We start from the raw sequence: 144,179 nt of genomic DNA on the forward strand, positions 1-144,179 counted from the left end.
CCCACACCAGCCAGGTTCCAAGATATCAGTGTTGTCGAGCAGGCTGAACTCGAAGACCTGCTGACATTCGCAGCCCCCAATGAAAGAGAATTTTGTCGGGACCATGTGCACAAATCGGGGGAAGGCACAGGATTTTTCCTACTCGACACATTCAACAGTGACTCTTTGCTACTCTTCTGCGCGGTACATACACTATCATTCTTTGGCCTAGGACCAACAGCCCCTCCCTTGGAACTTTCATTATCAATCAATTGGCCGGTACTCCTGACTACATCATCATTAAATTCTGGTACTATACGAGCCCTGGTACGCCAATCAGGGACTTGCTGTCAATCGCAGTCCCCCAACCCTGATAGGGCATCAAATTTGTTGAAAAGCCTTCTATTCCCTAGGGCACAATGGTTCAACGCCTCACCCCTTGGAGAAATTCCCCTCTGTAAAAGCTGCGGAAATACATTGAAATAGGACAAGGGTAGTGGTTGGACCAAGGGCGATATGTAATTTGGGGGCCAATTACAGATGTGTTCAACAAACCTCCTGTCCCTAAAATGAATTATGATGCAGTCCCCCACCACAGACTTTGGCCTCCTACCCACCCAATTCACTCTCCTAGCAAATAGAATTTCAGCACATATGTGGGTCGGCAGTGGTCAGTTAGCGTTAAGCTAAAAGATACACTTGTTCTTGAGTTCCATATATGTCTCCCTTTTTCCCTGATCCAGGGGTGGAACCCCCACCAAGACCACCAGATAAGGGGCTGATTCAGGGGGGAGTTCTATATTTGGTAAGGTGGCTGCAGTATGAACAGGGGGTGATTTGGACAGTGTTTTGAGTTTTATTGCAGGTCTACTAACATCCGCTTGATGAAACCTGTTCCTCTGAACTGTTTTTTCAGCCCCTGTCAAGTTAGTGGATAAAGATGCGACACAAGGCACTGGAAGATCTTTCTGTGTGGTGCTATCACTACCTTTTGATGGAACAGAAGGATTAGAGTCAACAACACTTTGCCCTGTCGCATTGATCTGCATGCAATTTAGAGCACTACCCCGGTTTCCCGCCCGCGTCTGGACTGAGGCAAGTGAAAGTTCAAGGCACACAAGTCTATTTTCAATAGAGTCCAATCTATCGTATATTGGGTGACATAACTTCTTAAAGGTGCATTCCAGTATTTTCCAAAATGATGGCTCCAGATCAACCAATGCTTCACCCCCCACACATGCTATTTGATTTGCCCCTTCATTAACTGGTAGTGATTGTATAGAACCAGGGGAAGTCCTTGAGGTAGGATCCTCATTTGGCACATGCATTTTAGGTTTAAAGCATTTTATTGAGACATTTACAAAAATAGAAAACAGTTGCCGCAAGAAATCAGTGCCATGGCACAGGCATGTAGGAGCGCATCCAGCGCGCAAAGTTTCTTCAATCTAAATGCCCATCCGGGTTCGGCGCTTGATGCGTATGCTGCGACAATAACACAAAAATAAACAACCCCCCCCTCATAACTCCCCCTTCCACTCCCACCCCCTCGGACCCCTCCCTTCCCCTCCCTGTCCAGTGCTAAGTTCTCCCTCCCGCTTCACCCCTCCTATGCCGCCCTCCCGTCTCAGCCGGTTCCAATCTGGGACTCATTGATCAGCTGAATCTGCAGGTGATGTTAATCTTAACAATCGGAGGTATCGTGGACATGTGAGTTCTTTAAATTCCGTAACCAGTAGTGAGTGAAACGGCTGCCACAGGTCATTAAACTGCTCCACCTCTCCTGCCACCGTGAGCAACAACTTCTCCATGCCCAGAACATGCCATAATCTATGCAGCCAACCCGTGGTGGAGGGGAGTGTGGTGGTGCGCCAGTGTATGAGGATGTTTTGAACTGCTGAGCCCAGTGCTATTGCAATCTGCCTGCCCCTACGAGACTTTAGAGGGTACATCAGCCGGTTGGGCAAGCCCAACAGTACATACGTAGGGAAGCGTGGCAGTTCGATGTCGAAGTGTGTATCAATCTCGTCCAAGACTTCTTTCCAGTAGGGGCACAGCAGGGGGCAGTCCCACAGAACATGTGTAAGTGTGCCTATCTGTCCACAAGCCCGCCAGCATGTGTTCTCAATGTTATGATTAATTTCATGTAATCTTTCTGGTGTATAGTACCAGTAGGTGGATACTTTAGTAAACATTTCCGTAAGTCCCGTGTGGTATGCGGAATGTCGGGCTCGGTATGAAATATGGTCCCACTCTGTGTGACTCAATGTCCTCCCCAATTCCCATTCCCAACGTTCCCTGCCCGGATTATAAAGATTTAGGGAGGAGGCTGCAAAAAATTTAGAGGTCCGAAATTAGTTTCGTGTCTGAGGTGCACATCACCAGCAACTGCTCATAATGTAGGCGCCTCCTGTCTGCTGATTCACGCACCTGCGGCTGTAGCGCCCAGTGGCGCACTTGCATATACCCCATTATCTCCGTTTCGGGCAGTTGATAGTCTCGCCTGAAATCCTGAAACGGGATGACGCCATCTGGAGTATACATATGGAATAGCGTCCTGCATCCCGCAGTCCGCCAGTGCGTAAAGGCCCCCTGTTCCATCCTGGGATTAAAGTCCGGGTTCTCGACCAATGGCGTGAACGGCGAGGGGAATGTGGTGAGATCATGCACAACATTAGTGGCATCCCATACTTTTATCGGGACTCGCGTGATGAAAGAAGCGTACAGATTAGGGGGACGGTGAGCCCTACGCAGAAAGGGGACCTCCTGTAGAGGCCGGCCCGCCACCGCCTGGTCTTGGAAAAGACAGTGTTTATCTGATTCCCATCTGCTCCACTCCACAAAATATCGCAGTTGTGCTGCCTGGAAATACTTGCGTAAATCCGGTATACCTAGTCCCCCTGCTTCAGGGGCTAGCGTGGATAAGGCCCTCTTTAGCCTGGGTTTGCGGCCCTGCCCGATGAAACCAGCAAGGTCCGCTTGAGTCTGCTGGATCCACCCTTTCAGGGGTTGGAGTGACAGAGCCCGGAACAGGTACAGAACCTGTGGTAGGATTGTCATCTTAACCGCGGCTATCCTGCCTAGCCAAGATAGTGTGCCTCTGCTCCAACGCCTCAGTTCCTCCTTAATTTTCTTTCCCAGGGCAGCATAGTTGGCGGTCACCATAGTGGGCAAGGTGGGCGCCAATAAGATGCCCAGATAAGGCACCAGGTCCCGAGACCAGTGCATGGGGAAGAGGTTCTGTAGTTCAGTTCGTGTGGCAGCGGTCAACGACACATCTAGGGCCGCCGACTTCCCCATATTTATTTTGAATCCTGCGACAGTCGCAAAAGCCTCTAGCTCTGCAACACATGCTGGGAGTGCCCTCCCTGGATCTGCTAGTGTTAGTATTATGTCATCTGCGTAGAGGCTAATTGTGTGGGTATACCTCCCCATTGTATTCCCGTCGCATTAGGGTTTTGGCGTATCCTTTGGGCCAAGGGCTCCATATATAGTGCGAAGAGCAGCGGGGATAAAGGGCAACCCTGCCTGGTGCCTCTCTCTATCGCAAACCTCTGAGAGCTGTAGCCATTCACCCGTACCACCGCAAATTGAAACCTGTAGCAATTGAATACCAAGGTGCGGAATTTCTCCCCTATTCCCACCTTCGCCAGGACCCGCTCTAAATAAGGCCAATGTACCCGGTCGAACGCCTTCTCCGCGTCTACAGCCAACAGCATTCTCTCTCCGGGAAACCGGGAGGCCTTCTCCAGGATATGAACCACTTTCTTGGTATTGTCTACCGTCTGCCTCCCGGGGAGAAATCCTGCCTGGTCCGGGTCCACCAGTACCGGTAGATGAAGTGCCAGCCGAGCCGCCAGGATCACAGTGTACAGCTTGAGATCAATGTTCAAGAGAGAGATCGGTCTGTATGAGCTGCAGTGAGTCCGGTCCTTCCCTGGCTTGGGGATGACCGACACGGTTGCCTGGAGTAGATCCGGTGGGATAGTTCCAGGAGGGGAGAATGAATTAAAGAGGCGGGTGAGGATAGGCGGTTAAATCAAAAGGAGACTAGCTCATGTATTACGAAATTAACAAAAGTAAGGGACTCTGGTATGTTTCGTCAAGGGGTAGGAACACCTGGTAAGTGTGCTCATGAAGCCCTCACCCACCAACCTAGTTGGTGGCATGCTTCATCATCGGGCCCACCCAGTGACACCTAGCGTGTCCCGGGTGTGCTTCGACGCCTGATTACAGCGGAGCAGGTATGTCGCTGAATATGCAGTGAAGAGTGTTATGAAAGTGATTTTAAAACGGCTTGCCGGGGGTCCCAGTACCCGAGGGTAAATTAAACTTTAATACCTGGGCCACCGTCGGCGGTTAAAAATAAGGCTGTTGGATGTTAGAGGCGAGTTACGACCTCCTACATCCAGTGGTGGGTCAACATGTTTCAGCCAGTGCCTTATGAATATGCTGGCTTTCTTCAGGACCTATATTAAAAATGTGTATGTGATTAAACTAGTGGGTGTGTAATTCAGACTATGTGTATACACGCCCTAAAGTGTTTTTCTATGTGTGAGAGGGGGATTCCCTTCTCAAAACACGCTAGTTTTAGCAGTTTTTTGCTCCAAGGTTGAGACGTCGCGAGGGGTTGACCAGCTTTTCTGGGCAGAGCCTGCTCTGGACCTGTAGTGCCTCCTTCGCATAAAAGAAAGATGTATAACCATCTGGGCCCGGAGCCTTTCCATGTTTGAGTTTAGAGATGGCAACAATCAGCTCCTCAACCCGAATGTCCCTTTCTAGGTGCTCCGCTTGCTCCGGAGTGAGGGAGGGAAGGTCAACCGAGTCCAGATAATCGGCCTCCGCATGTGCCGATGGGGGTTCGCTGGCGTATAGCTCTGCGTAGTACTGATGGAAAACCTCCGCTATCTGGCCATCCTCCGTAGCTGTCTCTCCGTCGGAGACCGACAGCTCCTTCACTAAAAGCCGTTGATGCGCCACTCGGAGTTTGTTCGCCAGAAGCCGGCCGCACTTGTCTCCACCCGTGTAATACGCATGTTTCAAACATAATGCTGCATACTCCGCTCTATCCGTATCCAGGGCTGACAGGAGTTTCCTCGCTGCCTTGAGTTGCCTCCAGATTCTAGGGGCTCCCGTTCGCTGATGTACCTGTTCCAGCTCACGTACATTGTGCGTGAGTTCGTCTCGCTTATGTTGCCGCTCTCTGTTCTCCGCTGACGATATTGCTATAAATTCCCCCCGGAGCACCGCCTTCAATGCTGCCCACTGCGTCGCCAGGGAGGTGTCGGCATTATCATTGTGGGTCTGATAATCACGGACCGAGTCCATTATGTGCTTCACCGCTGTTTTTTTATGCAGAACAGTATCCCTGAGGCGCCAGACTCCACGCGAAGAGGATAGAGGCTGTAGGCGAAATGTGCCTGTGACAGGCGCATGGTCTGATAAGGAGAGAATCCCCATTTCAGAGGCTGTGGCTAGGTCACAGACTGGCCCTGTGACCAAGAGGTGGTCCAGTCTCGCATAGGTCTTATGTGCATGTGAGTAATAGGAGTAGTCCCTGTCGGTGGGATGGAGGCGGCGCCAGAGGTCGTGGAGATCCAATTCCTCCAATTGGGATCTGCCCACCTGTGAAATCTCCCCCGTCTGCGGGTGCCTCTGCGCTGATCTGTCTAATGACGAGTCGAACACCATATTCAGGTCTCCTCCTATGATAATGTGTCTATCTGAGGTGGTGGTAATATCCACTAAGGCCGAGTTGAGAAATCGCTCTTGATGCTCGTTGGGGCTATATATCGACCCAATGGTAAACACCAGACCTCCCGACTTAATTCTATATGCTAGGAGTCTCCCTTTTTGTTCTGCAAATTTATGTAAAACCTCCCCTTTAAATGTTCTGGACACTAGGACTGCAACCCCGGCTGTCTTGGTAGTGTTGGAGGAAAACAATTCTGTTGGGAATTTGTGAGATCGCATCCTATGGCAATCACAGGCTAGCAAGTGGGTCTCTTGCAAGAGACAGATATCTGCTTGTGTGTTTTCTAGCAAAGACAGAACCGCCCTCCTCTTGACTGGGATATTCAACCCCTTCACATTAAGGGTGATGACCTTAAGGGCTGCCATCGCCGTGGGTATAAATGTAGCGCAAGCACTGAATCATAGCCCAGGTGGGGCGGCTCTGAGGTATGTAGTGTGCAGGAGCTCTGTCAGGCCAGAGTAGATGCATCAGAAGCAGACAGTCCCCACCCCTCTCCCCCCAACCCCCCCTGAACTTCCCTTGAACTGCCCTTCCCTGTCCTCCCTCCCCCCCCACACTCCCCACAACAACCCCCTCTTGCAAACAACCAACCTCTTCCCACCCCCTCCCTTCCTTCCCTTCTGCACTCCCCTGGAACTCCAACAACTTTTAGTCCCAGTCATGTCCCAAGTGGACAAGTCTGTGGTGAATTACCTGAGTGGACGTCCGGCCACTTACTTCTCCCCACGGCCCCCCACCTCCCTGGACCCCAAACCTGCAATATCAGTAAGGCTGTGATGTTCTCCCCCGGAGTGTTTCTATGCCGTCATCGCGACATCACCATTGGAAGCCGTGTCTCTGGCCACTTCGGAAACGGCATTCGCCATGCTGGCTCTAATGGTGGGTGAGTCTGATCTCAGGGGGGTTGCAGGCGCTCGTCTTCTCGATACCCTCTGCCAACTGTCTCTAGGGCCGCGTCTCTGGTTTGGCGTAGCTGTTTCTTCCACCTCTGCGGTGATTCCCAGAACCTCGCATGTCTCCTGCAGTGATCGTAGTTGGTGCATCGTGCCATTCCACTTAAAATAAAAGGCGGAAGGGGTGTCCCCAGGCATAGGACGTTTCGTGCTCTCTCAAAAAATCAGTCGCTATCTTAAATGCTTTACGCTTCTGAAGGGTGATAACGGACAAGTCCTGATACAGAGCAACAGAATGACCGCGAAAGGTGAAGGATGGTTGCTTTCGTGCCTCAGCCAAAATGCGCTCTTTCAGCGGGAAGTCTGGTAGAAAGGCCAAAATGTCCGGTGGTGGCGCCGATGCACACCTCGGTGGTCCCACTCTGTGCCCCCTATCAATCCGGACGGGAAAGTCCGCTGGTTCGCCCAAGATCTCCCTGAACAGGTCTCGTAAGTAGCCGGCCACATCCGCGCCCTCTTCTGTAGATGGAATTCCCCGACCCGAATGGTATTTCGTCGAGACCTGTTTTCAAGGTCTTCGTTGTGTGTTTGGAGGTCCAGATGCTGGTCCTGCAGGCGCAACACCTCCTGTTGCAGCTGTACAATGTCCTCGTCAAGTCGGTGGTTTGTGCTCTCCACAGTGGCCACTCTCCCAGGCTGTCCACTTCTCTGCGCACCTCCTGTACCTCTCCCGCCACTTCCTGCTTCAGTGTTTGAAAATCGTCCCTGAGGGTGCTTTATAGGGATTCCAGGAAGGATCTAGTGACCGGTGGCTCCCCTCCGCATGTGTTCTACGATCCTCCGGCGGAGCTCGGTGGCAGTTGTCCCCTGTCTCCTCTTTGCTGGGTCCTGCTGAGCATTTCCGGGAGAGTGCGGTCCCCTTTTTTGTTACCCCTGTTGGCCGCCATCGTGGAATGGATGCAGGTCCCTCGTTCACCCCAGTCCGCTACTTCAGGCTCTCCAGACATCTTCCGGGATCTACTGGGAAATCCTCACCAGATATCAACGGTCTGCCGGGAGACTCGCCGCCAGCTTCCCCAGAGACTGAGGCCCCCTCCCTGGTGTCTGTGCAATGACGTAATTGCACCAAAACTGAAATGAGCCTTTAGGCTCATTTCAGTTTCACTTTCTATGTGATCAGGGGGCTATCTAGGCCCCAGTGAATCCCTGCTTGGGGATCGCCCCGGGAGGGTGATCCCAAGCAGGGATCCACCCACTAAACACCAGGGAGGGAGGAGCGGCCCCTTGGGCAAGTGCCTTTGCTCCACCCAGGGGGGGGGAACCCAGTAGACAACAGGGATTTTTTGAGGCAAATCTGAATTTGGGAGGGGGCTGCCCAAAATGGGCATGACCATGCCTCCACCCCTTCCCCTGCAAGAATTACAACCTTTCTATCCTCCCTTGGGGGACAGATGGGGCAGTAGGCTTCAAACTGCCCCCGGGGGGGCAAAAAGCCCACTAAACACCACTGATTTTTTTGTAGAAATTAAAAAAAATTACAACCTTTGGGGCAGATGGGGCATTAGCCCCCAATCTGCCGCCCGGGGGGCAAAAAGCCCAGTAGACACGTGGGTTTTTTGGGGCAAAATTTAATTAGGGTGGGGGCATTGCATGCCCCTTTTGGGCAGTCCTCACCATAATTGAAATTTGCCCCAAAAAATCCCTGGCGTCTAGTGGACTTTGTGCTCCCTCTGGGGGGAGATGGGGGCATTAGCCCCCAATCTGCCCCGCCGGGGGGCAAAAAGCCCACTAGACGCCAGGGATTTTTTGGGGGCAAATTTGAATTAGGGTGGGGCCTGCCCAAAACAGGCAAGACCATGCCCCGACCCCCTCCCCTGCAAGAATTACAGCCTTTCTATCCTCCCTTGGGGGGCAGATGGGGCAGTAGGCTTCAAACTGCCCCCGGGGGGGCAAAAAGCCCACTAAACACCAGGGATTTTTTTGTAGAAATTTTAATTAGGGTGAGGGCTTTGGCATGACCGTTTTGGACAGCCCCAACCCAAATTGAAATTTGCCCCAAAAATCCCTGGCATCTAGTAGGCTTTCTGTCCCCCCTGGGGGGCAGATGGATGGGGCATCAGTCCCCAATCTGCATTCCCGGGGGGGGGGCAAAATGCACACTAGTCACCAGGGATTTCTTTTTGGGCAAATTTGAATTAGGGTGGAAGCTGCCCAAACTGGGCATGTCCATGCCCCCACCCCCCCCGCAAAAATTACAGCCTTCCTGCCCACCCTGGGGGGTAGATAAGGCAGTATCCCCCAATTCTCCCCCGCAGGGGGGGGCAAAAAGCTCACTAGACACCAGGGATTTTTTTAGGCAAATTTTAATTAAGGTGGAGGCATTGGCATGCCCGTTTTGGGCAGCCCCCACCCTAATTAAAATTTACACCAAAAAAATCCCTGGCATCTAGTAGGCTTTTGGGGGAATTAGCCCCAATCTCCCCCCCCCGGGGGGGCAAAAAGCCCACTAGTCCCATGGGATTTTTTGGGAGAAATTTTAATTAAAGTGGGGGCTTTGGCATGCCCGTTTTGTGCAGCCCCAACCCAAATTAAGTTTGCCCCAAAAAATCCCTGGCGTCTAGCCGGCTTTCTGCCCCCCCGGGGTGCAGATGGGGTTATCAGCCCCCAATCTGCACCCCAGGGGGGAGGCAAAAAGCCCACTAGTCACCAGGGATTTTTTTTTTTTTAAATTTGAATTAGGGTGGGAGCTGCCCAAAACGGGCATGTCCATGCCCCCACCCCATCCCCCACAAAATTTACAGCCTTCCTGCCCTCCCTGGGTGGCAGATAAGGCATTAGCCCCCAATCTGCCCCAGGGGGCAAAAAGTCCACTAGACGCCAGGGATTTTTTGGGGCAAATTTTTATTAGGGTAGGGGCATTGGCTTGCTCGTTTTAGGCAGCCCCCACCCTAATAAAAATTTGCCCCCCAAAAATCCCTGGCATCTAGTAGGCTTTCGGGGGCATTAGCCCCAATCTGCATACTGGGGGGGGGGGGTCAAAAAGCCCTCTAGTTGCCAGGGATTATTTTTGGGAAAATTTCAATTAGGGTGGGGGTGGCCCAAAACAGGTATGCCCATGCCCCTACCCCCTCCCCAACAAAAATTACAGCCTTCCTGCCCCCCAGGGGGGCAGATGGGGCAGTAGCCCTCTATCTGCCTCCAGGGGGCAAAAAGCCCACTAGACGCCAGGGATTTTTTTGGGCAAATTTTAATTAGGATGGGGGCTGCCAAAATGAGCATGCCAGTGCCCCCTCCACCACCTGCACAAATTGCAGCCTTCCTGCCCCCGGGGGAAGATGAGGCAGTAGCCCCCGATCTGCCCCCACTGGGTGGCAAAAAGCCCACTAGACTCCAACGATTACGCTGGCTTTTTTTATGTGTGAAGGTGGGGGCTGCCCAGAGTGGGCATACCAATGCCCTCACCCCCCCAAAAAATAGCCACAGTGTTTCTGCCCCCCTTGGGGGCACATCAGGGCAACCCGCCGCAGAGTGGCAGAAAGCCGACTAGGCACGGATTTGTTTTTAGCAATATGCCTACCTGTGGATTTTGGGCCCTAGCTTAGCAGGCACATAAGGAAATCTAGCAAACCTGTACATTTTTGAAAACTAGACACCCAGGGGAATCAAGGATGGGGTGACTAAAGTGGCTCTCACCAGGTTCTGTTACCCAGAATCCCTTGCAAACCCAAATCTTGTCAAACAAAACACATTTTCCTCACATTTCTGTGGTGCAAAGTTCTGGAATCTGCGTGAATCAACAACATTCCACCTACTCTGCGTTTCCCAAGGTTTTCTGAGAAAAATGGTACCTACTTGTGTGGGTGGGTCAAGTACCCACCACAGGCAAGGGCCCAAAACCTAGTGAGGCAACATCAAAATTACCTACCACAAACGAACCTGGTTTTGTACGGGGGTCACCTGGGTTTTTGGCCCCGGGCTCGGCATCCACCTAGGTAAACCTACCAAACCCACACATTTCTGAAAACTAGACACCCAGGGGATTCTATGGAGGTACAGCTTGGATGGATCCCCTTTAGGTTTCTTGCCCAGAATCCCCTGCAAACCTGAAATTTAGCTGAAAGAATCAATTTTTCCACACATTTTTGTGTGGAAAAGTTGTGGCATCACTGGGCTGACACAAATGTCCTACCACCCAGCATTCCCCCAGGTCTCCCAATAAAAATTCTGCCTCACCCCTGTGAGAGGCAGAAGTACCCACAACAGGCAAGGGCCCAAAACATATTGAGGCAACATCAAAATTGCCTATCACAAAACGACCTGGTTTTGCAAAGGGGGGTTGCCTGGATTTCTAGCCCCATGCTCAGCGGCCAGCTAGGAAAACCTACCGAACCCACACATTTCTGAAAATTAGACACCCGGGGAATTCCAGGGATTATGGCTTGCATGGATCCCCCAACATTTTCTTACCAATAATCCCCTGCAAACCTCAAATTTAACTGAAAAAACATCACTTTATCCACACATGTTTTTATGGGAAAGTTGTGGCATCACCGGATGACACAAATTTCCTACCACCCAGTATTCCCCCAGGTCTCCCGATAAAAATGGTACCTCACTTGTGTGGGAGGCGCAAGTACTAACAACAGGCAAGGGCCCAAAACGTATTGAGGCGACATCAAAAATGGCTATCACAAAACGACCTGGTTTTGCAAGGGGCGGTCCCATTAATTTTTGGCCCAGGGCTCGACGGCCACCTAGGAAAACCTACCAATCATTCAATCAGTAAACTTGTGAAGCGCACTACTTACCCGTGAGGGTCTCAAGGCGCTGAGGGGAGGGGGGCTGCTACTGCTCGAAGAGCCAGGTCTTGAGGAGCCTTCTGAAGGTGAGCAGGTCTTGGGTCTGCCGCAGATGGGTGGGGAGGGTGTTCCAGGTCTTGGTGGCGAGGAATGAGAAGGCTCTGCCACCGGAGGTCGTTCGTTGGATGCGTGGGACGGCGGCAAGGGCGAGGCTGGTGGAACGGAGTTGGCGGGCGGGGTGTAGAAGTTGAGTCTGTTGTTCAGGTAGGCTGGTCCGGTGTTGTGGAGTGCCTTGTGTGCTTGGGTGAGGAGCTTGAAGGTGATCCTCTTGTTGAGGGTGAGCCAGTGCAGTCCTCTTAGATGGGAGGTGATGTGGCTGGGCCGCGGGATGTTGAGGATCAGGCGGGCGTAGGCGTTTTGGATGCTTTGCAGCCGTTGTATGTGTTTGGTCGGGATTCCTGCGTGGAGTGCGTTTCTATAGTCCAGTCTGCTGCTGACGAGGGCTTGGGTCACCGTTCTTTTTGTTTTTGTCGGGATCCACTTGTAGATCCTGCAAAGCATGCAGAGGGTGTTGTAGCAGGAGGAGGAGACGGCATTGACCTGCTTCGACATGGAGGGAGAGGAGTCGAGGATGCATCCTAGGTTGCGTGCGCGGTCTGTGGGTGTTGGTGCTGTTCTCAGTGTGGTCGGCCACCAGGGGTCATCCCAGGTGGAGGGGGTGTGGCCGAGGATGAGGACCTCCGTCTCGTCTGAGTTCAGTTTTAGGCGGCTGCTCCTCATCCACTCGGCGACGGTCTTCATTCCCTCGTGGAGGTTGGTTTTGGCGGGGTGCGGGTCCTTGGTGAGGGAGAGGATGAGTTGGGTGCCGTCTGCATAGGAGATGATGTTCAGGTCGTGCTGGCGGGCCATTTGTGCGAGGGGGGCCATGTAGACGTTGAACAGGGTCGGGCTGAGGGATGAACCCTGGGGAACGCCGCAGATGATGTCGATGGCTTTGGATCGGAAGGGTGGGAGGCGGACTCTCTGGGTTCTGCCGGAGACAAAGGACGTGGTCCATTCCAGGGCCTTCTCCTGGATTCTGGCTTCTTGGATGCGTGTCCTTAGTGTGCTGTGGCAGACTGGTCCAGGAGGATGAGGGCAGAAGTTTTGGCGTTGTCTAGTTGGTGCCTGATGTCGTCCATGGCAGCAATGAGGGCTGTCTTGGTGCTGTGGTTTCATCTGAATCCGGACTGGGATGGGTCTAGGATGTTGTTGTCCTCGAGGTAATGGGTCAGTTGTGTGTTGACGATCTTCTCAATCACCTTCGCTGGGAATGGGAGCAGGGAGATGGGTCGGAAGTTCTTGAGGTCCTTGGAGTCCGCCTTGGGCTTTTTTGAGGAGGGCGTTGATATCGGCGTGCTTCCAGCTTTCCGGGAATGTCGCTGTGTTGAAGGAGATGTTGATGACCTTCCGTAGTTGGGGGGCGATGGTAGCGTCTGCTTTGTTGAATATGCGGTGTGGGCGGGGGTCTGACGGTGATCCTGAGTGGATGGAGTTCATGACCTTGCGAGTCTCGTCGTCGTTGACGTGGGACCAGGAGATCAGCCGGTTGGTGCAGGTGGCGTTCGGGGTGGAGGGTGCTATAGTCGGGCGGTTGAGGTGTTGAAGGTGTTGTGGATGTCAGTGATCTTGCGATGGAAGAAGGTGGCCAGTGAGTCGCACAGATCTTGTGAGGGCGGGATGTCGTTGGTGTTGGAGCTGGGGTTGGAGAGTTCCTTCACTATGCTGAAAAGCTCTTTGCTGTTGTGTGCGTTGTGGGCTTTGAAGGAAGATCTCTTGGCTGTTCTGATGAGTTGATGATATCTGTGGGTTGCGTCCTTGTGGGCCGTGTGGCTGTCTGGTGTGCGGTTGTAGAACCATTTCTTCTCTAGTTTCTGGCATGTGCGTTTGGAGGTCTGGAGCTCTTCGGTGAACCAGGCGGCTTTCTTGCTGGAGTGGTTTTTTGAGAGATTCTTGAGTGGGGAGAGAGTGTTGGCGCAGTCGTCTATCCACTGTCTGCAGTTACGGGCGGCGGTGTCTGAGTCGGTGGGGTTGGTGGGCGGGTTCTGGGTGAGGGTGGAGGTCAGCTGATCCTCAGTGACTTTGCTCCAGCAGCGGCGGGGTAGCTGTTGGTTGCGGTGTTGCACGGTTGGTTTCTTGAAGGTGAAGTGAATGCAGTGGTAGTCGGTCCAGTGAAGTTCCGTGGTGTGGTTGAAGGTGATGTGGGTGCTTGTGGAGAAGACGGGGTCCAGCCTGTGGCCGGCGGCGTGGGTGGGTTCAGTGACGAGTTGTTGGAGGCCGAGGTCAGCGAGGTTGTCGATCAGGGTGGTGGAGCTGGCGTTGTTATTGTTCTCGAGGTGGAAATTCAGGTCCCCGAGGAGGATGTAGTCCGTAGAGGTGAGTGCATGGGTGCTGGCGAAGTCGGCGATGGAATCACTGAACAGAGCCCGTAGTCCAGGGGGTCTGTAGACGAGTGTTCCTCTGATGGTGGTGTTGGGGTCAGTGGGGATCCGGAAGTGTCGGTGTTCGGCAGTGTTGAAGGTGTCGTCGGCGTGGGTGTAGACCTGGATGATGGACTTGTGGATGATGGCTAGGCCTCCTCCACTTCCGTTGGTGCGGTCCCTGCGGTCAGGAAGGCAACGTCTGGGGTGGAGGTGTCGAGCAGGTCCCAGAGCTTGACAGCGTGTTTGCGTGAGGAGCAGGTGTTGAGGAGTAGGCAGCGGAGGTGGTTGGGACCGGTCCTTGGCGGTTTGGTAGTTCTGTCACAGTTGAAGTTGCAGGTGTGGCAGGAGAAGGGTCCGAGGGTGCGATTCAGGGTAGCCTGGAAGCAGCGGTAGTCTCGGCCGGTGTCAAGAGCGTGGAGGGGGGTGGCGTCATATAATAGTCTGGGGTTGTGGCGTGTGCAGGGACCAGGGGTTCTGGCGCTGGGTGCGGCCCAGGCGCGGACGGGTGCAGATGGGCTTGCCTCCGGTGCGCCAGCAGCACGGCCGCACAGCAGCTGGCATTTATGGCGATGCGGGAGGACGGAGCAGCTGGAGAGCGGGAGTGGGGCAGCGAGGGGCGTGAGCGGGAAACTGAAGGAAAGGGGGCGTGGCCGCAGGGGGGCAGCAGCAGATCAGAGACAGCAGGAAAAAATGGTGAGGAAACAATTTGATAAATAAAATGAATTTCGTTGAGCACCCAGCATCGCATTTTGCAATGAAATTCGTTTTATTTATTAAATTGTTTACTTTCCTCCAATTATCCATATTCCAGTGTTTAGTACTCACCACCCTGCCCCTCCACCCGCCCCGCCTTTCTGCCCCACAGAACTCCCTCCACAGGCCGCCGCTAAGTCAGTTCCTCTTTTATCTTTTTAAACAGATTTATTTTCACCAAGATAGCTTTTACTAAGTTCTAGAGCAACAGAACCATGTCTCATGGACCACATGTCTTATCTCTCGGATTAGTATATCTTTTGCTCGTAACACAATAGTTCTGGCTAACTGTCTTTCAAATGATTGCTGTCAATCTGCTTCTTTGGGCTGATTCTGTGAATCTTTCAATACGGCTTCCCTTTGCTTCCTTCATTTCCAGAGTCCTGGGAGAGGAGAAGTTTAATGTATTAATTAATATTGTTTCCATCTTCTTCCTCTGAATTATTTATGATTGAAATGTTATCTCCTTGTGAATGTTTCTGTGATCCTTAAACTTAGAATTTCGGCTTTCAAGAGCACCTCCTGCAATTTCAATTTGTTGTTTATCATTTAGGTAGAAGCTAGAGGAATCGAGTGTGTTTCCTTTAAATATTTCACTCTCTGTCTTTCCTCTTACATCAATGTCACATTTAAGGTCAGCGACAGTCTAGGTGAGACTCTTGCTGGGCTCTGCTATCTCCTGCAGCAAATCCTCTTTCTATTCCTTGTGCAATTCCTATAAGCAAAGTGAATATCATCCTTAGAGAGCTGGGTGTCTTTCTTTTCAGTTGTCATTGTGGGTTATGTCTTTCATGTTCAAAGTTTGCTTCCACATGTTGCTGCCCTGTCTCCACACACACAAACAAACACACACGCGCACACACACACACACACACACACACACACTAAGTCCATATATGCCTCTTGCCGCTCAGAGTCCATTTGTGACCCATTCAGTTTGAGAGATAATTCACTCTAACTGCTTTATATTTCCAGCATGTATGGATCAAGTTTGCTTTAACGGTTGCATATTTCAGGTTTCCTGACTTTTCTGTGAGATTCTTAGCTGAATGTCTTTAGTGTAAGTTATAGCCCCTTGTTTCCTCTATGTATTTAAGTGAAGTCATACCCCTACATCCGAACTGCAGTTGAATTGCCACTTCAGTCACCTTAGGTTTGTGTTTTGATTAGTGCTTCATATCTACCAGGCTTCAGATTAAAGAAAGATATTGACCAATTTGGCCATAAAGGCAGCCTGACAAAGGTAAGATCTCGATTTTCCCTGCCTCTCAGATTTGAATTTGCATTGTGACCAGCATCCAATACAATGCTACTGTCCTTAATCCTCCTCCCTGCCCATTATTGATAACTGTGTGTTCAAATCCAGTATGAGCCTTTGTTCCTCTGCATTCCTGAGGAACGCTTACGATTTTATAACCCTCGTGCCTAGAGTCTTAGCTCTCACTCCACACCTTCACCCTGGTTTCCTACTCCAAAACTCTTTATACCCTTAGGCCCATTCTTATTAAAGTTTTGTGTCACCCTTGTACCATGAAACTGACAAAAGGGTCAAGCAAAACCTTAATTAAATTTACTTTGTCACGCAATGCCACCTTGCGTGGCCCTGCATGGCTTGTTAAATCTTGAGTAACGCAATGCAGTGCAAATCGTTGCCTTGTGTTACCCTGTGGCAGGGAAAAATTCCATGGGTGAGGAGTGGGTTTTCTCATTCATCCACCAATGCATTCTGACACATTCCCAGATTTATCAACACTAGTAGACCTGTAAATACATCACAATTGTACGCCTCGCCACTAGAGGCGAAACAAGGAGAAATAATGTTATTTCTCCCTGTTTCCTTTTTATAAGTATGCTGCATTGTGCAGCATATGTAAAAAAGGGCGAAAATGCCTCTGAGGATTGTTTTTTTGCAGGAAGATGCCCCTTCTTGCGCAAAAACAATACTGTGTACTGCGCAGGCACCCTTGCACCATGGTGCAAGGCTGCCTGCATTGGCACTAGGCAGCAGTTTGTGCGCCAGTGCAGGCATAGAGCAAGAATGTGTCGTAAAATGTTAGCTTGGGTGCATTCCTGCCCCCTCTCTTTCAGAAAGCACATCGCAGGAAGGTAGCTTGCTGTGTTGCATGATTTTTTTTTAAATATGTCCTTGAGTCTGTAGCCAATTTAACGCTGCTAACCATGCAAGCCCTGATGTGTTTGTGAAGCATCCACTTCTTTTGATCTGCCTTAGTCCTCCTTGGCAGAGCCACAGAGAAATTGTCTACTTACACTGGTAAGCAGACAACTCTAGTGCCTTAGGGCTTGCATGATTTCCTTAACTGTAGCCTCATACCTTTGTCCACCATCTTGACTGGCCCGGGTAGGCCCAGGCAGCAGACGGTGTCACCACAGACACCGACAATGAGCCTAAACCTGCTGCAGAGACTACCGAAGGGCAGAATAAAGCCCCTGTTTCTACACAAGCTAGTGAAATATCTCCTCACTCATTACAGTCTTTAAAGTCCTTGTAGTCAGTCCAGAGCTTCATTGAGGACTGTCAGCATCTTGGCAGTTCATGTATGCCCTCCTAAGTGTATAAGTATATACTTTTAATAAGATAAAATGACTAAACAAGGACAATTAGAAGATACACATTAGACCAGGATAATCATTCAAATTCATGTTTTTTAACTTAAAATCAGACAAACACCAACAAATATGGCCTGAACATTTTGCCTCTAAAAGGTAAAACCTATATTTGTTATAGTTAATGTCATTTTTTATGTAATATTTATTAAGTACATTGAGTTTTCTCTGTAAGCCAACATCTGTGTAAACTATAATACCTACGTTGTCTACATTTAGTAGGATATGTTCTTGCTTTAGAGAAAATGAGTAGGACAAGATGAGTCTCATTGGTAAATTGTCCAAAAAACAGTCCAAACAAGACATAGCTCCACTTCAATACAGTGCCCACATATATTTTCTAAAATAATCAACCAGACAAATCTAATTTGACATGAACTCATTTATCAAAATGCAAAAGTTGCAAACCTGAGAATACCATCAGCTGGGTAATCCACTGCTTCAATTTCTGCCACAAAATTGCATGATCAAAATGGTGTTTGTACAAAAAAGTAGGTTTTTTTATTATGATTACAGAATATTTTTGACATCATGTTGTGATGGAAGAAATATTGTGGAAAATATCACAAGTAAGAAAATGTTAGATATGGTTTGTTAACTGTATGGTAATTAAAAAATATTGCTGCAGTAATATATTTTTTCAATATTTTTTTATGTTCTAAGTATCTTTTATATGGTTTTTTAATGTGTTTTGCTGTATTTTTATTATTTTGAAATTGAAAATACTGCACAGTGGGATATTGGGTTTATAAGGGAAATGGATGTGGAGATGTTTAAACATTTATTTATAAAATTGTAATATTTTGTTTCAAAGATGTGTTCTAAGTATCTTTTATATGGTTTTTTAATGTGTTTTGCTGTATTTTTATTATTTTGAAATTGAAAATACTGCACAGTGGGATGTTGGGTTTATAAGGGAAATGGATGTGGAGATGTTTAAATATTTATTTATAAAATTGTAATATTTTGTTTCAAAGATATGTTCTAAATGTAACAATATTAACTGTAAAATATTAAAATTTTGTGTAAATAGTTTTTTAAATATAATGTTTCTAGATAAATAATAATTGCGTTTTGAGGTTTATTTGAAAAATTATATTAAGAAATGATAACAGAACAAGGAGATACAAATAATTAAAAAAATAGGTGACTATTAATCATTCTCATATTTATAATTAAAATATATAAATTAAAAACTATGTTCATTTAAGACTTTATTTATGAGCATTATTATTAATATTTATAATATGTATGTTACTGACTATATAAAGCAATTTGTTCTGTCATCTTTCTAATTTTTCTTTTTACATTTTGTTTTAAAAATAAATGTGTACAAATTAATAAAACATTAGTTTACCGTTTACATATTCAAAACTGTTCATGCCATTTTTTGTTGTATATTTTTACATTACTTTGTATATTTTTTATATTACATATAATTCATTTTAATATATACAAATACAAAATATGTTTTATTTATTTTTAATTAGAAATTTCATTTTTGCATGCTTTTATTTTCATTTGAGGGAAAATTAATGCATTTATGTGGTTAGTGTGTATTACACAATAATGCAGGTTTGTTTTGTTTTTTGTTTTTCTTAATGTGTAGTTTTAAATGGCCAACATATAGTTTAAGTAGGTTTACATTGCACTTTGTAAATAAATATGAGTTCTCCTGTGCCTAACTCCTTCTGATAGATGGTTTAGTTTGGTGTGGGAAAATTAGTTATAACCCCTTCTAGGTCCAACACCTTCTCTAATTTGATTTAGATAGGGGTTGGAAAAGTAAATGTAACTTTCTCAGTGCCAAAGACCTTCTGTTAGATGTTAAGTTTGGAGTGGGATTACCAATTAATACTTCTTGTGTTGGGGCGGAACTTGGCCAAGCTGCAAAATGGCCGCTCCCTAAGAAAGCTCGGCTGGCTGAGTCAGTAATCCGACCTAAATCTGGCACATGTGAGTTTTATGACCTCCAAAGTGAGTCGATTTGTGGGCCAACTCAAAGAGGATGCAAGATCATAACCCACAGAGGCAGTGTAGCCAGCCTATGAACATGCTGATGCCACGGGCTTGATTGGTCAGGGAGCTACACTGAGGCAGTCACTATGAGTGGCCTCGGATGGAGGAGCCACTGTTCCAGAGGGCCCCTGGAGACTTGCTGACAACTGTGCTGGTGGGGAAAGGAGCAGTGTCCCCCTGGCTGGACCGATCACCGTAGATGTAGGAGAGCACTGTGTGGGCACCTTCCTCCCGGCTTTCTTGACTCAACTGCCATTTACATGGAGGGAAGCGGGTGGGGCCTACAGAATTTGGCCACCTCCCCCAGCCCAACAGGTGAGGAGACTGCTGCGTGGGATCAACAGGGCCGCTGAGACACTAGTATGATCCAGCCAGGCCGCCATCGAGTAGGGGTGGGCGGCCAGCTACGCTCCGTCTGCGGAGTGTGCGTAGTGCCGCCCACTCCGCATTTTGCGGAGCTGGCGGAGCCAGGCGGCACTACGCACGCTCCGCAGACGGAGCGTAGCTGGCCGCCACCCGCCTCCCTCCCGCCCTCCCTAAATACTTTAAAATAAAGGAACGCAATCATTTTAAAAGCACTTACCTTGCCGCCGCTGGCCGCCGCGTTCCCCGGGGCTCGTTATCTTCCGTCTTCCGTATTTTGCAGTAATGCGCATGCGCGGACGGCCGCGCATGCGCATTTTCACTAGAAAATGCGCATGCGCGGCCGCCCGCGCATGCGCATTACTGCAAAATACGGAAGACGGAAGATAACGAGCCCCGGGGAACGCGGCGGCCAGCGACGGCAAGGTAAGTGCTTTTAAAATTATCGCGTTCCTTTATTTTAAAGTATTTAGGGAGGGCGGGAGGGAGGCGGGTGGCGGGGCTGGCGGCCAGTGTTTTTGCGGAGTGGGGCTACGCGGAGTGCGGAGGTGGGTGTAGTTTCTCGCCCACTTCGCGTAGCTCCGCGAAGCCCCACTCCGCGAACTCCGCCCAGGGTTACCATCGAGTCTGGCGCCCGTGGCGCTGAGTGGGGCCCTTCCTCCTATTACTCGGCCTTCTCGACACCCATTAGAGATTCTCCGGCAGTCTGGCATTACGATCACTGGGTTGCGGTGGACAATTGGCACACTCCCTCCCTAAATTAAAATTGCATCAAAGGGATATAGGACTTAGGGACAGAGTATTGCTTCCTACCCAGACCCCCTCTGGTGTGCCCTCAGTGAATAGAGACATTAAAGGTGGTGAGACGTTCATCCTGTGGTAGCGATGTGAAGAGATTGGCGCTTCACTGAAGGAATTGTATGGTCTAGACACCTCTTCGCCACATGAACTCTCCCCACAAGTTTTGAGGTTTCTTGAGGATCACATTTGCAGGCTGGTGGTGACTGCCTCACTGCCCTGAATTAGACCCCAGTGTAGTGGAGTCAGCCACTTGTACAGACCATTTTGCAGGTCCTGTTGCCTGACCAGATACTGGAAATATTCACTATCACTAAATGTGCTCCATGCCTATTAATTATCATTATGGAAAACAACTGAGCCAAACAAATTAAGGGGCAGCTTGCGAGCAGGCGTAGCACTAGAAAGGGGGACTCAAGCTCTGGGGCATCCTCTAAGCACTCTGATGCAGCACCACAGCAGGATATTGGCATTAAATAAATTCTTGTTGAAATACAATCTAGCCTCTAAAACATAGACACCAAAGTGAACATGCTCAGAAGCCACCTAGACCAGGTTAAGCAGCGAGTGGACAAATATGATGACCGCCTGAATCAGCTGGAGCAATGTGTGTCAGATGCTGATGATTTGCATACTGAGGCAAGGGAGCAACTACTCAAAGTGAACAAAGTACTGGAGCAGATCAGGGCCAAAAATAAAGATCTTGAGGCACTCTTTCACTGTAATATTCTCAGTCCTGGAATACACCAACATTGCAAAAATTTAAGATTTATTTATTCATTTATAAAGTTTTATATAGCGCGGACATGACCCACAGAGGCATCAGAGCGCTTTAGAGTACATGATTATCACAAGTTATACATACAATCGGGACTCGCATATAATACAATACAGATGAGGTAGACATTGCTGTTTGATTAAAAGAAAAGGCAGAGCACGGACATGGCCCACGGGGATATCAGAGCGCTTTACAGTACAAGATTATCACAAGTTATACATACAATCGGGAATCGCATATAATACAATACAGATGAGGTAGACAGTGCTGTTTGATTAAAAGCAAAGGCAAGTAGGCTTCTAGGAGTTAAAGGTTTAAGATGACAATTTGTTCATGGGAAACATTTTCGCTTCCTTTTTGAAGGTGGTAAAAGAAGGGATTCTGCGTAAGTCTGGGGGAAGGTTTTTCCAAATCTTCGGTGCGATACCTGAGAAAGCTCTGCATCCAGTTCTCTTTCTGTGGAAGGATTGAGGTGTTAGTAGTAGTGCGCTTGCGCTTCGTAAATGTCTGCAACCTCCCGACCGTTCTAGCTTTTGTGCTAAATGGTGTTGCTATGTAAGGCTTTATGTGTCATGCAGGCGATCTTCAGTTGTATCCTCGACTCGTATGGTTGCCAGTTCAAAGCTTTAAGGGCCAGGGTGATGTGGTTATTTCTTTTTATTCCAGAGACCAGCCTGGCCGCAGCGTTATGTGATGCCCTGAGCGGTGCTAGTTTCTATTTAGGAAGACCGCAAAGTGTGGTGCTTCCGTAGTCCAGTCTTGGTAGTACTAGGATTTGGACCGCCATTTTTAGATCAGACTGTGGGAGGAAGGGTTTAAGTTTCCTTAAGATACTCAGCTGAAAGTTGGCTCCTTTGGTAGTATTGTAGATTTGTTCCTGCATATTTAAATGTTTGTCGATGGTGACTCCCAGGGATTTTGCGGACTCAATGATGTGGGGGGCGCAATCAAAGGCAGTAAGATGCTTCAGCCATAAGTCTATCTTGGGTGCATGATTGGGAGGGGAGATGAGGAGGAACTCAGTATTTTTGGTGTTAAGCATGAGGTGGTTGCCATTGAGCCAACTTTGGGTATTATGAAGAATGGCGTTGAGGGAGATGAAGTCATCCGGTGAGGAGATTTTCAAATAAAGTTGAGTGACGTCCGCGTATAGATGATATAAAATGTTTGCGAGACTAAGTACATTAGCAAGGGGTTCCATGAGTAGATTAAAGAGGATACGTGATAATACCGATCCCTGTGGGACTCCTAGTGTGACCATGGAAGGTTGAGAGAATGATTGCTTCAACTTGATTCTTTGGGTTCTGTTGCTTAGGAAGGAGGGAAACCATTGTAACACTGGACCGGTTAGTCCCATCCTTCGTTCCAGTAAAGACAGTAGATTAGCCTTGTCGAAGGCGGAGGATAGGTCAAGAAGTATCAATAGGCACGAATCATTGTGATCCAGCATTTTTAAGATGTCATCATTATGTGAGTGAGGGCAGATTCAGTACTGTGACCTTGACGGAAACCTGATTGGTGTTTTTCTAGGAGGTTGAAGTTCTCGATGTGATGGCATAGTTGAATTTGTACACATTTTTCCATTAACTTTGCCAGCGTGGGGATGCTGGATATAGGTCGATAGTTGTTGAGGTCTGTGGAGAGGGAGTCGGCTTTCTTTAGTATAGGTGTGACCTGCCCTATTTTCAGACAGTCTGGTATGGAACCTTGCCTGAGAGAGGCGTTGACAATTTTTGCCCATAGAGGTAGAATGGAGGACTTTATCATTTTGAATACAGATGGGGGTAGGGGATCGGAGAAATGATTGGCAGGGTTGATTGCTAGCAGGGTGCTATAGATTTCTTGTTCAGTGATGGGCGAGAAATAGTGCCAGTTGGCATTGTTCTTTGGCACTCCGGTCGGCAGGCAGAAAAGGTCCTTGATCTGTGAGTAGAGAATTTTTTCTTGGTAAGTAGATAGTTGGGGTTCTTTCTTGGATTGAATGTTGTTTTCAATGGTTCTAGTCTTTTCTAGGAAGAATTTGTCCAGCTCATCGCAGTTAGGGATAGCCGGGTTGCTGAGCTCCACTACGTTTGCAGAGTTGCACGATTGTTGTTTTACGATTTCGAACAGATTACGGGTGATATAGCCTATAGGCACAGGTATTAGAAAAAGGAGAAAAACCTTTTGGGGTATTATTGATACATCGTGGATACTATCCCCACAAGGGAATAAGTACATGACTTCACATATACATACACTATCTACTTACAGACATACATTAAAATATATTTTCATACATATTACACTTAAGACAAAATCAACAGTGGTCAAGAAAAAAATCATAGAAACTCACAGCACAGCATACCTGTGGCTATAGGCTATATCACCCGTAATTTATTAGTATCTAGCGTGATCATTAGATGACTGGCGTATAGAATTTGTTGAGTTAATTTGAAGCTACTTGGTACTGTCTCCAGGTTGCCCCCTTCTGACTGGTTGGATGCGATTGAATCTGTGATTCAATGGCAAGACTGTAGAAGGACTATCGTAATTTCCCAATCTAAAATGGCGGTCATGGAGATGTTTGCTTGCCCTTTGGGTGGGGATCTTCATCTCCTTGTTAAAATCGCTAACCGGTGAGTGTCGTGGTATATCCTTCGTTCCCCATAGTTATGGTAATCTATAACCCAGGGAGCAACTCATGAATACGCGATTGTATACAATAGAGACGGACATGGCAGTCCCTTCTCTATGTCGTGTTCATATGTCCAGCGTTTTCGAATGCCGGTTCACGCGTACACGAACGCATTTCCGGATATCCAGCTGATTGTGCAGCGGCTGCTGAACTAGGTAAGCCGTATGGGAGAGTGAATTTGGTGTAATAACGAATATCGAAGCCATATAGCTCCTAATGTCTGACTCTTATTATTTGTATTCACAGTGGCCTGATAATGACAGGACCATCGTTTCACAACAACTAAAATACCATCATTTGTGATGAGAGGAGCCCCGTTAACAATACCACTAGCGAAACAGGTAACGAAAATCACCAAAAACCTTTTATCTAACATTCTTGGAGGACCAAAAATTTGTTGATACATAAAATAATTTTAATTCTTTTAGGGATATTATTATCCATTATAGAGGAATGAGGACCTCCAGCAGACCAAATCCCATTGGCATCACCATGATGGAGTCAAGGTACTGCCGCTCTGGCGTTAAAATAAATAACCTGGAGCATATCTTTAGACCAGGGGCCCGATGTAGGTAAAACGATTTTACAGATTCTAAAATACTGAATCGTACCGATTCGGTATTTCAGAACCGGTAATTGGAATGTAGGATAAAAATCGGTAATTATTACCGATTCGGTAAAATTCGGTATCAGTGAATCGGTATTTACCGATTCGGTATGTACCGAATCGGTATTTACCGAATTGGCATACCCCATTCATTCCTACGCCCCTTTTTGGCCATTGGATTGAATGGGAAATACCGAATCTGTAAATACCGAATCAGTAAATACCGAATCGGGAAAAAAAAAAGTGAAACCAATGAAGGCAGCCAATCAGGTGCAAACACACTCCCCCTCCCTACCAGGAAGTGGTTATCCAGGCAGCTGCAACTAATTAGAAGGTTCTGGAGAGGCAGTCTGAGCTTAGCAGAGTCACAGAGCAGCAGGGAGAGCTCATTTCAACTTCACAAACAGAAAAATGGCAAGCAGCAGTGAAAGCCAGAAGTCTGACAGGAAGAGGAAAATCAAATTCAGCAGCATGGAGCTGCAGGCACTCGTGGAGGAGGTAGTGAGGGTGCGCCCCAAACTTTTTGGCAGGCAATCCCTCACTGTTGCCGAGTCTGCCAAAAGAAAAATCTGGCAGGCAATTGTTGAGAAAGTGAATGCTGTGGGAGTCACAACCAGGAACACTGAGGACCTTAATAAAAGATTCTATGACCTCAGGAGCCTCACCAAGAGGAAAATGGCTGAAATCCACAAGCAGGCAGGCCTAACCGGTTGAGGCAGGAACACAGCCCCCCCCTGACTGACCTGGAGGAGTTGGTGGCCTCAACCATGGAGGCAGACAGCGTCTGCGGACTGGGTGATGTGGACAGCTCAGCTAGAGCTGCAGCAAAAAAGAGGTGAGACGCATGCGCACCATGACACCCCCATACCAACCTGCTTCCCTTTACCCTTTGAGGACAAGCAAACCCCAGTCCAGTACTGCTAGCACTATACAGGAGTAATGCATTATGGGAAATGTAGTCAGCAAATGTAAGACCATGTGTAACAGCGCAGACATCAGCAAGTCAGTGAAATGAATGCAGATAAATGAAAGTGAAATGTGTAAATCATTTATTGTAGTGACCATGACACAGTAGCACTCAGTTAATATACGCTCATTTAGACCTAGGGGCTAAATCACGCAGTCGACCAACTGACACAGAAGGGACTGCACCAGAGAGGGAGGAGAGTGAGGAAGCAGGTTCAAGCCGAGTGGAAAAATCGCAGGACAAAGGAGACACAACTGGCATGTCCATGGAAGATGACACTGCACAGACCACAGAGTTGCTGCACTCCCCGCAGCTTTCCTAATCCCCTCAATTGCAATTTTCACCTGAAAATTCACCACCTCAGCTCCAGTCCACTCCTGTAACCCCACCAGCCAGGAGGCGTGTCATGGCCCCACTACCATCAATGGAGGCAGCAGAGGGTGAGGGGGAGGCTTAAAACACAGTGGATAAGAGTCCAGCAGCACTGCAGTCCACAAATGTGATGGGCCCTTCTCGCAGGAGACAACGCAGACACAGCAGTGCAGGTGGACGTGGTGAGGGCACTGTGTTCCGTGGGCTGGAGGGGAGCATGGTGCGCATTCAAAGGATGCAGGGCAAATCCATCCAAGCCTGCCAACGCCAAGTCAGAGACCTGAATGTGCACATAGGAGACATAGGGAAGGGCATGAGAGACATAGTGAAGGCGAATAAAGAAGTTGCCAAAACAAACAGCAGTGATGCAGCAGATGAGCCAATCAGTTACGCAGCTATGCACTAAACTTGACAGTGTGTCACACACATGGCGCAGGGATGCCCGTGCCCAGAATTCGGACATCAATCGCCTGGCCACTGCCACATCCCTGCTATGCAGGAGAGGCATAAATATGCAGGAGGCATTGACCCAAAATACAGCTGAGGTCACCAGGGGCATGGCCAGAATGACCAGTGCTCTAGAGGCAATGCTGATATCCCACACAGCACAGAATCCTGCCCTGGATGTGGCAGAGGGTGAAGACACAAGTAGCCGGAACAGCATAGCAAGCTCAAATATGGAGACACGGAGGAGTACCAGGCGCCAAGCTGAGGCTGCAGGGCACGCTGAACAAAGTGAACAACATCCAAGTGGCTCAGGGAGGTGCGTGCGCAAGTGGCATTACAGTTCATGGGTGAAGTAACCCGGGACATACAGTCCCCACGTGTATACATTTTTTTTGTTGCACGTGATAGAGCGCGCAGGTCACCCGAACAAACACAATGCACACTCGGGCCCATAAAAAATAATTTTCATATATATACATTTTAATCAGGTAACCTACACGCTGTTATCAGTAATTCAGTTTCCTCCTGTCTATTACCGTGTACCTGACTTACCAATCCTTGTAACAGGTACCTAAAATCACAGTGGATCAGGAGCTAGTTTAGGAGTAGGCAGACAACACCAAGATACCATGCAACATTTAAAATCACGGGTTGTAATTTATAATAACCACGGACGCAAGAAGTTTTCAAAAACTTTTATCTAATTCTCTTCTTCCCTTATTGCCATGAGCCACAAATTTACACAGATCAAACTGTCTATAACTTGGATTAAGAAAATGGTATGACTATAAATTAGAATAAGAAACATTTAGAAATCGAAAAATAAAGGGAAGGGAAAAAATAAGGAACACTCTAAATTTAGATCTGCAGACTTTCTCAACTTCACTAAAGGCGGATAGGAAAAGGGAACATACTAATCAAAGCAGACTTTTCGGTTATCACTAACGGTCTATAAGAAACAAAACTTTAATTTGATTTGTCCAGATGTTCTTATCCACTAAAGGAAGGGTAAGAATGGAACAAACTATATATGCATACGATTCTGAAGTCGAATAAGGGTAGGGAGAGAATGGAACATGCTAAATAGTTATATTTGCACGCAAAACCTTATTTATAGAAAACAGGGTAAAAGACGTAGGCAATTATGCTTTATTCAGGAAAAGGGAGAGAAGCTTAGATAGACGCCCACACTCACTTATATTTACCTAGGATAGATCGAAGACTAACCCTGGCCACGGGTCAGTTGGAAAAGGCGGGAAAGGACCCTCAAGGACTTCAGCTGCCAGTAGGCGAGCAGGTACAGCTCAAGGACAGTCAGGGCAGGATAACCCCAGGATTCAGGTCAAGACTGGGCTCACCAAAGGGTAAGACCAACACCTGCAGCTTCAGATGCAACGCCTGCGCTACCCCCTCTCTGCAAGGAATCTGCCAATATCCCCGATTGGGTTCTCGAATCTCCCAGCAAAGTGCTTTGCCAGCAATTAAGGTTTCTCAAACTCCGACTGAGTCTGTGGAAATTATGGACAGAGTGCTCCGCAGTTCTCTGTATCAATCACAAATAGAGTTTGTTGGGTCAGTGACAGGTCAGCTATTCGGACAAGTCGGACCAATTCTCTAGCTAAACCTAGGCTAGGTATACTGTTTTCGGGTCAGTGTACCAGCCACAAATGTTGCAAGTCAAAGGTTCCCTAAATTCTGATTGGGCAAAAGAGGCGGTTAGGTCATTGTACCTCCTAAAATTTAGATTTTCTCAGACTTAATATTCATTTTCGAACCCACCCCTTACATTCCAGTTCCCATGGCAAGAGAGTTTTTAGAAGACAATGGGGTACACAGCAGAACACTACAAATGTAACAATTCAGGTACAAGTCAGCTTCTTCTTGCTGGGGAACAGGTCGGTTCCCAGGAGCATCTTGGCTTCGGCTGCCAGCTGGCTGAGTTCCGCTGCTGCATGACTTTCTTTTCTCCCATCACGGGATTGGGACCTTATGAGCTTCAAATATGAAGTAGCAAGCGTCACTCAGGCCCGAAGAATACAGTACATGAAAAGTAAGCGAAAACAATTTAGAAACACAGGAAAAATTTAATACACTGTATACCATAAATGGCTATACTACACCCCTTACTTTATAATAACTATAGCATTAGGAGTTAGGCAGAACAGACAGTTTAGCAAAAGCGGCAATGCAAGCACGGAGCATGTGAGAAACAAAGCGGCCATTTTAGCAATACTGCGCATGAGCAACAAGTTCCCTCCAGAACTGCGAGTGCGTCACATCACATGGGTATGACCGACGCATGCGCAGACTAACTTCCCGCAAGCAGCGACCATTTTAAAGGCAAGTGTTATTACTGTTTAGTAAACACATAGGCAAGCTTCTCTGGGACATCCCCGTGTAGTGTAAATGTGCAATATTAGTAGGACAAACAAGTTGAATTAGTCTATTAATGTTATTAGAGGTTATTGATACAAGCAAGTCGCGTCACATGCGAATACTTGCTCCATCAATCCCCTCTTTGATGATATTTACTATCATCACTATAAATGGAACCAAATGCCAACTTGTCACATATTCCCAATTCAATCTCCTCAATCATTCGATTCATCTTTTCTTTCGTTTCTTTATTAGGGTGAGAATTTTTCATCCTTTTATAAATTTGATTATTCAATTCCTCCAGTTCCAATTCATCCACATTTCTCTTCACTCCTCTCTTATTCACAGTATACTTTTTCTAATGTTTGCGACATTTACAACAAATGAATATGATAAACACTACCATACTTATTCCCATTATTGGCAATAGTATTTTACTCAAAAGACTTTTCCCTAGGTTAGAAAACCAATGAGCTACAGAGGAGAGACCATCAGTTAGTCTCTTCCAGGCACTGTCAACCTCCAGTGGTTTGAGCTCTTTTTCCAAATTCGTAATGTTCCTCACATACCATTTGATTTCCACACTTTTGTCAGGAATGTAAATGCAACAATGTTGCGCTTTCAACATTCTACAGACTCCACCCTGTTTTGCTAATAAGGTGTCAAGAGCAAGCCTGTTTTGTAAAACCATAGATCTGATCGCAACCATCTCGGTATTGACCATCAGGAAACCTCCAGCAGTGTCAGTAGATAACCGATCCACTACTGTTGACAATTTCGCAAATTCTGTGTGTATTCAGAGTCACTCCCACTGCAGGTATCATTGCACTAAAAATATCTCCTACTATTTCTCCGGCACTTTCTCTTTTTGTGCGTGCTAATTTGTTAGTCTTTTCAATGCTTCCAGCGTTTTTTCCCACATGGTATATCTTTGGAAAGACAATACCAAAGTAACAGCTTCCGTACCAATGGTCCGGTAATTTGAAATAAGCCTTGTTTCCGCATATAAAATAAATTCCAGGAAACACTGGCTCTGACCCATTATTTGAATCCCCAACCCCCAATTACCTTATAATTATGTTCGCACTCACTGGAACCAATGAATATGTTATTATAGTAACTAGTCATTTCTCTGTGAAGACAAAGTCTCCCTTTCTTTTCGAAATCCAGCAACAAGGCAGCATTTACTCCACCATTTGAGGTGCTCCCTATATTTTCTGCCCATTTAGGAACTTTCTGCGTTTTGTCTTTGGCCTTCTTTTGGAAACTTTCTCTTCTCTTTTCTACCATATCCAGAAATTCTTTCTCCTTTTCATGTAGAGAACAAGTCAAGTTATTTTTTGTGGGCGTCATCTATGTTAATTTTTCCTACAGTTAGAAAATAATCACCCATATATTTAGCTACATCTATGGTCGTATGACCAGGGTTCAGCTTTCTTCGAACAGAAAGTTCAGAAAATGTCACATCAAAGTTGAGTAATAATACTGTAACGGTCCTCTTCTGTAAAATAAGCTAGTCAGTATACTACAGGAAATTCCATAGGTCAAGGGTAAGTGATGGTAAGTCACACCTTCAGCTACTGAAGTGGGTAGCTTCATGCAGACATAACAGTCGTCTATCTCCATCGTCTCTACATAATGTACTAATAGGTTTGCAAAAACATTTAAATGAGTTTTGTTCCGGATTTTGTTAAAGTGTAAGTCTTCCTCATCTGGTGCTTCTAAATCTAGTCTTGTTTGTTTCAGGCTAAGTGGTCTGTCTAACACGTCTATACTTTGTGGTGTACTTCTAGTGTGTGATTCTACAGTGTAATCTGGCAGGTTTTTATTGGGGTACAGACTTAGGTCTTTACTCATCATAAAAGGGATCGTTATAGTCAGTCCTATCCATAATATTATTATTAGTGCTATACTACATACACATATTTGACAGCATGTTTTACAACAATTACGTCTAGGTCTTCCATTCACATTGGAATCAGACATTTTGGCTCAAAAGAAGTTTTTCAACCCCTCTTTGTAACTTTATACAGGTTTTCTTACACCGAGCAACTTCAGGTTGGATCTTCTTCTTCGGTACTCTGATTAGCAATTACCTCTTCATCACTCTCGTCACTTATATCAAGATCCTCAAATTCTTCCAATACCAGAAAAGTCCATTCAGGATCCGAATATTTACTGTTGTGTCTCTTTATTCGGGCACTTCTTCTCTTAGGTTTTACTCCAGACTGTTCTGCTTTACTGGAGGCCTGTTTCCTTTGCTCAAGTTTCTTTTCTACAGTCTTTAGTCTTAGTTTCAGTCTTTTTATGAACCTTGGTTCCCTGTTCTTCTTTTTGAGTCTTTTGACTGGCACTGTTACTTGACTTTCTTCTAATGCTCTTTTATTTTCATTCCGTTGTGGCACATCTGCTTCGATGGTTTCTTTTTCCCTATCTGTCTGACTAGTTCCAGGTCTTGGGTCTGTTTCTTCTGCCTGGTCGCTAAGCTGGCCTGGTTCAGGTGTATGCTGGATTTTGCTTTGTTTTATTCCAATTTCTTCTTCCTGGACACATTTATCTAATTCTATCTGATCCTGCTCAAGCTCTTCGAACCTTTGATTTTCTTCCGCTTGAACTTCCGCCCTATTCTCCATACGTCCCTTTTCAATCTCAGGAGTTCTTGGATGTGTGTCGATAACCTGTTCTGTCCCTATCTGACCTTCCTCATTATAAGTTTTGACATGGATTTCGATGATCTGATTATCTTCTTCTATTCCTGTCTCGTCCTCATTGTCCCACTCTCTATCTAAGTAGGTTTGTCTTCTGGTTCTTATGGGATCGAATGTCAGGTCAATTACTGGGATCCACTCGTCTTGACTGGTGCTCGGTTGTTCCTCATCAGCTTCTTCAGGACCAACGTCATGAGACCCCTCAGCTACACAACCTTCAGCCTCAGTTTCTTCATCTTCAGTCACTCTTTTCGTATGGCTGGCATGGATCCACTTCGGCACACCTGCACACTTCACCGCTGTTGTGGCAACAAGAATCACTTGTCTTGGTTTTCCCCACTTCAGTGCAAGGCAACTCGACCGGGTGTGTTTCTTTAGCACAACCCAATCCCCTGGATTCAGATTATGAGCTGGACTTGCTGGCCTGGTGACGGCGTCTTCCCCAATCTGGTGAGAGATAGAACGCACTTGGTCACCCAGTTGCTTGCAGTAATCTAGCACCAAATCATCAGAAATGCTTAACAGTTTGTGTCCTGGTACCCATGCTTGTCGCATCACTCTTCCCATTAGGATCTCATGGAGGCTCAGGCCTGTCTTCCGATCTGGAATACTTCTGATTCCCATCAGGACAAGGGGCAAGGCGTCTATCCAATTCATTCCAGTAGATTCACACATTTTTCCTAATCTTGACTTGATAGTGCCATTCAGTTGTTCTACCACTCCAGAAGCCTCTGGGCGATATGCACAGTGCAATTTTTGGGTAATTCTGAATGCTTCACAGAGCTGGCCTATTACTTCATTTTGAAAATGCCCACCTCTGTCTGATTCAATTGTAACTGGAAAACCGAACCTAGGTATCAATTCCCTCAGTAACAACTTGGCTACAGTAATGCCATCGTTTTTCTTTGCAGGATAAGCTTCTACCCATTTTGAAAATAGACAGACAATGACAAGGACGTACCTCATTCCTTTACAGAGGGGTAACTGTATAAAGTCAATTTGTAATCTGACAAAGGGACCTTCTGCTTTTCCGATTGTACCTGGCAAAACTACTGTTTTCTTTCCAGGATTAAATTGCTGACAAGTTAAGCACTTCTGGCAGAGTGCCTCTGCAATGTTCCTGAATTTCGAATTGAACCATGTCTGTTTAAAGACACAAACCATAGCATCCCTGCCTATATGTGCATCTCCATGTATTAGCCGGGACATAGGAGCAAGCAAGCTGTCAGGCAATACAGGCATACCATCAGTGTGACCATGACACCATCCTTACTCCTTTTCTGACAACCAGACTTTCTCCACCTTCTCTTTTCCTTTGGTCCTGCTGCATTTTGCAAGTCTTTCAGTCCTTTCCACGTTTGTACATCCTCAAACACCATAAGTTGGCAGCTGTTTCCAATTCCCCCCAACTTGATATTGACTGACATTTTTTATCTTGCACAGTGTTGGGCTAGTTGGTCAGCATATTGATTACCTGCTGTCACATTGTCATTGCCAGATTTGTGAGCAGCACACTTGACCACTGCCAATGCTTTTGGTAACTGGATTGCTTCCAGTAGTTCCTGTACCACTTTTCCATTTCTGATAGGAGTACCTGAAGAAGTCAGTAACTCTCTTTGCAGCCACAACTGGCCAAAGTAATGCACAACCCCATAACCTTACTGGCTATCCGTATATATGGTTGTTCTCTTATTTGTCCCAGCTTTACAGGCTCTTGACAATGCAATCAATTCGGCTACTTGTGCAGACTTGACTCCAAACAAATAGGATGCTTCTACAGCACGTTCTAATGTGCACACTGCGTAAGCAGCACTTAGGCCTCCATCTTCATGTCTTAGACACGAGCCATCTACAAACAGTTCGAAGTCTTCAACAGCCAAAGGCATTTCTTTAATGTGCGGGTGTGGTTTTGTACTGAACTCGGTCAGGTCAATGCAATCATGCTAGACCTCTCCCTTTACTTCTGCAATGAGGGAATCTGGTAATAGGGTAGCTGGTTTCAGTATGTTACATAGAGTAATGGTTACATTTGCTGCGCCCACCAGAATCCTTTCATACTTAGTCAGCCGACTAGGTGTGAGATACTGGGTTTTAGTTTGGGTCAATAATATCACAACTGCATGTGGAACATACACAGTTACAGGATGTCCCATAATGATGGATTCGCTCTGTTCAAGACTCATGCAAGTTGCAGCTACTGCTTTCAGACATCCAGGTAATCCAGCAGCCACTGGATCCAAAGTAGCAGAAAAATATGCCACAGGACGTCTAGTCAAACCATGCGCTTGGGTCAGCACTGACAGTGCACAATTGTCGCGTGTGTCACAAAACAGTGCAAACTCTTTCGAGTAATCAGGCATTCCCAATGCAGGAGCTGTACACAGACAGTCTCGTAATTTGGTAAAAGCTGACATGCTTTCTTCGTCCCAGTCCACTGGGTCCTTTGCTCCTTTCTTTGTCATTTTTATTAATGGTTTTGCTAGAACTGCAAATCCCACAATCCACTGCCAACAGTATCCTACAACCCCAAGGAACATTCTGATCTCTTTCTGAGTATTGGGTAGATGCATGTTTCGAATTATCCTGATTCTTTTTATGGTTACTTTCCTGATACCTTTCTCTATCTGGTGCCCCAGATATTTTACTGAAGAGGTACAGTACTGAAATTTGTCTGGCGATACTTTATGCCCTCCTTTCCCTAAATGGTTCAGTAAGGCAATGGTGTCAACAACACAGTCTTTACGACTTTTAGACGCCACCAAAAGGTCGTCTATGTATCGCACCTGGACTGATTCTCCGGGTAAAACCAAGAATTCAAGGCACTTTTTCAAAATCTGATTGAAAATTGAAGGACTCTCTGTGTACCCTTGAGGGACACGATTCCAGACGTAGACATGACTGTCAAATTCAAATGAGAAAATAAATTTGCTGTCTGGATGCAATGGGATTGAAAAGAATGCATGACATAAGTCAAGGACGGTAAACCATTCAGCATTCTATGGAATTTGGTACAAGATCACTGCAGGGTTTGGCACTATAGGACAGCAAGGAACGGCAATTTTATTTACCTTGCGCAGGTTCTGTACTACCCTGTATTTACCACTCGGTTTCTTGATTCCAATTATGGGCAAATTACAAGGACTCCTCATTACCTCCTGTATGATGTTTGCTTCCAATAATCTTTTTATTTCGATGGCAACCCCTGCTTTTACTTCTGCACTCATTTTGTACTGTTTGGTATTTGGGTAAACTGCATCTTCTCTTATGGCTATTTTAATCGGGTCAACATTTGCCATCAATCCTACATCTTTTCCAGTAAAATCCCATACTTCTGGTTTCACTGTCTGTTGGAGTTCTTCAGGTAAATGTTGTATTGTCAGTCTTATAATTTCTGAGTCAGGCCTTATTAACATCAATTTGTAAATTCCATCTTCATCTGGGGTCTGAATTTCAACGCCTTTTGGTGTGCAAAAGATGATACAATTCATTTTGCACAGCAAATCACGTCCTAATAGGTTGACAGGACTGGAATCACAGACTACAAATCTGTGCATCTCTTTGAAGTTCCCTATTGTAATCTCCAAATGCTTGGTAACTGGGGTACTAATAATTGATTAGAAACACCCACTACTTGGATTACTTCTCCCGAGAGGGGTAGGTTTGGAACATTTGCTGTTCTCACAGTAGAACGGGTAGCACCAGTGTCCAACAGAAAGGTGACATCATTTCCTTCAACCTTTCCTTCAATGTATGGCCCTGACTGGTCTACCGGCAAGGAGGTGCCAAGCACGCACTCCTCGTCCTCCCCCCTCAGACACCGTCAGTAAGGTTCATCACAGAGGAATGTATTATTCAACAGGAATTGCGAAGTTGCTGCATTTCTATCCTCCCTTCCTTCCCAAACCTCTGCTTCCTCACTCTGTTGTGCTTTACTCCTATAGTTTGGCCTAGGTGCACGAGGCAACTGTTGCTGTTTTACCTGTTGCTGTGTCTTTTGTGGCCCCTCTTTCTGCACCTGTGGATTCAAATCATTATTGGGCATGTTACCATTCTGTTCCGCTGGACACTCGTCTTTCCAGTGCCCTATCTGTCCGCACCCGTGACAGGGGAACTTCTTTTTGGCCTCCTCCGGCTCATTTTTACTCTGGGCTTCCCTCCACCCCCAGGGCCTTGATTCTGGGTATTATTATTCATTTTACTTAACAGCTTTTCTTGTTGTTCTGCTAATTTTACTTGTGCCCACATAACCTTTTCTTTTAATTCTTTTCGCTTATTTTCTAGCTCATATTCACAATACTTGGCGTACTTCCGGACCTCATCAATAGGCTTGGCTTTTCTTTGATCCATTGAGAATTTTCAGGTCTCAGTCCTAACACAAATCGATAGATAAAATGGGTCATGTCCTTCATCTCAATGTTATCTAGTCCGCTGTACGTTTTGAACACCTGTAACAGTCGTTCATAGTATGAATGTACAGTTTCATCACGATTTTGGGTAGTTCTATCTATGCGGGTCCAATCAGTTTCTTTAGCAGGCACCTTGCCTTTCAAATACAGTATTACCTGGTCATACTTTCTCATTACCTCCGCTGAGGGGGCTCCTGTCCTTGGGTCTCTGGCATACTCTTCACTTGGCCAATCAACAGCAGTTTTGCATTCTGTCCATAAATCTACGGGAACTACAATGTCAAAGAACCCATCTAGGTCTTTCAAGAGACATTTTTGAACTTTAATAAATCTCTCAACCTGTCTGTACCATTCTACAGGTTTTTCTCGTAATTTTGGGAAGTCATTTGTGAATGACACAATATCATGACGGACAATGGAGCATGTACATATTTTCCACCTGGCACTTCTCGCATAGGATATAATGTCTCTGCCTTGTCAGCTTCTTTTAGGACATATTCAGAGGCCATTTGTCTGGATCTACTGTCTTCCTTTTTCTTTGCCCATCTTGTCTTCCACTTTTCTAAGTCTCTCCATTTCTGTAACAGGTTCAGCAATTCTCTTATCTGCACCTTTTTCCCTGACATGTTCATGTTTTCTAAGTCTTTGTCAGAAAATTCTGCTCTGTATGGTTTTTGCAATACTTTGGATTTGCTGACATCTATTCCCATATTAGCTGGGGTGTCCATTAGCTTCTCATGGAACACTCTGGTATTTCTGGTACTACTTTTACAAATGAACAGAAGCTCTTCCTCACTAAAAGTGTTCAGCCTGTCTAATCCCACATTTCCAGCCATCAGTTCTTCCAATTCTATTCTTAATTTGTAAATATCCAATGGTTTTGGCTGAGGATTTATTTCTTCTAACTCTCGGGTCCATCGATCTATTTCTTCCGGAGTCACTACTGTAGCACTTCGAGTACCTGAAGCTGACTCTATCAGGACTTCTCTTGCACTAGTCTGAGTGTTCTTTCTCGGTGCACTGCCTTCCGGTTCCCTTATGGGCAAATCCATCAGGAAAATTAAAGACTCGCACTCACTTGCCTGATCATCCACTATTAAATGCTCTTTTCTTGGCTGCACTACAGCTGGAATAATAACTGGAGTCTTTGGACTAACCTGTCTATCCCCATAAAGAGGAACGACTGGGCCAATAGTTACTGGAATTGTCAGAGCTTCAGGACTTGAATTTAACTGGGATATTTTCTGAATGAGTTCATTACTCTGTTTAGCTAAGGCTTCCCTTCCTCGGTCCTGCAAAACATTTTCCATGGAGGTTTCATGTACTACTTTCGCTTCCCCCTTTCCCCCTTTCCCCCTCCCTATCTCCTTCACCTACTAACTGTCCCTCCTCTGCTCCGCCAGCTCGCCCTTCTATCACCACTATATCTGCTTTTTACCTTAACACCAGGTCAGCTGTCAAGCATTATCATGAACTTTTCACCTTATTGGTCCTGCACAAACCTGACCTGCTTTTTCTCACGGAGACTTGGTTTTGTGACAGTTCCCTTCCCCCCCTTTTAGCCATGCTTCCTGCATCATATTATGCTCTTCGCGCCGACCGTCCCCCCGGTAAACCGGGTGGTGGTGTCGCCCTGATTGCCCACCGAGAAATCGCTTTTCAACCCCTAACTTTCTCCTCTATTGGCTCATCAGACTTTTTAGTTGTCCGCACACTTTCTTTCAGTACACCGCTCACTTGTGTGCTGATGTACCGCCCTCCCTCTGCTTCTCAACTTTTTCTGCCGAGCTTTCAAGACTTGGTGGCAACCCTAGTTGTAAACAACTCAGCCATTTTGGTTTTAGGAGACTTCAACTTTTGGCCTTCAGATCCGGCCGAATGTTCAACTGCGAAAGAATTTTCAGAGTCTCTCCGCTTTCTTAATTTCTCCCCAGCTGCGCACTCCCCAACCCACTGTCAGGGCCACATCCTAGACCAGATTTGGTCCCTCAACTGTCCGGTGTCGTCTCTGACCATTTCCCCTTGCACCTGGTCCGATCACTTTCTCATTTCCTTTTGATCTCCTTGTGATCTCCTACAACAAGTGGAGGGGGTGGAGCATCCAAACGGGTATCAGGTTGTACAGGCTTAATCAGAGACACATGGAACACAGGATGAATTTTATAGTCCTGAGGAAGGACTAACCCCACAGAAACTGGGTTTAATTTTTTTTCTATAGAAAATGGACCGATGAATCTGGGTTTTAGTTTTTTAGGTCCCTCGATCTGTATATTCTTTGTTGATAACCAAACTTGATCCCCAGGTTTGTAAACAGGGACTGGTGTCCTATGTTGATCAGCATAATATTTCATTTTTTCTTTTTGTCTAGTCAATGTTAGTTTTACATTGTCTTGAAATTTACGTAAACTAGTTAATCTTTCCGAGACTGCTGGCATGTTAGTTCCTTTTTCCGGAAATATAACAGGTAAAGTTCTGGGATGTTGGCCAGTGAGAAAATAAAACGGGGAACAACCTAGGGCTGAGTGCACAGTGTTATTATAAGTGAATTCAGCTAAAGGCAGGGCGTCAATCCATTCTGTGGTTAAAGTGGTGGTTAAACAACGCAAACTTTGTTCCAGGTATTGATTCACTTTCTCGGTTTGCCCATCAGTTTGAGGATGAAAAGCTGATGACAAAGCTGAGTCAATCCCTAGATGTGTGCTCAACTGTTTCCAAAATTTAGACAGGAATTGCGGCCCTCTGTCTGAAATGATTTTTTGTGGCAGACCATGCAATTTTACAGTGTTAGCTAAAAATACCTTACTGAATTCTTCTGCAGAGGGAAGTTTAGGTAACTGAATAAAATGCCCCATCTTGGATAACAAATCCACCACTACTAGAATAGTAGTCATTCCTGCGGATCTTGGTAGATCTGTTATAAAATCTAAGTTGGTCGTATGCCAGGGTGTAGGAGGTATCTCCATCGGTTGCAGTAAACCAACTGGAAATGAGTGTGAAGACTTTTGTCGGGCACACACTAGACAAGTCTGAACATACTGCTGTATATCATTTTTCATACCTTTCCACCAAAAGTATCTTTGACACAATTCGACTGTCTTGTTAATTCCAGGATGAGCTACCAAACCTAAATCATGGTTCCATTTTATCACTTGTTTTCTCAAGCCTTCTTTTGGAATGAATATTTTATTCTTGAGATAAAATATACCATCTGATATAGAAGCCTGTTTTTGTGCGAGCCAATCCTTTTGATTTAGGTCTTTATTCTGATCTCTGAGTAAAGATAAGAAGTCTAGTTGAGTGATTTCTGCGCAAATCTTTTCCACTGGTATAATACTCTGTTCCCCTTTTTCAGTTACTTTGTTTCTATCGCAAACTAAACATGAAAGAGTATCAGATAATAATTGTTTGGTCCCAGGTCTATACGTGATCACAAAATCGAATTCACTAAAGAATTGCAACCACCTCATCTGTCGTGGCGTGAATGCTTTCACTGTGGAGTAAAACTGGTTATTGTATGCTTGGCCCCTAGGAGATGATGCCTCCATTCCTGAAAGACTGCCTTGATCGCTAAAAGTTCTCGCTCAGCGATTGTATAATTCTGTTCTGCTAGCAACAGCTTTCTGGAGAAAAAGGCTATTGGGTGGAAACTCCCTAAACTTGCATCTTTCTGTAACAGAACTCCCCCGATTGCAGTTTGTGAAGCATCTGCTTCCACGAAAAAGGTCTGTCCGGGTCAGGATGTGTTAGAATGGGGGCAGAAGTGAAGGCCTTTTTTAGAAGGTCAAAAGCTTGTCCAGCTTCTTCACTCCACTGAAATTTCTTCCCTTTCTGTAGAAGACTGGTAATTGGTACCACGATTTCTGAAAACTTCGAGATAAACCTCCTGTAGAAGTTTGCAAACCCCAGAATCCTTTGTACTTCTTTGACAGAAGTAGGAGTAGGCCAATCCAAAATTGCTTTTACCTTTTTGGGGTCCATGACTATGCCTTCAGGGGACAACCAGTAACCTAAGAATTCCACTTTTGTTGTGTTAAAAACACATTACTCAAGTTTGACAAACAAAGAATTATCTCGTAGTTTCTGTAAAACCAGTCTAACATGTGTCACATGATCTTCTGGGGTTTTGGAGAAAATTAGAATATCGTCGATATATACAATGACGCAAATGTCCAACAGTTCATGCAACACCTCATTAATGAAGTATTGGAAGGCTGCCGGAGCGTTGCAGAGACCAAAAGGCATCACTGTATATTCGAACAGGCCAAATTTAGTACGAAAGGCAGTTTTCCATTCGTCACCTTCCTTTACTCTAATTAAGTGGTATGCCCCACGAAGATCCAGTTTGGTATAAATTGTTGATCCTTTAACCTGATTTAACAGAACTGGGATCAACGGAAGTGGGTACCGGTTTTTAATGGTGGCCTTATTTATCGCACAATAGTCGATACAGGCCCTCAAATCACCTGTCTTTTTTGCCACAAAAAATAAAGGAGACGAGACTGGAGAGGTAGAATGTCGAATAAAGCCTAATTCCAGCAATTCATCTAAGTAAGTCCGTAGATATTGGTTTTCTGGTTCCGTGAGTGCATAAACACGACTACAGGGTAGAATTGCTCCGGGAATTAAATCTATTCTGCAATCGTAGACCCTGTGAGGGGGCAACTTGGTTGCTTTTACAGGGTCGAACACATCCGAAAAATCTTGAAATTCGATTGGTAATTCCACCACATCAGATTGGGTGGCAGCAGCACAAACAAGAGGTTGACCAGGGTCTCTATGCTCATGATAGCAATTTGTTTTACAGTGCATTGAATCTAAAGTTACGGTACGCTTGACCCAATCGATTTTTGGGTTGTGAAGCTCCAACCATGGAATGCCCAGGATAGCTCCAAAGGCGGGAGTATCAATAAGATCAAACACAGTTAACTCCGTATGCCCATTGTCAGATAGAAGAAGTAGTGGTGGAGTGTGAAACTAATAAATCGTGAGACCTCAAAAGTCTTATTTCCCGAGGGATCGGTCTCCCCTTCCCTCGAGAAACCTAGTTTTCCGATTCCTGTAGAGGATCTTGAATTGTGGCCAGGAGTTTATTTTTAGCCGGCCGAATCAGACACTCTTTGGCGAAATGACCTGGCTTCCCACAATAAAGGCATAGATTTGCCTTCCTTCTCCTATCTTTCTCATCCTGTGATAAAGGCCCTTTAATTCCCCCAATCTGCATTGGTTCTACTTGAGCATTCTTATCTTCGCTACTCTTCTTTTCGGTTTTAAAGTGTAGAGCTCTGAAATCTGGCTTGGGTCTTTCAGTTCTTCTCTCACCCAGTCTATGATCTAACTTGACAACAAGATTTTGGAATTCAGTAAAGTCATCAGGGAGATTTACAATATGAGCCAGGGAGTCTTTTAATTCCTCCCTAAGACCCCGATAGAACAAGGATATTCTTTTATCTTCTGGCCACTGGGTTTCTGCCAATAAGCGATTAAAGGTGGTCACATAAGAAATTAGATCTTGAGAACCTTGACGAAGATTCAATAATTCATTGTCTGACGCTTGTACAAAGACATGTTTTGCAAATAAACTAGACATAGCAGTTTTGAAATGTGTTAGATTATGCAATAAGGGATCATTCTTATCCACCAAAGGCATGGCACAATTTGCCGCTACACCTCCTAAATAAGAGATTATGAAAGCTACCTTGGAGGTGTCCGAAGCAAAGATGTTAGGTTTGCATAAGAAATGTAACTGACACTGGCTCATAAAAGTTGTAAAGTGAGTACTATCGCCAGAAAAGCGTTCTGGGTTGGCTAAAGGAACAGGCTGTGGGGAGACTACGGTAATCTGAGCAGGTTGACCTTGACCAATTCCAGAAGTAAGAGTTGGGTTTTGGAAAGGGGCCCCAAACTTGGGAGGTGATAAAACTGGCCTTTTAGACTCCCCCTTATCTCTCCAAGAAGTGAAACCCTCTCTGGTATTTTCTAATTCTTCTCTGGTGTGATCTAACTCTTGTCTGAGAGATTGGTTTTCTAAACGCAAGTCTTGAATCTCATCGTTCATTTTGCGCACTAATTCTACTAACTGGGTGGCATCCATGTCTTCCATGGGAGTAATCAACTTCAAGAGGGAATATGGACTGTTGTGGCTTCGCTTTCTGTCAGTAACGCCACCTCAAGAGTCCAGGTTTCTTCCGTCTTGGAGCCGATTAGTCCCAATACCTCCAGAGATCAACAAATGTGGCAAGGATTTTGAAACTTGGCACAACCTGCTGACCCCTAAAGGGACAGGGAAGTGGGGGACGGAAAGGGTAGTGGATGGGGGTGAGGAAAGTGAAAGAGAGAAACAAACAACACTGGATCTCTTCTTGAGATGACTGTCTCTCTCTCTCTTGAAGCAATCTGGACTTTCTCTCAACTGGTCGTGGTTCATAGACTGCAGTACTGTATTGTAAAACCAACATTAATTACCACTAGTTCCTTATTGTTCTGTTCTACAGCCTTTGTATTAAATACAGTAAGAATTAACCTTGTACATACCAACAATTAGAAAGCCCATTCCTGTGCTTCTTGTGCAAGCTTATGAGACATCACTAAACATTCACTGAGCTGTTTAGGAACTTTTAGCACCTTTAAAACATAAACGCACAGGGTAAAGATTCATCCGTATTCAATTGTTTCACCAAGTTAAAGGAATTGACCAAAGTAAAAGAACTGGTAAGTGTAACTTCAAATAACTCTCAACATGCAACAGTTGCATCTTACCTTGCACTGATATAAGCGTGTCTTTAAAGGGATCTGTAGAAATAAAGAGAAAAAAGAACACAGAGCCCCTAATAACAACTACTCAATCCTGTAGATTGACACAGCTTTACAACCAGTTTGGCAGTTTAAGTCACTGCAGTACCATGAGAAGACTTTGCAATTTAAATCACCGCTAAAATGAACATTTAAATATAAGCCTAGAAATATCAAGCTAAACAACAACAGTGTCCATTTAAATAAAAGGTCCGGCTTGCACTTTAGCCTAGATTCAGTTAGGTAAAACTATTGTTTTTGCCAAGGTTTTTTCGTTGTCTTGGCCAAGGTTTGTTTTTCCTTATACAACAACGGAAAGGTCTTACTGTATCCTACGATGTGCCGGAAGATCAAGTTCTGGGACCGGAAGGGTTAAACTCGTCCGACTGAAAATGAGCTCCGACTCGATAAACCGGAAGTCACTGGATCTGCTTCTAACGGAGCCTTGAAATCGTCGGAAAGCTGCAAACAGTGAGGACTCCTCCGAATGCTTGATCGCTCCGTGGACTGGGACAGGAAAGTCGCTGGTGAGCTCTGGAGAGCGGGCCGGGCTGGGCGCTGGGTAAACGAGGTCCTGGAGGCTCCTGAAGCGACGCGTATGCTGAGAAGCGAAGCGCTGCTTCAGGGAACCGGTGAGCCTTTTATAGGCTGAGTTTCACGTGTGGGAGAGCGTCGGTTGAGCGCACCTGCTCAACGTGATGCCTTCATGAATATTCATAGCCTCCCACAGATCTCTATTACAATAGACATTGCGCTATACAAATATGTGACATAACAAGCATTGGTACCTCCAAACAAGCATTGGTACCTCCAAACTCTATTTCTGTATTAACATGGTGTTTCCTATTGAATCTGTAGAATATGCTTAGGATTTCTTGACATATTGTGCACGATCTTGCATACTCTGATAGGGCCTCCCTCAAACCCTCCCCTTCCCAGCATCTTTGTGACTCCCTCAATTCTTTTTTCTTGATAAAATCTCTACCATTAAAGCAAATATTCCCCCTCCTTCCCCTTCCTTTGTCAACCTCCAATGTCCCCCCAACACAGCATGTCTCGACATCATCCACCTCCTCACAGAAGAATCATTTCTTTCTCTCCTACCGATGGTTAAGTCCGGCTCCCCTCTAGATCCCTGCCCTGCTTATATTCTGAAACAGATTTACTCTGCTTGTGCCTTGCCACCCCTTACCCTTCTTAATAGCTCGCTATCACAAGGCATCGTCATCCCTCCTCTTAAATCGGCCGTTATCCTACCCATCGTAAAAAAAACCCGGAGCGGACCCCTCAGTACTTGTCAACTATCGCCCCATCTCACTCCTGTCCTTTTTGGCGAAGGTTCTGGAGCGCCATGTAACCAGAACGCTCAGCACCTTCGTGGAGGAGAACAGGGTATTAGCCCCCCGGCAGGCTGGGTTTCGCCCCTTACACTCCATGGAGTCCGTTGTTTTATTGGTCCTTGACAACCTCAGAGAGGGTATGGACACCAACCATTCCCAGGTCCTGGTACTCCTCGATCTCTCTGCCGCTTTTGACACTGTTGATCATTCCATCTTACTGTCCCGTGTCAGAGCGGCGGGAATCGGAGGATCGGCCTTGGTCTGGCTGTCCTCCTTCCTGAGTGACCGCACCCAAGCAGTGCGCTTGGGTGATTTCTCAGCGGACTTCCAGCCGGTCAAATGTGGGGTGCCCCAGCGTTCATCCCTTTCCCCATTGCTATTTAATTTGTATATTGCTCCTCTTATTTTTGCCCAATAGCTGGAGGTCTCCGTCTATAATTATGCGGATGACCTCCAGCTTATTTTTTCCCTATCCTCTTCCCCAGAGTCCATCTCTAATTTTCAGTCTGTCATGACTTTCATCCGGGACTGGATGAACCACAACCACCTGAAGCTCAACCCCGACAAAACGGAGTTGGTGCTGACAGGTGGTTGCTCCAGTCCCTGGTCCTCTTCCTTCTGGCCCCCCTCTTTGGGTTCCCCCCCAACCCAATCCCCCTCTGTAAAAACTCTTGGGTTCAAACTGGATCACCAACTTTCACTTCACTCTCAAGTTAGCTCTGTGGCGTCTTCGTCTTTCCTTTCCCTTCGCACAATTCGTAAAGTCTCTCGGTTTTTCTCTTTCCCGGCCCTTAAACATATAGTCCTGGCAATGGTGATCTCCCGCCTGGATTACGGCAATGCCCTTTACTGTGGTATGCCCGCGTACAGCGTGCAACGCCTCTAGCTGGTCCAGAACCAGGCGGCTTGTCTGGTCTTTAATTTATCCAAGTCACATCACATCACTCCCCTCCTTAAGACCTTACACTGGCTCCCCATTCGAGAACGAGCCCAGTTTAAACTAGGATGCATCATCTTCAACGCCCGGTCTGGCTCAGCCCTTGCCTTTATTATTTCTGAAATTCACTCCTATGTCCCTCCTAGGGAGCTGCGTTCTTCCACCCAATAATTGCTTATAGTCCCCCGCTTTAAACGTAAAAAGTGGGGAGGCTCCAAATTTTCCACACTCGCCCCGCCTTCTGGAATCTCCCTTCCGGCTCATCTGAGATCCTGTCCCCAGTATACTTTCTTTCGCAAGGCACTCAAAACTTTCCTCTTCACACAAGCCTTCTCCCCTTAAAACCCCATTTTCCAGGCTCTAATTTCCGATTCCTCAGGAGTTCAGTTCGGCACAGCGCCATGAAACCGCTAGGTGTACGTGCGCTTAAGAAATATTTTAAACTCAAACTCTACTTGCGGAATTAAAGGTGGATTAAGATTCGGGGCAGTTGGAATGGTCGTACTTGGTCCCTCACCACAGGACGGTCTATAACATGGAACAGTTGTATCAGGCATGCTAAACCCCTCATTACCACTAGGCCTATAACCTGGACCTGCCATATCAGATGCACTGGCCCTTCTATTACTGGAAGGCCTAAAAAATGAATGGATTTTTCGAACTCAAAGACCTAGATTCCTCATCATATGGGGGTGGATTTTTCATTAATAAATCCTCCAAATATTCATCTTCCGAATCACCCGCAGTCATTAAGTGTCGGGTTTTCTCTGTCCTTTTTCCTCCTATGGGTTCGTCTACAGCACGTACTGGAAATAGTCCTTCTACCATCATATTCTGTCTCCACTGTTTCAATTTTTTCTCTCGGGTATCCCTCTGATTCTTTGGATAAAATTTCGCTAACCCTTTATCCATTCTGGGTCTGTCTCGCTCAAAGGCCTCAATCTCCCATTCTTCTAGGGCCTCATATTGTGTCAGTCTTGGTCTGGGGTGTAAATCATTCATTCAGGTCCTTAAATTAAACAAAATTCTACCATTAAATGTACCATCTAAAGGAAAAGCTAAAACTCTGTCATCTTTAGTATATTCCACCCAATTTTCCAACCATACACAGGTATGATACCCTTTGTCAAACATCATAAATGATGCGGGAGTATTAGGTGGTGGAATGATTACACCTTCTCTAGTTTTTATGGGCTTATCTTTCTTGAAGTAATTTTTGACTCTGTCTGGGAAAGTCATTTTTCGCTTGCTTCTGTACATTCCGTCTAGTCTACGACCTTTCCACTGATCTTTCGCAAACCCTAAGTACCTAGGATCAGGTTGAGTCTCGGGATTAAGCGAATACCACATATATTTGTGAAAATTTAAATTTGGTAAACTACGTACTTATGTTTACTATTTTCTTCCAATGCTAGGGCGTCTTGTAAATTTCAACAACCAATCAACACTGTGATTGCAACCAACTTCAACCAATGGGTGCGCGGCCTTTTCGTGCGGCGCGGTCTCACGCTCCAGCACTCACCCCTCCTTTACAACAGCAGCTCCGTTACACACCCGCTGTTTCGACCAATACTAGCGCGGCACAGAGTGACGTCAGTGCCGGTCCGTGACTGACTCCCTCCTTCACAAGGTAATAGACACTTGATTTCTTTCTTAAAGTGCAAGTGCTCTATTTAGTTTACAACGTATAACATTCGCCACTGTACTCGAGTGTCTAGAAAGAAAGATTTGTTTCACTGCAAGTAAACCTCTTCTGTCTACTTTTCATACACTACGGATAGATCCCTTCACACAAGCATTAGAGAACCTGCTACTTCTTTGACTTATCCACTCTTTTTGGGATATATACTAAGTCTAAAGTTTCACTAGCGAACTCCTTTGCTATTACTCAAGCTCCGATGAACCTACTACTCCTTCCTCGTGTGACCCTTTCTAGGTTATATCACAACTGAAATTTCGTTAGTAAACTCGTTGCTATCATTTATTCAACTATTCATACAGAAAATCCAAATTAACACTTCCAGTTCTACCTAACCACGCACTAATTTTCCTCACTGTAAGTGACCTCTCTGCCAAGTGGATTCTCCTCACTACCCGTTATTCTGCCCCCGGGGATTCCAGACAACATACAACAATCACTAACAAGTGGTTAATACATTAAACATCATATAGCAGCATTTCATCAAAACAATTTAAACATTTTATAACATTTCAAAGCAATTTTATTTTAGATCGATCGATTTTCCCCCAAAAAAAATTTTAGCAGCACATTTCATTTTTCACGGTTTATCAACAAGTAACTTATCTACCTATCTTAACTAGTCCTAACCATTTCCTCTGCTACCAGAAAATTACTGATAGAGCGCGCAGGTCACCTGACCAAACACAATGCTCACTCGGGCCCATAAAAAATAATTTTCATATATATACGTTTTAATCAGGTAACCTACACGCTGTTATCAGTAATTCAGTTTCCTCCTGTCTAATACCGTGTACCTGACTTACCAATCCTTGTAACAGGTACCTAAAATCACAATGGATCAGGAGCTAGTTTAGGAGTAGGCAGACAACACCAAGACACCATGCAACATTTAAAATATTGTGTTGTAATTTATAATAACCACAGACGCAAGAAGTTTTCAAAAACCTTCATCTAATTCTCTTCTTCCTCTATAGCCATGAGCCACAAATTTACACAGATCAAACTGTCTAAAACTAGGATTAAGAAAATGGTATAACTATGAATTAGAGTAAGAAACATTTAGAAATCGAAAAATAAAGGGAAGGGAAAAAATAAGGAACACGCTAAATTTAGATCAGCAGACTTTCTCAACTTCACTAAAGGCGGGTAGGAAAAGGGAACATACTAATCAAAGCAGATTTTCGGTTATCACTAACGGTCTATAAGAAACAAAACTTTAATTTGATTTGTCCAGATGTTCTTATCCACTAAAGGAAGGGTAAGAATGGAACAAACTATATATGCATACGATTCTGAAGTCGAATAAGGGTAGGGAGAGAATGGAACATGCTAAATAGTTATATTTGCAGGCAAAACCTTATTTATAGAAAACAGGGTAAAAGACGTAGGCAATTATGCTTTATTCAGGAAAAGGGAGAGAAGCTTAGATAGACAAACACCCACACTCACTTATATTTACCTAGGATAGATCGAAGACTAACCCTGGCCACGGGTCAGTTGGAAAAGGCGGGAAAGGACCCTCAAGGACTTCAGCTGCCAGTAGGCGAGCAGGTACAGCTCAAGGACAGTCAGGGCAGGATAACCCCAGGATTCAGGTCAGGACTGGGCTCACCAAAGGGTACGACCAACACCTGCAGCTTCGGATGCAATGCCTGCGCTACCCCCTCTCTGAAAGAAATCTACCAATAACCCTGATTGGGTTCTCGAATCTCCCAGCAAAGTGCTTCGCCAGCACTTAAGGTTTCTCAAACTCCGACTGAGTCTGTGGAAATTACGGACAGAGTGCTACGCAGCTCTCTGTATCAATCACCTATAGAGTTGGTTGGGTCAGTGACAGGTCAGCTATTCGGACAAGTCGGACCAATTCTCTAGCTAAACCTAGGCTAGTTATACTGTTTTCGGGTCAGTGTACCACCCACAAATGTTGCAAGTCAAAGGTTCCCTAAATTCTGATTGGGCAAAAGAGGCGGTTAGGTCATTGTACCTCCTAAAATTTAGACTTTCCCAGACTTAATATTCATTTTCGAACCCACCCCTTACATTCCAGTTCCCATGGCAAGAGAGTTTTTAGAAGACAATTGGGTACACAGCAGAACACTACAAATGTAACAATTCAGGTACAAGTCAGCTTCTTCTTGCTAGGTAACAGGTCGGTTCCCAGGAGCATCTTGCCTTCGGCTGCCAGCTGGCTGAGTTCCGCTGCTGCATGACTTTCTTTTCTCCCATCACGGGATTGGGACCTTATGAGCTTCAAATATGGAGTAGCAAGCCCGAAGAATACAGTACATGAAAAGTAAGCAAAAACAATTTAGAAACACAGGAAAAATTGAATACATTGTATACCGTAAATGGCTATACTACACCCCTTACTTTAAAATAACTATAGCATTAGGAGTTAGGCAGAACAGACAGTTTTGCAAAAGCCGCAATGCAAGCACGGAGCATGTGAGAAACAAAGCGGCCATTTTAGCAATACTGCGCATGAGCGACAAGTTCCCTCCAGAACTGCGAGTGCGTCACATCACATGGGTATGACCGACGCATGCGCAGACTAACTTCCCGCAAGCAGCGACCATTTTAAAGGCAAGCGTTATTACTGTTTAGTAAACACATAGGCAAGCTTCTCTGGGACATCCCTGTGTAGTGTAAATGTGCAATATTAGTAAGACAAACAAGTTGAATTAGTCTATTAATGTTATCAGTGGTTATTGATACAAGCAAGTCGCGTCACATGTGAATACTTGTTCCATCGCACGTACGTGCTGAAATGTTGTGGCACCATTAAAATAAGTTTGTCCCATACACAACCTTTCTGTGTCTCATTACTTACTCAGAAATAGTTGCATGTAATCTCCTCACGTCTGTATCTGCCATCACTTGGTGTAGACACTCCAGCAGGTTGTGGTTCAGGCACAGCAACCTCGTCGTCATGATCCTCAAAGTCTGACAACTTCACCTCTGTGCCCTTCTTCACGGCAAGGTTGTGCAACATGGCAAAGGCAGCAATGATTTTGCAGCAGGTGATGGGGGTATACTGCCGGGCACCTACAGTCTTATGCAGGCACCTGAACCTGCTCTTCCATATACCAAAGGTACGCTCCACAACATTTCTTGTGCTCTTGTGGGCCCTGTTATATCTTCTTTGGCTTGGTGTTGAGGGGTTGAGGTAGGGGGTGAGGATGAAGGAGCGGAGGGCATATGCACTATCCCCTGAAAGGAAATGGGAGTACATTACTCACATGCATACATGTACTTCTTACTGCAATTAGTGTTCATGGGGTCACACACTGTGTCTTACCTAGCAGGTATCCTTCACCAAATTCCCCTGCTGTCAGCCGTGCATAGATACCGCTGTTTTGAAATATGTAGGAGTCGTGGGTACTCCCAGGAAATTTCGCTACAAGGTCAGTGATGGCGCACTTGGCATTGGAGATCACCTGCACATTGATGGTGTGGGTGGACTTTCGATTCCTATATATGCATTCGGTGGCAGCAGGGGGACAAATAGGAATGTGGGTGCAATCATTGCAGCCAATGATATTGGGGAAATGCGCCATTAGATAAAAGTCAGTTTTTGTTTGGAGCAGTTCAGCATGGGTTTCAGGGAAAGTCATGTATTGGTCCATCCTCTGTACCATGGCGTCAAGGAATTTGTGGAAAAAGCGTGACAGGCTGCTCTGGGCACCCCACCTACCGCAGCGACCACACTCTGGAAACTCCCTGACGCAAGCAGGTGTAGGCTGCACAGCAACTGCACGTGGGGTGGAATGGTGTGCGCCCTTGGGGTAGTGTGCTCCAACAGTGGGTGTAGGTCCCTGATGAGGTCCAAGATGGTGTCTGAGTCCAACCTGTACCTCTGGAGAATCTCTGGCTCTGTGAGCATGAACAAGGTGATCCTCTGTCTGTAGACCTGCTCCTGTCTCTGCCATTCCCTCTCTCCTTCCTCCTGTAGCCGTAGCCGCCTCACAATGACATAAAATGCCGCCATCGTGAAAAAAGTATTGCATTTTGGGTCCTTTTTTTTGGGCTGCACCTGGTTACCACCTGATTTCAATCCATGGTAAATACAGACTCTTAAATACCGAATTTCAAGCAAATTCGGTATTTAAGATCTTACCTACATCACATCACAATTTTCAATGTTACCACTTCTTATTTACCGATTCAGTATTTTTACCGATTCGGTAAATTCACTGGACTAGACTGGTAGAGCTCATTTCATAGCTGTTGGTACTAATGGCGAGAATAACTTATAATCACAAGTGATATTTATATCTGAGCTCCAGTAGTCTATCAATTATTTCTGACATGGGTACTAGTATGCCAGACAGAATTTGAAACATCTAACTCCTAGTTAAGTAAACATTGTAAAGGAGTATGTTATAGAGTTAGCAGTGAGATGGAGGAATCATGTATTTTCCACATCTCACATCACTCTATTCAGACCATCCTCAATCATGTGGAAATTGTGTCCACACATGAGGAAAAATGAATACGTTAAAAATTATTGCCAAATTACCTTACAAGCGTAATGCGCTCTTATAGGTCACCCGGGAGATGGTATAACGGTCAAAAAGTGTCAATTCGTTCCGTATCTGAAACATGATGTACATGGGTAGTATTAGGGTAAAATACTATCACGTTGCATACAGCATGCATTTATATCATGTAAAAGATGGTACCTCGAACTGCTTAGCCAAGTATTCTTAAACGAGGGCTGATAGAGGTCGCTCTATGGCCTCGTGCAAGTAGCCGTCTGAAATGCAAACAGTTAGAGCAAACCGTTATGCTCTGTAGCGAAAGGGATTCGGTAGTCTAGCCCCTAAAGAAACCAACTTATTCCGCTTACCTAAAGACGTCTTGTTCTCTTCGTATCTCCCGGGTCTCTGTGTACGGAGTGCGGACACGTGACCCGGAAGTAGCTGTTGTTTTTAAAGCGTCCGGCCCCATGGGTTGCGTAATCGGCGTCTTAGGAGAAAAGGATTTAAAGAGACAGCAGCAAAGATTTGAAGCCGGGATTTTTTTTTCTGTATTGTTTCCAGCCCTGAAGATTCGCGAGATGCGATGAAACACGTGTCGGCTGGTTGTTTTCAAGCTGTGATAAATTAAACCAAGACACCAAGAATTATTTTGCCTATATATGTTCATTTAATTGCATCAACTGCTTATCGTTGTGTGTATTACTGTTGTTCCTCTGCACTTAATTGTAATTTTGTTCATGGCCACATTGTGACCCTCTTATACTCACTGAGTGTGTGCATAGGGTATGTCTCTTCTTATTAACCGTTAGTTAATCCAAGTTCATCTAGAGGCAGTGAATAAATAAATTGTTCTTGGGTATACATTTGATGCTGTTGCTTTCCCCTTTTTGAAATTGGTGCATTTATTGGGTGGAGCAAATCTATATGACATGCTCAACAGATGTTTAATTGATGACTAAGCACTGACTAATTGTTTGATTTAAAAGAAATAGGTCACGGACCCTTGTTTATCAATATTGTATGATACCCAGGTCCAGGACCATTTGGGTTACCCCATTGTACTAATGGCATATGCTCTCAGATCACGCACTGGTGCTATTAGAACTGATGCTACCAGACGTTCCCTCCTGGGCCTTTACCTGGTGACTCCCACCAGGAGCACTATGCGACCAAGTGTTCTGCGAGGACTTCGAAACTGCAATTATGGAATATTTCAAACATAATGATATGGAAGACAATATTAGGGCCACGGTCTGGGATGCCTTCAAGATGGTTATCAGGGGGGCTTGCATCACCGAATAAGCGGGGGCCTTGGTGCATTTCAGGGGGCTTTATGTGTCTTGAGTGAGACATCCGTGGCCTTGAGGTTTGTTTCTACATTAAGTGGGACCCGCAGCTTCTGGATGACATACGTAGCAGACTGGCAGAATATGAAGAGGCCACCCAGAGGGAACTGCAATATTTGTTGTGGCAGAGGAGAGCACTACCATTTGGAGAAGGTGATAGGCCCTGAAAGTTCCTGGCCCGGCTGCTGTGGAAATCTTGAGAGAGTGAATACATTACGGAATTACAGGATGATGTCACAGGTGCACACATTGGTACTGCAGCTGTCCAGGAACTTATAAAAACATTTTTTTTCTATGTTATATCGCACCAAACAAGAGAACACCCCGGTAGATCTTTCTGCTTACTTTGATGCAATCCAACTCCCATGGCTCGAGAAAAGCCATAGACTTAAACAAGCCCTTTACTATAGAAGAAATGTTTGGAGCAATGCTCTTCATGGGCTGTCCTCCTGAGCGCTCACCCAGGGTGGTGCTGTTGGGGTTTGTAAAGGAGGTATCACCGGACAGGTGTATACTGATGGCACTTCTCCTCTTACTAGCCAAGGACAGAGTGGCTAATGAGGTAGAGCAGGCGTGCACTGCAGCTCGTAACATACTGGTTTAGAGTTTAGAGATGCAGCCTGTTTCCAGCAGCAGCCTACAAATTACTGGGAACTCATGCCAGTCCAATCATGACCAAAAGACATCTGGGCCCCTATGGTGATAGATCTACGTACACTGGAAGCTGAGCATCTGCTCAAGCGGCGGTGGCGGAGCAGGAGGCCAGCGGCCAGCGGCCAGTGGCTAGGAGAAACGAAACCCGAAAATTTGAAAATTGAAAATTGAGAACAGCACCAGCTTTCCACGAACCAGTGCTGCCCAACTGTGCTACTTTGAGAAAGCTGCAAGCCACCAGCTACGGGTCGCGTGAGCAGCACAAGCGCAATAGGAGGCGCAATCGTAGCGACAGCGGAGCAGCATTAGAGTTGTAAATGGGATAACTAGCGTGACGAAGCACCGCGGATGCCGCAGGCGCCGCCACGAACCGCCACAAGCAGGTAGGCACTGTGTGCACCACGGAGAGACTGTAAGCTAAGGAGCCGTGGTGCTGTTGGTGCCGCGGGTACTGCGGGTGCTGTGGGTGTTGCGGGTGCTGCTGCACTGCCGCGTGTGCTCTAGGAGTGCGCCGCGTGTGCTGTGAGTGCTGCGGGAACTGCAAATGGACTGTTTATAAGAGCTATTTAGAGCTATTAAGAGTAGGAAAGAGTCTCTAAACCTAACTCTCACCTGATTTCCCGCCTCAGACCTTCAGAGCTGCGAGGCCCTTCTGATCATCCAGTCAGAAAAGCTAACCAGCCATCAAACACCCCAATTAACAAATAACGAAACAAAATAAAATAACTACAAAATAATAACCTACACAAGAAGGCATATCAAATAATAACTTCCACAAGAAGGCACATTCCTGGTTGGATATTGATTATCAGCGCTAGGGACCAGTTGGAATTGGTGGAGACCTGACCACTGAACATTGAGTTCCGAAAGTGGAACTACAGGCATTCGCTGTACAAGCCCTTGATGGGCAGCGAAGCGCAGAGAGAGTAATCTGGTAAGCGCCAACTGTCTCAAGAGGGCATACAGAACTTTAAGCAAGGTAGTGTGCAACTGGTGACCAGCTAGAGAGTGAGTCACAGGAAGCTGCAGCAGCTATAGATAACGAAGGGATGGTTACACCCAAAGAGGGAAATGATTATTGCATCACATTTCCCTAGGAGGATTTCCCTATTATAAGACTGAAAATGTGTTTGTTATATTATTGCACATACCCTCTATTTTTATTCTCACCTACAATATATGTCTTCAATATGCTGACACTAACATGTTTCCTTATTTCGTTCTTTGTAATTATGGGCCTCCGTGTATTAATGCTCTGACTATCACGGATCATTATATCAGTTACAACAGACTGCTAGCATATGAAAATGATAGTCTTATATCATGCTATGTTTGTTATATACCCTACATGGGTTGTGAAATTTAATAAAAAAGATATTTTAAAAAGTACATCTTGTGTGTCCACGATGTTTCCTAATGTTGTTTAGATGGGAGTGGAAATAGTAAGTGTAATTTATTTAGGCCAACCACTTCTCCTAAAAAGGTTAGTTTGGGTTTGGAATAGCTACTATGGTCCCTTTTGTGTCCAACGTCTTCCCAAAAGTGGTTAAGAAGAGAATGGGAATAGTAAATGTAAGCCCCTCTATCTTCAATGTCCTCTCTTAGATGGTTTTAATTTGGGGTGGGAATAGTAAATTGTATTTTATCTGTGCTCACCAATATTTCTAAATGGTTTAGCTTTTAGGGGTACTGGTAAATGTAGTTGTTTTTAATATTGACAGTTTGATTAAAATGAGTAATAGTAGAGTTAGTGTAATTTACTAAAAGTACTGAGACTGAAAATGGTTTTAATAAATACATTAAATGTTAAGGTTGTATATCATCAAAAGAAGCTTTTTTCGACTACGTAAAAGATAAAAGCACATGCAGATAAAATGTATAAAAGTTTAAAAAGATCAACAGTGCAAGAATCAAAAAATGAATAGGAACATTTGTGCAAAAAAGCAATCAGAGCCATCATTAACAGATGTTGCATGATAAAACAAAGTTAAAAGAAAGGATTGAGAGCAAGCAATCTCATGCGCCGTAGCAGACATGAAGAGCCCCACAAGTCCTGATATGCCACATGCTCCTGTTCGATGTTAAAAGATTTCATCATGAACAATTGCCAGTCCTGATTAATTTGCAGTGAATGTGCCACATCCACCCAGTGGTCGAAGTGGGGGAAAAAAAGTAGGGGAACTGTGGGCGGAGGATATGGGGGCGGGAATGACCAGAGGATTGGGTCAGTGGGCGGAGTCAGTGGTGTGGCTAAAAAGAGCAAAATATACCAATTTTTAGTATGTTTGATATTTCACTGATCAGTTACAGCTTATAACGCTGTTTAATGCAACCAAGAGATACAGGTTTATTAGAGATTTACTATATGAGTTATTGACATTAAAAAACATTTACAATGTGGGATATTTTTTCAATCACATAAAGTTCCAAATACGCTTAGAAGGGAAATCATAAGCCATTTGTCTTCAAGCCATGCAGTTTCTTTCATCAGCACTTCTCCCTTTTTCAAACCATTTCGCAACATAAAATGTGGGATTAAATTCTATGACAGGAGACCCCACGTTTTGGGGAGCACTGTTTATTACATCATTCTGTGCCCCATGGTCAATGCAAAATGGTAGTCCTAAATTTTTTATGTGCTTCACGCAACATGTCATAAAGCCAGCATTAGATGCCTCTTAGTTTCCCTTTATTGCTTCTAGACATAGCACTCAAAAGTGAATATATATACACCTAAAACAACCCAGACATGTTGGTTTTTCAGATGCTTTAAGCAGTATCACATGATTGAGATACAACTATTATGTTAGTAGTTTGTGAAATTACTACTCAAAGTAGTTAGCAATGAGAACTGCAAATGTATCAACTCTGGAATTATGAGTGCAGGAAGCTGGCTCTGTATATACTATACCAAAGTAAGGTATAGTGTACACAGAGTCCAGTGGATCCCAAAAGACTTATAGAGGTAAAAGTAGATAATACCTTACTCTCTATTTGTGGTAGTGTGGGCGAGCAGTAATGCTTTATCAGAGGGTAGTGGTGAGCTTTTATTGTACACACTCAAGTAAGAAATGATAGCACACACTCAAACAATGAACTCAGACCAATTGTTTGTATAAAAACACTTATTTTATTGTATTTTATATTTAGAACCAAGCAGGACTTGGTAATGGTCGGTAAAATTGTACTTTCACAGACAGGTTGATAAGAATATGCAAGCTGAATGAATTTGACTTTGTTACAGGTTGGTACCATGCTTAAAAACTGCTGTAGTTTTGGATTACTATGTGATTACTTTTTAGGTCACTTTTTCTACTCAGTGTGATATGCAAATATATCACACGCGGACATTTCCTGGACAAAGGTAAGTAACACACTTTTACATTAAAAACACAGTTACTTAAGTTTCGTTACAAACACAATTCAACATAGAACTTTTTCAGAGCAAAACAGTCTATGCAGTGCAATGGAGGAAAATGTAGTTATCGGTTTGCAGGTAAGTAATCGGTTTTGAGGGTTGAGTTTCAGGGGTTAGAACAAGGAATCCCTTAGGGTCAAGGATGAACTCAAAAAGCACCCTCAGCGGCACTAGGGCAGCCGGGTGCAGAGTGCTGATGCCCAATGTTAGCCTATGGGGCTAGGGCGGCCTTCGGTTGGTGGCTGCTCACGGGCCAAGCTCCTAGGGTTAAGGTCAGGGCAAAGGGGTCCCAGGTGAGCACTAAGTCCACAACACGAGATGCGCCAAGGCGGCAGAGTGCAGAGTGCTTAGGAGCGGTCAGGAGGCCAATGCAATCCTATGGAGATTGCCTGTTTTGTTTTTTAGCTGTAGGCTCGGACCAAGAAGTCTTTCGGGAGGAACCAACAGCTGGGCAGGTAAGTTTAAGGGCTTGTAAACATAGGTCCACCTCAGGTCCTCTTCACCAGGGTGCAGGACGGCCGGATGCAGGGGTGCCTTTTTAGGTCAGATTTCAGCTTACAGGTTGGGGGGGTCTCCGTACAGAGGCTGCAGGCAATGTCAGGGTGTCCTGGAAGGGTCAACACACGGTGGACTTGGACTCTCGAGCGCTTAGGGAGCTCACTGGGACTGGTGGGCCACTTGGACTGGGGCTGTAGGCGATGGGTGGAGTGGTGGTTCCAGGCATCGGGTTTCTTTGTCTTCAGCAGGCTCAGAGTCTTTGTTTGGAGATTCTTTTGAACAGGACTGCTGTTGGCAGGATATCCTTTGTTGAAGGCAGTCAGTTCTCCAAGCGGTTCGGTAGGTCGCTAGCTGCAGGACAAGACGACTTCTGATGTAGGGCCTCTGGAAACTGCAGACGGGCTGGTAGGGCTGGGGCAAGTCAGTTCTTCTCTGCAGTCTCCTCTACTGTGCCTCTTCTTTCGTCCTTATTCTTCATTGGTTGTGGGAATCTTCCTTTGGGTCCAGGGCAGCCCCCAAATCCCAGTATTTAGGGGCATTTTAGGGGTCTCGAATTAGTGGCCAATGGGCTACTGACCTTAGGGTGACTGCATCCTTGGTGTGCTCACCCCATGTGGGGGAGTGGGCACAATCCCTAACCCTGATTGAAGAGTGCCTGCCATCTGCAAGATGGTGGGCACTGAAGAGTGGGCTTCACCTTGCCTCCCCCACCTAAGGGGTGGGCTAGGCTGTCCTCATTTTACCGCCTGTCTTCCCGATGAAAAGGATGTGAGGAAGGAAGGGGGCCTGCTCCTGATAGCAGGAGAGGCTGAGGGTGGTGTTGCAAAGCAGTCAAGGCCTTTGAAGCTCCCCTGCCACAGCTGTCTTTTCCTGACCTAAGGGAGGTGTGAACACCTCACCCAGGAATAGCTTTGTGTCTGGCCTCAGAGAGCAAAGGCTCCCACCCAGGGGTCCAGAAAATTGTCTTGTGGAAGCAGGCTGGTGTCCACCAGTCAGGGAACACATGAGAGGCTGTTTGTTTTTCAGGTGGCATCTCTAAGATGCCATCTGTGTGCAATTTAGAATAAATCCCACACTAGCATCAGTGTACCTTTCTGCAGTAAAATAATCCTGAGAGGCTTTTTTCTTTTTCCATGTGTGCTGCACATAGAGAAAGAGGAAAAATTGGGAGAAACAAAAATATTTCTTTTTGTTGTGCCTCCGTTGGGGAGGCGTAAGATTTTGATGCATTACCAGGTTTACAAGTCCTTATAGAGCTTGGAATGCATAAAAAACCATGGAAGTTGAGTGGAAATACCCACTGCAATGCCATCCTTGTGCAGAGTAAGGCATTACTCCATATTTATGAAAGCAATCAATACCATGCAAAGTGGTTTTGCGTGGCTTCATAAATATGACTTGGAGATTTGTGTCATTCATTTACCACATTCCATGGCACGAGAATGATGCAAGGCCCATTAGTTTGCTGTGAATGCAAATCATGCATTGCCGATCCCTGGTAAGTTGCATCCTACTGCTGAAACAAGGCCAATGGAGGCACCAATGGGTGAGGCAGACTGGCCTCAAGGGTCCTGTAACCTCAATGACAATGTCTCTGTCAATCTACGGTGTGCTGCTTTGTAGGCCTGCCTGCAAGACTGGATGTGAACTTCAGTATGGAGTGTGGTGGAAAGGGCTTAAAGGTTAACCCACACTGGCCACTGGTAGGGTCCACCTGCTGGTGTGAAGAGACCAGGCGTTTTATGATCTAGTGGGGCCTTCTAAGGTCCAGTAGGGAAATATGTTCCCTCAGGATAGTGGTCTGTTGGACTGGTCATGAAGCCTGATCCTGGCTCCTCAGTTCCAAATTTGGTAGCTCTGGCCACAGTGTCACATCCTCTCCCCCCTGAACACATTTCTGCCCAACTGAGAGAAACATGCACTGATTTCAGCTACAACCCAAGTGTGCCTTGCTATAAACACCTGTATGTGACTCAATTCAAATAATGCACTGCCTGGAAAAAAATAATAACAAACTGGTAAAAGCAACCCTCACAGGCAATGCAAGATTATGGAAAGCATGCAAAATATAAGCAGGACCAACATGGTTACCTTAACGCTAAAACTTTGTGAAATAAAAAATAAAATAAACACTCACTGTTCAGAAATCAATGAGTGTTTTTTGCCTCAAATGTTGAAAACATGAATACTGGGCTCCTCCTGTATACCGGTCTGCCTTTGTTGCACTCGTGGACAGCAAGTAGGAGGTTAAGCATGGCTCAGAAGATGCAGGGACTCTTCAGGAAAATCTGATCTGACTCACGGAATCCTAAAAGGGCTTCTCAACATTCATGTCAGCCAGCTAGCTGCTCAAACATCAACATTATGTATTCAAGTTCCCTGCAAAGGATAACTTTTGAAGTGTCCTGCTTGGCTAACTCTCTAGCCCACAAAAAACTTGAGAGCTCTTGAGAGTAAAAGGCCCAAATTATATTTTCATTTGGGAAGTAAAGGATACATCCAACTTTATGTTTTGGGGTGTCACAATAGTATGTTTAGTGATGCTGAAATGCGTCGCAGAAATAATTCACAAACCTACGTGGTCCCAAAGGCAAGACCCATTGGCTTTGCTAATGCTTGTTTAGATATCTCATTTGCTAAATGGGGCACTTTTAATTTGGTGCCAGACAAGGCTGAACTGGGAACCCACATCAGCCCTGGCACTTTGTCCATCCCCTACACAGTGTGTTGCGAGTGAACACAGTAAGCGAGTCCGACCACTACAAAGGGGAAATGGGAAGAGGGTGTTCCCTTCCCAAGATAATTTTTAAAAATCTACATTAATTTTGCATTCTACAACACATTTTATTATATATTCAATTGTATTGGCATTTAGAACACAGTAAATGATGACCTTACAGTGCACCAGGATACGACAATCTTGTTGGGGCTCTTCAATGTTTCCCTCACTATCACCCTCCAGCAGTGCCCCTCATCTCTCCATAGCCCCTCTCACATGTATTTAATTTTATTATAGCGCCTCTCATACCAGTGTAGCGTTGTGCAACAGGGAGGAAGCAGGAGAGTGCCATATTTTCAGAGATATGGCTCACTCCTCCCTTTTCTTTTGCGCTCATTAAAGCTGCTGTGCGCCACACACACACTCCTTAGCGCCATATCTCTAGGTTGTGTGCATGAGTCTAGAATAGGTTTTGTACAGGAAGGGTACCCTTCCTGTACAAAATACATTGCCCAGACAAATGCAACGTTTTTCACACTTTGTATGTGTGCTGCAAAGTGCTGCACGCATACAAAGTCAGAAAAGGAAGGAGAAATGGAAGCATTTCTCCTTCCATACGCCCACTTGAAAAATACACAGTTTTCTAACTCTAAACCCAATCTACTTCATTTAGTAAATTGGGTTTAGTGTGAGAAACCCTGGGTGGTTGCTTGGAAACGCACGTGTTCCACCCATGGGATGCTCCTTGGCGCTAAGTAATGTGAATCAGCGCCGCTGCTTTGCATTAATTTTCTGTTATTTCTAGCACTAAATAAGTTTAGCGCTAGAAAGTAAATTGGGAAAAAATTATTTTGCATTGATTTACGTCACTTTTGTGACGCAAACACGACGCAAAATCTTAGTAAATCTCCCCCTCAGTGTGCTGAACAGCCCTGCTGGTTTTGTTACTGGGGGATAGTTTTGAAGCCCCCAGTAACAAAACCAGCCTCCCACCCCTCCAGCCTCCGTCCCAATGCCCAGTCCGGCCTTGGTGCCTGAGCCTTTTTGTTTTCACAGTCCTACCCTGGATGGGATCCACAAGGGGATTTGGTGCCTGGGTGTCACAGAACTGGACACCTCGGGCTGCTCTTATGTTACTACCTTAAAAAAGGTAAACAGTATTTTTTAAAACACCACATCCCTGAACACAGACAGAGCAGCAGTACACAATTTATAAAATGGAATAAGGAAGTAAGGGAGATGGTAAACGTTTTCTACAGGTTTTTTTTTCTAATCGCCGAGGTTTGGGCACACTCTGCCACAAATTCCACACTGGAGTCCTCTTCCTCTTCTTGTGGCGTCATAAGTCTGGGTGAGCCCGAGTACAAAGGGCAGATGAAGTAAGTGGCGGGCCGCCAATGCAGCCTGATGTGACAAATTGTATTTAGTCACAGTGGGGCAGGCAGGTAGCATGGGTCAGTAAATCATTGCAGCAGGAGGGCCATCACAGGAAGCCGCTTTCTCTTGCTGCTTGATTGCCCCTAGAGTGGAAAAAGAAAACGGCTCCTATGGTGTTGCTGGGCAGGCCCCTTCCCACAGATACAGAGGGGAAGGGGGGAGGAGGTCATGCAACTGCAGAGGCCTTCATGGATGAGCACCACACAGGGCTCGTAAATAATAATACTTCAAGTTTGGACCATTCCTGCAGTCCTGGGACGCAATCTGAAAATAAAGAAGTAGGGGAATGGACTTTAGTAAATTTAAAGAGTAGGGGCACGCCGTGCCCTTCCGATCCCCCCCACTTCTACTGCTGCATCCACCTCAGAAATGTTGCCATGGGAATTGCATACCTGGGTGACGGAGCACAGCAAATGATTTGCAGGGCTATGTCACATGATCTTGTGACCCTATTCTTACAAAGCTGGGCCGGTCAAGCTTTCCAAGGGTCGCATAGGATGGGCAGGCAAAGAGCATGAGCGAGTATGATTCTACATGTTTAGTGAAAACGTAACGTGTTATTCCCAGTGGGTGACCATTTGGATGAAAAACACTTCAGGGGCAAAGTTTCTGATCTAAATTAGAATTAAAAGTTTCAGATCCAGAGGCTTTTTAATATTATCCCAGTATGACTCGAGGCTTGGACGTGATTTAATTTGTAGAAAGAGCCCTGAGAGTGAGGTAGGGTCATGGTGCCTAAATTCTTCATGTGCAACCATTTCCCAGTGGGTTTCTTTAGGGATATTTTGGGGGAATGTTGAGGTAGAGTGGGAATACCACAGATGAGATCAGCCCATTGTATAGAGCAAACCACTCAGATTCTATTCGCCAGAATAGAATTGGCCGTAACCTAGCTAAATCCTCACGGGCTTTCCTACCTAGATCGTTCCTTAGGGGGAGGGTAGGTGTAGTTTGTGGTCAACTGGTAATCGCACGAAAAAACGCATTCTCAGCTAGTGTTAGCTGGTTCGGGTTTTCTAAACCCCACAGCTCAGCCGCATAGAGGACTGAGCTCACCACTTTGCTGTTGTAAATCTGAAGTGCCGGGCTAATGTGCTTTGTCAGGGAGATTTGAATTCCTTTCTAAGTGTGCACGCTAGCTGCCAGTGCTTTAATGAGGTAACGTCAATATGTGGCTTCCACCTCATGTCCTTTTGTAACTTGATGCCCAGATAGACAAAAGCATCAACCTGTTCCAGGGGGAGCCCATCCATCATCATGTTTCCCCTGAACGATCTGTGCTGTTTGAATGCTATAAACTTTGTCTTAGCAGCATTCATTTTGAGACCTCTCAGGAGACAATACTCTTCATAGCGATGGAAGACACGCTGCAATCTACTCAGTGTTTTAGAGATTATCAGCATGTCATCCGTGAACATTAAGATGGGAATTTTCCTTCCAGCTAAGACGGAAGCATCAATGTGGGTGGCATCAAGGAAGTTTTCAACTCCATTTATAAAAAGAGAAAACAATGTGGGAGCCAACACACATCCTTGACAAACACCCTTTCGCACTGGAAAAGGATCTGTCTTATTACCTGCCGCCCCCCATCGTATTTGTGCATAATTGTCCTCATGGAGGCGGGCAATCAGGGAAATTAAATATAGTGGCATTCCAATCTCCTTTAAAAACTCCCACAATGTATTCCTTGAGACCAAACCGAAGGCGGATTTAAGGTCAACAAAGGCAGCACAAATTTTCCCTTGCAGAGGATGATTGTACGCCAGTATATAAAAACAAAGCAAAATACCTGGTCTATGCTGCTAATGTGGACCCTAAAGCCTGCCTGAAACGGGGAGAGAGTGGATTTATTGTCAATCCAGTCTTGGACTTTGGCCAGAACAAGCCTGGCCACCACTTTCTGTATAGAGTCTAGGCTTATTGGCCTATAGTTTCCAGGCAAGGATGTGCCTCCTTTTTTGTATATAGGTATTATCCCCTCCCCCACCAGGTATGTGAGATACGTGCTCCTTGAGCTATGGCATTAGCAAATAAAAGTATATATTCGGACCATTCTGGCTTATCCTACAAGAAAATGTCAGCAGGAATGCATACTAGCCGTGGAACTCTACCACCTGTTAGAGCCCTAAGTGCACCACTGACATCTGCTCATCAAATATCATGGCAGGAGGGATTGGATGGATCGGGAATGGTAGCTTATCATCTGCTTCATTTTCAGCATATTGAGTGGCAACGTGGTTTACCCACACATCAGGGTCAACGTGGTTTTCCGGTGGATGTGCTACTCCTCCCCTACCCCATTTGACCCAATTCCATAACCAATTGGAGTTGTTACTATCGCAGGTAGGGTGACTAATTGGCATGGGTGCAAATTCAGAATGGTGAGTGTGCAAATTCAGGAGAAAGGGTCAAAATTCAGGACAAAAATTCGGGAGAAAAGGTAAGTTTTAAAGACACGTCAGAGGAGGTCGCGCTATAGTATATAAGTAAGTAAATAGACAACCACCTAAGTACAAGTCAAAATAAGTTTATATTAGGGTGAGACAATCATGCACTTAACAGTTTTTCAGTGTGCTCGTAGCCTGCTACCTTAGACAATTCAAAACCTGCATCTCACTCCAGCAGGTACATTAGTCACCAGACAAAGGTGAACCACATCTGAATATAAGTGAGGCCGCTTTTATTGTTGATTGAAAACTACTGGATACGCAAGGAACTTTGCAATGCCAGCTACAGTAACAAAACCACTCCCCCGCCTTTCCAGCCTCCTAGGGAAACACCCAATGCCCTGTCCGGCCAATTCGGCCTTGCAACCACCCTCCAATGGTGCCCCTGATCCTCATATAGACCATCTCTCATGTGTATTTAATTTCTTTTATAGTGTTACTCATCCCAAGTATGTAGGGCAGGGTGTTACATCACACAAACATTATATAGAGACAATGGTTCATATAAACGAGAGAGTCATTGTATAGGAAATGTTACTTAAGATAATGGGTGATACAAGGTGTAATCATTCTTTTATCTATCATTCAGTCTTTCACCATTCATTCTTTCTTTCCATCTGTGTGCCCATCTATATCCATACATATTCAACCATTTGTAAACAAACCTATCCACCATGTATCCTTTCATCCATCATTTCACTCATCCATCCCTCCATCCACCCTTTCACTTATCCATCCATTATTCATCCATCCACCCTTTCACTCCATCTATCCGCACACTCATCCATCCACTCTTCTACCCATCCATCTATTCACTCATCCATCCAGCCATTTACTGTTTCACCCACCCAGCCATATTTTCACTTACTCATCCATCCACCCAGTCACTTATCTTTCCATCCATTCACCCTTTCAGTCATTTATCATCCCTTTCTTTCTCCATCTCCTTTTCACTTATCCATCCATCCTTCCACCCACCGACCGATCTACTCATCTATTCATGAATCCATCAATTGACCCTATTACTCATCCATCCTTTAACTCATCCATCCATCTGTTCTCTCATCCATCGACCCTTTCACTTCTTCACTCATCTATCCATCCTTTTGTCCATCTACCCCCCTTTTACTCATTCATCAATCCTTACATCCACCCTTTCATGCATCCATCCATACATTCACCCTTTCACTTATCAATTCATTATTCCATCCATCCTTTCACTCATCCATCCACCCATTCACTTGCCCATAATCTACCCTTTCACTCATCCATCCATCCTTTTACACACCCATCCACCCTATTACCCATCCATCTGCCCTTCCACCGATACATCCATCTATTTACCTTTTCTTTCTTCCATACTTCCACACATTCACTCTTCTATCCCTTCTTTCTTTCATTATCTATCCATTCACCCTTTCATTCATCGATTCATCCTTTCACTAATCCATCCAGCCATTCACACATTCCTTCACTTATTTACTCACCCACCTTTTCACATTATGAGTTGAGCCTTTGTCTGCAGATTCGCAGACAGAAGTGGCCCATCAACAACTTCACCTCGCAGTAGTTCCTAAAGCAAGGGTTGGGTGGGTTCACTATGCCCCTGCACATAGGCAATGTGAAAACGTAGAAGTCATGAGTCATGCATGATGCACAGTGCCAGGACATGAGGTGACTGTGACATGATGTTGTTTCCAGGGCTTTTAGTGGCGTAAAAAATCTAGCGGGTCTCTTCAAAGGGGGTATTCGATGTAATTAAGGATGTGGTTTAAAACACCTTGGCTAAAAATCTGTGCTAGCATATTGTTCCGCCCAACTGGTATCATTAAACCAACAACAAGCGAGGACTATTGGCTTTGTCAATGGTTGTTAGTTGTGTAAAATAAAAAAGTATCAACCATGGCTTTGTTGAATATAATATTGAAAATGTGTCAGTTCTAAAATGATGAAACAGTAAAAGAACTATAACCCTTTCTTTTTAACTTGTTTCAAAGGCTTCTTTATAAACTGTATTCTTACGTTGCAGCATGTGCATTTTACCATTTATCCATCTAATAGAATTCCCTGCCCTAGACCAGGGCAGGAGTGGACCACCACATGCTTTAACATCCCAGACCGGGCCATTGTCATTCTGTATGTGGCAAGTAGCCGGCATACAGAATGACAATGGGCAGGGTGGGGCTGCTCTTGTTCTCAGAGGAGTGCGAGGATGAGGCTTCTTGCAGGGGAGCAGCGCTGCTCCCTGTAATGGCCATAATTAAAGACAAAAGGCATCCGTAAAAAGGATCCTCAAAGACAACGGATGTAAGGTCCAAATTATGGACAGTCCGTGAAATTTAGGGACGATTGGAGACCTTAATCACAGGTGCATTTTAATTCCTGCCACCTGTCCTCGTCCCAAGATTTTTTAGCGCAGTAAATTACATTCAATTTCTTATATGTTGTCCTAGCAGTTCTCACCCAAGCCACAGAGCCCGACTTGATTACCTCACCAAGGATTTTATGTGGGCGTCTGCATTCATGACTGGATCACTGAAATAATATCGAGGGACAAAATATCGACTTGCCAAAATATCGTGGACAAAATATCGACAGTCAAAATATCGAGTTTGTATCTACAAACAGGTAAGTACAAAAATATCGAGTACAAAATATCGTTAACAAAAATATAGATGTAAAAAATATCGACTTTATTAAAAACAGTGTTAAATTAAATTAATATTAAATTTTAATTACTAAAATATACTTAAAACGACTTAAATTAAATTATAATAATTAAATAATAAATGAAAATAATAAAAATAATTTTTTAAAATCTTATTTGTTGACCCTGAACCCTAAAAATACCCCTTTACCCAAAAACCCAAAACTGACCCTGAACCCTAAAAATACCCCTTTACCCAAAAACGCAAAACTGACCCTGAACCCTAAAAATACCCCTTTACCCAAAAACTGAAAACTGACCCTGAACCCTAAAAATGCCCCTTTACCCAAAAACTGAAAACTGACCCTGAACCCTAAAAATACCCCTTTACCCATGAACTGAAAACTGACCCTGAACCCTAAAAATACCCCTTTACCCATGAACTGAAAACTGACCCTGAACCCTAAAAATACCCCTTTACCCATGAACTGAAAACTGACCCTGAACCCTAAAAATACCCCTTTACCCATGAACTGAAAACTGACCCTGAACCCTAAAAATACCCCTTTACCCATGAACTGAAAACTGACCCTGAACCCTAAAAATACCCCTTTACCCATGAACTGAAAACTGACCCTGAACCCTAAAAATACCCCTTTACCCATGAACTGAAAACTGACCCTGAACCCTAAAAATGTATCAATATTATTTAATTACCAATTAATTATTAATTAACAATAACAATAAAGTAAATATATTAGAACATTAGCTGTAATTATTTTAATAATTAATATTATTTTTTCCAAATTAATTACTTAAAAATAACACACAATTATATATATTAAAAATGTACTATAATTAATGTAATTAACTAATTACAATTAATTAATTAACAATTATTTACTAATACAAAATATGTTCAAAATTATATTAAGTAATTAACTAATTAATATTAATTAATTATCAATTAATTATTAATTAAAAATATTAACACACATATATTAATTAATTAATTATTATTAAATTACTTCCCACCCTATTCCCCTATAAACCCACAACCCGCTACAGAATTACATTACGCAATTATTATAAAAACAAAATTCATGTAATAAAATATTTTATAACATTAATACACACTATTCACACATATTATTACATAAAAATACACTATAAAATATTATATATTATTAAAAAATCGATATTTTTGCTATCTATATTTTATACAGTCGATATTACTTCACTTACCTGAAAAACGATATTTTTGTAGTCGATATTATGTCCAGTCGATATTTTGTCCAGTCTATATTTAAAACTCGATATTATGTCCAGTCGATATTTTGGAGTCGATATTTTGTCTCTATACCTTCATGACTATACCATTGATGTTTAGGCAAGATATCTTTCCTCTTGGGCTTACTCTGTTTTTGAAAGTGACATCGAATATTTAAAAACAGTGAGTTGGGCAACTGCAGGAATTATTTGGCCGCTTCGGGGTTGAGGTGGCATGTCTCCATCAATTTGACTGTGCATTTGAGCTTGCTACTTATAGAGGATAGTGTTTCCGGACATGATACGATCTTAGGGCATTTAACTCGACGCATATTATTGGAAACTAAAAGATCACTGGTAATTAATAAAGTGACCGGTTGTGCTGGTACACTAAGATCCTTAAATCTAAACCATGAACAGAGTGGATCATGATCGCTCTATATGCATGCCTGTATGGCTATATCCTCAAAGGTGTACCATAAGTTCAAACTGACTAGGAGGTAGTCAATGCAGCTGGAATGGTAACCATTGTTAAAAGTGTTCGAGCCTTGTCTAGCGGAGGTGGATTGGCCGTTTGTAGACCTTAAAAAATACTCTAGACAGAGAGCTTTTAGTTGTATTGCAGCCTCAGTCCAACGTTTAATGGGATTTAATTCCAAAAATGGAACACCCAATGTTCGTCCTCTTCCTTCGCTAAGTCATTATCCTCACTATCAAGCGGTTTGAATGTAGTATTTAGAACACCAACTACTAAAACTCCGGTTTCCCAGGGAAGAGTGTCTAGGGGTCCGCCCAAGGCATTGATGGTTTCAGATCTCCGCTCCCCACTCAGGCCTCTAGCATATACATTTGTAATGGCACAAGTACCATGTGGGTCAAGCGCCACAATGATTTCAAGAATGTCGTTGCATTCAAAGGGTAAGACCTGGATCTTGAGACCCATATCTTGTCTAACCCAGATTGTGAGGCCCCTAACACCATGGGTAGCTGTAATGTAGTCATTCAAATATCCAGGGTGGAAAAGCAGCTCTTTGAACCAGGTTTCCTGAAAGACACATATGTCATGTTTTTCTATGAAATTATCCCAATCAGGAACATCGCCCCTATTTCTCAACCCTGCGATGTTCCATGATAATATAGAAATGGTGCACAACGTTTGGTGTGGATTGATAATCGGCGCAACATTGGAGGATATGAGACCGGATTCATGGTTAGACTAACTCTGGACGCTATCAGGAAGACCTGTCTCAATTAAAGGATTACCTGAGAAAAGTGTAGTGAGGTAATTGCTGGTATATAGACGTAGTTTGGTGGAACTTTCGTGGATAGGTTCACTGATTCCTTTAAGGGGACTATATTTAATGCGAATGGTTGTATCAAAGAGATCTTGTGTCCGTAAATCATAGGCTACCAGATCCTCAACCAGGTCTTGGTGTGTTAGAGTAGGAGCAATGGCGTCCGTGACAGCCCTCGGGGTGGAGTGCTTTCTAGCCCCAATATTATGCTATGTTATGTTATGTTATGTTATGTTATGTTATGTTATGTTATGTTATTAAATCATTTATTGAGCGCACTAACACTGATTAGTTTCTTGGCGCTAAATTGACAGTAACACAATCAAAGGTAGAAAAGGTAGATTAAAAAGCTTGTCTAAAAAGCCAGGTCTTCAATGCTTTCCGGAAAGGTAAGAGGTCTTGGCAGGACCGAATTTCCAGGGGAAAGGTGTTCCATAGGCATTATCGTCCCTTATTATGGATCGGCATCCTTGCACTCTCCGGATCCAATGAATTAATTTATTAATGAGGGAAGCCTCATCCTCTATGCGTAGTCTAGGTGCGGACTTAGGTGCATTAGTCAGATATATTGTCCGCTTCCGTGCTGGAGTGATACCACTACCATGAGGTGAATAATACCTATTGGCTCGAGGGGATGGGATGCTTGTTGAGGGGCCATTGCCTGTCTTGAAACTGGAGGATTTTGATACACTGTCCTATTTGGTTTTTCACCCCCTGCCCTGTTTGAGACAAAATGGACTCCATTAGCCCTTCCTTGATATGTGTTCCTGGTGTTGCTGCGGCCAGCTACTCTAGCAAAGACCAAGGGACCCACTTTTAGTGGTTGATTGCTATCCAACCCTCCTGAGTCATGTAACAGAGGAATGGGCTTAGATCCTTATTTATCTTTTAGTAATTGGAATTCATTATGCACCCTGTTGAAAGATTCAGAGAGATGACCCACTACTACCTTGGGTGGTTTAATTTCTTTGGTCAAGTTCGAAATTTGAGCTAATAATGAACTCAGCGCAGTGAGGTCACTACACGTGGGGATTGTCTGTGTATCTGTGATTTCTCTACAATGATCAGTTTTCCCCAAGGTACGGGGGACAGGACTATTCAATGAGTTTGCCTTTCTATTTTGTTGTCTTTCTATCTTGTGCCCCTCTTTTAATAGCTCACTTCTTGTTTTGGTGGGCTTGTCCGAGGCATCTGCCATGTCTAAAAGTGGGGAGAAGCTGTTACTGCACTGAAAGACAGAGAGGTCATCTGCTGGCACTTCCCCCTCGATAGCTATATATTCGGCCACGCTCGGGCTAGGACTTTGGACAACTGTTTGGGCTTTCCCATCTTTCTCACTGTTAAGGAATTGTGAATTACGGCCCTTGAACATACTATATATGGGCTGTTTGCTATGTGCTGGGGAACAGGGTATATTAGATTTGAGGAGGCCTTCACATTCAAACAAAAGACTATCAATACGGTCAAGTACCCCCCTCCCCCTTCTTTATGACCCTCAGTGGTGGCCATGGCCATTTAACTCTTCTTCACCAGCTTTTGCTTTGTGGCTTTCGTGCCCTCCTCCTTAACCTCTCACTTTTTAATTAAGAGACTAGTGGAAGGTACACAGGGATATTTCTAATAAGAGGTCCTGGATAGATGATTTGATAAAAGTACCACTATATGAATGGTAAAAAACAGGACCTCAGTCCTCAGGAGAGCAGTCAATAAATGTACGGCCTTGCGCAGTAGTAGAGCAAGTGTCAGGGGGATGGCCCAGCCTCATCCGGGCTCTGACGGGCGCAGATGGTCCAGGTCTTGGCCCGGGCTTTGCCTCACATGTTCTCCGCTGCGGGCCCCCTGGGCACCCTTACACACCTCCAGGCGTGCTCACAAGTGTTGGTGCCTCCAGGCGTGATGGCCCCTGGGGATTGAAGTCCGCTGATGCAGGTTTGGCAGGTGCTAAAATAAGCTCCTGTGCTGCGGGACTCCTTGGGCACTCCTATACGCCCCCGGGCGTGGTCACAAGCATTGGGGCCTCCAGGCGCGATGGCCCCTGGGGATTGGAGTCCCTTGATGCTGGTGCAGCAGGTCGGCAGGTGCTAAAATGGGCTCCCGTGCTGCAGGACCCCCTGGCACTCCTATACGTCTCTGGGCGTGGTCACGAGCGTTGGCACCTCAAGGCACAATGCCCCCTGGGGATTGGAGTCCCCTGACGCTGGTGCAGCAGGTAGGCAGGTGCTAAAATGGGCAGTATATTTATTATAATGTTTAGGATATAATAGTTGTGTTTTGCTAAATGGAGTAATTTTGTTATGTTTGTCTTTGTTTTATGATGTAGAAGTTTAATATTAGTGGCATTTAGTTTGTTTTAGTGTGGTGGTTGTTTTGAAATAAAGAACCGTACAAATAATTCATTTAGTACAGTTATTATTTGGACATTTTCAATATTTTTATCTATGTAAATGTTTTACATTGATTAAAAATACAGTTTTGCTATAATAATAAACACAATTACAATATATGCACATATTGTATGAATATAACTCTTTATTGTGTCATACAGTTGTATATATAATTTGTAAACTTAACATGCATGTTGTAATGTTATTTTATATCTTACGTGTTTTACAATACTTGAACATATGTTCATATTTTTTTCACAGTTTAATTGCATGTGGACATTATTGCAATATTTTTATATTTAATTGACATAGATATTAATCAGTACTACTATTCAATAATAATGATTTTAATAGTACATTTTAATATATATGATGTGTCAACTTTGGAATATGTTTTGTTACATTTTTAACATTTACTTATAATTTATACATATTTTTTCACACATGTATGTTGTAGTAATAATCTAATTATTCTAACATTTGTGTATTTCAATGCTAAAGTCTTTTTTTCTTGATGTTAGGCGGCCATTTTCTTTTACTATATTTATTTTATATTCAGTTAACGTCATTGTTCAGCAGTTTTGAAAGAAGAAGGTAGCGGTTGCCTGCTACTGCTTTACTTGTATGGTAGGACTTATTTTACTTTGATTTTAAGAGTTTGTGGGGGTAAGAGGGTGTAGGTCGGTGTAGTAGTTGGTACGGATTGTGTTGTTTTGTAGTTGTGTTGTTTTGTTTTAGTTATTGGGCTAATCTTATGTAGTGTAATGCAATAGGCCTAACTTTAGTATGTGTAGTATATGTTATTATTTTAGGTGATGTGGCTGCTTTTTATTTGTTATGTAATGTTGAGATGCTTGAAATGTTTGTGGGATATATGCATTGTGAGGGTGAATAATAGCTTCTATTTTAGTCAATATTATTTCCCTTTTATTTTTCTGATTTTCTGGAACACTTTTCAATTACATCACTTTTGAGGGTTTCTAATAGTTGTCTTGAAATGTGGATTATTACTATTGATGTATTTTGGAGAGTTTAATTTTTTCATTGTTTTTGGTTATATTTGCCAATTTTGGGGGATTTACTTTTTGTAGAGTAATGGTGGGACAAAGACATCAGCTGTAAACAGTGATTTTATTATGGGATGGGTAATAAAAGTGACTTTCTAAATGTAAGTGACATTTTGCAGATGTATTTGGTTTCTCTTTGCTGCTCTATATGTTATGACATTTTATGGTTAAAAAATGTTTTAAATGTTATTTTGTGAGGTAATCTATCTATCTTCTATATGAATAAAAATGTAAATGTTCATTTGTTCAAAATCGCAATCTCCGAAAGTTCTTCACCGATTGCTTTGAAATTTTGACACAACGTTGGATTCAAATAGGCGCGTGTTTTTATATACACAATGTTGGATTCCAATACGCGTGTGTCGAATATGCGCGTGTTTTTAATCGAAAGCCCGAACAGACACATAAAAATGTCAATGTTGGTTTGTTCAAAATCTTAAATCTCCGAAAGTTCTTCACCAAGTGATTTGAAATTTTGACACAACGTTGGATTCGATTAAGCGCGTGTTTATATATACATAACAATGGATTTGAATACGTTCATGTTTTTAATCAAAAGGCCGAACAGACCCAATCAATTTGGTTGCTGCACAACAACTACAAGAACGCATAGAGACAATAGTCTACATATATTAGGATGGACAGTTGGTGTCAGGATGGCAGACCGGGAAGTGGGTGGAGGGAGTGGGGAGGAGTTGGTTCACTTTGCAACATTAAGAAAGGACGCATAGAGACAATAGTCTACATATATTAGGATGGACAGTTGGTGTCAGGATGTCAGACCGGGAAGTGGGGGGAGGGAGGGGGGAGGAGTTGGTTCACTTTGCAACATTACTGCGTGTTTATATATACACAACATTGGATTCGTATATGCGTGTGTCCAATACGTGCATGTTTTTAATCGAAAGGCCGAACAGACCCTATCGATTTGGTTGCTGTGCAACAACTATAAGGGATGCATGGAGACACTAGTCACAAAAACATATTGTGTACCCACAAGCATTGTGAAATCAAACCTATTAGAAATGTGCGCTTACTCTTTTCTTTCTCTTCCATTTAACCAGACTGAGCCACAGCAACGCGTGGCTGGGTAGAGCTAGTTTATAATAGGTGTAGTATTATAATATATTTATTTATCAGTCTTAGTGTATAATATTTATTTTTTATTTGTTACTTGACTAATGATTAAATATAGTATTTCTAATATTTATTAAACATTGATGAATATTAAGGTGTCTTGCTGGTAATATTTGTGATAGTTAGGCACATTGATAGTTTATTTAGAGCATTGATTTAGATATCATTTGCGTCCTCTGGCAACCCTACCTGAGTCTTCCAGAGATTTGGGGATCCTATCTGCCAGGGCCAAGATTATTTTTAGGTGAGGGGGCATGCAGCCCACGTTCTCATGCCTTGGTAAGGCCCCGCGGACCCTATATCCATGGGCTGGGATTTGATTTTATGAAATCGGTGTGCGACCACCCTCTCTGAGCCTCATAGAGCCCCTAGGGATGCTTTCCCCATGGGCGAATAATATTTTTAGAGAAGGGGTCATGCAGCCCATTCCTTTATTCTAATAGGGGCATCGGGGACCCTTTCCCCCGGTGGCATGTTTCAAATTTTAGGGTGGGGTAGGGTCCCCTCCCCAATCCATTCACTGACCCTTGGAGGCTGATGAGTGCAATGTATTGGGGACCCCATCTTAGGGAAACTGGTGTTCCCTGACCAGGAGAATGAGGACAGGAAATATTAACGTTATGCCCTCCCACACTTTCCTGGGAAGGGAACACAGTTGTGCTCCCACCCGGGTGGGAGCAGAGAAAAAAGCTGCTCTTGCCTAGGTAGGTGTTAAAGAAGAGGGCCGGCACCACAATGGGCCTAGATGGCTCCCATCCTTGCCCCAACTTTAAAACAAAAGGTGCAGGTTCCACGAGTGGGCACCGGGCACTCGGGGGAAAACTGCAATAGCTGGCTACCACCGGCACCACAATGGTGGGAGCTATGGGGACTTACGACTCCAGCCACTGCCACAAATTAAGAAAGCTTTAAAAAAGGTGTGGATGCCCCAGGTGGGGACAGGGACACTAATGGAAACACTGCAATGGTGGCTCCCATCAGCTCCCGTTGATACTGCAAGGGGTCCTGGATGGGGAGCTGGCAGGGGCCGCAGGGCCATATTTCTTCCCCCATGGCCCCCGATGATGGTCATGTTTTGTATGTACTAGGTGGGCACTGGGGAAACCATTGTAAAATAAATTGCTGGCTTACACCAGCACCTAGTGTGTGTGCTGGCCTGTGAGCCAGCAGAGGCTGCAGGGGCCTGGGGGCTCCCCCCATGGCCCCAACATTTGCCATGTTGTGGATGCCCTATGGGAGCACCGGGGTAGCCATAAGAAAAACAAAAAGAGACCAATAAATGAGAAGCAGAATCCCCTCATTTATTATTCACCCTTGCATGCAAGGAGCACCCATAATGTACTGTGAGGACTTTTTAAAGTTATATTTTCTCTTCCTGGTGGTGCCCCTAGAAGGGACAGGAGAACCACCAACTATTTCGTTAATGTAGTGAAGGGCTGAAGGGCGTGCCACAGCCTTCAACAACATTAAGATAAACACGGTAAGGTTGCTGGGTCATTTAATCCATGGCCCCAGGAAAGCTTACTATAGCTTTAAAGCACTTTCAGCTGAAGCTGTGTGCTCTTCAGCTGGAGTGCAGGGACCCTGTGTGTTTGGTTCGATAGCTGCACTTCATGACCTAAAATGTTTGGAAAAATACTCATTCATGTTTGATATTTATTTAATGTGTTATTAAAATATTTTGATACAATCACTGTTAATAAACATTACCATGTGTGAACGTATTAAATATCCTTGTAGTATAGTTATTGGTGCCTCTTTGACAAAGCCAGTAGGCCATCATATATATGTTGATATGCTCATTCCTGAGCTGCTAGGTCTAGCTTACTTAAAATGACAGTTTATATTGTTACATGAGGGGACGTGGCTAGCCAGCCAAGATGGAGGTTCCAGCCCGATAGATCTCTGGACCCTCCCAGGGGTAATCACCCTGATGGCGCGGTTCCAGCAGCGCCTGCACCTGAACGGGAGTGGAGACAGTGGCGCTGACACCCCTGCGCTCCCCGGGAGATCACGCCACCCCTGGGGATTGCCCTTTTTCGGCGAGTCGGAGAGAGGCCTGCCTGCTGAAACTTTAGGGTCAAGGCCGGGAGCTCTGGTGGAGGCAGGCACCGGCCTCCGTGGAGCCGCCTCCAGGAGGCTGTAAGCGGGATCCCCGGTGCGAGGCCACAGACACAGGTTGGTGGATGCGGCTGCGGGCCACGACAGGGTCACTCGACATCTGATGCTGTCTGGCTGGGGGCAGAATAAACATCACAATCGTATGGGATCCTGCAGAGAGCCTGGTCGGGACCTACGGCGGAACGCAGTACGATGCTACCTTCAACTGGGCCTTCTACGGGCCTATCGGGAGTGACGCTGCAGGGGAGATGAGACACATATGAGAGGCCCAGCGGAGTGGCAGCGGTGAGTGGCGGTGCTCCCTGGGGGCCCCCTCTTCCTTTAGTCCTTTGCCGTTTCTCACCATTTCCCCCTCCCCCTGCGGGGCATCTCCAATTTGTGACCGGATGCTTGGCTTGCACTGGGGAGGTAGATGGGGACTGTCTTTGCGGGCTGCCCTCCCCCTGCCTAGACTTTGGCTTGGAGGTCCTAGACAATGCGTATCCTCCTTGTGGGACCCTATATATGACCGCCACTGCGCCTTGTGGAGTAACTGTCTTACCCTGAGGACCACCCTGCTGGGCATTAGCGGTAGCTGTCGCAGCCTGACACAGCCACACGGCACCAAATACCTTGGATACCGGAACGACCCTCACCCAGGTGGAATGGTGTAGTGGCCCTGCGGTGAGTTTGGAAGAGACTCAACATCATGGGCAGAAATCGAGCAAAGGGGCAGGAGAGGGACGGGCCAGGTCTGATACCCCCGTACCATGACGGGTAATGCCAGCAGGCGCTCCTCGCCGGGGCCGGCCTCGTCTGGACACGTGGAAGAACAACCCCCGAACAAACTGGACCTGATTCTTAAAGAGATATGGTAATCTAGGATGGCGATCTACGGCTGGGCACCCTTACTACTGGACTGACTCTCCTAAAAGCAGACCATGGCAAGCTGGCGGACAAAGTTAAGGAACATGGCCTAACCTTAACGTATCTCACACCGACAGTAGCGGAACACTCCTCCTCATTGAAGCAGCTCCACTAGCAGGTTACCACACTCCTGGATCAGGTAGAAGATGCAGAAGGGAGAAATAGATGCAACAATATACGCGTTATCGGACTGCTGGAGCGCTGTTAAGGGAATCGGGCGGCGGATTTCATGGAGCAATGGTTCAGAGACCATGTGGCATCCGAGAGACTTTCTCCGTATTTCTGTGTGGAACGGGCACACAGAATTCCGTCTGGACAACCTAAACCCGGATTACCGCCCCGCCCACTGATTGTAAAAATCCTTAATTATAGAGACCAGGACACTCTGTTGCAGAAAGCCTGGGAGAAAGCACTCATCCAATATGAGAACCACTGTGTGTCCTTATATCCCGACTACACAATGCTGGTCCAGAGGCAACGATCCTCATATCAAGCAGTGAAGAAAAAACTACAGAATGCACAGCTTAAATATGCACTCTTATATCCTGCCCGACTGAAGGTCATTCACAGGAATAAAATTCACTTTTTTTAAAGTCCTGCGGACGTTGAAGAATGGATTGAAGTGATGCTCATAGGATCCAGCCAGGCCAGTGCTCTGGAGGGGTCTATGTAGGGCTCTGGGGTGTCCCGGAGCGGACTGCTTGTCACTCCCCAAGATCCAGCTGGGGTGGTGGAGGTGCCGGCCCCTCGCGGGAACAACAGATTAGAGACCAGGAGGGGGCGCTAGCGGTGGCAGGTGCCTTTCGAGAAGACTTGCACAAAATCACAACCAACTCAGACAACAGTACCCTACATTCAGACTCTGAACACAGTGCAATCCTGTTCCCCACCATCACGCCTAGAGCGGCGGATGACCTGATGGATAATTGACTATAGACGCCGAATCCTTATCTCTAAGAACTATTAATACACACATTGATAGTACTACTGCTGTGATGTTTGGGGTTGGAATTGCTGTTGGGTTTTGCAACTGCGTCCCTTGGCCACATATGAAATCACTACTTGATAGTACACCAAGGGTTAGGTCTCCTGATTGTGGCCCTAATTTGAATGTTTCACAACCTCAATGCAGTTGATGACCTGTGCTGGGGACCGTGGGGTGCCTGACTGCTCAGGGTTTCATGGGGACTATGTCCACATTACCACTCCCTCCACATTTATAGATTTTACTTCCCCCCGGGATGGAGTACCGTGGAGCCATCGGGTAACAATGGTTGGCTGCACTACGGCCATGCAAACAACTGGCCACCTCCCTCTTTGCGTATGCAACATCATTTGTTTCATTTGTTTGTTGCACCACTGTTGGGCTCAGCACAGTTCCAGCGCTGTGCCGGGTTTAGTTGCGGTTATGGGGGACAGGGACTCCTGGTCGAATTTACCTGAACGCTTAACACAAGAGGGGACAACACCTCACCATTAGGAATATGGCAAGGACATTTGTGTGTGGTCCACTGACCCGAAAACAGTATAACTAGCCTAGGTTTAGCTAGAGAAATTGTCCGACTTGTCCGAGTAGCTGACCTGTCACCGACCCTACGAACTCTATAGGTGATTGATACAGAGAGCTGCGGAGCACTCTGTCCGTAATTTCCACAAGCTCCAAGGGGTGGAATAGTCTTAAGTGCTGGCGAAGCACTTTGCTGGGAGATTCGAAAACCCAATCGTGGTTATTGGCAGATTCCGTGCAGAGAGGGAGTAGCGCAGGCATTGCATCCAAAGCTCCAGGTGTTGGTTGTAGCCTTCGATGAGCCCAGTCCTGATCCAAATCCTGAGGGGTATCCTGTCCTGACGGTCCATGAGCTGTACCTGATCGCCTACTGGCATCTGAAAGTCCTTGAGGGTCCTTGTCCTCTCCTTTTTTCAACTGACCCGTGGCCAGGGTTAGTCCTCATTCCCATCCTAGGTAAATATATATCTGTGGGTGTCCGTCTATCTTTACTCTTTTTCCCCTTTTCGCCTTTTTAATAAAGCATCATTGCCTATGTTATTTTCCTTGTCTTTTACCAAAGATTTTACATGCAAACTGTATTATTAGTTATGTTCCATTTTTCCCCTTACCTATAGGATATTATTGAACTGTTTACTTATTCAGGGTGGTTTATTCTCACCCTCCTTTTATAAGAATCTATGCTTTAATTAGTAGATAGAATAAGGTCTGTTTAAATCACTGATGAACTTTAGAACTCTACAAAATAGTACGTTCTTTCCCACTTTACCTGCCTTAGCATAAGCCTGTAAACTGGATAGCATGTTCCCTGTTACCCTTTTCCTTTAGTTTTCTGACATTCAATGGTGCTCACTCTTATTCATAGTTACATTATAGTTCTGATACTAGTTATTGATATTCTATTTTGCATTAACTTTATTCTCATGGCATATGAAATTTGATTTTTACTATATAAAGTCTTGAAAACCCTACCGTGCTGGTATTGGTTGAAACAGCGGGTGTGTAACGAAGCTGGTATTGTAAAGGAGTGGTGAGTGCCGAAGCGTGAGACTGCGTCTCGCGAAAAGGCCGCGCACCCATTGGTCGAGAGTATTTGCAACCTCTGTGTTGATTGGTTGCTGAGAATTGAAAGACGCTTTAGTATTGGAAGCACGTTTATAAACAAAACCACACACTAGGAGCTTAAGGATAGTTTGGAGAAGTGTATGTGGTATCCCGAATTCTTACCTGATCCGAAATATCTAGGTTTTCATAAGGAGCAGATGCTCAGAGGTAGACCTTACAATATGTACGGAAGCAAGAGGAAAATGTCATTTACCGAAAAGATCAAGAATTATTTCAAGAAAGACAAGCCCATCAGAACTAGGGAGGGTGTAATCATTCCACCACCTAATACTCCCGCATCCTTTATGATGTTTGATAAAGGGTATCATACCTGTGTATGGTTGGAAAATTGGGTAAAGTATACCGAAGATGACGGAATCCTAGCGTTTCCTCTCGATGGTACTTTTAATAGTAGAATCCTGTTTAACTTGAGGACCCGAATGAATGACTTACATCCCAGACCCAGATTAACACAATATGAGGCTTTAGAGGAATGGGAGATTGAGGCTCTAGAGCGAGACAGACCCCAAATGGATAAGGGAGTGAGCAAATGGTATCCGAAATTGCAGCGAGAAACCAAGGAGAAAAAGATGAAACAGTGGAGACAGAATATGATGGCTGAGGGACTATTTCCAGTATTTGGGGTAGAGGACCCCGTAGGAGGAAAATGCACAGAGAAAACCAGACACCTGATGGCTGCAGGTGATTCAGAAGATGAGTATCTGGAGGATTTATTTATGAAAAATCCACCTCCTTATGATGAGGAGTCAAGGTCCCTAAGTACCAAAAACCCATTTTTCAGATGTCCTAGAAGTAGAAGGGCCAGTGAAACAGATACAACCGGTATAGGTAATAGGCAAACCAATAGGGACGGGTTTTGTATACCTGATACCACTGTCCCAAATTATATACCATTCGGTGATGAAAGACCAGTTATGACAGTCCCAACGGCCCCAAGTCTGTATCCACCTTTAGTTCCGCAAGTACTGCATGACACATCCATTGAAAAGGTTTTGCACGAAAGAGAAAAAGAAGCCTTAATTAAACAGCGAAATGAACTCATTCAGACAATAGCACAGATAAATCCCAGTCCTGAAGCTCTGACAATTCCAGTAACTATTGGTCCAGTTGTTCCTCTTTATGGGGATAGACAGGCTAGTCCAAGAACTCCAGTTATTACGCCGACTGTAGCACCGCCGAGAAAAGAGCGGCTCATAGTTGACGATCAGGCAAGTGAATGTGAGTTTGTGATCTCCCTGATGGATCTACCCATAAGGGAACCAGGAACCAGTGTACCACAGTCGGGAAATCAGACTAGGACCAAGGAAGTCCTAATTGAAACTGCTTCAGGGACCCGGAGTGCCACAGTAGTGACTCCGGAGGAGCTAGATCGGTGGACCCGAGAAATAGAAAAGGAAACTCCCCAGCCCAAACCTTTGGATATCTACAAACTAAGAATAGAAATGGAGGAACTAATAGCTGGAAATGTGGGATTAGACAGATTAAACACCCTTAGTGAGGAGGAGTTACTGTTTATAAGCAAAAGCCTTACCCGAAACACCAGAGTGTTCCATGAGAAACTAATGGACACTGCAGCGAATATGGGAATAGATGTTAGCAAATCCAAAGTCTTACAAAAGCCCTACAGAGCCGAATTTTCAGATAAAGACCTGGAAAACATGAATGTGTCAGGGAAAAAGGTACAGATAAAAGAATTGTTGAATTTGTTACAGAAATGGGGGGACTTAGAAAAATGGAAGACCAGGTGGGCAAAGAAAAAGGAAGACAGTAAGGCCAGACCGAAGACTTCTGAATATGTCCTCCAAGAAGTTGACAAGGCAGAAAAATTATATCCCATGAGAGAAGTACCAGGTGGAAAATATATGTGCATGTTCCATGGTCCTGACAGGATATTGTGTCTTTCACAAATGATTTCCCAAAATTAAGAGAGAAACCTGTGGAGTGGTATAGGCAGGTTGAGCGATTTGTTAAGGTCCAAAAATTTCTCCTGAAGGACCTAGATGGGTTCTTTGATATTGTAGTTCCTGTAGATTTGTGGACAGAATACAAAATTGCAGTTGATTGGCCCAGTGAAGAGTATGAGAGAGACTCCAGAACTGGAGCTCCCTCACCGGAGGTAATGAGAAAATATGATAAAGTAATGCAATACCTAAAAGTGAAAGTGCCAGCTAAAGAAACTGATTGGACCCGTATAGATAGAACTACCCAAAATTGTGATGAGACTGTGCATTCCTATTCTGAGCGACTGTTGCAGGTATTCAAGACCTACAGTGGAATCGAAAACATTGAAATGCAGGATATGACCCATTTCATTTACCGATTCGTGTTGGGATTGTGGCCTGAAATCTCCCAGTGGATCAGGGATAATAAAATCTGTTGGCAGGGAAAACCCATAGATGAGGTCCTCAAGTACGGCAAGTACTGTGCGGATGAGATTGAGAACAAAAGAAAAGCCCTGAAGGAGAAGGTGATGTGGGCACAAGTGAAATTGGCTGAACAGCAAGAAAAACAGTTAAGTAAAGCGAATAATAATACCCCGAACGCAACTTCTGGGGAAGGGGGGAAGCCCCGAGTAAAAATGAGTCGAGAGGAGGCCAAAAAGAAGTTTCCCTGTCATGGGTGCGGTCAGATAGGGCACTGGAGAGATGAGTGTCCACATTTACAGGCTGGTAATGTCCCCATAAATGGTTTAAATCCACAGGTGCAGAAAGAGGGGCCACGAAAGAACCAGCAACAGGTAAAACAGAATCAGTTGCCTCGAGCTCCTAGACCTAACTATAAGAACCAAGCTCAGCAGAATGAGGGGGTCGAGGTATGGGAAGGAAGAGATGAGAGAAATGCATCAACCTCGCAATTCCTGTTGAATGATACATTCCTCTGTGATGAACCATACTGACGGGGCCTGATGGGGGAGGACGAGGAGTGCGTGCTTGGCGCCTCCTTACCGGTAGACCAGACAGGGCCATATATTGAAGGAACGGTTGAAGGAAATGACGTCACCTTTCTGTTGGACACTGGTGCTACCCGTTCTACTGTGAGAACAGCAGACGTTCCCAACCCACCCCTCTCGGGAGAAGCCATCCAAGTAGTGGGCGTGTCAAATCAAATAATCAGTACTCCAGTAACTGAACCAATGGAAATTTCTATAGGGAATTTTAAAGAGATGCACAGATTTGTCGTCTGTGACTCTAGTCCTGTGAATTTACTGGGACGTGATTTGCTGTGCAAAATGAACTGCACCATCTTTTGCACACCAAAGGGAGTTGAAATTCAGACCCCAGATGAAGATGGACTTTACAAATTAATGTTACTAAGGCCTGACTCGGAAATAAAGAAACTGACGATACAGGACTTACCTGAAGAACTCCAACAGAAAGTGATACCAGATGTGTGGGATTTCACTGGGAGAGATGTACGGTTAATGGCAAATGTAGACCCAATTCAAATAGCCATAAAACCAAATGCAGTTTACCCGAATACCAAACAGTATAAAATGAACGCAGAAGTAAAGGCCGGAGTTGCCCTAGAAATAAAAAGATTGCTAGAAGCAAACATCATACAGGAAGTAATGAGCAGTCCTTGTAATTCACCCATAATTGGAATTAAAAAGCCTAGTGGAAAGTACAGGGTAGTGCAGGACCTGCGAAAGGTAAACCAGATTGTTGTACCTTGCTGTCCTATTGTGCCAAACCCTGCAGTGATTTTGTACCAAATTCCATGGAATGCGGAATGGTTTACCGTTATTGACTTATGTCACGCATTCTTTTCTATCCCATTGCATCCAGACATTAAATTTCTTTTCTCATTTGAATTCGACAGTCATGTCTACGTCTGGAATCGTGTTCCTCAAGGGTACACAGAGAGTCCTTCGATTTTCAACCAGATTTTAAAAAGATGCCTTGAATCATTAATCTTGCCTAGAGAATCAGTTTTGGTCCAGTACATAGACGACCTCCTAGTGGCGTCTAAAAGTCGGAACGACTGTGTTACTGATACCATTGCATTATTGAATCATCTAGGCAGGGGAGGACATAAAGTCTCACCTGACAAATTGCAGTTCTGTAAAAACTCGGTGAAATATCTGGGGCACCAGATAGAAAAAGGTATCCGGAGAGTCACTTCAGAAAGGATTAGAATAATTCGAGACATGGAGTTACCCAGAACCCAGAAAGAAGTTAGAATGTTCCTAGGAGTTGTAGGATACTGCAGACAGTGGATTGTGGGACTTGCTGTTCTAGCAAAACCATTAATAAAAATGACCAAGAAAGGAGCAAAAGATCCAGTTGAATGGGATGATGAAAGTATGACATCCTGGATAAAATTACGAAACTGTCTGTGTTTAGCTCCTGCATTAGGAATGCCTGATTATTCTAAAATCTTTGACCTGTTTTGTGACACACGAGACAATTGTGCACTCTCGGTCCTAACGCAAGAGCATGGTCTGACCAGACGTCCAGTGGCCTATTTTTCTGCCACTTTAGATCCAGTGGCTGCTGGATTGCCTGGATGCCTGAAGGCAGTAGCTGCAACTTGCACTAGTTTAGAACAAAGTGAATGCATTGTCATGGGACATCCTGTAACTGTATATGTTCCACATTCAGTTGTGATTCTGCTGACCAGGACCAAGACTCAGTATCTCACACCCAGTCGCTGACTAAGTATGAGAGAATCCTTGTAGGTGCAGAAAATGTGATAATTTCCCGATGTAACATGCTGAATACAGCAACCTTGTTACCAAACACCCAAAGTGCAGAAGTTGAGGGTGAAATTGAGCATAATTGCATTGACCTAACTGAATTTAGCACTAAGCCACGACCTGACATAAAAGAAACAGCTTTGCCAATAGAAGATCTTGAAATGTTTGTGGATGGCTCATGTTTAAGACATGAGGATGGGGGCCTGAGTGCTGCCTATGCTGTAGTCACTCTGGAAAAAAACACTAGAAGCCTCCTATTTAGGTGAAATAAAATCTGCACAAGTAGCTGAATTGATTGCATTGGCAAGAGCCTGTAAACAAGGGAAAAACAAAAGAGTAACCATATATACTGATAGCCAGTATGGTTACGGGGTTGTGCATGACTTCGGCCAGTTATGGCTGCAAAGAGAATTCATGACCTCCTCAGGCACCCCTATTAGAAATGGGAAAGTGGTACAGAACCTACTAGAAGCAATCCAGTTACCCAAAGAATTGGCGGTGGTCAAATGTGCTGCTCACAAATCTGGAAATGACGATGTGACAGCTGGAAATAGATATGCTGATCAAATTGCCCAATATTGTGCACAACACAAAATGTCATTAAACATCAAATTGTGGGGAGGCGGAAACAGCTGCCAACTTATGGTGTTTGAGAGTGTATCTACTTGGGAGGAACTGAAAGGGTTGCAAATGGCAGCAGAATCAGAAGAACAGGAAAGATGGAAGAAAGATGGCTGTATACCCAGGGATAGAGATGGTGTCATTGCTTGTAGAGATGGTACGCCTGTGTTGCCAGATAGTATGGTTGCTCCAATGGCCAGACTAATACATGGAGACTCACACATAGGGAGAGATGCCATGGTCCGTGTTTTCAAAGAAGTATGGTACAATTCGAAGTTCAGGAACATTGCAGATGCACTTTGCCAGAGGTGTTTAACTTGTCAGCAGTTTAACCCTGGGAAGAGAACAGTAGTGGGACAAAGTACGATTGGAAAGGCAGAAGGTCCATTTTTCTGACTACAGGCTGACTTTATTCAGTTACCCATGTGCAGAGGATACCGGTATGTTTTGGTTATAGTCTGCCTATTCTCAAGGTGGGTGGAGGCCTACCCAGCAAAGAAAAAAGATGCTATTACAGTAGCCAAATTGTTACTAAGGGAACTGATACCTAGGTACGGTTTTCCAGTCACGATTGAATCAGACATTTTGCCAATGAAATATTAGATGAACTTTATAAAGCATTCAAAATTACCCAAAAACTGCACTGTGCATACCACCCTGAGGCTTCTGGAGTAGTCGAACAGGTGAATGGCACTATAAAATCAAGATTGGGAAAAATGTGTAACTCTACAGGATTGAACTGGATAGACGCTTTACCCCTTGTCCTGATGGGTTTGAGAAGCATTCCAGACCAAAAGACAGGCCTGAGTCCCCATGAGATACTAATGGGAAGAGTGATGCGACAGGCATGGGTACCAGGACACAAACTGCTAAGTATTTCTGATGATTTGGTACTAGAATACTGCAAGCAGCTGGGTGACCAAGCGCGTTCTATCTCTCACCAGATTGGGGAGGACGCCGTCGCCTGGCCAACAACTCCAGTCCATAATCTGAAACCAGGTGATTGGGTTGTGTTAAAGAAACACACCCGGAAGAGTTGCCTTGCACCAAAGTGGGGAAAGCACAGACAAGTGATCCTTGTCACCACAACTGCAGTGAAGTGTGCAGGGGTGCCAAAGTGGATCCATGCCAGTCATACCAAGCGGGTAACCGGAGAAGAAGCGACTGAGGCTGAAGGTTGTGCAGCTGAGGGGTCACCAGATGAGGGTCCGGAACTAGCTGATGTCGAACAACCGAGTACCAGTCAAGACGAATGGTTCCCAGCAGACGATCTGATTCTTGATCCAATAAGAACCAGAAAGTACTCCTATCTAGATAGAGAGTGGGATAGTGAGGATGAGACAGGAATTGACAGAGATAATCAGGTCATCGAAATTCATGTCAGACCTGCTGAAGAACAAGGTCAGATAGGGACAGACCAAGTCAATGACACACCTCCAAAGACTCCAGAAACTGAAAAGGGACAGATAGTAATTAGGGCTGAGGTTCATGCAGAAGAAAATCAAGGGTTCGAAGTGCTTGTTCAGGAACAGATAGAAATAGACGAACGTGTTCAGGAGACCGAGTCTGAAGCAGTTGAAACTCAAAGTCAAATTCAAAGTACACCTGAACAAGGCCAGTTTAGAGACCAGGCAGAAGAAACTGAAGTAAGACCTGGAACTAGTCAGACAGGAAGGGACCAAAACACTGTCAAAATAAATGTACTACAACTGAATGAAAATAAAAGAGCACGTGAAGAGAGGCAGATCACAGTGCCAGTCAAAAGACTAAAAAGGAAGAAAAGTGTACCCAGGTACATAAGAAGACTGAAACTAAGATTGAAAACTGTAGAGGAAAAACTAGAAGACCGGAAAAAGGCTGCCAGTGAAAAAGAAAGAGCTGGAGTCCAACCTAAAAGAAGGAGTAGCAGAATAAAAAGAGAAAACGAAAACTATCAGTCAATCAATCAATCAATCAATCAAGCATTTATATAGCGCACTACTCACCCAGAGGGTCTCAAGGCGCTAGGGGAGGGGGGTCCGCTACTGCTCGAACAGCCAGGTCTTGAGTTGCTTCCTGAAGGCGAGGTGGTCCTGGGTCAGGCGGAGGTGGGTCGGGAGAGAGTTCCATGTCTTGGCGGCGAGGTAGGAGAAGGACCGTCCCCCTGTGGTGGCTCTACGGATGCGGGGGACGGCGGCGAGGGCGTGGCCGGTCGATCGAAGCTGGCGTTTGGGGGCGTAGAAGTTGAGGCGGCTGTTGAGGTATCCTGGGCCTTGTTTGTGTAGGGCTTTGTGTGCGTGGGTGAGGAGACGGAAGGTGATCCTCTTGTTGACCGGGAGCCAGTGCAGGTCTCTCAGGTGTCCGGAGATATGGCTGCGATGGGGGATGTCCAGGATGAGTCATGCTGAGGCGTTCTGGATCCGCTGGAGTCTCTTCTGGAGTTTGGCTGTGGTTCCGGCGTAGAGGGAGTTGCCGTAGTCCAGACAGCTGGTGACGAGGGCCTGGGTGACCGTCTTCCTGGTCTGGGTGGGGATCCACCGGAAGATCTTACGTAGCATGCGCAGGATGTTGAAGCACGACGAGGAGACGGCGTTGACTTGTCTGGTCATGGAGCGGGAGGAGTCCAGGATGAAGCCCAGGTTGCGTGCGTGGTCTGTTGGTTTGGGTGCGCTGCCTAGGGCGAGGGGCCACCAGGAGTCGTCCTAGGCGGAGGGTGAGGATCCCAGGATGAGGACTTCCGTCTTGTCCGAGTTCAGTTTCAGGCGGCTGTTCTTCATCCATTCGGCTACCTCTTTCATCCCTTCGTGAAGGTTGGCTCTGGGGGTGGCAGGGTTGTTGGTGAGGGAGAGGATCAGCTGGGTGTCGTCGGCGTAGGAGATGAATGGACTTACTTAGTGCTTGAAGAATTTGAAGACCTCGAAATAAGTGACGAAAGTGACGGAGAATTGGTCACTGATCACGGTTCCGAAGAAGAAGACCCAACCTGAAGGTTAACTTGCGTAAGCTACCTGTGTAAAGAAACAAAGAGGGGTTGGAAAACTTCTTTTAAGCCACAATGTCTGATTCAAGTGTGAATGGAAGACCTAGAAAGAATTGCTGTAAAACATGCTCTAAAATATGCTTATGTAGTGTAGCAATAGTATTGATAATATGGATATGACTAACAGTCTTAATCCTGTTCATATTAAGTAAAGATTCTAACCTGTATCCTACTAAACAAGTGACAGAGGACACAGACATTCAACTGACAGAAAAAACACCACGAAGTGTAGAAAGACGTGAGAATACATTTAGCCTGAAACAAACTAGACCTGACTTAGATGCATCAGATGAGGGAGGACTAGATTATCACAGAATCAAAAACAGAACACATTTAAATGTATTTGCTAACCTCTTAGTATACTATGTAGAAGCTATGGAAATAGAAGATTGCTATGTCTGTATGAAGCTACCCACTTCTGTAGCTGAAGGTGTGACCTATCACCCTTTACCCCTAACCTATGGAATTTCCTGTAATATTTTAGCAAGCTTATTTTACAGAAGCACCCTACAGTATTACTATTCAAACTCTGACGTAATTTTTTCTGAACTTGCTATTCGGGGAAACCTCAATATTGTACATACTAAAAGTGATGTGACTCGTTATATGGGAGAATATTTTCTGACTATAGGTGCCATAGATTTAACCACACCACTGGTGTCAAGCTAGCCGGGCTGATGAGAGGTGTTACCTCGAAACCGGTCCGGTCCTCGGATGCTTGATTCCGTTCTGGGAAGGACATGGCTTTTGTAGTTCGGACTGGACTGTTCCCATGGGGCACAGGGTCAGAGCTGATTTGCATATCGCCATTGTCTAACCCAGGGTGGTGTGGAGAGCAGAAAAACGATGGATATGGGCCCAGATCTTTGGACTGGGGTGAATGTGTGACATTGATCCACATTCGGTCCATCACCTGTTTTGTTTGCAAATACCGCCATAAGCGCGGTGGGGATGCTCAGACGTGGGTCCCAGGCACTCCACACCACTGGAGTCAAGCTAGCCGGGCTGATGAGAGGTGTTACCTCGAAACCGGTCCGGTCCTCGGATGCTTGATTCCGTTCTGGGAAGGACATGGCTTTTGTAGTTCGGACTGGACTGTTCCCATGGGGCACAGGGTCAGAGCTGATTTGCATATCGCCATTGTCTAACCCAGGGTGGTGTGGAGTGCAAAAAATGATGGATTTGGGCCCAGATCTTTGGACTGGGGTGAATGTGTGACATTGATCCACATTCGGTCCATCACCTGTTTTGTTTGCAAATACCTCCATAAGTGCGCTGGGGATGCTCAGACGTGGGTCCCAGGCACTCCACACCACTGGAGTCAAGCTAGCCGGGCTGATGAGAGGTGTACCTCGAAACCGGTCCGGTCCTCGGATGCTTGATTCCGTTCTGGGAAGGACATGGCTTTTGTAGTTCGGACTGGACTGTTCCCATGGGGCACAGGGTCAGAGCTGATTTGCATATCGCCATTGTATAACCCGCGGTGGTGTGGAGTGCAAAAAAATGATGGATTTGGCCCAGATCTTTGGACTGGGGTGAATGTGTGACATTGATCCACATTCGGTCCATCACCTGTTTTGTTTGCAAATACCGCCATAAGTACGCTGGGGATGCTCAGACGTGGGTCCCAGGCACTCCACACCACTGGAGTCAAGCTAGCCGGGTTGATGAGAGGTGTTACCTCGAAACCGGTCCGGTCCTCGGATGCTTGATTCCGTTCTGGGAAGGACATGGCTTTTGTAGTTCGGACTGGACTGTTCCCATGGGGCACAGGGTCAGAGCTGATTTGCATATCGCCATTGTCTAACCCAGGGTGGTGTGGAGTGCAAAAAAATGATGGATTTGGGCCCAGATCTTTGGACTGGGGTGAATGTGTGACATTGATCCACATTCGGTCCATCACCTGTTTTGTTTGCAAATACCGCCATAAGTGCGCTGGGGATGCTCAGACGTGGGTCCCAGGCACTCCACACCACTGGAGTTAAGCTAGCCGGGCTGATGAGAGGTGTTACCTCGAAACCGGTCCGGTCCTCGGATGCTTGATTCCGTTCTGGGAAGGACATGGCTTTTGTAGTTCGGACTGGACTGTTCCCATGGGGCACAGGGTCAGAGCTGATTTGCATATCGCCATTGTCTAACCCAGGGTGGTGTGGAGTGCAAAAAAATGATGGATTTGGGCCCAGATCTTTGGACTGGGGTGAATGTGTGACATTGATCCACATTCGGTCCATCACCTGTTTTGTTTGCAAATACCGCCATAAGTGCGCTGGGGATGCTCAGACGTGTTTCCCAGGCACTCCACACCACTGGAGTTAAGCTAGCCGGGCTGATGAGAGGTGTTACCTCGAAACCGGTCCGGTCCTCGGATGCTTGAGTCCGTTCTGGGAAGGACATGGATTTTGTAGTTCAGACTGGACTGTTCCCATGGGGCACAGGGTCAGAGCTGATTTGCATATCGCCATTGTCTAACCCAGGGTGGTGTGGAGTGCAAAAAAACGATGGATTTGGGCCCAGATCTTTGGACTGGGGTGAATGTGTGACATTGATCCACATTCGGTCCATCACCTGTTTTGTTTGCAAATACCGCCATAAGTGCGCTGGGGATGCTCAGACGTGGGTCGCAGGCACTCCACACCACTGGAGTCAAGCTAGCCGGGCTGATGAGAGGTGTTACCTCGAAACCGGTCCGGTCCTCGGATGCTTGATTCCGTTCTGGGAAGGACATGGCTTTTGTAGTTCGGACTGGACTGTTCCCATGGGGCACAGGGTCAGAGCTGATTTGCATATCGCCATTGTCTAACCCAGGGTGGTGAGGAGTGCAAAAAAATGATGGATTTGGGCCCAGATCTTTGGACTGGGGTGAATGTGTGACATTGATCCACATTCGGTCCATCACCTGCTTTGTTTGCAAATACCGCCATAAGTGCGCTGGGGATGCTCAGACGTGGGTCCCAGGCACTCCACACCACTGGAGTCAAGCTAGCCGGGCTGATGAGAGGTGTTACCTCGAAACCGGTCCGGTCCTCGGATGCTTGATTCCGTTCTGGGAAGGACATGGCTTTTGTAGTTCGGACTGGACTGTTCCCATGGGGCACAGGGTCAGAGCTGATTTGCATATTGCAATTGTCTAACCCAGGGTGGTGTGGAGTGCAAAAAAACGATGGATTTGGGCCCAGATCTTTGGACTGGGGTGAATGTGTGACATTGATCCACATTCGGTCCATCACCTGCTTTGTTTGCAAATACCGCCATAAGTGCGCTGGGGATGCTCAGACGTGGGTCCCAGGCACTCCACACCACTGGAGTCAAGCTAGCCGGGCTGATGAGAGGTGTTACCTCGAAACCGGTCCGGTCCTCGGATGCTTGATTCCGTTCTGGGAAGGACATGGCTTTTGTAGTTCGGACTGGACTGTTCCCATGGGGCACAGGGTCAGAGCTGATTTGCATATTGCAATTGTCTAACCCAGGGTGGTGTGGAGTGCAAAAAAACGATGGATTTGGGCCCAGATCTTTGGACTGGGGTGAATGTGTGACATTGATCCACATTCGGTCCATCACCTGTTTTGTTTGCAAATACCGCCATAAGTGCGCTGGGGATGCTCAGACGTGGGTCCCAGGCACTCCACACCACTGGAGTCAAGCTAGCCGGGCTGATGAGAGGTGTTACCTCGAAACCGGTCCGGTCCTCGGATGCTTGATTCCGTTCTGGGAAGGACATGGCTTTTGTAGTTCGGACTGGACTGTTCCCATGGGGCACAGGGTCAGAGCTGATTTGCATATCACCATTGTCTAACCCAGGGTGGTGTGGAGTGCAAAAAAACAATGGATTTGGGCCCAGATCTTTGGACTGGGGTGAATGTGTGACATTGATCCACATTCGGTCCATCACCTGTTTTGTTTGCAAATACCGCCATAAGTGCGCTGGGGATGCTCAGACGTGGGTCCCAGGCACTCCACACCACTGGAGTTAAGCTAGCCGGGCTGATAAGAGGTGTTACCTCAAAACCGGTCCGGTCCTCGGATGCTTGATTCCGTTCTGGGAAGGACATGGCTTTTGTAGTTCGGACTGGACTGTTCCCATGGGGCACAGGGTCAGAGCTGATTTGCATATCGCCATTGTCTAACCCAGGGTGGTGTGGAGTGCAAAAAAAATGATGGATTTGGGCCCAGATCTTTGGACTGGGGTGAATGTGTGACATTGATCCACATTCGGTCCATCACCTGTTTTGTTTGCAAATACCGCCATAAGTGCGCTGGGGATGCTCAGACGTGGGTCCCAGGCACTCCACACCACTGGAGTTAAGCTAGCCGGGCTGATGAGAGGTGTTACCTCGAAACCGGTCCGGACCTCGGATGCTTGATTCCGTTCTGGGAAGGACATGGCTTTTGTAGTTCGGACTGGACTGTTCCCATGGGGCACTGGGTCAGAGCTGATTTGCATATCGCCATTGTCTAACCCAGGGTGGTGTGGAGTGCAAAAAAACGATGGATTTGGGCCCAGATCTTTGGACTGGGGTGAATGTGTGACATTGATCCACATTCGGTCCATCACCTGTTTTGTTTGCAAATACCGCCATAAGTGCGCTGGGGATGCTCAGACGTGGGTCGCAGGCACTCCACACCACTGGAGTCAAGCTAGCAGGGCTGATGAGAGGTGTTACCTCGAAACCGGTCCGGTCCTCGGATGCTTGATTCCGTTCTGGGAAGTACATGGCTTTTGTAGTTCGGACTGGACTGTTCCCATGGGGCACAGGGTCAGAGCTGATTTGCATATCGCCATTGTCTAACCCAGGGTGGTGAGGAGTGCAAAAAAATGATGGATTTGGGCCCAGATCTTTGGACTGGGGTGAATGTGTGACATTGATCCACATTCGGTCCATCACCTGTTTTATTTGCAAATACCGCCATAAGTGCGCTGGGGATGCTCAGACGTGGGTCGCAGGCACTCCACACCACTGGAGTCAAGCTAGCCGGGCTGATGAGAGGTGTTACCTCGAAACCGGTCCGGTCCTCGGATGCTTGATTCCGTTCTGGGAAGGACATTGCTTTTGTAGTTCGGACTGGACTGTTCCCATGGGGCACAGGGTCAGAGCTGATTTGCATATCGCCATTGTCTAACCCAGGGTGGTGAGGAGTGCAAAAAAATGATGGATTTGGGCCCAGATCTTTGGACTGGGGTGAATGTGTGACATTGATCCACATTCGGTCCATCACCTGTTTTGTTTGCAAATACCGCCATAAGTGCGCTGGGGATGCTCAGACGTGGGTCCCAGGCACTCCACACCACTGGAGTCAAGCTAGCCGGGCTGATGAGAGGTGTTACCTCGAAACCGGTCCAGTCCTCGGATGCTTGATTCCGTTCTGGGAAGGACATGGCTTTTGTAGTTCGGACTGGACTGTTCCCATGGGGCACAGGGTCAGAGCTGATTTGCATATCGCCATTGTCTAACCCAGGGTGGTGTGGAGTGCAAAAAAACGATGGATTTGGGCCCAGATCTTTGGACTGGGGTGAATGTGTGACATTGATCCACATTCGGTCCATCACCTGTTTTGTTTGCACATAGATTTAAATGAAGCACACAGAAATAATTTGACCTGTTCATTACATGAACAAGATAAGATGTTTTTAAAAATGGCAGAGAAAAGAAGGGACAGTTTCCAAAGAAAGGCAAATGATAAAAGACAGAGAACTCCTAAATGGGCAGAAAACATGGAAAACACCTCAAATGGTGAAGCTAATCCTGCACTGTTGTTGGACTTCGAAAGAAAGGGGAAACTGTGTCTTCACAGAGAAAAGACTAGCTATTATAACAATGTACTCATCGGTCCAGTGAATGCGAACACAATTATAAGGAAATTGGAGGTTGGGAAATCAAAAATGGGTCAGCACCTGTGTTTCCTGGAATATATTATATATGTGGAAACAGGGCTTATTTCAAATTGCCAGATTACTGGTATGGAAGCTGCTATTTTGGCATTGTCTTCCCCAAAATATACCATGTGAATGACGCCGCTGGAAGCAATGAAAATACTAATGGTTTAGTACGTAGTAGAAGAGAAAGTGTAGGAGAAATAATAGGTGATATATTTAGTGCATTGATACCTGGAGTGGGAGTGGTTCTGAATACACATCGAATTTGCAAATTGTCTACAGTAGTGGATCGGTTATCAACTGACACTGCGGCTGGATTGCTGCTGGTCAATACCGAATTGGTTACGATCAGATCAATGGTTTTACAAAACCGTCTTGCTCTTGATACCTTATTAGCAAAAGAGGGCGGAGTCTGTAGAATGTTGAAAGCGCAACATTGTTGCACTTACATTCCAGATAAGAGCATTGCAATTAAGAAATATGTGAGAAACATAACTAATTTGGAAAAAGAACTCAAACCACTGGAGGTTGACAGTTCCTGGAAGAGACTAACTGATGGTCTCTCCTCAATAGGTAGTTGGTTTTCTAACATAGGTCAAACTCTCGTGGGTAAAATACTGATGCCAATGGCTGGAATAAGTTTGATTGTGCTGATCATAATAATTTGCTGCAAATGTCAAAAATGCGGAAAGAAGTATACTGTGAATAAGAGAGGAGTGAAAAGGAATGTTGATGAACTAGAATTAGAAGAGCTGAGGAATCAAATTTACAAGAGAGCCAAGAATTCCCATCCTAATAAGGATGCAGAAAAAAGGCTCAATAACAAGTTCGTGGAGATTGAAATGAATGAGATCTGAAAGAAAAAGTTGGCATCTGTATCCATTAATAGTGATGATAGTAAATATCATCAAAGAGAGGATTGATGGAGCAAGGATTTGCACGTTATGCGACTTGCTTGGATTCAAACCACTCGCCTAACTTTTAAAATAGTAACCAACCCGTTTCGTGTATTAATATCGCACTTTCACATTACACGCGGGTGTCCCAGAGACGCTTGCTTATGTGTTTTCTAATCCTAACAAAGCTTGCACACTGACTGGTTGCTGCTATGTGGGATTTCAGTCTGCGCATGCGTCGGTCATACCCATGTGATGTGACGCATTCGTAGTTCTGGAGGGATTTTTTCGCACATGCGCATTATTGCAAAAATGGCAGCTTTGGTTTTAACATGCTCTCTGCAAGATGATTATGGCATTCCCGAAACGGATCGTTTGCCCTATCTGCAGGTCCGCCACTGGGTTCTCCACCCGTCCATGCGGCCCGGCGCGCAGCGTCCCCTCACCCCCTACGAGCGGTGGCTGTTGACTAGCACATCCGACAAAAAGTTAATATCAGACCTATACCAGCACTTACTCCTTACCAACATTTACACATACAATGCAGGGTGGGCCAGGTGGGAGAGGGATCTGGGGAGACAGCTCACACGCAAGGAATTGGAGGGGGTTTACTACAGGGCCCGACACTCTCCTCACCACACGGGTCTCACTGAAACCCTGACCAAGGTCGCCACTTACTGGTACTACACACCTGAGCGGCTGCATCAGTGGGATCCCCGGGTGAGTGACCGCTGCTGGAGGGGGTGTGGGGAAATGGGTATGCTGGAGCTCCTGCTCTGGAGTTGTGATCGCCTGCAGCAGTACTGGACCTCGATACTGGACCTGGTGGATTCCCATCTAGACACCCAGCTGCCCAGATTTCCGGCATATGTCCTATTGGGCCTCCCTAACGCACTGATGTACCCTCTTAAATCCTGGAGAGGGAGGCTCATTGCGATTGCGCTAGGGGCGGCTGTGCAAAATGTTGTGCCGCACTGGAGAGATGTCCAGCCGCCACTACAGTTGGGTTGGCTACATAGGCTGTGGGCGATAGTGGGGATGGAGAAGCTGTCACTGGCGGGGGCGGGGAGAGCGGAGGAGTTTGCAGCAGTTTGGCGGCCGTTTATGTCCATACTCAGGGGGGAGTTCCGGGAGCTGAGCCGTCCCCGCTATTTGCGGCTGTTGTGCCTGGCGTACACTCCGCTCCCTTAGCCCAAGGCATGGCCGCGCAAGCGCAAGGCGCCGGAGAGCCGCACAAACAATGGTATCCAATGAGGCGGTGTTCCCATATCTTAGCAGTCTCTGCGTAGCGGACAAGGAGTGGGGTGGTTGTGGGTGGGGGGGGGAAGGTTGGGGTTGGGGTTGGGTTTGTTTTTCCTTCGTTTTTCCTCTGTTATTCGTGTAGGCTTGTCCTCGATTGTCAGAATTGCTTACATGTGCATCTCAACTCTTCTAACGTGGCCGGCCTAGCTGGGTTGTAGGCGGCTTGCTGTGTTAAATGTTTAAGGTAGACACGGCTATTGGCCGTCCTCAGGCTCTTGCACTGTGCATGGCCACCGCGTACTCCGATAATTGAACTCAGGTTGTGAGATGCTGCGTGTCTTTTCTCAATGCTGCACAATAAAAAGATTTAATACTAAAATGCTCTCTGCTTGCTACCGCCGCTTTTGCTCAGCTGTCTATTTCTGCTTAACCTCTAACGCTTTAGATATTATAAAGTAAGGGGGTGCAGTGAAGCTGATCATGGTATACAGTGTATTCATTTTTTCCTGTGTTTCTAATTTGTTTTCGATTACTTTTCATGTACTGCGTATTTGCGGGCCTGGGAGTGGGGAGCCTCTCCATCTTGGAAGTCTGAATGGAACCGATCACGTGACAAGAGAACCTAGTCTTGCAGCAGTGGAAATCAGCCAGCTGGCTGCCGAAGCTGAGATGCCTTTGGGAACCTGCACTCTGACCCAGCGAGAAGAAACTGTATTACACCTAAAAGTGTTCCAAAATTGATAGTCCACTGTGTGTCCTATTGTTCTCTTTTACACGTATGCCATGGGAACTGGAATGTAAGGGGTGGGTACGCAAAATGAATATTAATTGTGAGAACACTAAATTCTAGGTAGTGACAATGACCTAACCACCTCACTTGTCCAATCCAAAGTTGGGGATCCTGTCATTTGCAACATTTGTGGGTGGTCCACTGACCCGAAAACAGTATAACTAGCCTAGGTTTAGCTAGAGAAATTGTCCGACTTGTCCAAGTAGCTGACCTGTCACCCACCCTACGAACTCTATAGGTGATTGATACAGAGAGCTGCAGAGCACTCTGTCCGTAATTTCCACAAGCTCCTAGGGGTGGAATAGTCTTAAGTGCTGGTGAAGCACTTTGCTGGGAGATTCAAAAACCCAATCAGGGTTATTGGCAGATTCCGTGCAGAGAGGGAGTAGCGCAGGCGTTGCATCCGAAGCTGCAGGTGTTGGTTGTAGCCTTTGATGAGCCCAGTCCTGATCCAAATCCTGAGGGGTATCCTGTCCTGACGGTCCATGAGCTGTACCTGATCGCCTACTGGCATCCTAAAGTCCTTGAGGGTCCTTGTCCTTGCCTTTTTCCAACTGACCCGTGGCCAGGGTTAGTCCTCATTCCCATCCTAGGTAAATATATATCTGTGGGTGTGTTAAAATCTAGTTTGCAGTGTCAACATTATTGGCGCCATCTTGCCCCCTTTTTGAGTCCATTAGTGCGCGTAAGCGGCAGCCATTTTAAATACCATGGCCTCTCTGCCCATCGCCGACAGCCAGCGCGTCTCTCTCTCTCTCTCCTGACCTCGCAGGCATCCCCCACGTGCTGACAGCCCCCGCTCTCACATGCTTGGGCCATAAACCCCTCTTCAGCGCAACCCTGCCTCGGAACCCCATCCTGTTCCCAGCTCGACACCTCCCTCCACTCCTTTCATGATCCCAGGTCCTTTAATAAAACCCCCCCCTTTCCTCTGTGCCCGATTGTCCTGCTCGTTCCCAGGCCGCCACCTGGCCTTGCGGATGCTGTTTATTGCCCCCATACAGTAGGAAGCTTCTCCCATCAAAGGATCCACGAGTTGATCAAAGCCCCCACCCCATGAGACCCGATCGACCACATGCATTCCGGGAATCGGCGGAATGTCCAGCTGCGCGACAATCGTCACCTGTTGTGACCAGGGTGGGGACTTCTACTGTAAATGTGTGTGGGAACGGGCCTGAAGCGGGGATTCCGAGGATGCCTTTCCGTACTTCAAAGTATTTGCAAGAATGTGCCACATGCAATAAACTGTAATAAAGATCATAAACCTGTGTATAAGAGGCCAGGCCTCTGAGATGCGGTTAGAGCACCTCGAGAAGATACCCTGTTGTCTGAATCGATGTGTTCTGCTCCGTCGGAATAAAACTTCTGTTTCCTGCCTTCCAGTCTCCAGCGCCTGCCTCTTTGTTTGGTAACTTGAGTGGTATTAGAGGCGGTTAGCGCCGGGCAACTTTGAAAAAGGTAATCGGTCTTACCTTTTTCCACAATTGGCGTCCCAAACGTGGGGCCCATCAGTGACTCGTGGATCCAGTGGGAGAGGTCCTGACGACAGAGTGAACGACTGCAACGATCGGGAGAGCTCCTGTCCGATAGACCCTCGTCTGACAGCCGATCATCCGAACTTCACTGGTTCCGAACAGACCTCTCTCGAGTGATCTACGGTCCTGACTGGGAACCATCAGGAGTGCCGCGATGGTCACGAAGAATAGAGGACGATCGGGCGCTGGATTCAGAAGACAAGAAACTGTCCATGCGGTCCGGGTAAGGTCGTGTAACACGACAAATTGCGAAATGATTGTTTGATTGTTTGGAAAATACTAGTATTACTCTTTGAATTGTTGGTTCTTTTTGGAGATTCGCTGTCTGCAAATGGAGAAGAACAGGTTCTCTCTTTTAGGTAGTGAAGGATAGGTAACGCAGACTTTTGTCCCCGTTGTAATCCGTCGTGCCTATCTTTCTCCCCCACTGATTGATTGTTTGGCCCGAACTGTTGTTCGCGGATTGTTTTCTGGAGATTCGCTGTCTGCAAATGGAGAAGAACAGGTTCTCTCTTTGCAGGTAGTGAAAGGGTAGGTAACGCAGACATTTGTCCCCATTGTAACCTGTCGTGCCTACTTATTCTCCCCATTGATTGTTTGATTGACCGAACATTGACTGTTCGATATTGGTTCTTTTGAGGTATTCACTGCCTGCAAATAACGAAGAATAGAAATATTCTGTCTAGTCTTTGCACGCAGTGATAAGATAGGTAGTGCAGACTTTTGTCCCCGTTGTAATCTGTCATGCCTATCTTCTCCCCACTGATTGGTAGCCTGTTTAGCCCTGACCGCTTATTAGAGATGAACCATCCGGCTCCACTGGAAGGCACCCCTAATAAGGACATGTTTATGAAGCATGGATTGATCGCTATAGCCTATAGCAAGCTGTGGCATAAATATACAAAGAAGGATCAGAAAAGTCAGTGGCCACTGATAGGATCCTTCGATGAGGATAAAATAAGCGCGCTAGAAACAGCCCTTGGGAAACACAAGACAACGGCCACTATGCTTGATATTCTCGGCATGTGGCGCAAAGAAACAGAACAACGTAAAAAGAGAAATGAAAGTAGGTTGGAAAAAGAGCTGCGAAAGGCAGCCCACCTAGCTGCTAAGAAATTAGAAGAAGAGATTAAGGAGAGAGAAGAAGCCAAACAGAAACAAGAGTTAGTGACATCAAGTCAGTGTCCGGTTAGAACACCCTCTACGCTCTACCCTGAATTACCCTCGAAACAGCGAGCCAACGATGATCTTTTGTTAGGTCCTCCGATCATCTACATGCCCCCTCCATATGCCCCTTCCCAACCTTTAGCACAGCACCCACTACCCCCAAGCACAGGCGAGAGTAGTACCAGAGCTTCGGTCCCCATGGCCTCCGCGCCGGCCGAACCCCAGCACAAGCGACAGTGTTAGATGACCCAGAGGCCCGAAAGACAGATCCCACAAGAACGAACAGGTTAAGCAAAGATGAGCGAGCAGGGATCGACAAGATAGTGAGGACACTGGTAGAAAGAAAGGAGAGTGAGGAGCACATCATGGATATGTTCAAATCATATGCAGGGAGCCACAGACGGCACTTTGCAGTACGACTGTGTTATCATGCCCTGAATGCGTATAAGGACCAATATCGAGACAAAGGTCCCGAGATCCTAACGACTCTGTATAGAAAGGTCGATATCGGGGATGAGGGCGAGTGTGACGTGACGGACCTCCTTATGCGTACGCTTGAGGTTTTCCGCCACCTCACTAAACAAGAATCGGAAGCTAAACCTACGACACCCGTAGCAACCGAATCACGAACTGAGCGAGCTAGCACCATGATGCCAATAAGAGAGACAAAAACAACAAATACCCCTGCTCTAGGAAAAATGCAGTAAAGTTACAGTAGTTTCTGGTTGTGGAAACAGTAGTAAGATAAGCACATCAACATATATCAAAGTCAGTAGATGGCGGTATGCCAGAAGAAAGTTCGATAATGAGTCGAGTTCTTGTTGTGGAAAGCAGTTTATTGTTTCTCTTGTTATGGCCAAACATTTTTCCTAGAGCAGGGGTATTTGTTGTTTTTGTGCCTACCTGTGTGGATTTATCCACCCTGAGCGGTTACGAGGGATTACCGCCCGCCCCATTGCCTGGAAACTGTTACTTTGAACTCACCTTAAAACCCTGCGATCACACGGCTGTGCGCCCGTCCAAATCTGGAATACCTGAAACCCTCCCAGCAGCTCAATATGCCAATAAGAGAGGCTGCCCCCTACTGGGTTCCCCCACGAGGTCTGGGAACACACGATGACTTCAACCACCAAGATGCAAGAGGGAGGGTAGTGTACAGCTGGGTCTACCAGCCATGGGATCGGCAAGATATTCTGACGTTCCGGAAGTCTCTGCCCGATTTACGTAAAAACCCCACTGCCTTCTACACTGAATTAGGTACAGCCCTAGGTTCAACGATTATGACCCTGGCTGACATCGACTTGTTTTTCGGGTTATGTCTGCCAGCTGATGTGTGGAAGCAAATCCGGAAAGTCGACCACCTTGAGCTGTTCGGACATACCTGGTCACAACTCGATGGAATAGATAGGCAACGAGAACCTGGACAGAAGCCTTTGAAATTCATTTTAGAACTTCCAGACAAAATTATAAAGAAATTGAAAACCTGATCCCAGAAAAGAAAGTGGACTGGTCGATATTAACGGCCTGTCGTCAGAAACCCCAGGAAGACGTATCGGAATACTTCTCCCGGTTTGAAATGGTGTTCGCCGATTACAGCGGCCAGGACATGACCACTGCAATCGGACACCATCTGTTTGTCCAGAATTATGTAAAAGGTTTGTCGCAGGAGGTCTCTCAGAAACTGCAGGCCAGCGAGAGTTGTTGGGCAGCCTCCAAACCCGCGGCTATCCTCCAGATGGCCCAATATTACGAGCACCAGAAAAATGAAAACGATAGAGTGACAGAGAAAAAGAAGAAAGACTTAAAAGAAAGGGTGATGATTGCGCAGTTGCAAGGGGCGACTATAGGACGAGAGCAATACAAAGGGAACTACCAGACAAATGTCCCTAGGAACGCACCCCCTAAAGACCATACCCCGACACCCCATGTTGGACGTAGAGACATTAGCGAGGACCAGTGTGCATTCTGCAAAGGATTCGGCCATTGGAAATCCCAGTGTCCGGTTCTGTTGGAGATGAACAGAAATAGGGACCCCAAGGACGTAGCGGGTGGACCGAGAAATAGAGGACAGCAACGGGGGTCCACGAATGACACGAATAACGACAGATCAAACAGACCGAATACATTTGACTGTCCCCGACAGAACCAGTACCAGCAGTCTGACTGCGACGATGCCCGCGACTTCGCATAGGACTGCCTAGGGCAAGGGAGGGATCCAGTCGAGCTCTATGTTGACCAGCAAGGTCCTTATGTCACCGCTAAGGTCCTGGGTACAAAGTCTCCATTTCTGGTAGACACTGGCGCGACACGTAGTGCGTTATCTAAACGACTGATTCCAAGGGCACCCTTGTCTGGCTCGCTTGTAACATCGATAGGTTTCGACGGAACGCCCTCCACTAACCCTTTGTCCACACCGATCTCCTTCGACTTAGAGAACAACACAACTGACACGACGTTTTTGCTTTCCGCCAATACTCCTGACGTCATTATGGGACTTGACTTGCTGAAACATTTCCGAGCTACTATTAGATGTTCACAAGACGGAGTTCCAGTTTTTCTAAACGACAACCCAATTCTGTTCAGACATTGCCCTTCCCGATGCATGTTTTCCATCACTGACACTGACTCGTCCCTACTTGACACTCTGCCTCCGTATCTGTGGGCCAAGACAGATTCGGACGTAGGACGCATGATGATTAAGCATGGGCGAATTTTGCGGATCTCGCGTTCGCGAATTTTGCGGATTTGCGGATTCGCAATGCGCAAAATCCGCGAATTCCTGCGAATTTGCAGATTTTTTTTTTTTTTGTGTTCGCCCGTGTTTCTGCCAGTTCGCGAGGGTTTTTACAATTTCGCAATTTGCGAACTTACCTGTCGGGTCGCAAGTTTTGCGAACTTGTTGTTTCTACATGTCCAGCCTGTTTGGGACACTCTTCTTCATCACTGCCACTCTCTGTCACCACTGCCACTCTCTGACTACTCATGCCACCCTCTGGCCCACCCATGCCACCCTCTGTTTCATCACCACACCCTCTGGTTGTCCAGTGTACATTATTTTCGGCAAAGCAAAGCACACCTTCCCTGCCTCAAGTGACCTGAATTAATTTGGGGCTGATTAATGTGTCACAGAATATTTTTTTAGCTGGCACCTGCTTCCTTAGTGCGCCCTGATTAGTGATCTTTTGCACTTGCTAAGTGCTTTCATTGTTGCAACCTTAGTTACAACACCTGCCCTGCCCCAACTGACAATAATGAATTAGGGGCTAATTAATGTGTCACTGAAAGAATTTAAAGTTCCAGCCTGGCACCTGCTTGTCTGCTCCTTTAGCTGTAAATCAGGACCTTTGTGGCATACAGTTAAGGTCAGAGCAGGGTCACACAAAATAGTTGCAAGCAGGCAACCGAATTCTGGAGGGCCCCCTCAGGAAGCACTACAAAGAATCGTTACAAATCATGAGGTTGACCTTTTGCACCTGCTCATTGCTTTTGCTTTTGCTGAAATCGTTTTTCGTTTTTTTTCGCGCTATTCGCGGGGCGCGGCGTCGTGCGAAACCGACCGCGGAAGCCGCCAATTCGTGCGAATGAGCATTTTATTTTTTTTGCGGCTTGTTGTTTCGCGAGTTTTTTTGCAGTATTCGCGAGCCGCTTGCAGCGCAACACGCGAATTTACCCCAAGGTCGAGTACGGGCGCGGCCATTTTGTTTCCGTGACGTATTTCCGTTTCCGCCCGCTATGTATAATCTCGCGCAGTAAGCGCATTGCGAGTAGAGGTTCGCACGAGATCGCGCGGGAAATCTACAGGTTCACACGAGATCGCGAGGAAAATCTCGCGCAAACTTTCTTTCGCGCTCGTGAACGGGCGCCGGCCATCTTGTTTTTCATTCATTTTCTGTGTCTGGGCATGGTGTTTAATCCTCTTGGTATCTTTGCCATCCTTTGCTTGTTTTCAGTTTTTTTTTTACGATTTTGCTTCTTATCTATCCCTCTCTTTTCCTAGCTGTATATTTTTGTCTTTTCTGCTATTTTTCTTTACTTTTAAACTACTTTTTTAAACTCTTTTCTTTTCTTCTTCCCTATCCTATTCTTTCTTAATTTTCTACTTCTTCCTACCTTACCTGCCCAGACCATGGTCAAGCCAGGCGCCGTGAAGCTGCCCGGGCACTTGAGGGCCGCAGCGGCGGCGGGGAGTAGTGCTGGACCCAGTGGCAGGACAGCATGCGGGAGATTGAGGGGGGAGCAGGTGACGCGACGGGAGATATTCAGCCCGGAGGAAGTGGGCGCGCTGGTCTACTTCGTCCAGCGCCGCCTGCCCAAGACCATCGCGGGAGGCGGCAGGATCGCGGCCGGCGGCTACAACATGCGGGAGCGCCGGAAGCGGTGGGAGAAGGTGTGCTGGGCCATATCCCACCTCTACGGGGTCCAGCGCACCTACAGCCAGGTCACCCATCGCTGGACGGACCTCCTGGACCGCGAGCGCGACCTGCTGGACCAGCTCGGCTTGGAGATCCCCGGGCTTGGTGAGTAGTAGTAGCCATTTAATCACTCACTACTATGATGTTTTCTCCTGCTCTGTGTTGTTGTATTGCAAATATTTGTTTTTTACATGGAGCAAGCCAATAATGCCGCTGATGACGATTACATTGTAGTTAAATTATATTTCAAAATCTTCTGTGCATTTCAGGTGCACTGCTCTCCTTCTCAGTGGCGTTGCTACTATGCTTATTTGTTTTCTATTTCGTGGTCTCATTGGCCTGAGTAACTATTATGTATGAGTGTACTTTACAGAACTGCGTAATGCTAGACACTAGGGGGCAGATTACATTTACAAGCCCCTTGCGCCACGTTTACGTTGCCTTGCGTGACGCAACAGCGGCGTAAACGTGCCGCATCCCTGCGAGTCATTTACAGCATGACGCATCTAGGGAGATGCGTCACGTTATAAAGCCATGGGCCTGCACCACAATGGGTGCGTTCCTAGTACGCAGGGTGGGCGGTCCAGCGGCTGTGCGCCTCGCAAAATTGCCTGCGTGAAATGTACAAGATTTAACGCAGGCACTTCTGCGACGCTGCTACGTCAATTCAATTCCTTATGTCTGCTCGAAGCAGGCGAAAGGACTGACACAGCATGTTAAGTATTGGGTGGCCCTGAGCATTACTGGAGTTGCATTGCATTGGCGACGTGACTCCAGCGATGCGCCGCTCTTACGTGACGAGATGCGTCACGCAAGTGCCTACCCTTGCGCCAGGGCGCGCCGCATTGTAAATGAGGCACATCTGCCGTGTCGCAAGGGTAGTTTTGCGTGACGCATTTGATCTGGCGCATCTCTGGAGATGCGCCAGAACGCGTAAGTAAGTATGCCCCTAAGGGGCAGAATTGCAATTACCGTCGCATCCCTGCAAAGTAGCAGGGATGCACCATTAATTGTGCGGCCCGCTACCACCACCAAACATGGTGCGCCGTATTTGCAATGCGGCGCACCATGGGCCCAAAACGTAACCGAAGCTTTACTGCTGGAGTTGCGTCGCAACGATGGCGCAGCTCCATCAATGCTCTGGGGTACCCTATCTCCCCAATGCTGGGTCAAGCCGTACGTCTGCTTCAAGCAGGTGCAGGGTTTGTGTGACGCATCATTGTCCTAAAGGTGACTGATTGATATTTTGTAGATTTCCCTCAGCCACTATTAGGATGTGTTCCAGCGCAGGAATGCCCTCCCTTGCGCCGGAACGCCCCCTGATGGCGCAGGGCTTTATAACGGGATGCATCTCCCAAATGCGTCACGTTGTTATAATATTATACGCCGCACCATGGCGCCCTTTTTTGTTTAGCTGCTGCGTCACAAAAGTCACGCAAGAACGGCGCAAAAGAGCCGCAAGGGCTTAAATCTGCCCCTTCCTTTGTAACCCTGACAATAAGAAAAATAGTGGCGGTGGATTGATAGTTTGACTATTTAAATGACTGGTAATGTAGCAGGCAACTGTTAGTGTTGTCACTGATCTGACTGAAATCACAATGGAGTTTGTCTGTCACTTTGCGTCTTGCCTGCGGACTGCTGCCTGCCAGTCCTAGGTGAACGTTTCAGTACTTTGTTTAGTGAGTTACGTGACTTTCGAAGTCACAGGTCCGCAAATAAATGAAAAGTAACCATAATCAATATAATTTCGCGGAAATATTTTGTTATTGTTCTTTTGAAATGTTTGATTTGGTTGACATTGACAAGCAACAATCATCCATGTTTTCTGTTCTTTCTTTCATGTTGTACGTCAGCTCCCCCCAGGGGCGAGAGGAGGACACAGGAGCAGCAGGCGGCGGATGCTGTTCAACAGGGCCAGGATCGGGCAGGCGAGGGCTCCTCTGCTGGCCCCAGTAAGTTTTCATTTTAGACTAGTACCTATTTTTCCTAGCGTTCCTCATTTGACTTTTTTCAAAATTGTCTTTGCTCTTCTTGTAGACTGTATCTAAATTCTTATCCTGCCTCTACTATGACTCCCTGTGGTATTACTAGATTATTCTTATTAGTCTGTCTGTGTAGCTAACTAAGATTGCACGGTTGGCGAAACTCCCATGATTCTAGTCAGCAATAGCTCTATCAACTTAGTGCAGTCCTCTGGGATTGTCCATAATGTCTTTTGAAGTGTTCTATCTGGACTCATGCTTGCAAAAATTGCAAAACCTTTCGCTCAGTCACTCTAGTCTGGACCAAAAAACACAGATTGTATTTAAGTTTAAAAGCTTTATTAAAAGTAAACACATTTATTAAAATCAAGTCATAATAAAACTAAACGTTTAACTGATAATGGAAAAGTGGTTAGTGCTGACGATTAATTGAAGACATTTCTTGTGGTCGAGCCGAGCTCTCACCTGGTTTCAACTTGATCTTGTTGTTAGAAGTCCATCTTCTGTCTGTGTGGAGAAAAATGGTGCGTGTTAAAAAAACAGCCTTCATCAGTTGTGCCAAAAAGTGCAGCAAGACAACCTTCCCTGGAAAAAGGGACATTTTTTTTTTAACTTTAACGTAGACAGTCACAAATTACATTGTTTTCACATGTCTTCATTCCTAGACCAAATACTAGTGACTAGTGAGTGCTTTATTCTAACATTCTTAAATGTACTTTGTAGGTGGAACATCTGGTGGCGGGGCCAGTGTGGAGGTGGTGGTGCTCGACACGGAGGCGGAGGGCGATTCTTCAGGGGAGGAGGCGGCGGCTGTGAGAGTTGAGACGGTGGTGGTGGCGGCCAGAGGTAAGCTCTTATATATTCCTTACTTATTGAGATTGAAGACTAGCTGGGAAGGCAAGAATATGAGATGCATGGCTGGGTGAATGATGAAGCAATGATGGGTGGAAGGACAACAGCCTGGGTGGGTGACAAAGAAACTGTATGTGTCCATATACCTGGATCATGCTACTATCTGACTCTTAGATAGCATATGTGTATCTAGAGCAGGGGTACTCCTAGTACGGCCCGCGGGCCGGTGGTGGCCCGGCAAGCCTTCCTTGGCGGTGCGCAGACCTTGCAGACAATCACTGCTCCCCCGGCCCCCACAGAGCAGAGGCTTTTTTGTATTTCACCTGTTAGCGCCCCTGCATCTCCACTCTGACAATCACTGCTCCCCCGGCCCCCACAGAGCAGAGTGGAGATGCAAGGCCACAAAGAGGTGAAATAGAACAAAGCCTCTGCTCTGTGGGGCCGGGCAAGCAGTCATTGTCAGGGTGGAGAAGCAGGGGCGCTAAAACAAACAAAGCCTCAATAATATGTTAATGGTCTTTTAAAGACCTGTTAAGTACTTTGGTGTTGTTGTCTGTGTGTGCGCGTTGAGGAAGCGGTCTCAACCCGGGCTGAAGGCTGACACAGATAGACACACACACAGTGAGATGACAGAGGGGGAGGGAGAGGGAGGGCAGGAGGGAGAGAGAGATGGAGGGAGGGCAGGAGGGAGAGCAGGAGGGAGAGAGATGTATGTAAATGCTGGGTCTGGTGGCTCAGTGGATGAGGGCATCTGCTGCAGGGACCTGTGTGCAACCTCATGGTCACAAGTTATCGTTTTGCTTTAGCCCCGCCCCCTCTGACTCCGCCCCCACCAGTGCGGCCCTCGGCCCCAAACTACACTGTAAATGTAGCCCCTGAGAGAAAGTTTGTGAGTACCCATGATCTAGATAGAGTAGACGGTCAGTGGATGAACTAAGTGTAACTTTGAAGAGCATGTAACACTGCACCCGCACGTCCGTTCCAGTGTAGGAAAGGCAAGGAAAAGAACTTTTAATTTTGTCCAAATACTACCATAAATAGTAGCAGTAGTTTGTATTGCAAGCACTGCATAGATCCGGTTATTATGGTGGCCACTCCCTACCTCTCTTAATAAGTTTAGTAGTACTCAGTCATTCATGTGTGGATGTATCACTGGTCACTCAATAAAAAGCAAAGCACCTAAAGTCATCCCATATATAAGCAAAAACATCCCATGTGAAGTGATAGATAATCAGATTATTTATCTTCTTCAATTTTCCATTTCTAGTACTCATTTCCACTGTAGGGTGAAAGTTAAATTAATTAAGCAGTAGCCCTTGAGTTGTAACAGAGTATTCTCAGTGCCACCCGTAATAGAAAAGTAAGAGCTTCACCACCTGCATGTACTGGACGGGTACAGTAACGCAACGGCAACGCAAGTCTAGGTCACTCCTCATGGCGTGCGTCTCTTTTTCTCGGGTGCAAGTTTACTGCGCTGGCATTATGCCGGCTTGCAGAAAATAACGTACCAATTTTCCAAAACAAGAGATAAGAAGAAGAATAAGACTGGTGTACTTTCATAGTCGACTCCAATGGAAGTCCACAGTGCTCGTAGAATTTGTTCCTTAAACTCCCACTAATGTTAGAGCAAGGATGAAGAAGTGTGAGGTTAGATAGATACTGGCCTCAATAGTTATGTAATGCGCTTGCAAGTTGCTAGTTGTACTGCAACACAAATTTCTGCTGAATGATTGAGTTAATCTTAAAGAGCATTGGTTACAGACTATGTCTTTCTTTCTTCATATAGGTTCTCCTTCCAAACGAACAAGGAGGAAGGAGCTGGCTAGAGCGGCCCGGCAACGGAGGATCGAGGCCACTGTTGCAGAATATCGGCGGCTGGTGGCCCTGGAGGACGTGGAAAGTGTGCAGTCGACAACTACAACAACGTCGTCTGCATCGGCCTCCGTGGCCCCACGGGCTGCCACCGAGCACAGTGGTCCACCCAGACTGAGCCGGGCTGCCAAAGGCAAACGCCACCGCCGAGCAGCAAGGCCAACAGCTGCCTCTCACAGGCATTGCACCTGCAAGGCAGTGAAGGCACGCCTGCGCCGCACTACCCTGATGGTGTCCCGCCTTCAGCAGGAGCTCGCCTTGCTCCGCGAGGAGCTTGATGCTCTGGCCCAAAAAGTTAACAGCATCCACCCATAGTGTCCCTTGCCCCTTTTTTAGAGACTTTTGGGGGGTGGGAATTGGGAGTTGGGTTTTTGGGGACTTTTGAAGGACAATCGTTGGGGTTAGGGAGGGTCTTGCGGGAGATTATTTTGTTAGGGATATAAATATACTTTTTCAAACTTTATCTGAGCATACCTGTTTTTTACTGCTTGCCTGGTGGGTGGGGGTTTAACGTTGACTGTTTTCCTGAAAGTTTAGTTCCATTTTCTTCCTTTAAGTGTAAATGCCCAAATGTTTTCAACACTAAGTGCCTCTCACAGACTAAGTGAAGTGAATCGAAGAGTCCTAGGACTTTAGTAGTACTACCTTCAGTCTCTCGTCTCTCGTACTAATACTCCATTATACCCCCAAACCACCAAACGCTTATCTTACCTGTAATTTGTGTTTGAAAGTAGGGCTAGACCCAGGGCTGGCTCCACGGGAAACACCGAATAACGTTGGCAATCTTGGTCGGATAAAATTTCCTCATAGCGGTGGTACTAGTGGTGTGACACAGTGGCAGTTGCATGCCTATGAAAAAAAAGAAAATGAAATCTGGTTTGTCCTCCTGAGCAATTCAACGGTACAACTGAGAATATAGCAGGTGACAGAAGTACAGTAGAGCAGTGCCACATTGTAGCCTAACAAATGGTAAAGTATAAGTACTAATTCGGTTGAAGTTCTTTCACATTAGCAATGGTTCTTTGTCAAGCAGAGTAAGAATATATCCTCGGATTTCTTCACCAGCCTGTTGCTATCACCTTATCCTCCCCACCCAGCAAGTGTGTGGATTTATTGCTGTAATAATAATTTAGTCACACATCAATCAAAACCACACAGCCCGGGGGAAGAGGGTTAGGGTTTGAAAAATGGATGGGTACGGGGGTTTTTGGGAAAGGTTTTGGGAGACAAGAAAAAATAGCACAGCATAGACAAACTATTGTGAACATAAACAAATCTTTGGGTACAAACCTATCCATCAATCTTTGAAAGTGCATGCACTACTGCATGCATGTCAGTGAAAAGTAAGTAGTACATTCGACAACTGTGGAAAGAAAGAATGCGACAGTACAGGGCCTGTGTGGAATTATTGATAACGATATTCAACATAAGGTCTCTGTAGCCAGATACCCGAGAGCCTTGCTGGTCACTATAAATCCATTCACAACAACACTCAATGGGGTTGGTCTGGAAGGTGTCAGGTTTACTCCCCGTGATCCAGTCGATGCAAATATGGTTCCACCTCCAAATGTCACCAACACCCAGAAGTGTAAACACAGGGTGTTCGAGCCATTAGGCGGGGGAGAAAAATAACAAACTAAAATAAAAAATGTGGGATGGGTAAAGGTAGGGTCAGCAGGGAAAGGATACCTGTAACAGAAGACAAGACAGGCATCAGTGAAGTGCTGTCCTAACATATAAGGGTACTCTCATATAGTCTCACTAAATAACCAAGGAAGTAGACAAGTACCTGAGCACCAAGAAAACATGACCTTGGATAGGAAATACTATAGCCCTTCTGCCACAATCTGTGAGGAAGGCCTAAGAAACACATAAACATATAGTTAACGAACACACTCCTGTCGCACCAAACACACTCGCGTTATACTAAGACATCAAACCCACTACTCACAACATACCACAAACATGGTAGAGGACTCAATGTACAAAGGGGGTTCCAAATAGTCAAAGCAAAGATGTATGGTCCAACAAAAAGGAAGAGGGAAACGGTAGTGTGTAGGAAGCAAGAACTACAACACTGCGCTCTCTAAGTAATGACCCAGTAGAGAATCTTTGGTGAAGGTCAAACAGAAAAACGTAGTTGCTGTTGCGACCACCACTGAATTCTGCCAACAACACACCCCACAGTGCACTACACAAAGAGAACTGGGGTAGCCTGTAGTTACCTCACTACATGCCCAGTTATGGAGGTCCTTTGAAATACACAGTTATACAACGGAGACGCGTAGTTGTCCTTACTACCGCGCTCCGTTTTAATAGTACAAAAACGATCCCCGATGTGAACGCTAACACGTGGTATAGACCGCCACTGTGCTCCGCCACACACAATTCAACCAAACAGGAATTCATCAAAGCTAGAATTCTGTTAGAAAACAGTCACAGAACCTCCCTTAACAATCCGTTCAGGCAGTAATCAGCTGACCGCACGGGCGGCCGAAGAGTTTAGAGCGGCTTTACCTGAAGACGCGTGAAGTCCGTCTACCGCCAAGGACAGAACACGGAAGCGCTCCCCACTGAGCCTCAGGGGGGGGGGAAGGTGATAGTCCACAGGAGACACGATAGAAAAGCATGCAGAGCGTCCGCTCTCATGCCGGTGCAGAACAGAAACCAGAATAACGCGCAACAGGAAGCGCGTCTGTTCCCCAGATAAACTTCCTGCAAGTCTCCCGCCTACTCATGGGAAATGTAGTTTCATAGTACGGTAGGCGCTTAGGGGCTGCGTAACCTGACAGAAGGTATAGTAGATAGAAAAGGAGAAATTGCTTTTTTTCTAGGTGTCCCCTCACTCACCAGGGTTGCCCCTTGGTGACATGCTTCATCATTGGGGCCATCCCAGTCCTCTACGGCCTGGGGCGTGCTGCGACTTGCGAATTACGTAGGAGCACTTACAAATGACTATGTGTGGTGCAGATGTGATAGTGGAGTGGACTAAGTGATGTGTTAAGGGATCAATTTAGAAGCCTAGAGAGAGCCAAGAAATGCAGTCACAGTCAGAGAAAAAGGCAAGGGATACTGTATGTATGTGGTTGTAGTGGTCCTCTTGGAAGTGGTAAGTAAGTTGCCTGCAGAAAAAAAATCCTCCTATTAGCGGCACTCCTCCATTGCAGCCGACGCTTCGTCCATCGATGTTGGTCACCAGAAGACACCCTGTAAAAAAAAGCACAGCATAGACAAACAATTGAACATAAACAATTCTTTGGGTACAAACCTATCCATCAATCTTTGAAAGTGCATGCACTACTGCATGCATGTCAGTGAAAAGTAAGTAGTACATTCGACAACTGTGGAAGAAAGAATGCAACAGTAAAGGGCCTATGTGTAAATTATTGATAACGATATTCAACATAAGGTCTCTGTAGCCAGATACCCGAGAGCCTTGCTGGTCACTATAAATCCATTCACAACAACACTCAGTGGGGTTGGTCTGGAAGGTATAGTAGATAGAAAAGGAGAAATTGCTTTTTTTCTAGGTGTCCCCTCACTCACCAGGGTTGCCCCTTGGTGACATGCTTCATCATTGGGGCCATCCCAGTCCTCTACGGCCTGGGGCGTGCTGCGACTTGCGAATTACGTAGGAGCACTTACAAATGACTATTTGTGGTGCAGATGTGATAGTGGAGTGGACTAAGTGATGTGTTAAGGGATCAATGTAGAAGCCGAGAGAGAGCCAAGAAATGCAGTCACAGTCAGAGAAAAAGGCAAGGGATACTGTATCTATGTGGTTGTAGTGGTCCTGTTGGAAGTGGTAAGTAAGTTGCCTGCAGAAAAAAAATCCTCCTATTAGCGGCACTCCTCCATTGCAGCCGACGCCTCGTCCATCGATGTTGGTCACCAGAAGACACCCTGTCCACTGCCTGCCTGATGCTGAATTGTGGCTCACTACTGTGAAGCCTGACTCCATCCTTTTTTCCCCATTGCAGAGACTGAAACCCGGCCTGTAATTATTCAACGAAAAACAGGAAGTGATATAATATTACAACACCACTGATAAATAAATATAAGGTATGTAGGCTGTGGAGTGCAAAAAGTCACAATTTGATTTTCCTAGTAGACAGTACAATATTTTTGAAAGTGCGTACTCTGAGTCACCTTTTGAAGGATAAATAAGTATGGGCAAATTAATGTAGCGGATCTTGCCCCTCAAGCTAGGTGTACTGTAAACTGTGTTTTAGAACAAAATTAGATCTTCCTAGCAGTGCTCCCACCCAGACCCTTACTAAAGCCAGTCGCAAAAATGTAGAAGACCCCCAATCAAATCTCAAAAAACAAGGCCTAGCAGAAAACTGGTGACAAAACTTACTTTGAAAGTAAAAGTAGGCCGAAGTACCCCCTTCCTAATTACCCATTACCCACCGTGGATTGCATTCAAACCACTTGCAAGCAACCAAGCAAAAGTAGCCATAGCCAGCATCGCTCCAAGACTCGAAATCCCCCCCACTCAAACACATGCAATAGAAATACTGCTAACCCTAACGAACCCTAAGTTAAGAATAGTGGCAAAGGCTTTCTTTAACTATGCCAAATCCCCCCTTTCCCACCATGGATTTTCTTCAAATGACTTGCAACCAAAATTACACATTCTCACGAGTGCTCTAAGACCCCAGAACTCAGTTGGAAAAATCTAGAACACCCCGAAACACATGCAATCCTGCTGCTAGGGCTAACCCTAACGAACCCTAAGTTACAAAAAGTGCCAAAACTAAAGGCTTTTCCGCGCGGATTTTGTCCCAACCACTTCTACCCGGTATTAGACCTTCCCAGGAATGCCCCAAGACCCGGCAACCCACCCGCCAAGAAGCATAACACCCCCAAACAGGCCAAAAGCAAAATCTCATACTTGCAATATTTCTGGGCCTTCGGTCCAAACGCGCTGCGTAGCTAGGCCATAAGTCGGGGTTGGCACGACGGATTTCCTGAAAAGCAAATGCAATCAAGATTAGAGTGTCCCAGCAGTGCTCCCAGACCACGAAACTCACCCACAAACACCAGGAAGCCCCCCAAACAGGCCCCCGAAAACGCTACATAGAGCAAAATGTCAGAAATAGCCAAAAAAAAAATCGGCCTGGATTTTGTCCCAACCACTTCTACCCGGTATTAGACCTTCCCAGGAATGCCCCAAGACCCGGCAACCCACCCGCCAAGAAGCATAACACCCCCAAACAGGCCAAAAGCAAAATCTCATACTTGCAATATTTCTGGGCCTTCGGTCCAAACGCGCTGCGTAGCTAGGCCATAAGTCGGGGTTGGCACGACGGATTTCCTGAAAAGCAAATGCAATCAAGATTAGAGTGTCCCAGCAATGCTCCCAGACCACGAAACTCACCCACAAACAGACGGAACCCCCCCTAAGAGCACCTCAAAGGCAAGCAAGTCATCAAAAACACAAAAAAAATTCCGCCTGGGATTTGGTCCAAAACACTTTTATCCGGTATTAGAGCTTCCCAGCAATGGCCCCAGAGCCGTCAACCCAGGAGAAAACGAGTAGAAGACCCCCAAACAGCCAAAGAGCAAAAGTACAAAAATGGGGACTTAGTCAATTTTTCACAAATTTCCCAAATCACTCCGCGCGCGCTCTGCAGCTAGGCCCTAAGTCCCCTCTGCCACCATGGATTTGCTTCAAACCTCTTGCAAAGTAAAGTATATATAGCCAGCAGTGCTCCCAGACCACGAAACTCACCCACAAACACCAGGAAGCCCCCCAAACAGGCCCCCGAAAACGCTACATAGAGCAAAATGTCAGAAATAGCCCAAAAAAAAATCGGCCTGGATTTTGTCCCAACCACTTCTACCCGGTATTAGACCTTCCCAGGAATGCCCCAAGACCCGGCAACCCACCCGCCAAGAAGCATAACACCCCCAAACAGGCCAAAAGCAAAATTTCATACTTGCAATATTTCAGGGCCTTCGGTCCAAACGCGCTGCGTAGCTAGGCCATAAGTCGGGGTTGGCACGACGGATTTCCTGAAAAGCAAATGCAATCAAGATTAGAGTGTCCCAGCAGTGCACCCAGACCACGAAACTCACCCACAAACACCAGGAAGCCCCCCAAACAGGCCCCCGAAAACGCTACATAGAGCAAAATGTCAGAAATAGCCCAAAAAAAAATCGGCCTGGATTTTGTCCCAACCACTTCTACCCGGTATTAGACCTTCCCAGGAATGCCCCAAGACCCGGCAACCCACCCGCCAAGAAGCATAACACCCCCAAACAGGCCAAAAGCAAAATCTCATACTTGCAATATTTCTGGGCCTTCGGTCCAAACGCGCTGCGTAGCTAGGCCATAAGTCGGGGTTGGCACGACGGATTTCCTGAAAAGCAAATGCAATCAAGATTAGAGTGTCCCAGCAGTGCTCCCAGACCACGAAACTCACCCACAAACACCAGGAAGCCCCCCAAACAGGCCCCCGAAAACGCTACATAGAGCAAAATGTCAGAAATAGCCAAAAAAAAAATCGGCCTGGATTTTTTCCCAACCACTTCTACCCGGTATTAGACCTTCCCAGGAATGCCCCAAGACCCGACAACCCACCCGCCAAGAAGCATAACACCCCCAAACAGGCCAAAAGCAAAATCTCATACTTGCAATATTTCAGGGCCTTCGGTCCAAACGCGCTGCGTAGCTAGGCCATAAGTCGGGGTTGGCACGACGGATTTCCTGAAAAGCAAATGCAATCAAGATTAGAGTGTCCCAGCAGTGCTCCCAGACCACGAAACTCACCCACAAACACCAGGAACCCCCCCAAACAGGCCCCCGAAAACGCTACATAGACCAAAATGTCAGAAATAGCCAAAAAAAAAATCGGCCTGGATTTTGTCCCAACCACTTCTACCCGGTATTAGACCTTCCCAGGAATGCCCCAAGACCTGGCAACCCACCCGCCAAGAAGCATAACACCCCCAAACAGGCCAAAAGCAAAATCTCATACTTGCAATATTTCAGGGCCTTCGGTCCAAACGCGCTGCGTAGCTAGGCCATAAGTCGGGGTTGGCACGACGGATTTCCTGAAAAGCAAATGCAATCAAGATTAGAGTGTCCCAGCAATGCTCCCAGACCACGAAACTCACCCACAAACAGACGGAACCCCCCCTAAGAGCACCTCAAAGGCAAGCAAGTCATCAAAAACACAAAACATTTTCCGCCTCGGATTTGGTCCAAACCACTTTTAGTGCTTCCCAGCAATGGCCCCAGACCCGTCAACTCACCTGCAAAGAGGTAGAACAACACCCCCACAAGTGCTGAGTCTTTCTTCATTGGGCGTAAACCAGCCCTCTGCTTTGATGGAAATAGGAGTCTGGAGGAGGAGGATAGAGGAGCATGTTCTTCTGAACTTGTGAACCTGAGGAATGCAGACTGCGGCACCTTCAAATAAATTAGCAAACAAGTGAAGACAGTTCTGCTGATGGGCTTGTTTTTGTGATTATCTGATTAAAGTTTGAATTATATTAACTGTGCACAACAAAGAAAGACAGACACACAGGAATAAAAGTGAATAAGGATGAAAAAGAAAGTTATTGATTCGTTGTCTCATTTTCAGGGCTCGAAGTCGGAATCACGGTCCAGGAATAAGAATAAGGCTTCGTCATCATACTCTGCCAATTCAGGCAGGGTGAGGTCAGTGTCACCTGACAGAGTAGAAATTCCCTCATCTATGTTGCTGGCCACCTCCTCTTCATCCGGCACGCTCTCTCGTACTCTGAAATCTGGTGGTATGAGGTGCTGATTCATCTTGATCATTGTTAACCTCTCCACATTTTTGGGCGAGAGGCGGCTCCGTTTGGGAGTTACAATCCCACCAGCCGCACTGAAAACCCGTTCAGAAGACACACTTGCGAGTGGGCAAGACAAGTAGTTTAAAGCCAGGTTGGTGAGCTGTGGCCACAATTCTTTTTTCCCATGCCAATACGCCAATGGGTCAGAATTAACATAGACCTCTGTTGAGTCATTCAGATAGTCCTTCACCATCGACTCAAGGTCCTCATCCAAGGTTCCTCCACTTTGCTTAGCTCTTGCTGTGCCTCTGACCTTTTGAGAACCAAACCCACGCAGAGCTAGCCAATCCTCTTCAGCCTCCAATGTTTCTGTTGTCTTTCGTGCAGATGATCCGGTTGCCGGTGTCTTTAACGGCTGAGAGGTCACTTGTGCCACAGCCACAGGTGCAGAAGTGGATTGTTTTGACTGGGGATGGCCTGCTGATGTACTGCCATTTCCTTCAATTTCCAGCCGTTCTGTTTCAAACTTCTTGGCTGACAAGGCTAGCCAACGTTTGTACTTTGGAACATGTTCATCATTAAAAGGAAAGAATGCTTGGCCTGCCAGCGCCTTTTTGTAGCGTGGATCCAGAATAGTAGCACAAATGTAATGCTGTTCTGAGTGGATCTTTTTAAGACGTTCATCACCTTGTAGGAGCTCTAATAATTGCTCAGCCAGAAGCAAAGAGTCTTGCTTTTTGTCATCTTTTCCAAACACAGAACACACTTCCTTCAGTTGGTCCTCCAGCATGTACAACAATGGGATAGCTTTTCCCAAATTAGAGTCCTCCTTGCTGACTGCACGCGTGAAGACCTCAAAAGGACGAAGCATGCGTGTCAGGCTTTCAACTATGTTCCATTGCGGCCCACCCATCCTCAGCTCCTCTATACCCTCTTTCAAGAAATATTGATCGAGTTGCGTATACTGCTCATACAGACGCTCAAGCATGTAGAAGGTTGAGTTCCAACGTGTTACCACCTCCTGGATGAGTGCTTTCACTGGCATTTGACATTGATATAGCATGCTCCTCAGCTGCTTCCGGGCCTTAAAAGAATGCCTGAAATGCTTGCAAATTTTTCGGCAGGTCTCCAATACACCGTACGCTGCACTGCGTTTATTACCCAAGAATTTTTGGACAACCAGGTTTATACAGTGCGCCAAACACGGCACTCTGAAATAGTAACCGTCCCTCATGGCCTTAACTATATTGGCGCCATTGTCCGTGGAACATAACCAACCTTGCGTTTTAGTGGGGACAGACAGTTAAGGACCTTTGTGTTAAAGACATCCAAAATGTTTTCTGCTGTGTGACGTTTCTCCAAACCAAACATGGCTAGTGTTGCATGTTTCCGAGCACCTTTAAAAACAATGTTAGTGTCAACACCTGAGTTTAGCTTTGCTTTAGCCCCTGAAAAAGAGACCCAGTGTGCAGTGATGCACATGTAATCAGCGCCTGCGCCACTGGTCCACATGTCTGTTGTCAGATGTATAGTGTGAACAGCACTCTTCTGCAAAGCTGCCCCAATCACCTTCAGAACATCTTCATGTAGTGCTGGAACCGCAACTCGGGCAAAATAGAACCGGCTAGGAACCTTCCATTTAGGGCAGAGCGCTGTCACTAATTCTAGAAAACCAACCCCTTCTACAAAAGAAAAAGGGAGAAGGTCCAGAGCTAGCATTTTAGCCAGCTTAGTGTTATACAGACGGGTCATTGGGTGGTTGCGTTCATATTGCGCTTCTGTTAACAACATCTTTTTAATGTTGCCCTGGACCAATGATTTACGGGATGATGATGATCTCTTCGACCCAGTTACGCTCGCTGATGAACTTTTCCGCATTGATGTCTCACTCTCTCCCACACTCTTAGTGTGGCTCCCATGGGGTGTGCTGCTGACATGGGAACTGGGTGTAAGTGAAGTGTTTGAATCGTCTTCTTCTACCTCCTCGTCATCAGCAGATGAAAAATCAACGTTTTCATTACGTGCAATTCCGGCTTTCTTGACCGCCTCTAGGTGCGGAAACCATTGGACAGCGTGCCTTCTCTCAAGATGACCTCTCTGGCCTCCGGTACCATAGTTAGAACCAAGCGTACCACGACTAACTCGAAGCTTACAAAGGCTACAAATGGCTACGTTTTCCTTTTTTGGGCAAACACTAAAGAAGTCCCAAACTGGAGACTTGAAATGTCTTTGGGGGCCGGAGGAGGCGGCGATACTGGTGGTGGTGGTCCTGCTGCTAATGCCAGATGAAGTGGAGGATGTGGATTGCCGAACTTCAGTACGTTTTGCACTTTCACCACCACGAATTGAGGTCGAGGACGAGGTGGGTACCTTCTTGCGAAGAAATATGGAAGCGGTAGGTTTTGGTGTACTACTTAACTCCAAATCTAATGATTCCATTTCCATTGCCTCCTCGCCGACATCATCATCACGCTCAGCAGCTTCTCGGGATAGGGTCAAAATGTCTCTTTGCTGCATGCCCGGTGGGGCTGCAGTGACCTTTGTGATGACTGGCTCGTCGTCATCGTGAGAGGCTTCATCACCAGCAGTATCTGTCACTTCTTGTTGAGCCTCATCACACTCCATAGGTTTGAGTTTTTGGACGACCTTCCTTTTACGCTTAGGTACCGGTGTCAGATCATGGTGTGCCTCACTGTCAGACCGCAGTTGTGGTTCCCAAGACAGATCACTTGCATCAGAAGGAGGTGGGCTTGAAGAAGATGTAGACACCCCCCTTGATCTTTTCCTTGCTAGGGATGTGGAAGACAATGAATGATCATCAGGAGGAGTGGCTTCCAATGATACCTCGGCTTCATTGTCGATTTCCTGATGTGCCCCTACTTCGGGAGGAACAACTATTGTGGGCACTTGTGAACCTCCATGCACCTTTGCTTGCGCATCTCCTTTTGCTGCCTCTCCTTCCACATGTACTTGGGCGTGTACTTGCACATGGTGTTGTTGTTGCGGCTGTGTTGATTCAGGGACATTGCTGCTACTTTCTTGCGATGAGCCAACATCACTGGTCGATGGTGATTGGAGAAGTACACTGACTGCCTCTGAAGCACTCAAGGGCTTTGACTTAAGTTGGCGTGGTGGTGGAGGCACTGAACCCAATGGAGCAGGGGTGCTGCTCCCAGCTTGGTCCCCAGCAGAACCTGCTGCAGCAGGCGTACTTTTTTTTTTGCTCCCAAAAAACGTGGCGGGTGGCACACCAGCCTCCTTGGTAACTTGCTTCTTCTGCTCCTTATTAGCAACTTTCTTGCTAGAGGAGCTACGGAGAACTTTCTTTGGGGGCGGGGCCATCTTCTTCAGAGCAGGTCAGACAGCAGGCCGCAGTTGCACGAATTGTAGAGTTGTCTGAGGCCAGACGTGACGTCGCGTGACGTTATGCTGCACACACACACCGCTGCAGGACTTCTTCCTGGCACTGGTGGTTCTCTTGAGTCTTGTGCACCTAAAAAAAATGGAAGACAGAGGAACATCAGTTCAGTTATAGAGCACAAAAAAAATCGAAAAACACTGCAAAATCAGCACAATCCCAATCCATCCATGCCCTCCATAATGTTTAAATTCAAGACAACCCACAGAAAGACTAGGCCCATGCAAGACTCACTACCCCTGGGCATAAATAAAGGTTGAAAAGTAGGCAAAATGGTTGGAGGCCTAACAACAAAGCCTGCATTCAAAATGGCCACTTGCCTCCTAGCACATGGCCAGGGCCTGCCTGTACCAGCACTCAAAATGGCCCCCACCCACTTGGCCTGTCCCCATGAACACCCCCAAAAATCGAAAAACACTGCAAAATCAGCACAATCCCATTCCATCCATGCCCTATATGATGTTTAAATTCAAGACACCCCACAGAAAGACTAGGCCCATGCACCACTCACTACCCCTGGTCAAGGCCCCAACAACAGGTCAAAAATCGAAAAACACAGAAAAATCAGCACAATCCCATTACATCCATGGCCTCCATGATGTTTAAATTCAAGACAACCCACAGAAAGACTAGGCCCATGCAAGACTCACTACCCCTGGGCATAAATAAAGGTTGAAAAGTAGGCAAAATGGTTTGAGGCCTAACAACAAAGCCTGCATTCAAAATGGCCACTTGCCTGCCAGCACATGGCCAGTGCCTGTAGCTGCACTCAAAATGGCCACCAGCCACATGGCATGTCCCTCCCCATGAACACCCCCAAAAATCGAAAAACACTGCAAAATCAGCACAATCCCATTCCATCCATGGCCTCCATGATGTTTAAATTCAAGACAACCCACAGAAAGACTAGGCCCATGCAAGACTCACTACCCCTGGGCCCTGGGCATAAATAAAGGTTGAAAAGTAGGCAAAATGGTTGGAGGCCTAACAACAAAGCCTGCATTCAAAATGGCCACTTGCCTGCCAGCACATGGCCAGTGCCTGTAGCTGCACTCAAAATGGCCACCAGCCACATGGCATGTCCCTCCCCATGAACACCCCCAAAAATCGAAAAACACTGCAAAATCAGCACAATCCCATTCCATCCATGGCCTACATGATGTTTAAATTCAAGACACCCCACAGAAAGACTAGGCCCATGCACCACTCACTACCCCTGGTCAAGGCCCCAACAACAGGTCAAAAATCGAAAAACACAGAAAAATCAGCACAATCCCATTCAATCCATGCCCTCCATGATGTTTAAGTTGAAGACAGCCCACAGAAAGACTAGGCCCATGCTAGACTCAAATACCCCTGGTGAAAAGGCCACAAGTACAGGCCCAAAAAACGAAAATCACTGAAAAATCTGCACAATCCCATTCCATCCATGGCCTCCATGATGTTTAAATTCAAGACAACCCACAGAAAGACTAGGCCCATGCAAGACTCCCTACCCCTGGGCATAAATAAAGGTTGAAAAGTAGGCAAAATGGTTGGAGGCCTAACAACAAAGCCTGCATTCAAAATGGCCACTTGCCTGCCAGCACATGGCCAGGGCCTGTAGCTGCACTCAAAATGGCCACCAGCCACATGGCATGTCCCTCCCCATGAACACCCCCAAAAATCGAAAAACACTGCAAAATCAGCACAATCCCATTCCATCCATGGCCTACATGATGTTTAAATTCAAGACACCCCACAGAAAGACTAGGCCCATGCACCACTCACTACCCCTGGTCAAGGCCCCAACAACAGGTCAAAAATCGAAAAACACAGAAAAATCAGCACAATCCCATTCAATCCATGCCCTCCATGATGTTTAAGTTGAAGACAGCCCACAGAAAGACTAGGCCCATGCTAGACTCAAATACCCCTGGTGAAAAGGCCACAAGTACAGGCCCAAAAAACGAAAATCACTGAAAAATCTGCACAATCCCATTCCATCCATGGCCTCCATGATGTTTAAATTCAAGACAACCCACAGAAAGACTAGGCCCATGCAAGACTCCCTACCCCTGGGCATAAATAAAGGTTGAAAAGTAGGCAAAATGGTTGGAGGCCTAACAACAAAGCCTGCATTCAAAATGGCCACTTGCCTGCCAGCACATGGCCAGGGCCTGTAGCTGCACTCAAAATGGCCACCAGCCACATGGCATGTCCCTCCCCATGAACACCCCCAAAAATCGAAAAACACTGCAAAATCAGCACAATCCCATTCCATCCATGGCCTACATGATGTTTAAATTCAAGACAGCCCACAGAAAGACTAGGCCCATGCACCACTCACTACCCCTGGTCAAGGCCCCAACAACAGGTCAAAAATCGAAAAACACAGAAAAATCAGCACAATCCCATTCCATCCATGCCCTCCATGATGTTTAAATTCAAGACACCCCACAGAAAGACTAGGCCCATGCAACACTCACTACCCCTGGTGAAAAGGCCACAAGTACAGCCCAAAAAAACGAAAATCACTGAAAAATAAGCACAATCCCAAGCCATCCAGCCCCTCCATGATGTTTAAATTCAAGACACCCCACAGAAAGACTCAGTCCACCCACCACTGAGTACCCCTGGGCAAAAGGCCCCAAAACAGCCCAAAAATCGAAAATTCCAAAATTTTAATTGCAGCCACTGTATTGCCCCAAACAAACTTACTTGTAAAATTTCTAATCCAACAGTGATCCAAAGAAAGTCAAAAAGGCCTCAAATCCAAAGATCCAGCAGCATCCACAAAAAGTAATCCTTCCAGCTGCACATCCAAATGAAAAGTGACCAGGAGATGGACAAAGCACTGGGAGGAGCCTGCTGAACAGGAACAGGAAGTTGAAGACTATGGGGCACTTCCTTCCTCCCACCCCCCTGCCCCCCTGCCCCCCTCCCCAAAATGGACTCCTCGCTAAAAAAGTGCAGGCAAATGTCAAACTAAGGAGTTATCACATAAAAATCATCATTTCTAGAAGGTTTATGCTGCTTGCTGGTGGATTTCTTGTGCAGAATTGCAAATTTATATTTTCGCTCGCCGCATCTCAAATCTCGCAATTGCGAAGTACCGCGAGACGAGATCTCGCCGTACTCGCGTTGACAAACTATCGCTGGCAAGCCGCGATGACGTAATCGCGCTCGCCAATTCCCGCGGGATCACACAGCAAGATCCAAAATGGCTCAGCACTCGCAAACTATCGAAAAAAACAACTCGGCAAACGATGATAAACGCCGCGCGCTGCAAAAATTTTATCACCAACGCCGCGCGCCGCCAAAAAAATCCGCTGCGTGCGAATTTGCGGATTTTGCGGGAAATCCGCAAATCTCGCGGATTGCGGATTTCCCGAAAATCCGCAAAATCCGCGAGCGTAACGGATTTTCCGCCCATGCTTAATGATGATTGACCCAGTGGACATCACTGTTCGACCGGACGCAATACTCCCGAAACTCCCACAATATCGGATATCGCCCGAGGGCGAGAAGGCATTGGTAAAGATTATTCAGTCACTGATAGACGCAGGAGTGGTAGAGGAAGTAGTTAGCAATGTTTGCAACAGCCCTATCTTGCCCATCATAAAGAAACAAGGAGAGGGAGATGAGAAAGCGTACCGCTTCATCATCGAGCTTCGAGAGATCAACAAAGTAGTTGTACCCCAGTACCCCGTGGTCTCAGACATCACCACTATCCTGACTTTGATTCCTTCTACTGCCACCACCTTCACTGTCATTGACCTCAAAAATGCTTTCTTCTCTATCCCCATCCATCCAGACAGCCGATACCTCTTTGGCTTCACCCATAAAGCCCGCTCATATAGATTCTGTCGAGCACCCCATGGCTACACAGAAAGCCCCAGCATCTACAGTCAGGCCCTCAAGAGACAACTGGACAAAGTCCAGTTACCCGATGGAGTGGTGTTGATACAATACATCAATGACATCGTTTTGGCGGCCGATACCACTCCACTTGCCGTCACAGCCACCATTCAACTCCTGCACTTCCTTGTGGAAAATGGCCACACGGTCTCCAAAAAGAAGTTGCAATTCTGCCAACCCCAGGTCACTTACTTAGGCCACCTTTTGTCCAAAGACGGAAGGAAACTTACTCCCAACCGGATCCAAACCATTCTAGAGACCCCTGTCCCTAAGACTCGGAAACAAGTCCGCTCTAAGCATGAGCGTGAAATCCGTTACGCTCGCGGATTTTGCGGATTTTCGGGAAATCCGCAATCCGCGAATTTTGCGGATTTCCCGCAAAATCCGCAAAAAAAAATCCACGAACGTAACGGGTTCAAAAGTTGAACCCACACTCATTTAACTATTTTACAATGGCGCCAGCAAGCTGCCAGCGCCGTTGTAAAATAGTTACAAAGTTAGCTTGCACAGGAACCACTAGAGAAAACGAAGCAGGTGCTTCCTGTGCAAGCTAACTTTGTAACTATTTTACAACGGCGCTGGCAGCTTGCTGGCGCCATTGTAAAATAGTTACAGGGCAGCACAGCCTTACAGGTCACTCAAGGGACCCCTGCGCCCTTCAGGGCGATTGCATAGTAACACACACATGGTCGCTCGAACTAGTTAATGCTCAAATTCAGTGACTCATTCATTAGCCCAAAAACAATCATGAGCGTCTTCGAGGCTGGACAGGTGTGCCTCTTCCCAAATGTACCGTGGAAAATCAGCTGTGATGCTGGATAGAGGCCTTTGCATCCTTGACTTTCACGAGCGCAATACCCGTGCTGTTCCTGTGACCAGGAGCTTCTTTTTCTTCATCTGCTGAACCGATCTTTCTCTGACCTTTTATACATACAAGAGGCATGTGAACTCGCATGGAAGCCCCCCCCCCACCACATAATCCGCAAATCATGGTCGCTCGAACTAGTTAATGCTCAAATTCAGTGACTCATTCATTAGCCCAAAAACAATCATGAGCGTCTTCGAGGCTGGACAGGTGTGCCTCTTCCCAAATCTACCGTGGAAAATCAGCTGTGATGCTGGGTAGAGGCCTTTGCATCCTTGACTTTCATGAGCGCAATCCCCGTGCTGTTCCTGTGACCAGGAGCTTCTTTCTGTTCGTGTTCGCACGGGTTGCTGCAAGTTCGCACGCGTTTTGTACAATTTCGCAATTTGCGAAATTGTACAAAACGCGTGCGAACTTGCAGAAACCCGTGCGAACATACAAAAAAAAAAATCCGCGCGGATTCGCGGATTTTGCGGATTTTGGCAATCCGCAAATCCGCAAATCCGCAAATTCGCAGATTGCCAATCCGCAAAATCCGCTCATGCTTAGTCCGCTCCCTACTAGGCCTCACCTCCTTCTGTCGGCAGTGGTTGCCAAACTTCAGCCTCATTGTGAAACCGCTGCTTTCTCTACTAGCTAAAGATGTCCCCTTCCCACTCCCTTGGACCCATGAATGCCAATCCTCCTTCATAGAACTACGAGATGCCCTTTGTTCGGCCCCTGTCCTAGGAACCCCCGACTACACGAAGCCCTTCTCCCTCTACACTCACGAAAGGGAGGGGTGTGCTTTATCTGTCTTGACCCAGTCCATTGGCCCAAAGCAACGGCCATGCGCTTACTTCTCTGCCACTCTTGACCACGTAGCCAGAGCCTTGCCTGCCTGCCTTCGAGCTGTAGCTGCCGCTGCTATCTCTATCCGACAAAGTGAGGGGATCGTGCTCTCGAATTCCCTCACAGTATTAGTACCCCATGCAGTTGACACCCTCCTGAACCAAACTAAGACGCAACACCTGACGAGTGCACGACTGACTGGATACGAACTGACACTGCTTGCACCCCACATCACCCTGAAAAGATGCACCACACTGAACCCGGCAACTTTGTTGCCCCTACTGGAGAACGATCCCAATGTGTCCCCTGTACATGACTGTGTGACCCTCACAGATGAACAGACTAGGAGTAGGGTTGACCTCAGAGACACGGCTTTTCCTGACCCCGATGGAGAGCTGTGGGTGGACGGCTCTTGCATCAAACTCCCTGATAGCACCACCTCAGCTGCTTATGCGGTCACCACAGCCCGAACTGTAGTAGAGACAGCCCGCATCACACAAAGATCTGCCCAGGCAGCAGAACTAATTGCCCTGACACGAGCATGCATCCTAGCAGCAGGAACCACAGCAAACATCTACACCGACAGCCAGTATGCCTTCGGGGTGGTTCACCATTTTGGGCTCCTTTGGAAGGAAAGGGGATTCTTGACCTCACACGGCACCCCCATCTTACACGGAGATCTAGTCTCCACCCTGATCGAAGCCGTCCTCCTCCCCAAACGACTTGCAGTCATCAAATGCCAGGCACACAAGAAAGTGACAGACATTATTGGACAGGGAAACGCACTAGCCGGACCACAGCTGAGAATAGGACGACGACACGCATGTACGTGACCCGGTCTCAAGCAGAGAAATGGACCGGCGCTAGGGACACTATTAGGGACATTCAAATGGCCAGCTCACAACACGAATTGACTGAATGGGCACGGGTGGGACTGAAAGACGATGAAGGCTGCTGGCGAACAAAAGACACGAACAAATGGTTGCTACCTGACTCATACCTGATTCCCATATTGACTATGGCACACTCCCCTGCACACATAGGATCAGCCCCCATGATCGAACTTGTCTCCAGAGTGTGGCACAACGACAAAATCACAGACTCCGCCAAACGTCTGGTCCAACAATGCTTGATATGCTTGCAACATAACCCTGGGAAAGGAACTGTAGTACCCCGGGGAGGGTTTGGGGTTCCCAATCACCCATTTGAAGTCCTGCAGATGGACTACATCCAGCTAGACAGATGCCAAGGCCTGAAATACGTACTTGTTGTGGTGTGTGCCTTCAGCAAATGGGTGGAAGCCTATCCAACCCGTGACAACACTGCTATGGCCACTGCAAAAGTACTATTAAAGGAATTTTTCCCTCGCTACGGCCTTTGCCGAATTTTATGGAGCGACAATGGCCCCCACTTCGTAGCCGAAGTTATCCAGCTCATCTTGAAGGGGCTGGGTGTAAAACAGAAGTTCCACACAGTCTTCCTCTCCCAGTCTGCTGGACTTGTTGAGCGACACAATGCCACACTAAAACTAAAACTAGCTAAGATAGTGGCTACCACAGGACTGAAATGGCCAGACGCTCTCCCACTGGCATTGCTATTGATGCGTTCCACCCCCACCAAACACCACTTGACACCTTACGAGGTTGTTTTCGGACGACCCATGAGTGTCTGGTCTGCACCAAAACTGACTTCCATTCATGATGTCCCGGACGTCCTAATGTCTGATTACTTGTATAAATTGACTGTAACTCTGTCTGTCATTCACCAACACGTGCTGCATGCCATCCCTGACGCTTCCAGGGGTCCCGAACACAACCTGCAACCCGGGGACTATGTTCTTATAAGACATTTCCAGCATTCCAAGAGTCTGGAACCCCGGTGGACGGGCCCCTGGCAAGTCCTCCTCACCACCCGAACAGCTCTTGGAGTGGAGGGAAAACGCACCTGGGTACATGCGTTCCACTGCAAACGGATCCCCCCGACTCTGACGACGACCGAAGACGTGACCACCCAGGAAGAGCTCCTGAACAAAGACCGACCATCACTGAACTGCTATCCAGACACAGAGACACTCGAACTAGCAAAGATTCCTGACCCCACAGCGCCATCCAGAGAAGGGTATAACCTGCGACGAAAGGAGGGAGTTTTGGCTAAGCAGATCATCGATTAAGTCATAATTCTCAGATCGGTGGCCTAACACTACAAAGGCTGTCAGGAGAGAAAGCCAGACAAGGTTTTTGGTTCTGCCCGCTACCGAGCTCCCTTGAAGATGATGGAAGCGCCCAATAAGAAGGTGATGGAAGCGCCCAATAAGAAGATTATGGAAGCAACCGGACATCCGAAGATTCACTACAAAAACCCAAAGACTGACAAAATCCACAGTTCAAAGACAATTGCACTCTTTATCGCGATCCTCTTTTGCCTCCTCCTCATGACCACCCTCTGGATTGTGGAAGAAAGCGCACCCGCTCATGAGACATTCCTGACCACTGCACAGCCTACCACCATGAAGGAACATTATCTGACTTCTCTTTCACTCCAACTCTGAGAAAGGCGAAAGGAGTTTTGGAACAACTCCTTCGTGCAACTGCTGCACCAGCACAATCTTGCCACCAATGCCACCAACTGCTGGATCTGTGGGTTGCTACCCCACGCCACTGTACATTCGATACCCTTCATCCCTTCACCCTTCTCAATTCACGGCTCCTGCCTTGCTTGGCTGATCCTCTTGCAAGAGAGCTATAGGGATAATGCCACCTCCAGCAAAACTATGACGCATTTCTTTCATGAGGTCTGGCGAAACAAAACGAAGACACACTTCTGCCCGCAGACCTCCAACGACTCTATCTACATGGACATCCCTGTCAAAGAACGAATTGAAATGCAGGTGTTTAGCAATCCGACCAGACCCACCTTCTCCTACCTCCGGAAACGAACAGCTGCCACCCTGACTGTGACCCTATCCGTCATCAACGTCACAGGCCTTATGTGCATAGAAGGGCTTGGGACACAGCTGGTGGGCCGCAGTGCCTGCCGCATCACCAGAACTTTGGACTCCACCGATCCACCTTCCTTTGTATCCTCTCCAAACATGTACTTTGTTTGCGGCACAAAAGCCTACACCTGGCTCCCCAAAGGCTGGGGGGGCACCTGTTTTATCTCCTTCATCCTTCCTCCGACCTATGTGGCTCTGGCGAATCACCATAGACAAAAACGAGCCAAGGACATTGAACAAGCCGACTCTGCAGGAGCACAGTTCCTCGATGCAATGAAGGGACTTGTTCCACTCTGGGGCCCGATGGCAAACAGCCGTGCCATCTGACATTTGACTCAGGCAGTCGAGACAACATTGAACATCACAGCTGGCATCCTTGCAAACAATACAGCTGAGCTTCAAGCGGTCCGCCTGGTGGCTCTCCAGAACCGCCTTGTTCTAGATGTGGTTCTAGCGGATCGTGGTGGAGCATGCCGCATTATTGGGTCCAGCTGCTGTACATATATACCGGACAATTCACCCTCAGTGTACAAAGCCATCGAACATCTCCACAGACTCTCCTCAGAAGTTCACCAGGAGCAAGAAGAATGGTCGCTTGGTGGATGGTTTTGGAGTACTGTTAAGGACTGGGGCTGGAGACTGTTTACTATTATCCTGATTCCTGTGGCTGTAATATGTGGGTTCTGCTTAGGAATTCAATGCCTGCCGCCTCTGTGTTCACTATGTGCGAATTGTATCTGCCCTAAGACGGTGGACTTTGAAAAAGAACGCATGAGAGCACTGTATGATGTTGAGGTTAGGAATCTGATGCATATAGACATCGATTAGACAAGCTGGCTAGATATGTTGAAAAGGGAGGACTGTTAAAATCTAGTTTGCAGTGTCAACATTATCGGCGCCATCTTGCCCCCTTTTTGAGTCCATTCGTGCGCGTAAGCGGCAGCCATTTTAAATACCATGGCCTCTCTGCCCATCGCCGACAGCCAGCGCATCTCTCTCTCTCTCTCTCCTGACCTCGCAGGCATCCCCCGCGCTGACAGCCCCCGCTCTCACATGCTTGGGCCATAAACCCCTCTTCAGCGCAACCCTGCCTCGGAACCCCATCCTGTTCCCAGCTCGACACCTCCCTCCACTCCTTTCATGATCCCGGGTCCTTTGATAAAACCCCCCCTTTCCTCTGTGCCGGATTGTCCTGCTCGTTCCCAGGCCGCCACTTGGCCTTGCGGATGCTGTTTATTGCCCCCATACAGTAGGAAGCTTCTCCCATCAAAGGATCCACGAGTTGATCAAAGCCCCCACCCCATGAGACCCGATCGACCACATGCATTCCGGGAATCGGCGGAATGTCCAGCTGCACGACAATCGTCACCTGTTGTGACCGGGGTGGGGACTTCTACTGTAAATGTGTGTGGGAACGGGCCTGAAGCGGGGATTCCGAGGATGCCTTTCCGTACTTCAAAGTATTTGCAAGAATGTGCCACATGCAATAAACTGTAATAAAGATCATAAACCTGTGTATAAGAGGCCAGGCCTCAGAGATGCGGTTAGAGCACCTCGAGAAGATACCCTGTTGTCTGAATTGATGTGTTCTGCTCCGTCGGAATAAAACTTCTGTTTCCTGCCTTCCAGTCTCCAGCGCCTGCCTCTTTGTTTGGTAACTTGAGTGGTATTAGAGGCGGTTAGCGCCGGGCAACTTTGAAAAAGGTCATTGGTCCTACCTTTTTCCACAGGTGTCCGTCTATCTTTACTCTTTTTCCCCTTTTCCTTTAGTTTTCTGACATTCAATGGTGCTCACTATTATTCATAGTTACATTATAGTTCTGATACTAGTTATTGATATTCTATTCTGTATTAACTTTATTCTCATGGCATATGAAATTAGATTTTTACTATATAAAGTCTTGAAAACCCTTCAGGTGTCTGTGGTTATTACAAATGGTATAAATCGTTATTCAAATATAAAAGGTATTCTGGTTAGTCTTATCTCCTACCCCTGCTAGCTCCCGATTCATTGGGAACTTAGGTACCTGTGACAAGGATTGGTAAGTCAGGTACAATGGGAAATAATAGTAAAAGAAACACAAGAATTACTGATAGTGATGTGCAAGCTCGCCAGATTCACAAGAGTACTGTTATAATAATAATAAAAACGTTATGGGCCCAGGTGCGTATAATTTGGTAAAAAAAGGAGTCGGGCGACCTGCGCGCTCTATCACCTATACAGGCTGGGTACGGTATTGGTGGATTGGGATGGGATTCCTTGGATACTTGGAAGGGACTGGAATGCGATACTAGACATAGGACTAGATAAATCGCATCCTCACCTTCAGGCCTCTGTAACGAGTAGATTGACCGAGCAATTCACCTCCTGGGTAGATGACTGGACATTATCCGATGCCTAGCGGGGTCTCCACCATACATATGAGGAATACTCTTTTTATTCCCCAATACACAACCTCCTCACTTGGATTGACCGATTCCTATGCTTCAGATCTATTATCACCGTCATAGGCGGATCAGAATATCTGGCTAAGACCTTTTCTGATCATAGACCCCTGACACTCAAACTCCTCTGGGGTAGGGTACCGACCCTGGTGCCCACCTGGAGGTTTAACCCACGTCTGCTCGAAGACGCTCCCTTTCATTCACCATTATCTACCACTATATCTAATTACCTGAGGGAGATCTGGAATACTGCCTCCTCGAACCTGATAGAATGGTATGCCCTGAAGGTAGTGGTCAAGGGAGCGAGGATAGGGCAACTAGTAGGGGACAGACAGGAGGTACATTAGAAACTTTGCGACGTGGAAGACAGACTGCAGACACTGGAGAGGGTGGCAGCCCTCGACCCTGGGAGGAAGAGGGAGCTGCAGACCGCCCACATAGACCATGCGGAAACGGTAGAGACGCTCAGAGCGATAGATTATAGGGCATACCTTCAACAGAAACACACTGAAGCTGACAGATCCGGCACACTGCTTGCCTGACTGGAGAGGGATCAACCTGATCCGCCGAACGTAACCAGCATTCGTAACCAGATGGGCATCATATTCAATACACAAGCGGAAATAAATACTGCTTTTTGCGACCATCTTTAGGCACTCTACACACCCTCTGTAGCAATAGACAGTGCAAGGATTGATGAGTTCCTACAGGACCTCCCCTTTACGGTACTGACGGAAGATACAAAGAAAGACATTGACGGCCCCATTACCCAACACGAGATACGGGCAGCGATTAAGAGCCTGAATCGCAATAAGACAACTGGCATGGACGGTCTTCCTGTGGAGTTTTACCTAACCTACTCGGACCTCCTAGTGCCAGTATTGGAGATGGTCTACATGGTGGCATTTGACACTGACCACCTACCTGACTCCACCATGCAGGCGTTAGTTAAGTACATACCTAAGCCGGGACGAGACGTGCTAGAAATGACCAACTATAAACCTCTCTCCTTGCTCTCCACCGAATACAAGATTCTAAGTAAGGCCCTTGCCAACCGTATACAATCAAACCTCCCCACACTTATTCAAGAGGATCAGTGCGGATTCCTTCCAAATCGCAGCACATCTCTGAACACTCGTAGAATGCACTCTATAATGGCAGCTACTTCACGCAAGCTTCCCCGCGCGGGGTGTATAGCGCTTGACCTTAAACAAGCATTCGACTCCCTATTCTGGGAATTTATGTTTGAGTCTTTGAAACGATTTGGATTTCCAGACAACTTTCTTAAGTGGGTCAGCCTATTGTATGCATCTCCTACGGCCAGGGCTCGCACTGGCCGATATATCTCAGAACGCTACGCTGTGCACAGAGGTACGAGACAGGGCTGCCCCTTATCCCCACTGTTGTTTGTGCTTGCCCTTGAAACCTTGGCCTTAGCACTCCGTAGAACAGCAGATCGCCTGGGCATCCCTATTGATGGGACACATCACCTTATAGCTATATACGCGGATGACATTCTCTTATATCTCCGCAATCTGACGGCAGATAACAACTCGCTATCTGGCTTATTTGACACGCTTGAGCAATTGTCAGACCTAGCGATAAACCCCTTAAAGTCCATTAGTTTCTTCTTCCGAGATACGCCACACTTAATTCACATACTTATGGCATATACTATATCCCTGTTGCCCCCACCACCTTTAAGTACCTGGGTATAAAAGTGTATAGGACACCAGAGGATCAGATTGATGGTAACATTCAAAGTGCAATAACGAGGCTCCGAAGTAGTGTAGGGTTCTGGACCTCTTTGCCTTTATCAGTGATGGGTAGAATTGCCATTTCAAAAATGAGTATGCTCCCTCGCCTTCTATATTACTTTGTGAACTTAACGGTGAATCTCCCTCAATCTATTTTTAACACACTAAACACCATCTTGATCACTCTTATCTGGGGAGCTGATCGGAGACGGATCAGCCTTCGGAAACTCAAGCTGGGGACAACGGCAGGCGGTTTAGGGTTCCCTGATTTCCGGGGATACTACTATGCTAGTCTGGTCCAGTGGCTTCCCTACTGGACTGCGGGTAGGAATTTGCATGAGATCAGCTTCACACCGGAGAGACTTGATCGCGGAGAACTCCATTCTTTACTGTTGCCCAAGACCTGGATCCCCCCGGAGTGTCGCCCCTTGCTAAAAACTGCCTTACATTGCTGGAGGAAACCCCTTTCCTATACGTCGGCAAAACCACCTTATGCGGCGAATATTTCTCGATTAGGCATCCCCACACCACAAGGTAGACTCACACGAACTAGACTACAAGGATGGGCGGATAGTGGGGTGGAGGAAGTGGGATCCTTTTTTGGAGAGGATGCTCTACTGGACCACAAATCCTTTGTGCAGATTACTGGAGCTCCACCACGCCTATATTTGTTACATGCCACGGTGACACACTACATTAGAATCACATGGGCACCACAACGAACCAAACCCACACAGCATGAACTAGTACATCTTTTATATTACATGGGACAGGAAGGACATCTGGTGTGTTGGTTATATACAGGGATACGGGCACACGCAGCAATCCCGCTCTTGACCCTTTGAACATGTTGGGCAGAGGACTCGGACACTGAAATCACGGACAAAGCATTGAAGACCATACTAGAACACCCCAAAAGAGTGTCACGTAATGCCAGACTTAAATTTATTCAAGCAATGGTGCTCCATAGATCATATCTCACCCACAAGAAAATATGTCATATGTTTTCGGACTCCCCTCATTATTGCCCTTGCTGTGGGGGGATGAACCAGATTTTATCCATATGATGTGGTCTTGCCCTCGACTACTGGGATACTGGGCTGAGGTCCGCCAAGCCCTCATGACTGTGACACAATTTCCGGTCCCTAATGAGATCCTGTCCTGCCTTGCGGGACTACGTCGACGATCAGGGAGGCAAAGAGTTAAGCTGAAATTCCTAGATCTGGGACTCATTTTAGCCATTAGGGTCATAACGATGAGATGGAAGTCTCCCAGATCCCCTGCGGTGACCGCATGGCAGGCAGATTTAGTGCAGTGGTTTCCGGCGGAGGGACCGGCCCTTCAGAGGGAGGAAGAGAGAGGGCTACGAAAACAACCTATAGCATTGAAATGGGAAGCCTTTCTGATCGGACTAGAAACACTTGACTTAGTCTCGACACAGGTGGGTTGGGTCCCAGTAATGCGCATTAGTCTCCAGGTACCTTTGACTTAAAGACCCTTCCAGCTGACACAGGTAAATTCCTTTTGTTTCAAGCACCCTAAAGTTTGAGAACTGCCAGAGATTCCCCACGGGTAGTGGAAATGCCAGGAGTGGATGGACCAGAAGTGGGAGGGGAGCGAGTTAGGGTTGGCTCGGGTAGAATGTTTATAAGAGTTCTTGTTTAATTGTAAACAATGCACGTTACTGCACTGACATTTTAATTGTACCGAAAACACTCCTCAAATGATATGTTGGGTCTTGACCACGAAGCACTGATTAGCTTCTGACAAAATACACTGTACTGCACATGAGACAATGATATGTTTTTATTTGTTTTACATGCTAGGGAGGGGTATAATTGAAAAGGACCCTGTTATTATCAATGTCAACTCTGCAGTTAATAATAAAGTGTGTTAAAAAATATATATATATATTGTTACATGATATAGAGCCATATGTATGAAGCTGTTTTGCGATGCCAAACACTGCGAATAACAAAAAAATGATGTTTGCGATTGTAAAAAAAGAGAATCTCTATGTATAAGAGCCATCCTGAGCACAAAATTGCTAATCACAAAGTTAGCGATTAGCAATTTTGCGAGTCGTAGATTCTGCGAATATATTTGTGGACTCGCAATCTGCAACACACCAATTGCGAAAATCGCAATTAAGGAGTTCTCACATTGTGAATTCACAAAATGAAATGCATGAAATAAATCACAATTTGCGATTTCACGAAATTCACAATTTTGCTAATCGCAATTACCACCAAGTCTGAGCAGGTGGTAACCAGGTACACCCTGTTTAAAGAGGGCCACAATGCCACAAGTCTTTTCCACAATGGCTGGGTTATATGTGATAGCTAGGAGGCTGTGAATCAGAGCTGCTGCACAGAGAAGGAGATGCCAGGAAAGGATCTTCAGAGCGTGCGTTACCCTGTTCCAGCAGACTGTGGAGAAGATCCATGTGAACTACAGCATGTCTGTAGACAGCATCCTGGACCTAATAGCGGAGCTCATACCCATACTAGAACAACCCACACGCAGGACACACACCATCCCTACCCATGTACCGGTCTTGTGCTCACTGCACTTACTGGCATCAGGGAGTTCTCAAGAGGTGATAGCCACAGCAGGAGGGATCTCTCAGAGTGCACTGTCGCGCTTCTTCCACGCTTTCCTTCATGCAATGCTACAGAGGCTGCATCACCACATCCAATTCCAAAGCACACAACAGGCGCTAGACCAGACCAAACAGGAGTTCTACCAGATAGCACAATTCCCCCACATAATTGGCTGCATAGATGGGACCCATGTCGCTATTTCCCCCTCACAGAATGAGTATGTGTTCAGGAATCGCAAGTCCTACCATTTCCTGAACATACAGCTAGTGTGCATTGCCAAACATATCATCACTCACATACTTACGAAACACATAGGCAGCACCCACAACTCATTCATCTCTCGCCATAGTGATATTCTAAGTGGAAGTCACAGATTCTGACTCATCAGATGAGGAGGAGCAGCTCCAAGATGCAGGCTAGTTGGGGGTGTTGGTGCAGCTGTCGGCTGCCAGAGGCGAGATGAGGTCACACAGAACTATTTTTAGGTGAGTAATGATAACACAATGCTACAGATTGGTGCAAAACTGTGTTTTTATTTCCTTCAGTGCAGGAAAGTTTCCGTTACACAGCCTGACATGCACACTATGTGAGTCCAAATGTCTCACACATGTTAAACACACAGTGCGAGTCAGTGTGCAATGGGTTACCTCACCCATTTCCATGTGCCACTCAGGGCTCTTCACCGTCTGCGTGCACGGCTCGTTGCCCCTCGCTCAGGGTGCCCACTGCCCTCCCCTGAGGTATCAGTTGCTCTCCCCTGATGCGCACTATGACATCTGTCCTGTGGGACGGGTGGAGTGATGCTGCTCCTGCTAGATTGCCCATCCTCCTCCAGTGATATGAGGGGTCCTGTACCACCAGTGACTACTGCTCACAGCTGATCCACCACACATGTGACATGCACCATTCCCCTGGCTGCATCCTGGCAGCAGTGTGCCATCTCATTCCGCATGCTGACACAGCGACGTGCCAGCACTGATGTGGCTGTGGACAGCCGGTTTACAGCCTTTGTATACATGTCCAGGGACTGGCAGGCGACTGTGCTGTGTGAAGTTAGGCAAGCTGGCCCTGTACTTGTTGATTCTCCACACTTGTGTCCAGTGGATCTACCTCCAGTGGTGGCAGTGGTGGTACTACGAGGCGCCTTCTGTGTTTCACCGGGATTACTGGGCTGCCTTCCTCCTGCTCCTCTTGCCCCGACTGTTCTTCGGTGTGGGATGCATCCTCCCCTCCTGCCATAGTTTTCTGTGTTTCTGGAGATGCTGTGAATGTGAATGCACACATAAATTTGGTGTCCTGCCTCACATTGGTTATGAAATAAATGTTACATCTTGTAGTTACATGGGCCCTTTCTGTCTGTATTTCGCCTTTACTGATACCCACATTCTGATTGTACCTTGCTGGGAGTCAGTGCTCCACTATTTGGTGCATGTAACTACACCTCCCATAATGCATTGCTGTGTGCACTGGAGTTGCATTCATGTTTGGGGCCTGGGTCTTTCCTGGGTGTGTGGGTGATGTGGTGATGTATCAGGGGAGTGATAGCATGCTTCTTACCTTGTCTGGTGTTTTGGTGTTGGGAGTTCTCCAATTCAGCCATGCCACTCACACTCTCTGGCAGCAGGGTGCCCTTAACCAACTCCTCCAAAGGCATGAAATTAGTAGAAGTGGACGTCCCACCACCGGTCCTTCTCGCCTCAGCCAGCCTTGCAGCCACCTTTTCTTTGGATCTCTGGCGCATATCATACCAGCATTTCCTGATGTCTTCTATGGTGTTCACCTTCTCCTGTATGTCTGCCCAGATTTTCCTTTTGTGTGCCTCTGGTACATGCGGAGATTGCGTGACAAACATGAGCTCATGGTTCACCACCATTTCTTGTATGAGCACCTCCGGCTCTATTTTGTCATGGGCCACCCACCTATGCTGACCACTTCTGTATATGATTCAGAGAAATTTATCTTGGGATACCTTACTGTTGCTTATGGAATAATACCATCATGTCTTACCTTTAGGCACTTAGGGGCCACATCACCTATACCAATTCTTCAGCACCATTCGTGCAAGTGCAATCACGCTTTGGACTATTGAAGTTGAACGATCATTTTTTGTATGGTGAGCCTGTTTCTTTGGATTCATATTGTAGAATATACGGGAGATATTCATGATCATACTTTATCCCCTATGTCCCCTAAAGCATTCATTTTGATAGTACCGTTACTTTTGAGGCTCTCTTCATATCGTGATTGCGGTTACTTTGATTTTATACTTTGCGAATCTCTTACACTCTATATCTTGGATAATATAGGTTTCATTCTATACTTTATCTTTGGCTTTTATCTAGTACTATACTCTACACAATCGCACAACTTTTTTTGGGTGCCTTTTTCCCCAATTGGCACGTGTCTGTGCAATTAGATTATACTAAGTTACACTGTTTGGATTGGCAATGTGGAAACTATGTACTGGTGAGGGGTACTTGTTTTCACAATTGAATTAGTGAATGTGCCACTAGGCACTGATTTTTAATATGACTAGGTCTATTGATGTATTCTTCAGTCCATTTTTTAAATTCAATTTTGTATGTTTTGTAAACTATTGCTATGCCCATTTACACACAAGGCAAAAAAATGCTTATGCATGTTAAAATCTTTTGCAGCCCTGACAAAATTCCCAAGGCACGAAAGGGAATGAAACGCGTTGGCTGTGCCTGTGTATTTTAAAAAAGAAAATAAAGAACACATTAAAGAAAGAACAGAAGAGTCACAAAATCTATGAACTTTTTGTATCATTGACTTCGCCGAGTGCACCTCTCAAATCTTCTTGTATAATTGTTTTGACGGACATCCTTGGCGGCGGATGGAGAGAGTGGTTGCACCATTAGAAATTCTGAAACAGAAAAAGTTGATGTGCTAAACCTTGGTCTGCTGCTGTGTGCTTTGGTTTGTTGTATAATTCATAGGTCAAGGATAGACTTCTTTTTGGTTGGGTTAAAAGCCAGACAAAACATCAGCCAGGTTAGGCATATTCCTGAGCATATGTTGGACCATTCTGCTGTAAGCCCAAAAATAAATGTTTGTAAAAATCAGAAACAGAAAAGGTTCACTGTAAATAGAACACTATTATTAGAGCAGAGTACAATCGGTAGGCTGAAAACAGAAACCAAAGAGTTTTTTTTAATCTAAACCTGAATACCGCATCAATTCGAATTGTATGGGATACATACAAAGGGGGGTGTTGTCTAATTTATCTTGGGCACAAACAAAAAACATTAAAAAGGAGACTGTCTGATATTTTGGAGGGGGATAAGGAAAACCTTACTATAAATAATAGCTTAATAGCTGCAAAACAACATTTGGCAAACTACTTAGAAGACAAACTAAAAAAAAAAGGGATGCCAGTAAACTGGCACACCATGAGTACGGTGAACGATGCAGTAAGCTTCTTGCATGGAAAGCAAAAACAGAACAAACAAGAAATTGGATAAGAGACATAAGACTTCCCAACAGTGGAGAGATTGTCACTGAAAGTAATGAAATTGAAGAGGCTTTTGCCCAGTTTTCTAAAAATCTGTACACAGAAGAGGAAATTATAGATGAAGCCTGTATGGAAGAATTTATATCTGAGATAGATCTCCCAACTCTACAACAAGCTGATAGAGAGGTCATAAATGGTCCCTTTACATCAGAGGAAATATACCAAGCAATTATCTCCTCAAAAAAAGGTACAGCTGCAGGCCCGGACTCCATTCCAAATGAGATCTATAAGATCCTAAAGGGCGAACTAACACCTATACTAGTTCAGTTACTTAACTCCTCTTTTATTGAAGGAAATAATCCCTCAGTTTCTTGGGAGGAAGCAATAATAATAATTTTGTTAAAACATAATAAAAATCCGCGAGACTGTGAATCCTATCGTCCGATCTCGCTGCTGAACTGCGATCATAAAATATATACACAGGTTATTACGCAACACTTAAATAAAGTATTGGGGTCACTTATACATCTGGAAAAAAAAACGTTTTATGAAAGGGAGACAGTTAAGTGAGCTGACTCAAGATCTAATTGGAGCTATAGATGTGTCGCAAACATATAAGATCCCTCTGGCGGTAATGACATTCGATGCCGCCAAGGCTTTTGATCGAGTCAACTGGAATTTTGTATTTAAGGTAATACAGCGATTTGATCTGAGAGAAAATTGCTTAGAAGCAATTAAAAATATTTACAAAAACCCTTCCGCTAATATTTTGGTCAACAGGAATTTGTCTAGAGAAATAAAAATCAAGACAGGGCTGTCCTCTCTACCGTTATTATTTAATATGTATATTGAGCCCTTAGCCTTTAGTTTAAGAACATCACAGAAAATTATTCCCTTTAGCTACAATGGATGGTTAAAAAAAATAGGGTTGTATGCTGACGACCTTATGGTATACACTGGGGACATAGAAAAATCTTACCCAGAAATCTGGCTAGAGATAGAGAGGTTTGGAAAGGTCTCTGGATACATGTTAAATCAACAAAAAACAGAGTTAATGAAATGGAATTCAGAGTTTGTAAGTACCTATGAAAAGAAGGAGATAAGGTATTTGGGAATACAAGTAACCCAAAATATAGATAAAGTTGCACAAGTCAATTTTGATAAGGTTACAAAAGAAGTAAGTTTACTCATAGAATCTTGGGGGACCATATCTCTTTCTTTCCTGGGTAAATCCAACCTAATACAAATGACAATTTTTCCTAAATACAAGTTTTTATTTAACACCATTCCCCTTGAATTTCCCAAAAAATGGTTCAAGAAGGTGCAGGGTCTCTACAAAATTTATATGGGGGAATACGAGTCCCAGGATCTCCCTGAAAAAACTTAGAAAGAAAAGACAGTATGGCAGGATTGCTAGCCCGGATCTCTATCTATATATGTGTGCATTCCAGCTAAAAAGCTTTCGACAATTAATGATGGAGCACAGTGCATTTTCACCCCTTTTTAAAGCACTTACACTGGTAGAAAACTAACAAACTGACGGTTTTCTTCTAAAATTTGGCAATCAGAAATTTTTTAAAACGGTGAAGTTGAAGACCCTACTGACAGCTATGAAACTTTGGTCACAAGTAGGTCGCCTCATGAAATTTCCATATTTTAATGATATTACCCCGATCTGGAACTCTCCCGGAACTCCAGCATGCTTGACTGATGCATTGCCACTCCCTCTGCGAAACTGTGGAATTATACAGTGGGGCCAATTGTTAATTGATGGGCATCTTATATCCTGGCCACATTTATCAACGATAACTGGAAATTTGATCTCAAAGTTCAAATATTACCAATTATCAAATTGGGCAAAAGCAATAGGAAAGGATCTAAAAGGAAATTCACATCTATCAGTAAAGATTTGCTCTAAAAACAATAAAGGAAAGGAGGTGGCAGTTTGGTATTGGCTATTGGTACAAAAGGGAGAAGAGGAGCAGGCCTCATTTATGGGAATCAGGAAGAAGGACCTGCCAGATGAAGTCCTCGAATCTTTGGGGTAAGTATCAATGTCACTTTTTTGGTCATGTATAAATGCTGCATCATTAAAAAAAGAACCACCTTTTTACAGCCCACAAAGCATACTGGACCCCAAGGAGAATCTCAAAGATGGGAAATCGAAAGAGAAAGAAATGTCCTAAATGCGGAGAAGACAACGCAAATGAGGTCCATATGTTTTGGAGCTGCCCGGTAATATACGAATTCTGGAATAAAGTGGGTAAGATCATATCAGATGTTATGGGGACAGAAATAACATTAACCCCAAAATCAGTAATTTTTGGGATTCCTCCTAGTGTGGGGGGGGGGGTGATTTAATATTAACAAACGAAACATAATGCTTTGTTTTTTACCCTGATGTTACTAGCACGAAGGGAAATGTGTATAAAATGGATATTAACATGTCCTCCTACAGAAATCGAATAGATTCATTCCATCCAGAGGATGGCACGACTTGACCATGCATGTAATTACACACAAAAAAAAAATATTGGGAAATTTGGGATTATTGGGTGGAGACAGGGCCTCGATACACATAATGAGGAATGGGGTTTTAATTAATACATTTTTATTGGATAAAGTTTCTGTAACCTATATGATGATCCTGGCGATTCGGAAGTCCTATGACTAATAATATGCCTCAGGCAGCTTCCTGGGGACAAAGTCTGAAATGGGCCACTCACTGGGAAGTGAGAATATTTGGGCTGCTTTCCTTCACAAGATTGTGGATTGGACATCCTAAAGAAGTATCAAAGATACATAGTATCCTTTTTCTCCCCTATGAGGGAGTAACCAGACTGGTAATTAAAATAATACATCCTTCGGACATTGGAAGGGGTTTTACCGACATATTCCAAAGTATAACTTACCAGTCTCCACTACACAAGGGATTTCCGTCAAGCTCTCAGGAAGTAGGATCTGCAAGACCTTCTCCTTCCAGGAAAAATGTTGTAAGCGGGCCTGTGATGCACTCTACCCAGCAGGTCATTCCACCTCTTCCTAATTTCCTCCTGTATGCACAGGTTGCTCGCTCCATCATTTACTCTGTCAACTATTCTGGCTCATGTTTGCCTATTTTGAGATATGCTTGAATTTTGGACTTGGTGTCCAAGCATTTGAGGCTCTACTCTAATAATTTTATCCACAATGACTGACGATTCTCCTTCTGTGAAATGGGGATGTCTACTCCCTACCAGTATAGTATAAATAAATTAAATTAATTTGTGAACCCCAAGTCAAAGAAAATAAAATGCAAAATGCACAAGTAACAGAGGGAGCACAAAATAACACAGAATACTCAGACAAAGTGTCTCCAGGAAATTGTTGAGCTGTGCTGGAATGGCAAATGATCATGGTCTAAAATGGAGTGTGTGTTATAGGGTGGTAAGCAGGTCCAAACAATTAGGCAAAACACATCAGGTGTGTGATGTTAGCATCCATCCTAGAGCCACAGGTACAGTTCAAGGTTGATCATGTCCTGCGACATAATCACTTCATCAGCAACCCGCCACATAGATACCGCCAGCACAACTGTGAAACCTAAATAGGCTCTTTGCAATCCTGCCATCCTGGCGGCGATGGAGTAAAGTCAGCCAGCAGAGAAGTCTGCCACTTCAACAGCGGTGAACCGCTCACGCAACAGGAAACACTCTGTCGACTTCGATGGTGGTTCAGGCACCACACATCTAAATAGGGCGGGCAGGAGTCCACCCGCTTGGTGGAGTACTTGTACACTCTGCCATGTAGGGGCAACAGTAGCCCCGTCAGTTAACCCTAAATCAGGCTCATTGTCTTTTTACAAGCCTTTGTTTGTCATTGCATTACTGAGAAAGGAATGTCAAATGTGTCCTTTACATACTGAAGTATGATGTGGCATAGCTGACATTGTAGGCAGGAAAAAGTTCACACATCCTATGTCTATTGCTCCAATTAAATTGTAAGTGAGATCCTGGATCCCCCTTCCCCTAACAAAACCCTTCTGATCCTATTGCAAGAGATCCCCACCACCCCATTCAACCTTTCTGATAGTATTTTTACAAAGTTTTTGTAGTCGCAATCCAATAATGAAATGGCCCTATAGGAGTCACAAGCGTAAAAGAAGAGGCCCCCTACTTTTTAGGTGTAGTTCCTTAAGGTAGGGATATATCAATGTAAAGAATTAAGGCAACCATTCATAGTATGATAATAAAAAATGATGTGTGTTAGACCCGGCATCCTTGGCGTGATTTCCCCCTATCTTTTTGCCTCTACCTCCTGTATTTTTGATGCTGTGCTGGTTTTTGCTGGTTTAGATGCTTTGGACACTCTGCCACTGCTGATCAGTGTCAGAGTGTAAATGCTCCCTGTGTAAATTGTTATTGTGATTGGATACACATGATTGGCCTATTTGTATCACAAAGAAGTCCCTAGTAAAGTGCACTGGGTGTGCCAGGGCTGGTGATGACAAATGCTACTAGTGGGCCTGCAGCACTGATTGTGCCATCCACATGAGTAGCCCTAAAATGGTGTCTCAGGCCTGCCACCACAATGCCTGTGTGCAGTCTGTGAACTGCCATGTCCTCCTGGTCAGTGTCCCCACTAGTGAAGGTGACATGCTCTGGTATTGAATGGCAGCCATTTTAATTTTTCACTATTGTAAGGCTACCTTGCCCATAGGCTATCATGGGGAATGCTGGCTACAGTGACTACCAGCATATCTTCCCATAGGAGCAAGGTAGGTCATAAAAGCCTAGTATCCCTGAATTTAATAACACATCTTTTAGGAAAGGTGGTTTTTAACTCCTGTGTTTGAGAACAGCACTTTTAGAAAGTTGCTGTTCTCTTGTCTGACCTTTCTGTGTGGCTTGGCCTGTTTGTGAATTGACTGTCTGGTTTGAGAGTGACAGAGGCTGGGGAGCCCCCAGGAAGCTGGCTGGGTCAGCCCTGGACCGAATGACTGCATTTGCAACTTGAGTGGTGGGAGGAGATAGCACCTGGGCGTGAATAGGGCTGTGCCTGCCTTCCTCAATGCTGGCTCCACCTCCTGCTGGGCGGCTGACGACCCTGCCCCTCACTCTGAAAGGAAAGGAGGAGCCAGGAAAACAAAGTGCTCAAGGAACACCCAAACTGGTTCAGACCGGGCTCAGGGCCCACTTTCACAAAGAGAATAAAGACTTTTAGGGTATAAGTACAGGACCCCTGACAACAGAAAATTAGATCATCCTGGAATCATGAAGGAACCTCTGCTAAGGAGAAAGCTGAAACTGAAGAAGGAAGACCGTCCTGCTGTTGCTCTACTGGACTGACCTGCTGTTGCTTTGCTGCCAAGGAGAGGGGAAGGAGTTTGCTTTGTGCTGTGTCCCCAGTCTTGAAGGAATCTCCAGGGGCCTGAGAAGAGCTGGCTCCCTGTTTTGAAGTCCCAGGAACAAAAGGACTTCACCCCCAGCTTCCCTGAACTCTGCTGAGAGAGTTCTGTCCTTCCTAGAGTGCTTGGGCCAGTTGTGGTGCCTCTGGAAGTTGTACCTGTGTTGGGAAGCTGGAAACCAAGCTTTTAAAGACTTTTTGCAAGTTTTGTCGCATCGCTCGCTTGCGGAGCGCATCCCGACAGTGCGAGGAAATTCCCGCCGCTACGAAGGACGAGATCGTCGCAGCGCCTGTTGCCGCTGCCAGAGCCGTCGCATCCTTTGTTTGCGGGACGCACCAGACCGGTGCGGGAAGATTACCATCGCTGCGGGTGTCGTCGCAGAGCCTGTCGTCGCTGGGTGAGATCGTCGCACCGCTTGCTTGTGGACCGCATCACATTGTTGCGAGTGTCGTCGCAGAAGCCATCGCATTGAGGAGCTGCGAGAGGAAGATCACTGCTGGTCCACGCATCATCGACCTGGAGATCGTCACAACTCCAAAGATCATCGCATCGTGCCCTTGCGAGAAAACTTCCTACGGAACCTACACAGAGGAATCCATACAAGTCCACCTTTCACCCATACAGACCGGATTCGTCGCAACACGCCCGCTGCTGCAGCGGGGTTGTCGCATCGCCACCCCAGGGTCTCAGAAGCAACACATCGCTTGTTTTCCACCGCACCAGCTTCTACTTTGGCACTTTGTCGCTTCTAAAAGGTACTGTTGGCAAAAC

The sequence above is a fragment of the Lissotriton vulgaris genome, chromosome 10 (genome assembly GCF_964263255.1).
Source record: "Lissotriton vulgaris chromosome 10, aLisVul1.2, whole genome shotgun sequence".
Lineage (NCBI taxonomy): Eukaryota > Metazoa > Chordata > Amphibia > Caudata > Salamandridae > Lissotriton > Lissotriton vulgaris.